This window comes from Pectinophora gossypiella, chromosome Z (genome assembly GCF_024362695.1).
Source record: "Pectinophora gossypiella chromosome Z, ilPecGoss1.1, whole genome shotgun sequence".
Lineage (NCBI taxonomy): Eukaryota > Metazoa > Arthropoda > Insecta > Lepidoptera > Gelechiidae > Pectinophora > Pectinophora gossypiella.
This window is the reverse complement of record NC_065433.1, coordinates 19,158,399-19,283,074: the sequence shown is the minus strand read 5'-3', so window position 1 is coordinate 19,283,074 and position 124,676 is coordinate 19,158,399. Positions and strand designations below refer to the sequence as shown.

Below are 124,676 nucleotides of genomic sequence, written 5' to 3'. Positions count from 1 at the left end.
GAGGTCCCGGGTTCGATTTCCAGTGGGGACATGTCACAAAAATTACTTTGTGGTCTCTAGTTTGGTTATCACCTGGCTGATCACCTGATTGTCCAAAAGTAACATGATCCGTGCTTCGGAAGGCACGTTAAGCCGTTTATCCCGGTTACTACTTACTGATGTAAGTAAGTAGTCGTTACATGAGCCATGTCAGGGGCCTTTGGCGGCTCAATAGTAACCCTGACACCAGGGTTGATGAGGTTGGTACTCACAACCCACACGATAGAAGAATACCTACCCATCTCAGTAGTTTCTAGTTCTTACCTGCGACAATTAGCATTTACTGTACAATTAATACGGCGCAAACGCAATTAGTGAAATGAGGAGTTGGAAAAGAATGCAGATACATTGTTTCTAATCATTTAGCAACTGTTAACACGTATTTGCTAGATCAATACAAGTCTACCCATGAAAAGAAAGAGTGCGATTTTGCAAATAAGTTGGTAGTAATCGAAAATCCCGTCAAAATTTTTGTTCGTAGAATGTCACAAATCCCTTTGTGAGACTGGTCCTAATTTGTTTAAGAATATATAAAAACTGAAACACTTCATTTTCTTAAAGTAAGATGGTTCCGTTATTGAATTTGGTGTACTCTATCAGCCTCTAGCAGTTCAATAATAACCGTGACACTAGGGTTGGTGGAGATGATGATGTCTGTAACATAACATAATATTCACAGGCTGTCAGCACTATTCTTTTTGTAACAAATAGATTTATTTTGTTACTGCTAGCAACCTAGCGTTAGTGCGAGTATGCATAGGTGCCAATTGCAAACTGATAATGAACAGAACAACTGCTAAGCAATCCAAAGCAGTCCATCTGCCCGAACAGATTTATACTAGCATAGAAATACTGACATAGTAAGTATGTACATGGATAATCGTGTAATCAGAGCGGGTATCGTTTGATGGCGCATTTTACAACCTTTTTCTTTTGTTCACATTTCCTTTGATTTGGTCAATGTGGCTTGAAATATGTGTGATGTGTGCTTTGATGGATGTTTGCTTTGTAAACATAATGTAAGCAGCGGCATTTCTTTGTGCGCTACTTTTTTATAATCATTAGAGACATTTTTACGAGTCGCATTACTATCGAAAAAGAATAACGATCGCCGGCGACTTCGTCTGTGAAGTAGGTACGGTCACGAGCATTGATATGTATACACTTTGGTACCATGTCACATTAACATTTCTGACAAATTGAACTGTAAGTCTCACTAAATGTCAAATATGTTAGTGCGACAGAGTCCTAAAGTGGGTACATTATATTGCTCATGACTGTACAAGCCTGTTGAGCACTGTAATTTTCCCTGGGATGTATCCTACGTCCGTCTCTGTGTTTCAATCTACTCTGTGTTGATTATTATTACTAGCCTGCACCATCCCATTGCAGGGCAAAGGCCTCTCTCCCTTTCTTCCACTCCTTATCTCTCTCACCAAGCTCGCTCTCTCTTTCCAAGATATCAAGTAAGCGTCCAACTCGGCACTCCATGTTTTTCGCGGTCCGCCACGACGCCTCTTGACATTTGGCACCCAGTCTGTGGTCTTCTTTGCCCATAGTATTTCCGGCATCCGGATACCATTGCCAGTCGAATTTCACTTCAGCATTATGAAACTCAAAGCTGCTTTCTGAGCAACGTCAGTGATCTCCAATATACAGGGTGTTAGTAACATCGTAACGAAAACTTTGTGGGATGATTCAGGCCATGATTCTGAGTTGATATCAAGTGGAATTTTCCGTCGCAAAAGTATGGAACGGAAAATAATTTAAATAAGCTCTAAAATTTTCATGACTTCTCCGACAGGAAATTCCACTTGATATCGACCCAGAATCATGGTCTGAATCATCCGCTTCAGTATTCGTTACAGTGTCACTAACACCCATACCTACTTTTATGGCTACTGTATGTACTTGTATGGGGTGTAAGTGACATCGTAACGAATACTGCGAGGGATGATTCAGCTGATTATTCTGAGTTAATATCAAGTGGAATTTTCCATCGCAAAAGTATAGAATTGGAAATAATTTAAAAAAACTAAAAAAAAAACATGAATTTTGCGACGGAAAATTCCACTTGATATTAACTCAGAATCATGGTCTGAATCAACCCTCTCAGTATTCGTTACGATGTCACTAACACCCTGTATAATATGTACATATAATTATTATTCTTTATTTATTATTATATCCTATATAACGAACCATTATAAGCTTTTCTCTTATTCCAGAACAAGTACCTACGGTGCTGCAAATGATTATTACTTACAATAATAAACTAAGACGTTAGCGGTCGGTCGTAGGCGACTGCGCCCGCGCTCAAAACTAAGCATCAGTATAATCTAGTGCAGATTTATTACTTTGGAGTGCTGTTTTAATTACAAGTATCGGCATGTGTGAGCTGTAAAAGCTTGGACGGTTCCTCTTGGGTCTGTGATCATAATATAACTGGGTTGAGTTTAATGTCTCTGAATCTGAACAACCTGATTTAAAAATAATTACATGTACTTACCTACCTAAGAACGTAGTCATGGAGATGGCGCTGGAAAGAATTAGGTACCTACCTATCTTACTTAAAATCTGGAAGGAGAACCTACGACAGCAGCAGGTTCGCATTTAAAATATAAAAGTTAATGAAACTCAATAAAATAAGGCACCCACAAAATACACCTACCTAGTCATAACCCAAGCTGCACAAATAGCGAGGCGTGGGGTTTAGTATCCTGTCAACCAGTTTAGGGAATTTAGTATTCTCTTTAAGTCGGCCCTTAGTCAACTTGACAGTTTATTAGACTCCCTGTCCCAATTTAAAGCCTAATAATGGATTGTACGAATAAAAGTAGAGTCAAACCGCGTTCCCTTACAATAGGTTTTTTCAATGCTGATGGCATCTTAGGTCAACGTGCAGAGATTCACGAGTTTGTAAAACATCATCAGGTAGATATTTTATTAGTGCAGGAATCTTTCCTCAAACCCTCTAATCGCGACCCCAAGATGGCGAATTATAATTTAGTGCGAAACGACAGGATCTTTGCGCCCAAAGGGGGCACTCTCATTTATTATAGAAAGTCACTTCACTGTATACCTATAGACCCGCCTGCCCTCACTGACATTGAGGCTTCGATCTGTCGAGTGGGCATGACAGGACATCAGCCAATCACACTAGTGTCGGCTTATCTATCTCCTAATAACTCTAAGAGGTTACTTAGAAGTGACCTCGAAGCCCTCTTTAATCTCAGTAATTCAGTCATAATTGCTGGCGATCTTAACGCTAAACATCTTTCTTGGAGTTGCTTAACAACAAACACAAGAGGCAGGGTATTAGAAACTCTAGCCGAGCCCCTCTATTATGATATAATAACACCATTGCAGCCCACTAGATATCCCCCTGACTTGAACCACAGACCAGAAATACTCGACTTGGCGCTTCTAAAGAACATAAACTTACGTTTATGTTCTATAGAAGTACTACACGAGTTACAATCCGACCACCGACCTGTTATATTAAAACTAGGCTCCCGTTTAGACGCCCCTGATAATCCAGCAACCCCTAAGACAGTACTGGACTGGGAGAAGGTGGCGGAAGGCCTCCAGTCTTCTAGTTCAGTATACTTAGATAGTATCCCAGTAGAGATAGCCTCCTTAGAGGAGGCCTCGACAGCTATTAACTCCCTCACGGATCACGTGAGGTCGGTTTTGAATGAAAGTTCAAAACAGGTTCCGGAGATGGAAGACCATCGCTGGAAACTGCCTACCGATATCCGTGATCTGCTAACGGAGAAAAACGCAGCCACCCGCGCATATGATTCCAATCGCACCGAGGAATGTCGCCGTCATTTGCGTCTCTTGCAGCATACTGTAAGAAAACGTATTAATGACATGCGACAGAATCGGTGGGATAATCTTTTGAGCGGCATTGAGCCCCACCACCAGGCCATCTGGCAGCTGTCTAGGTCTCTTCAAAAGGATACGGTTGTTCCTACTCTTCCTCTCAATAGGCCTAACCAACCCCCCGCTTTTGACGATGACGAAAAAGCCGAATGCCTTGCCGACAGTCTCGAAGCCCAATGTTCGCCCAGTACTCTCCCTATCGATCGTAGGCACCTCTCGACGGTGAACTCTGAAGTTCAGCGTAGGGCTTCTGTACCTCCCACCGATCCTCCTCTTCCACAGGTTACTGAGGAAGAGGTACTAGGTATCATCAAAAGATTTCATACCCGAAAAGCCCCTGGCTCAGACGGTATCACGAATCGTGTCCTTAAAAACTTCGGTGCTCCCCTCATCTGCTTACTAACGGCAATATTCAACGTCGCCATGAGCAACTGCGTCTTTCCACAGCAGTGGAAAGAAGCAATTGTAATTGGTATACCAAAGCCTGGGAAACCTAAAAACGAACCTTCCAGTTACCGCCCTATAAGTCTCCTCAATACCATGGGGAAGATTTATGAGCGGCTCATATTTGCTAGATTACGGGACTACGCCGAATCCAATAGTCTTATTCCACCAGAGCAGTTTGGTTTTAGAACCAAACACTCCTGCGTTCAACAAGTGCACCGTATTGTTGAACATATCTCCAGTAGATTAAACTTAAAAAAACCTGTCGCTACGGGAGCGCTCTTCTTCGATGTGGCGAAAGCGTTCGACAAAGTCTGGCACAACGGCTTGATCTACAAGCTTTATTCACTGGGAGTGCCAGACCGTCTCGTGCACATCATACGAGACTTCCTCTCAAATCGAACCTTTCGCTACCGCGTAGAAGGGACGCTCTCGTCACCGCACCCGATACATGCCGGAGTCCCACAAGGCTCCGTCCTCTCCCCTTTACTATTTTCATTGTATACTAGTGACATTCCCAAATCCCCTAATACCGAATTAGCTTTATTTGCGGATGATACAGCCATCTATTCTTCGTGCCGTGGTCGAGTTATGATGACCGGAATCCTCCAACGCGCGGCCAATGCCTTGGGCAAGTGGTTTCGCAAATGGAGAATCGAGGTAAACCCGGAGAAAAGTGCAGCGGTGTACTTTTCAAAGGGCTATTATAACACGCCACGGTCACGCCGTCAACTTAAAATCATTAAGATGTTTGGCAAGCCGATCCCTTGGGAGGAGCAAGTCAAATATCTCGGCGTAGTCTTAGATAGACGTCTTACTTTCAAGGCCCATATCAAACGTGTGCGCGATCGCGCCGCGTTTGTAATGGGCCGTCTTCACTGTCTTCTTAACAAGCGAAGTAAATTGTCCCTTAGGAATAAGGTGAAAATCTACACGACTTGCATCCGTCCGATCATGACCTATGCAGGGGTAGTTTTCGCTCATGCGAGTCCCTCTCAAATCCACCGTCTACAGGTAATACAAAATCGTTTCATGCGGAAAGCCACGGGAGCTCCGTGGTTCCTTCGCAATGAAAATCTGCACATTGACCTAGGTCTGCCAACCATTGCCCAATGGCTCAAATTAGCTTCCAAACGTTTTTTCGATTCTGCTCCGCACCACCCAAATCCCCTGGTAGTTGCGGCTTCCGAATACATCCCGCTTAGGGACGGTACTGAAAAGTATCGGCGTCCGAAGGACGTAATATACGATCCCGACGACCCGATTACTCTAGCCATAGAGGCAGCCAATCAGCTCGCGACACCAAACACTTCAGGACCCCGATACCGACCCCGCCGGCGTGGTCGACGATTTCCCTCATTCAGCGCTTATCGCTATCGACCCACTAGGGTCGATTAATTCTTTCAAATATTTTTCCTCTCAGACGACGCCCTGAGCCGAGGTTCGCGCCCAACTGGGCACCCTCAGGCCTGTTGTCTTAAACGTACCGGGTGAGAGCCTTCAGCGCTCCCCATTTGTCCGGCCAAGTAGTTAATGCCATCTGCGGCAAATCTACAATAAGTCACGTCAAAAAAAAAAAAAAAAAAAAAAAAAAAAGGGGTTTAGTATGAAACCGCAAACAAAATCGGTTTCTCGACTGTGCATGAAGCTTAAAAGCTAAAACCTCTTAGAGACAAGTTGGAATGGAACATAGCTAATTAGTGCTAGCACTCTGCATATTTTACCAGGCTCAGCATTCTACGTGCCTGCGCAGATCACGACACGAGGTGCGTTCACATTCTTTGTCCCTTGCTAATTAGGCACCTCGCACGCCCAGCCGCGAAGATTGCGGAAGATAAGCTTGCTAAGATCCTATATAACCGTCTTATTACAACATATTCACACGGACAGTAATCCCCGTGTTTTAGTAGTAAGTATGTGAGAATATTAAATGTACGTATTAAAAGTAAAAAATAATAATATCTTACTTACTTAGTTCTACTAGCAGTTTTTAGACATCAAATAAGCCTAACAAAACCTACTTAACTATTTATCTATTTGAATGACGTACAAAATATTAGTTTGAAAGTCAAGTACCTACCTACAATTGTAGGCGCTGCACGATAACCGCACCGCGCGCGGTGCGAATTATATCGAGGCCTTCGACCAATAGCCGTTTGACGTCCATCTACGTAGATAGCATTCGTATCGTTTATTGATCGAAGCGCTCAATATAATTCGAAACGCGCGCGGCGCGGTTGTCATGCAGACCCGGCTGGAAAGGAATACCTTATTGATAGTAACTTAAACTAGTAGTAGTTTTTTAGTAGCTTAGTGAGGTGTGGGATCTTGCGATGGATGTATCTCGGACTATCAAATGAGCTAGTTATATTCGTAAGCATATGTTGTTATATAATTTATATAATTTATATATTACTTATAAAGAAAGAAGACAGCAACAAATATAGATTTTTTTAATTTTACTTTGTATTCGTTTTGTCTTACTCTTTTACTTAACCTCTCTCACACACACACTCACGTACATTTCACACAAAGAGTGGATCATTTTGTTTTCACTTGTTTTCATTTGTTTTGATAAGCCAGTAATTAAAAACTTCTACATTTCTTTGTATCGATAACATAAGTATGTATACTATCTAGTTTATTGTATCAAATCTCCAGGAGAGAGGCATCATAGGCTGTAAAACAAAAAATATTTATTATACTTAGTCAGCAATGGTACCTATCTATTTATATCTGTGTCTAATACTAAGCTATGTTTAAGGAAAGCTTTGTACCCACTTTTTTGGCAATAAATTATTTATTACTATTATAGTAACGGAAAAGACAATGGAGTGTTCCGTAATCACAGTATTGTATCAGTAAATTATGTATAGTAAAAGTTGGTGGAGGTATTTTACGGATAGCAGCTGTGAATAACGACTTAACGTGCCTTCTTCAGAAGGCTTCAAGGACGGAATCATCATCTACGGTACTTACATCTGTATTTTTATAAAAACTTAATTTCATCGCGAGAGGTTGGATTAATAGGACCTAAGTTGCAAACAACAATGGCTCAGATAAAGACATTCAGTTAATTGCCATACACGATTGCAACTCTAGATTTATTGCGAATAAATTATGCTAATGTTTATTTCTTTATTTAATGCACTATATGGAGATAGGACAGTCTTTTTGTTGTATGTAATTGTTTATTTAAATAGATAAAACTTAGCACGATACAAATCGAATAGTACAGTATGAGTAAGTATAGGCACTTGTTTTTCACATGAAATATAGAAAACTCAAAATACTTACGGAGTCGGTACCTCGTGGTGGCATAATCGTAGAATAAATAAAAACAGTAGATTTTCGCAACGTTAATAATTTCGAGAATATTTATATCAATTATTGTTCTTTGTCACCAATTTACATACTCACACCTGCAATTACGAGAAAAGACAGACATGACCGACTCTGTAATATTATAATTAAGTATTTATTTTCTTTCGTTTAGTAAACAGTCACCAACCAAGAACAGTAGTAGAAATACGTATTACGAATACTCATGATGTACTTAGTAGTATTTGTAGTCGTGAGTGTTTCATTTGTTAGTCATTAGTAGCAGCGGATATGCAGTCAATTGCCTCCATCATTCTGTTAGCCTGTTACTGGGCTGTGCATTTGTCTAATCAATACTAATAAGTAAAAATCAAACGTTGTCCATCCGTTCATCCGCTTTATTGAACGGTTCCGTTTAAGTTTTACTTCCAGATAGAATAACTAAGAAAGTACCTGCTTATGGTTTTTAAACGGTAAAAAGCGTAAATAGAACGCGTTAAGTTTCCATGTTTCCAGGCATGTCGTAGAAATGGTGAACCATTATATTGGCTGTAGGCTGATCATGAGACACATTGACGACATTGACAATGATTGGCGGAAGACAGAGTCCTAGTACGGCTTTGGAATAGACTACTCTGGGCGCAATCCCACTCGCATCAGACCGAGTATTTAGAAGGCACGAGGGAAACCACTGACTGCCCTATTTTTCCCTAAATAAGAAGCATGAAGAACGCTACACGGACAAGAACGTGGCTCTCAAATTAGTGATGAGGGTGATCATTTGTCACCATACGGTTCATCACATCCATTCTAAAGTCTTCCGAGTAATGGTGGCTCTTCCCATCCCACTAAAGATTACGGTTTATGTACTTGTGTGTATATTTTTATCATTTGAGTTAGAGGCAATGTCCAGGTCCTTGAAGCTAAACTGCTTTCGAAGCCTTGTCTTATCTTTAAATTCTATAGTGCACCAACTAGAATATGCGGTGAGTGGACGTATTTGTAAACAAAACACCGCGAGGGCCATATGGCTCTTAAATTATTATTTAACATAAAATTATTACAACCCTTTTATGTTCTCCATATTCGTGTACAGGTTGCCCTGAAATAGAACTAACGAACTCACAACGAAGGCATTTTCTTAAGCCGAAATAATAAGTTAATATTGTACGAGTAGTCACCTATCTACTATTAGGTATTTGATCCAGAAGACATAGGTACTATTTGAAGCGGAAATTTATTATTTTCTTAAAAATAATATAGTTAGGTTACGCGTAAGCGTCATTTTAATTTTTCTAAGCATTCGTCGTCTCGTTTGAGATACATTCTAAATCCAACAACTGTTAAGCTCCCATGTAATTCCAGCTAGACAGAAAACAAACATTGCAGTGCAACATTGACCTTGGTATGCTAAAAGCAACACGATTTCAATGTTAATGCCTAACACCTGTTTTCCTCGAAATAGATCAGTTCACTTTTACCACTTGCGTAATCCACATCACTATATAGGTATGTGCTTATGTATGTCCCAGTTAAGTGTAACTGACTAATAACACTCTTGTAATATCCATACACAAATAGCACAGAATATAACCGCTCATATTATGGCGCACTTCAGAACACAGGCGTTACATTATCAACGTAGAGTAGGATACCTAGCAACTTATTCAGTATTTCAAACAAACTGCTCCACCGCCATTTTGTAAAAGCAGGCGCTTAGAAATCGTCAAAAGCGAGAGCTCTACGAGAGTAGAGGAATGCTTAAAGCAAGGATTTCTGGCTAGAGATTGCATTTTTTTTTGTCTCAGTTAAAATACCGATTACTAATGATCTTATTGTTTAGCAATTGTAATGATTTAAGGTACAGACGCGAACAGTTGATCTGCCTCTTCAGCTAATTACAATCCTGATATTGCATCAATGGAACTGTAGACTCTACTTGTATTATTTATCTCTTCTTATAGTGTGGGTTGTGAGGTGGAATACCAACCTCATCAACCCTGGTGTCAGAGTTATTTTTAACAACTATATATAGTCATGTATAGTCAGTTGCCGCGTATTTTACCGACTATTACATTTACAACTTCAATAACCCCAAAGTACCACCTTACTGTGTTCTGAATTATAAAACTCCAAGCGCGGCATTACGCTGCGCAAGCGCAAAACATCCTGTGGACAAGGAAACTGGACGCGTGCCGAGTAAACTTCCTGTGACGTGACCGCGTGGCGGGAACCTGCCGTTCAGTTTAATACGGCTAAAGAAAAAATGTACAGGCTGTATTGCTCAGTCCTTTGCCTTTCTTTTTTTATTGATAAATACTAAGGTAAACGCTCCTATTAACGCCACTCAAAAATCGACATCGTTTACCGCCACCTTTTTTAAATTGCGGATATTTTGAATTGTGTCTGAGATAGAAAATTGATTCAAATGTCAAAAGATACATGTATTAATTGACTATGAAACGAACATACCCCTGAGCGTGGGCAACAACAGTCTAATTTGTGATTGGTCTGTAAGTGTGCAGTGTCCGCGCAAGCAACGCGCTCCATACAAGCCACTACTGAAATGCATAAGCATACAACATTTTTTTCTTAAGGTTTTGTGTCCGATGAAACATAATTTTTCTTCATTTTAGTAATTATAACTACTTGTTAATACGTTTAAGAACTGAGAAAGCATGCTATATTTGATATTTGTGTTAGTTTTAAATGATTAATTTGAGTTTTAAAATGTGGCGGTGATAGAAGCATACATTTGCAGTTTGGTTACTATTACCGCCACCTATGGCGGCGATCGATATATGTATGATATTTGTATTTTTTAATTATTTAAGGTAACATGCCCAATCATTCATAATGTTATCATCTTATTTTATAGTATGGTTCATGAACTATATTAAAATCTATTAACGCCACACATTTGGTGGAATTCAAGTATCCTGTGCTGCATATAAGTTAATGTATTTTTTTAAGAAATGTATGAACAAGTAGTTGAAGTAATTATGAATTTCTAATTTAAATACTTTAGATATTTATTAAAATATGCTTTGAAACTGGTTATTACATACGTAGCTCTCATTTTGAATATTTGTTTGTTTTCTTAAGGCTAATTTTTATGTGGCGGAAATTGAAACACAGAAATTACATACATGTTTCTATTACCGCCACCATAGATTCCCTCTTATGATTTATAGACAGGGTGATGCATTATTCTTCGGACTGACAGAGACGGACGGACAGACCGAAACGGACGGTCAAATAGAGACAGACGGACGGACAGACCGAAACGGACGGACAGATAGAGACAGAAGAACAGACAGAGACAGAAGGACAGGCAGAGACAGACGGACGGACAGAGACAGACGGATAGACAGAGACAGAAGGACAGACAGAGACAGGCGGACGGACAGAGACAGACGCACGGACAGAGACAGACGGACGGACAGAGACAGACGGATGGACAGACGGACGGACAGAGACAGACGGATAGACAGAGACAGACAGACCGGCAGAGACAGACGGATAGACAGAGACAGACGGATGGACAGACGGACGGACAGAGACAGACGGATGGACAGAGACAGACATCAATTATGTATATAAATCTATGAAACCAAAAGATTTTTCTGTAGTTTATGTCATAATTCATTTAATAAAAAAATAACAATAATAATAAAGTTTATTGAAAACTCCTCATACAGAATCATTTCGTCGACTCCCGAAATCCTGAGGGAGATTGGGAGTTTCTATAGACAGCTATATTCCACGAAAACATCAGGCGAAAGCATGGCTCGAGACCCTCGAGCCAAGCTTACCCGACACTACACTGAAGATATCCCGGACGTCAGCCTGTACGAGATTAGGATGCCCCACAAACAGCTCAAAAACAACAAAGCGGCAGGAGATGACAGAATCACAGCAGAACTTCTGAGAGCGGGCGGAACGCCAATACTCAAAGCCCTCCAGAGGCTCTTCAATTCCGTCATATTTCAGGGCAAAACGCAGAGGGCATAGAGCGGAAGCGAGGTGGTCCTGTTCTTCAAGAAAGGTGATAAAGCCCTACTGAAGAACTACAGACCTATCTCGCTTCTGAGCCATGTCTACAAGTTGTTTTCGAGGGTCATTACGAATCGTCTCGCTTGCAGATTTGACGACTTCCCGAACAAGCCGGTTTCCGAAAAGGCTTTAGCACCATAGACCACATCCATACGCTGCGGCAGGTTATACAGAAGACCGAAGAGTATAATCTGCCACTTTGCTTGGCGTTTGTGGACTATGAGAAAGCCTTTGATTCGATCGAGACCTGAGCGGTGTTGCAGTCTCTTCAGAGGTGCCAAGTGGACCATAGGTATATCGAAAAGCTATGGGACCTCTACCAAAATGCCACTATGTCAGTTCGAGTACAGAACCAGAGCTCTAATCCGATCCAACTGCAGCGAGGAGTGAGACAGGGAGATGTCATCTCTCCGAAACTGTTCACTGCTGCATTGGAGGATATTTTCAAGCTTCTGGACTGGAAAGGATTTGGCAACAACATCAACGGTGAGTTCCCGACGCACCTTCGATTTGCCGATGATATAGTCCTAATGGCTGAGACCCTGGAAGAACTGAACACCATGCTCGAGCATCTCAGTAACGCATCCCAACGAGTGGGTCTTAGCATGAACATGGCAAAAACAAAAATTATGTCCAACGACCATGTCGCACCCACTCCAGTTCAGGTTGGGAACGTTACACTCGAGGTTGTAGACCAGTACATTTACCTAGAACAAATAATCCAGTTAGGTAAGTCCAACTTCGAGAAAGAGATCTCTCGTCGGATCCAACTCGGATGGGCAGCGTTCGGGAAGCTGCGGAACATCTTCTCGTCCAAAATACCAGTGTCTCAAGACGAAAGTCTTTGACCAGCGCGTGTTGCCAGTGATGACCTACGGCAGTGAGACGTGGCCGCATACTATGGGTCTCGTGAGGAGGCTCGGTGTCGCTCAGCGGGCAATGGAGAGAGCTATGCTCGGTATTTCCCTGCTTGATCGAATCAGAAATGAGGAGATCCGCAGGAGAACTAAAGTCACCGACATAGCTCGGAGAATTGCAAAACTCAAGTGGCAGTGGGCAGGACACATAGCGAGGAGAACCGATGGCCGCTGGGGCGGAAAGGTTCTGGAGTGGCGACCACGTGTCGGACGACGCTCAGTGGGTAGGCCCGCTACAAGGTGGACCGACGATCTGGTGAAGGTGGCGGGAAGCCGCTGGATGCGGGCAGCGCAGGACCGATCGTTGTGGAGATCCTTGGGGGAGGCCTATGCCCAGCAGTGGGCGTCATAGGGCTGTTGATGATGATGATTATTGAAAACAATTCGTTTACAGTTTTTGTTGGAACGCTGTCTTTCAAAGTAGGTGAACCTGTATTTTAAGAGACAGTGCCTTCCCAATTTATGTATCTATTAACTACATTAACAGTGGTAAAAACAACTTTTTTTTTAAATAAAGTATTTTATTGTACCTGAATAGTTGGTTAGATATCTCGTTGGCGGTATTCGATGCAGCAAAGGCGGTAATAGAAAAAAACCGCAATTTATGTGGCGGTAATAGAGGAAAGTGAGTTTTCGGACATAAAATTATTTTTTATCCAAAATATTCACTCAAAATTAAAAATTCTTGATGTATTTAGCAGAAGACAGTCATAACAATACAAATAAAATAAATAAGCTGCACTAGCAAATACAGAAGTACTTAATTTCTGAGCGGTAATCAGAGCATAGCTTAACCTGGCGGTAATAGGAGCGTTTACCTTACATGCTAGGAGTAAAAATAGGAAAAAATATTCGTTCAGCCGTGTCCTTTATCATGGAGAGGAGAGGAAATAATATACTTACTTATGTACTAAGTACGTTTATTCCGCAATAGTAGGTACAGTAAATTACAACAAAAAGGACTACTTACCACGAGTTTTCATTCATCGGGTTATTTTCATTTATCTAGTCGATCCATTACGCACTTAAGAAAACCGATTTCATTCAATAAACACACAGCAAAATATTCTCTCTTTGTAGGTACTTAACAACACTTTCTTTTGTATATTTTTCTAACAGTTTTTGTATGTTCTATAAATGTTCAATTGGTGAAGCTTACTCATTTACCTCAGGGCCACCGCCGGCAGTCTATAAGTAGTTAGGCAGGGCAATGCTCCACAAAAACTAGGGACTGTCTATTCTGTACCATATGCACTCGTACCTATTCTAAGATCATCACTAGAACCTTCTTCGACCCCATCCTAAATTGAGGCGACCTCAAGGTCTTCTTTCTCGAAGGCAAATCAAAATTAGTTAAGGCATGACGTCATAATTTCGTAATAGCTCGTTGGCAGTAAAGTCCCCAAGTCGAGGACGTAAATGCCAACTTAAAAAACAAAAATGCTATGCTGAGGCCGAGTCGAGTGGAGGAAGAGTCGAGTGAACATCTTAGAATACGGGGGTAAGTATCAAGAGTGCTCGTTGTTCGAGTGGCTGCAGGTTATCTCCTGATCACTTGTGGATCTGCCCTCCCCATTAGAAATTACGGGCGTGAGATCATGTATAGCTATGTAAATAAACTGCCTATATACGTCCCACTGCTGGGCACAGGCCTCCCCTCAATCAACCGGAGGGTGTATGGAGCATACTCCACAACGCTGCTCCAATGCGGGTTGGTGGAGGTGTTTTACGGCTAATAGCCGGGACCAACGGCTTAGCGTGCCCTCCGAAGCACGGAATCATCTTACTTTTTCGGACAATCAGGTGATTCAAGCCTGAAAAGTCCTTACCAAACAAAGGACAGTCTCACAAAGTGATTTCGACCATGTCCTCATCGGGAATCGAACCCGGACCTCCAGATCGTGAGTCTAACGCTCTAACCACTAGACCACGGAGGCTGTTTATAGCTATGTACCTACCTTTAACTTTCAATTTTAGTCACTTTAAGTAGCCTGCTTCAGCAAGTACGAGTCTGATTAATTTACATTCTTTTTTATACGCTCGCGTATGACCACATCTCACTCACATGATGGTAAGTGACGATGTGACGGAAAGTGGAACACGTTTACCTAGCAAAGGATTTCCCGGGACCCAGAAATCGGTAACGTTTCACTCTACCTTCACTGCCCAACTTCGTAATTTTTATTTTGGAACTAGATAGAAATAAACTCCTTAAGTCGCGTCCACATCAATAAAATTTACGTCGTCCATTGAATATTGTATAAATAACATATTTTTGTCAGGTACACAACATGTCTTGGTTGACCTGACTTCTAAGTAGGTTTAACCTACAATGGTTAGAATTCAGATTGGTCGGTTTTGAAATAATATGCAGCTTGAAACGTTTTCCTACCTACTTACTTACCTTATAGACCATGAACGTTTATTTTAGGAACTTAGCTACTTAGCCCTCAAGTAGGTACTTAAGTAAGTACTTAGCCCATAAATTCCTACTTACTAAGTAGATATGTCCTGCTCTAAACTTTTTACTTAGTCTTACAACAACTAATAGGTAGGTACCTACCTAAATCCAGGATGTTCACTATTACACAGCAATTACCTACCTACTTCAAGCGGGTTTTTACAAAAAGTTGCTCGCGGATTTCTTCATTTCTCCACACAGTAACGAAGCTCAGATAGATTTTATTAACAAGAAGGCATGCAGCTCCTATTCAAAAAATAGTTCTAAGTATTTATATATTTTTTTTGGCATTTACTTTTCTCGAGTTAGTGGACCGAAGAATAAACGAAGGCCAACATTTAAATATTAGAGGCTACCTATCCGCCAATTTTATCAATAAAACATCACCATCATCATCATCATTATCAGCCGTACGACGCCCACTGCTGGGCATAGGCCTCCCCCAAGGATTTCCACGACGATCGTTCCTGCGCTGCCCGCATCCAGCGGCTTCCCGCGACCTTCACCAGATCGTCGCTCCACCTTGTATCGGGCCTACCCACTGAGCGTCGTCCAACACGCGGCCGCCACTCCAGAACCCTTCCGCCCCAGCGGCCATCGGTTCTCCTCGCTATGTGTCCTGCCCACTGCCACTTCAGCTTTGCAATTCTCCGACCTATGTCGGTAACTTTAGTTCTCCTGCGGATCTCCTCATTTCTGATTCGATCAAGCAGGGAAATACCGAGCATAGCTCTCTCCATTGCCCGCTGAGCGACACCGAGCCTCCTCACGAGACCCATAGTAAGCGGCCACGTTTCGCTGCCGTAGGTCATCACTGGCAACACGCACTGGTCAAAGACTTTCGTCTTGAGACACTGAGGTATTTTGGATGAGAAGATATTCCGCAGCTTCCCGAACGCTGCCCATCCGAGTTGGATCCGACGAGAGATCTCTTTCTCGAAGTTGGACTTACCTAACTGGATTATTTATCCTAGGTAAATGTACTGGTCTACAACTTCGAGTGTAACGTTCCCAACCTGAACTGGAGTGGGTGCGACATGGTCGTTGGACATAATTTTTGTCTTTGCCATGTTCATGCTAAGACCCACTCGTTGGGATGCGTTACTGAGATGCTCGAGCATGGTGTTCAGGTCTTCCAGGGTCTCAGCCATTAGGATATTAGATACCTATATCATCGGCAAATCGAAGGTGCGTCAGGTACTCGCCGTTGATGTTGATGCCAAATCCTTTCCAGTCCAGAAGCTTAAAAATATCCTCCAATGCAGCAGTGAAAAAAAGCCACACTTTTGTTGCTTAGAAAATATCTAAAATTAAAACTTACATTGGCAGAACGAAGTGACGGGCTTTTTGGCGGGAAACGGGAACGGGACAGTTGCTTTCTTCATTGAATAATCTAAATAATTAATACGAAGTGGTGTTTTGTGGTTAATGATCGCATTAAGTTAGTCGGAAGACATTCGCGAGTGTTATTATAATAGGAGTATTCAATAAACAAAGTGTATCTGCCTATTTTCGCTTCGTGCCAGGAAGCCGCTTCATAACTCGAAAGTTTATGCGGACTTTTGAGTTAATTCGTTTCGGGTTCGGAGTAGGAGTCTACTCCGAGGGTGGGGGCTTAGGTTTCATCATCATCATCTTTCAACATTTCATCAATCATCAAGAAAAAAAATACGTAAGACATGGCTGTATGGGCATAGTACCCTTTGCCTTACCCTTCGGGGAAAACCAAAACAAAAAAAAAAACGAAGTGACGTTTAGCGCTGTGCTGCTTGCTGTGTACTGCAACTGGGTGCCTGATTCATAAGAGTGAGTCATTCCGTTCTGAACTATCATTTACAATTCATTTAATTAAAGATTAAGTTGGTAAATAGTCCTCTTCATATTCCCATTTTAAAAAACAGTAATTTTTAGATACCTATTTTATGCCATGAGAGTAATTTTCATTTACCTTCACTTGTTTTTTTTATTAAATATATAGATGACTCACATGTTCCCTATTTTTGTTTACAACTCTAGTAGTTGTAGATTTACGGACTTGTGAGAATTCCACGACCGATTTCGTTTCCTAAAATAAATTGAATATAAAGACAATTATTGTGCTCCGAAATCTATTCAAAAAAGGTAAATTGGGCTCTAGATTTGTAACTATTAATTAGTCGTATCGGGTAGGACATCGTGGCAAACGTTTTATTTCCTTTGTACAAATTCTGATTGCTCATCATTGTCTTTATTTGAGCATTCTGCGACTTATTTTAACATTTTAAAACGTGTATCTTTATGCGAAATAACTATTTGTATCGTTTTTAGTACTTTATTATGAATGTACATGCACTTTATTACTTTTGTGTTCCTACCAGTAAAACAATTTCTTCAGTTTTTTAGCTTTAGTAAACTTTAAAAATATGCAACTAATTACTTGAGCCCAGACCGGTTTATACGGGGAATGCGATTATGAAAGACTTACTTCATGCTGTAGATTTTAAAGTAATTCAACAGAATACTAATCACATCAACTTGTCCTAATTACAGTTTTAAATAACACAACAGTTATAAAATACTTGAATGATTTCTTTATCAAATGTTTAATAATATGCAATAATTTTCTTTTAGTTTTAAAATGTCTGAACGTGAACCAATTAGTGGCTCGAGTCGTGATTATGGGGCCACTACAGATGCTCCTCCTACAGTGGGGTTTGCAGACTTCAGTCCTACAGAGCTGTACAACTTGAGTGAAGGTATTGCGGATAATATCAACACCATCAACAGCGGGCTTCGCTCTCTCGAGAAGATGATGAAGCAAGTTGGTGGAGCGAATGATAATGTACAGCTCAGAGATAAAATGTACGTTACACAACACACAAAGTCTAGGACACTTAATATGTTCTAATTTTGAACTCTTCCTCCTTTTTTCAACAGTCATGACACACAGCAAACTGTAAATGGTTCTGTGTCAGCAACTGCTCGGGATATCCAACGTCTTGGAATAGTTGTACGCCGGGGAGATAAGCCTCAAAAGCTACAAGTGGAACGACTCACACAAGCATTTAGAGAAGCCCTTGCTAAATATTCCTCAGTACAGAAGGTTTGTACAACTTTATTGTTAGTGGCTTTCTAAACTAGAAAATTACATTGAGTGATGTTGCTGTATAAAAATAATTTTAGATACCCATCTCCAATATACAATTCACTTATACCAAATCTGCTCATAGTAAACAAAAAAAAAAGAAAGATACTGATTGCAGATATAGCCAGGAAAAAAAAAGATACCCATCTATTACTGATATTTGATATCTTATTTAGTGAAGGTGCTTTTTTCATGTTCTCAACACAGATGCAAGATCCACCACTTGTTGATTCTTGAGCTATTGGATTGAAGTCCCAGCTATTGTTTTATTTTTTAATAATATGACATGTTATGCATACCCAACATTTAAAATTTTTGTTCTATGTAGCATGTTACAGAAAAAATGGCATCATATATGCCACGTCCGAGTCGAGTGAAGAAGGATCCTCAGACTTTAGAAGAACAACAGGCGATTGCTGATGACGAAGAAGCAAGTATACTTAACAACCAACAAGCACAGGTCAGTCATATGTTTTTTGTCTCAGTACAATTTGAAATTTATCAATTTTTGAGGAGTGGATTGGAAATCTGTTGTTCGAGCCCTACAACTGATAAAAGGATTAGAAAAAATAAGATAATTTGAAAAAATCTTAACTAACAATTAACTTTCTTCACCCAGGCCCGTCTAGTCCAATTTGAGACGAGCATGTTGCTTGAAAAGGAAGCCTACCTAAACAAGATTGAGGCTGATGTACTGGACATCAATCAAATAATGCAAGATTTGGCTGAAATGGTCAACACCCAGGCTCAAGTAGTTGGTAAGTCCCTGGTGGTTGTTTTAGTTGTGACAGATTTTTGTTTAATGTGAAGACGCTATCTTTAAGAGAGAAATGTCAAAAAATTTAGCTTGATGGAGCGGAATCTTGAACATAGCAATAGAGAGAAGATGTATACGTCATGCCTTTATATCTATTGGAGGACCATATATTGGCTGCTAGACTTGCATATGTGTTTACGATTAGTATCATTATTTGTTGTAGTTTTTTTTTTTTATTCTTATTTTTAACGAGGCTTTGAACACCCTGTGTGATCATGCCAGCCTCATAGGTGCTTTCGTGTACCTATCCCTTAGACAAGGGATTGGTCAACCAGATAGTATAAACTAAAAGCCTTATTTGATAGTGGCTCTGCCAACCAGCAATTGACTTCTCCGTTACCAAGAGAAATCACACCTTGAGAGCCTTGAAACTAAAAAAAACACTCCTTACAGATACTGTGGAAAGTCACATTGAAGCAGCAGGTTCGAGTGTAGAGGCCGGTGTGGATGAATTGGCCAAAGCAGCTGAGTATCAACGTAGGTACAGGAGGAAAATGTTCATTCTCATTTTAATTGCGATTATTGTAGGTATTATTTTCGTCGTGTGGATCATTAAAGCTTTTAGATAAGACCATAATTTTCTATTATTATTATTGTATGACTTCAGAAAATTTGTTCTCAATAGAGAAGATCAGTAGCTATGCAAATTGGTTTGAATCTTTTTATATGAACAGAATGGGAGATTTTCTTTGTTGGAATTAAAAAATAAAAATAGTTCTCAATAACTCGTTAGATGGCGCTTAACATACTTATGTTACTGGGCCATTGACAAGATGCTACAAACTAATAAGAGATCGATTTCTTTTTTCCTTGTTATTTGTTATACGTTTTGTTACATGTTACCAAAATTTCATCCAAGGAAAACAGAAAACAATTAACATTTACGTTCAGCGCCATCTATCCAGCCGCTAGGAAAAACTAAAAAAAAAAGAAAATTCCTCATTGGTTTTCTTCAAAAAGATCAGGGGGACTAAAAGGGCCACATCAATACAATTAATCGATTGCAATTTGACATTTGCGCATATAAAAGAAGGTGCAATATCAGCTTTAGGTGAATAGCTTCAAGGTGGCCTTTTTAACCCCCGTGGTAGTTGTTGTAAAGTTAAGTATGTAACTCCAGCGATTTATGGGTTGCTCCCGTGGCTTGCCAATCGCTGTGTGACTTGATAGTGCTAATTTACTATGGTCGCCTAGTACAGTACAATGATAAGTCTGACGCCTATATGTTGCTCTACAGCAACACGTGCCTCCGGCCAAGGCTGAACGCTGCAAAGGATGCCGTCACACAGCGATCGGGAGGCCACATTCGGCCGGGCGTATCACTGGAAACTTTATTATTAGATATATTAATAACTATTTGAAGTATCGATAAAATAATATAATGCCAAAAATCGAAAATTGCTGATCTTCATCCTTCATGGAATGCTGGAAGATGATAATGAAATAACTTTAAAACCACATCTTTTCCTCAAATAATATCAAACATATCTCACTATCAAATGTTAAATGCAATTGCTCACTACAAATGCTTATTAGGTTTTAAAGTATTTATATGTCATTTTACAACTATTTATATGACATAAATTATAGTTACAGAATTTTAGTTATTATATTAACAATCATACTATATAGGTAGTCACAGATCTGATATATAATATGGACTGTGTTACCATTAAGTATTTTTCAAAATATTCTGTAACATTTAACATATTATTTTTGTTTCTATATAGCTTCAATATATTTTAGAAAATTGTAGATGTAAAATATAGGGATGTGGAATACACGTATTAGCATAACGCGTCATATAAAGATAAGTAATTAATCTGCAAATATAACTGGACCTACTGAACTCCGGGCCATCTCATAGTAATAAAGAGCAGTTCAATAATATTGTTGAAATGTGGTGTCCTAGAACTTTACACCATCCTTAATAGGATGTACAATAATGGTTACTATAATGATCCTTCTTCATAGACACTCAATTCTAATCACTTGATGAGCGACGATCTAAAGTGTCTCTTGGCTCTTGATGAATCTTGCCACAAAATTACTACATTCGAAATTTTGACTAGTGCATAATGTTCCACTGATGCTTTTCTTAGAGGGTGGGAATTACGAAATCAACGGATAACGAGTACTCTTACGATAATTCACCGGAATACGAAATAAATTACATTGTATAGTTAAGGTTCCTAGTAAAAAATTACGTGAAGGTAGGCTGGCTGACTGTAGAACGTCTGTGATGAAAGCGATACTTCACCTAGCGATGTTGATAATAGACATGGCTCATGTATAGCGAGTTTTCATAAAATGTAAGCGGCTGGCAATGAAGTTATTTCGTAAACGTGGTTAGAACCCCATAAAATAAAACTACAACATGAAAATCTGTGATTTGTAAGCCCCAAGTAACTTACCACATTCAACTTTAGATAGGTAACAATATATTGAATTTATTATTTTTTGCAAACCTTGCCTGCTATTGTGTATAGAGTATTTATATTGCCTTATCTAGTTGATTTTTTGTGTGTCAAATGTATAACTAATTATTTTTGTTTCAAATAAGTATGTTATTTAGCATAAGGAAGAGTTATGGAACATTCCAAATGCACGACTGATAATCTAAACATTTGGACAAATATGTCGTGTGATGATAAATAATAATTGTATCAGTATTTCTTATTCACAATAACTCTGGACAGATATGTAATACCTAAATAGTACGTACAGACGAGAAAGTCTTATTAAAATTTACATTAAACTGCATATTATCAAAACTTAAGTTGTTTCTTTTATTTTTCTTGAAATTATAGCCTATAATAAAGCCGAGAATCGAAGGAAATATATTAAGGTATAAAAAGATAACACAGGAAATCATTAAAAATTTTGTTTATTGCGCACTTTATGATACATAAACTAAACAAAGTCTTCGGCAATCCAAATAGTAATTCAAAAAAGTTTGCTTACTTGGAAATCCCCATTATAAACCACCTAAAAAGTCGTTGACAATAATGATGAGGTAAACAACATGCATGCCAGATAGCAATTTGTATTGTTGTTATAATAAACTAAATAACTACGTCCGCACTAGGACATTGTATTGGAATATCATAAGATTACCACGCATTCATAACCCTATGCACTACGACCAAATTCATTTGTTATTTACATTGCAAGTTGTACAATCGACACGTGCCTATGTACCCTATAGTAACGGTTATGATAAATAATAATATCAGCAAAGCGATCAACATCCCCTGCGCGACACGCCTCCTACAAATAATTAATAACTGAGATACCTATCAGTTATTCGACATTATTACGGCGACTTTTGTATGGGTAAACGGAATATCGATATACATTTAGTACATACATAAACTCACGCCCCATCCCTAATGGGGTAAGCAGAGCCACAAGTAATCAGAAGACAACTTGCGACTCGTGTTTTTATGATACGAAGCCCTAAGAGATATAATGATCCTTATGATGGCAAGGGACCAGCCTATCGTCCATTATAATAGTACATCATTGTTATACATATCGTAACCCGATCGTTAAACCGGACCGACCGAGGTCTGCCTGGGCAAGTCATCATGGGCATTTCCTGATTTGCCCGTAATTTTCATCCATATCCCGATGAGGCCAAGTGACTAGTAGGGCAAATCGACACATACGTTGCTCCCATCGATTTGCCTAACTTTATATTCGGCATATCATGAAATAATCGGTCAAATCACTAAATGCCGGTGTGCGTCAAGCTAGCGGCCTCAAAAAAAAAATGGGCACGAAAAAATAATTTGACCATACCAAAAAATAGTACTCTTATTGAAAAAAATAGTACCTGTTGTAAAAAAATTAGTACCATCATGGTTCTGGATTTATAGCCATGTTTTATTGCACTTGCTAGCTTGACGGTGAGCGAAATTTGGCGAGAGTTAACGACAAGGTCTTTCGCTTTGATTTAAACGCCAAAAAATAGTACCGAAATAGTACTCACCCCCTGCAAAATACCGAAAGTAGTACTTCAACGGTTCCAAAGTTATAAAGGCAGTTCTTTGATCCCGCTAGCTTGACGTTTTGAAAATACCTATTATCTGGGGAACGCTTGCATACTTCAGTATGTAACTAATGTCAATAAACTCCTATGAAATAGTACTCCCTACCATCATAATTTTGATCCGATTCTCTTTGTAGAAATGTTAAAAAATCATCATAACCTATGCCATACATTTGTTGTTGATACAGTCACGTAGACAATTACATAACCTCACAATTTATTCGTAAGTATTGCCATTTTGGAGGTCTACCCTACCATTTCTTTGCACTTCAGTGCTGCTATTACAAAAAATTCCTATTGCATACACCCATATGCACTAATTTTAATAGAAAATGGCTGCATGGGCCTAGTTCTTATCGAAAACAATCTGTGATTTTAATACATCATAATACATTTTTGATCTGCTGTTTTATTTTATAATTTATACCTTCATGTTGAATTTGTTACGGATCGAAGTGTTTGTTAATAAACAATTTGCAGTATTTGTAGAATAACTCAAAGAGTTTCAACAATGATATTACTTTCATCTAACAACCCTGGCACTTCACCAATTTTTACCCAAAAATGGGGAAAAATACTGAAATCTGACAACATTCTTGACCATGTGTAATAATTTTGTTCGCGACTGTACTCGTCTTGATAAATGTATGACATAGGTTATAATGACTTTTTGACATATTTCTACAAAGAGAATCAGGTCCAAATTATGATAGTAGGGAGTACTATTTCATACGAGTTTATTGACATTAGTTACAAACTGAAGTATGCAAGCATTCCCCAGATAATAGGTATTTTCAAAACGTCAAGCTAGCGGGATCAAAGAACTGCCTTTATAACTTTGGAACCGTTGAAGTACTACTTTCGGTATTTTGCAGGGGGTGAGTACTATTTCGATACTATTTTTTGGCGTTTAAATCAAAGCGAAAGACCTTGTCGTTAACTCTCGCCAAATTTCGCTCACCGTCAAGCTAGCAAGTGCAATAAAACATGGCTATAAATCCAGAACCGTGATGGTACTAATTTTTTTACAACAGGTACTATTTTTTTCAATAAGAGTACTATTTTTTGGTATGGTCAAATTATTTTTTCGTGCCCATTTTTTTTTTGAGGCCGCTAGCTTGACGCACACAAATGCCGGCACGTCATGACTTGCTCAGACAGATCTCGATCGGTCCAATTTAACGATCGGCACTCAACATAAAGTTCTCATCAAAAAAATCGAAACATCTTGCAAGTTTATTTTTCGTAAAGATTATCAGAACGGGTACAAATGCTCAAATTAATGGAGTCGCTCCGCGAAGCCTGTCAATACCCCAGGAGGCTTCTGAGCTTCTGGAAAGTAAGTTGGCTTACGTAGTCAACTAATAGCACGCATAATGGGGCGTCTAAAACGGCCTCTGTGGTCCAGTGGTTGAGCGTTGGACTCACGATCCGGAGGCCCCGGGTTCGAATCCCGGTGGGGACATATCACAAAAATCACTTTGTGATCCCTAGTTTGTTAGGACATTACAGGCTGATCACCTGATTGTCCAAAAGTAACATGATCCGTGCTTCGGAAGGCACGTTACGCCGTTGGTCCCGGTTACTACTTACTGATGTAAGTAAGTAGTCGTTACATGAACCATGTCAGGGGCCTTTGGCGGCTCAATAGTAACCCTGACACCAGGGTTGACGAGGCTGGTATTCCACCTCACAACCCACACTATAAGAAGACCCACTAACATAAGGTGGTGAATGTGGTTCACCGGCTTTTACGAACGGGGAGCGCCAGGTCGAGCCCCGGTAACGGACTTGCACTAATGAGTTCAAGTGCAGTTTTAACTATCACAGTTGGCTCGACCATTATAGGAGGCGATACGGCTCACCACCTATCACGTTGTTCTAACAGAAAGCTTGGTGAGTTGTGGGTATTTTCTTAAATGTTGATGTTCCAAATTTAAAATTTAATTAAATTCATAGCTCATTGTACTTGTTCTTAAAAAAATGTGCAAGTTGACAATGGTTACAATGGTGCTAATTCCTGTAAATACCATCTAATTTTATTTTAGGTTATATCTGTCATTTTCTTATCCACCGAAAAGGAAAGGGACGGGTAATCGACAAGCATAAAATTTATGGAACACACGTCAATTTTAAGCACAAATCTAAAACAACCGTCTAAAAATTCGCCCGGGTTATTCATTTATTTACTCATTCTTCCTAAAATTAAGAGCTGTCAATCATCCGTCCCTTTCCTTTTCGGCGGATAAGAAAATGACAGGTATAACTTAAAGTAAAATTAAGAGATGTCTGCAGGAATCGGGGCCACTGAGTGTCTAACCCAACTGTGAGGATATTGCTCATAAAATCGAACCCGTGACACATACGATTGATACTACCTCAGCAAACTGTGATTTAATTTTATTGAAGGGTCGACCTTTGACGTAACTACTGACTCTTACCTCTATATGTACATAAAAACATAAACGGCCCATATATACGTCCCACTGCTGGGCACAGGCCTCCCCTCTATCAACCGGAGGGGGTATGGAGCATACTCCACCACGCTGCTCCAATGCGGGTTGGTGGAGGTGCTTTTACGGCTAATAGCCGGGACCAACGTCTTAACGTGCCCTCCGAAGCACAAAATCATCTTACTTTTTCGGACAATCAGGTGATTCAAGCCTGAAAAGTCCTTACCAAACAAAGGACAGTCTCACAAAGTGATTTCGACAATGTCCCCATCGGGAATCGAACCCGGATCTCCAGATCGTGAGCCTAACGCTCTAACCACTAGACCACTAGTATTTGCAGACATTACCAACTTGTCAATACAAGGTGTCTGTGACATCGTACGGAAACTGAGAGGGATGATTGCGCTATGATTCCGAGTCAATATCAAGTGGAATTTTCCGTCGAGTTAGTCCACCACTGTATTTTATCACATTTTTAGCCAGGACATAGATGGCCGTAGAAAAAGAACCCCGGATCATCAGATCCGGGGTTCTTTTTCTACTATTTCTATCAAGAACTTTCAAAGTTCTATCAAGAACTTTGCCAGATTCATAGGGAAATAATAAGCTTTCATTGCGTATAAGTATGATCAGTAAAGGTTCTTGGACCAAGTTTCATACAAATGTGCCTATTGTCATTTTATAACAACAAAACGGTCACCGTGGTCCAGTGGTTGAGTATCGCTCACGATCCCGAGGTCCGGAGTTCGAATCCCGGTGGGAACTTAACACAAAAGTCACTTTGTGATAGCTAGTTTGGTAAGGACATTACGGGCTGATCACCCGATTGTCCGAAAAAGCAAGATGATCCGTGGTCGGAGGACACTTTAAGCAGTTGGTTCCACAACTCCCAGGGTGGTGGAGTATGCTCCATACCTTCGGTTGACTGAGGAGAAGCCTGTGCCCTATGCCCAATACGTCCCAACGTATTGTATAGGCTGTTTATGTTATGTACATTTATTTAATTAAATAAACATTCGTTTATTTAATATTTTTTTAAAGAAATGTTGTTGACTGGTACTGTCTTTTGCCTGATTAAAAAGTGTTTTTATAAAATGTAAATGTCTCAGGCCAAGGACTCAATATCTAGATTATTTCGATTCGTCTTGTTTCGATTCGTTTGATGAGAACACGGAGATGAGAAGTATAATATGCATAATATACAAGTGGGTAAGATTTGCGGAAAATTAATTTTACAGTAAGAAGTGTTAAATAGGACATGTGCCCAAACCACAAGAACGCAATTGGGTAGTTTCCTAGGTCAAAGATATTTTGTGAAATTCTGATTAATAAAAAAAGATAGATCTAAAGGTGACAAAAACCATTTTCTTCTTTCAATTTAGAAGAAAAATGTAATTATTATTTGTATTAAAAAACCTATGACCTATGACGTCATAGAAAAACGTGATAAAATGTTAAAGAAAAATGTAATAATACACTTATTATCTATGACGTCACAGGTTGCTTTTTCATACAAATTCCATAGCAACTTCGTGTTTTGACGTTTAGTGAAAAGTAACTGATTTGACTAGTTGGAAACTACCCTATTTACGGGCCCATGCACCTTGCCCCTATACCCTAGTGCGGATGAAGTTCTACACTTAACATGCTAATATAAGACAAACAAGATTAAGAGGTAGTAAATTATAAAGGCACTATGCACTAGATACAAAACCTTATACAAGACTTCAACAAGATTTTTACTATACTTAACTATTATCTGTTTGTCAAAGGCAATAAATTGAAGGGCTTGTACAAGATTCCCATTCTATGCTTCATTTATTCTATTGTACTAAAATAGGTAATACGAAATTACGATCGAGCGGTAATCATAATTTCAATATTACAGCTACTATTTGGTTAAATGAATTACTTTATAATCATCATAAGTTTATACCCAAATATGCTCACTCATAGTATTAGTTAGGTACATTACTATTGCTTTCATCAAGTTTTATTTCAATCAAAAATCCGCTTCCCTCAACGATCTACAAAATATCCAATTTTAAATACTAATTTTTAATAACTAAATCAACCAAAATGGTAACATTAGAAATTTTGGACATTTCACTTAAATCTAGAGCGATATTATTGTCGCTGTCTTCATAATTATAACAAAACAATAAAGGAACGAATAAGTTTGTCAAAATTAAGGATAATACCAGTTTATTCTTATTAGTGTGTTGCTAACACGGTGTTGGAACGATACCTAATGCTCATTTTGTCTTAATAATATCGGCAATGGACATGCTAGTTTCAACAAGGTATAATTTGACCACAATCTTTTACCAATCAGGTTTTGTTGGAGAAAATCACAACAGAATGAGATTTCAGAAAAATGAGCTTATGAGGTCATCACTATACGCGACGATATGTATGTTGTTTCGTTGCAAGAAAATGACTTATAAAGCAAAATGATATGTGTAAGCCTCATGTGCATACAGCTCACATACTATTATATTCTTGCATTGGTCATACGAAACAATTAGTCGCCTGAGCATCAAAATTACATTCAAAAACAAGTACGTAATATTAAGGAACAAAAAGTACGTCAACAGTCGTTGAGATTTGGGATACATTGTCTAATAATTATTCTAGCGTTAAAGTTGGACTACTTCTACTCAATACTTTGTAAAAATGTAATATAAAAATCGTGATCGCTTAAAAAGGAATATAAGCTATTAATAACTGACAACTATTGTATATTTAAGCTGAACAAGATAAATATTTTTAAGGCATGCTAGCTGTAGCTACACCTACATTATATATCTAACAACTGTGGATATACCTGGTAGATCAGCTACAACTATTTAACACTTTCAATTGTTATTAGTAACTGCTATTTATTATAAGTTCAGTCTGTTACTAGCTATATTTACAAGAGTTGCTTGCTTACTTCCGTAAAACATCGAAAGTATATTTCATGGTGCATGACGTTTATGTAGCTAGTGTGGATTCGATAAATTCTGTTATAAAAAATACGCTTTTATTAAAAAATATAGCTCTTAACGACGACGAAGATTGTATGAGTATCGGGAAGACTAACCGAAGATGCACAATAATCTATTTACGTTTTCAAAAATCCAATGCACATTATGCAAATATTTTCCTTCAGACATTAAACCAGAGACTATTTCTTTGTTTTACTAAACTAGCTCTTTGTAATCAATAGACTTATTAGTAATCAATAAGTCACAAAAATATTATGTGTGCTTGTTTCGCTGCTCTACAGGAATATTTTAAATCAGTTCGAAGCATGTTGAATATGTTAGTGCTGTGGTGTCTAGCGTATGCCATTCAAAATTATAACAAAAACGAAAAATATTATATAACTTTTCAAAAATGGCGTGCTTTATGTTAAATATTAATGTTACCTCGATCAGAAAAAAAACTACTTTGTCTAAAATAGCAACATTTGTTATCTATAACTATTTGGATTTTTATGGAATATAGGAATAGAGATTATTGCTTTTTTTAATTTTGTCATTAAGTATATATGAACAAGAATGATATATTCAAATATAAATTCTTATGTATGCTTAATAGTTACAATTACATATATTAACTATAATTAATATTTCAAATTACATTAATGTATTATAATATATAATATATATATTATAGTATTTATTGTAACTCTGTTTATTATTATTGTATTGTAAATATGGTTTTGTAAATGTATTATATAATATACATACATGACGCAATAACTCGTGATAGTTAGCAGCTTCATAATCCATTTGAAACACTGAAATAAAATATCTAAATATTTTCATGTCAACTCTTCGAAAGAGTGATAAAAGCCAATACTACCGTAGTTTAGCTTGTCTTTGTTGCCAAACTACGTATTTTGAGCAAGCCGTATCGATCATCTGGTTCATATGTTTCGTCAACGATGTAGCAAGAGGGGTAAGGTCTCTGAGCATTTTCTCCTGAAACAAATAAAAATAAATATTTAGGTAATTTTTTGCTAAACAAATAAAAACAGATTGCGTTCAGCTGCTTATCATCTCGAGCGCGTCGTAAACACCGAGAGAGGGGAGCTGTGTAACGTATACCAACGACTGGCTGTCTACCTACCACAACACGCTCATCGACGGGAAGATTAGTTTCTTCAGTACCAATTGTGGCTGTAAGTTGGACTGATCACAAAATAGGATGACAACGGTGTAAGTCCTGTACCGGGATTCGAACCGGCGCATCTCAATTGAGAAGCAAGCCTGTATACCACAGGACTGCAGACTATATAAAATCATTAAAGTTAAGCAACAACCCCGGATACAAACAACCTCGTTTTACACAGTCATTACACATTGACTTTGTCGTACACGCGCAATTACGTGTGTGACGTCTGAGGGCTGCTAATTACAATACCTAATTTTTATTTTAATAATTTAACCGTCATTTCTTAATTAGTAAAGAAATTTATTTATTCAAACAATTATAAACAAAATAAACACATCTTATAAAAAAAACACCTCCTCCAAAGCGTCACATCGAGGCAAGGTGCCCAACAGGCTGGCAGCATTACCCCTCTGAATCGCCAGGCTAATTCTCTGACAGAAATAACTACCAGCCCTAGCATCTCCCGAAGCCCCAATAAGACGCATTGAGAGATCCTTAACAAATATTTTTGCTTCTTATATTTTTTTTATTTTTTCTTAATTAGTTAAGTAATTCTACTTACGAAAGAAGCTTACATAATCATTAATTAATATTTATTTCTTTACTACACAAATCGCTAACTAGGCTTTACACGACTTAAAATAATTGCATTCACATTATTTTAACATTCAGCATTTAGCCTAGGTACGATTTTATTGCAAATTATTATCATGTTTTGATGAACAGTCACCATGAAAAATAAATATTTATAGGCGCAAAACAGGCGCCCCGGCGCGGGCAATTACCGTGAGATCAAATATTCGAATGAACGCCGGTATTTAATTTCAAAATTCGAACAAGGAAAGTAAACTGATAAAAAATAACAACGGTCTGCGCGCAGCCGCTCGAGGGGGAGTGAGGTAAACCTAGCTCAGACGCTGGTGGGGTACGGAGAGTTGCCGTTCTATATTCCTTATTACAACAGTACATACCTCAAATGGCCTCAATTTCACATTCCTAAATCGTAGCAGGGCCTCGTAAAATTTCTCGGCTCTGACTACAGTGTCCTCGGTATCCGCGGCTGACCCCGGCTGCGGGAAACATCTCCAGAGCTCCCGCAGCAACTCACCACCGGACAAATATATGCGATGCAGCTCTGCCTTCACATCTGCTGGAATTAGTTCTGGAAAACACAATATCTTATTATGTGTGAGAGAGAGAGAGAGAGAAAATGTTTATTCAACAAACGTCTGACGAACAAACGTGTGACGTCTGAGGGCTGCCAAATACAACACCTAATTTAACCGTCATTAGTTAATTAGGTAAGTAATTCTACGTTTGTATTGTCATTAGTTAATTATGTATTAATTTCTTTACTACACAAATCGTATTTTGAATGATACTTCGATATTCCATTTTTTTTAATAATATATTCTAACGTGTTTGATCACGATTAGTAACTTATAGTCCAAAAATGAAAAATTGTTGAAATTAATGAACAACAGCGATGAAAATTCATTTGAATGATTTTTCCTTTCGATTAATTATTCTTTACAATAAAATTGTCGCCTATCACTAATAATTTGTGGTTGTGCCCACCCTTTATATTAGGGATTAAGGGCGTGAGTTTATCAAATCACTTTATCGCACAATAACAGAAACATTAAAAACTATACAAATGGGCGGTCTTTTTGCTCTTATATAAAAATATTGTTGTTGTAAACACATGTAAATATTGTTTATTAATTGGACGCTACATAGTGTTGTCTAGGATGTGTTGTAGAAAAAAGGTGTGGCTGCTTGTAACTCACGTGCCATTGAAGCTGCATGGTGTTGCCGCATGAGGGCGCCACCGGGACTGAGCTCACCAAGCGCACCCACCGCCGCCGCCGCACTCAGCCTTACTGGTCTTTGACACTGCTGACCGTTCGACCACGCCTACGTAAACATCATAATTTTATATTACTATTAACACCAAATTTTATGAGAATGTATGTTTGTTACTCTTTCACACAAAAACTACCGAACATTGCCTTCGACCCAGTAGTTTTACCAGTTGAACTACTGGGAATTTCCTTCCCAATAGACTTTCTGAATAGTAAGACTTCGATTAGTTTTACTTTGTTAAAATGTAAAAAACCTTGTAATTTTTTTTTTCGACTTCACTTATTGTAGATTTACCGCAGATGGCATTACCTACATGGCCGGACAATTGGGGTGCGCTGAAGGCTCTCACCCGGTACAACGTTTAAGACAACAGGCCTGAGGGTGCCCAATTGGGCGCGAACCTCGGCTCAGGGTGTCGTCTGAGAGGAAAAATATTTGAAAGAATTAATCGATCCTAGTGGGTCGATAGCGATAACCGCTAATTGAGGGATATCGTCGACCACGCCAGCGGGGTCGGTATCAGGGTCCTAAAGGAATTAATAGACAGTAACTTTATTAAATCTAAGACATTTTTTCAAATGACAAACAAATATACACGTTCGGTGAGGACGTTCAGAAGTTCCGTCCTGATTTATTGCCTGTGCAGTGATTACTCAGGTGGACAAGGGTATGTGCTCTCCGACCCTCGAGCTACTGTTAGTGCATCCCACGCTCTTTCCGTATTAATATTATCCTCAATATCCGTAATTTCTTTCCTTTACTCAACATTGCGCGAGTATTGAAAACCGAGCTTGACCGTATAAAAGTTGAGAATTAGCAAAGACGATGATGTGAAAAGTAAGTGGGAAAAAGATGTGACTCCAGAAGATCTGTGGAGAATGTTTAAGGAAGGTATGAATGAGGTTGCTGTGGAAATATGTGGGATTAGTAAAAGAAAGAAGGATGGAACACTGGACAATTGTAGGGAACATGAGGGGGATAATTATGTGACAAGTGTCGTCGTCAAGCAAATGTTTTATCTTGGGTCATAGAGTCAAGTTCACTATGTAGGGTCTACATACGAGTAGGGCTATTGAGAATTTTGTTTTACTGGTAAGTCTACTGGGTACAAAGTTCTCAGTGGTCTTACCTGTATGCCTATTGGGAAGGAAATTCCCAATAGTTCAACTGGTAAGACTACTGGGAAAAGGGGACAGATTTTAACCTTATATATCAGAATAACACATACACTGTAATTTACAAAGGCGTACGCAGATGAGTCGCAGACGACCGCTAGTCGTCATTATAATAAACAAAAGAAATTGACTAGCTAATCAACCCATAGCTAAACCTGTCTGGTCTAAGAAGAAACTTCATTAAATGATGTAAGTGAGCTGTAGGAAAGGACTTTTCGGTGAAACAAGTGACGAAAGTTTGAATGGAATTCACGCGGACAAAGTCAAACGCGGCAAGCTAGTTATTATACTATATATAGCTGCAAACCCACTGACTGACTGACTGACTGACTGACTCACTCACTCACTCACTGACATAATTGTTCTCCCAGAAGGAGCGTCGGGGGGTAAAAATGATGTATGGGGGATGTGATCGAGACCACCCGGTGAGTATGGGAAAACTTCCAGATCATGGAAAACTGCTCCGCATCAGGGAGACACCCTACGGCCTGGCGCAACTATCGCACCTAGAACGATTCTTTTTCCACAAAACCTACTTAATTCCTGGTCAAATTCAATCACTGTTGAAAAAAAATCAAAATGGCGGAAAAACAAGATGGCCGCCATACAAAATTTTATTTTTCCACAAAATGTCTCGTGGCTAAAAACTGTGTATGGTGATGTAATCGGAACGTATTGGTAAGTATGGAAATACTTCTCGATCTTGAAAACCTGCTCCGCATCAGAGAGACACCCTACGGCCTGGCAAAACTATCGCACGTGGAACTTTTTTGTTTTCACGAAATCTATTTAAATCTTGGTCAAATTCAATCACCGTTGAAAAAAAATCAAAATGGCGGAAAAACAAGATGGCTGCCATACAAAATTTTCGTTTTTCCCGAAAATGCCTCGAAGGTAAAAATTATGTATAGGGATGTGATCGGATCGTCATGTTGAGTATTTTAATACTGCTCGATCTTGAAAAACTGCTCCGCATCAGGGAGACACCCTACGGCCTGGCAAAACTATAAAACCTGGAGCAATATTTTTTTCACAAAACCTATTTAAATCTTGGTCAAATTTTATCGCCGGTAAAAAAAAAACAAAATGGCGGAAAACTAAGATGGCCGCCATACAAAATTTTCGTTTTTCTCGAAAATGCCTCGGGGGTGAATATGATGTATGAGGGATGTGATCAAAATGTCATGTTGAGTATGGAAATACTTCCCGACCTTCAAAAACTGCTCTGCATCAGGGAGACACCCTACGGCCTGGCAAATCTATCGCACCTGGAACTTTTTTGTTTTCACGAAACCTATTTAAATCTTGGTCAAATTTTATCGCCGGTGAAAAAAAAACAAAATGGCCGAAAAACAAGATGGCCGCCATATAAATTTTTGTTTTTCATGAAAATGTCTCGGGTGTAAAAATGATGTACAGGGGTGTGATCGGAACGTCATCTTGGAAAACTGCTCCGCATCAGGGAGACACGCTACGGCCTGGCAAAACTATAGCACCTAGAACTTTTTTGATTTCACGAAAACAAGATGGCCGCCATACAAAGCTTCGAACTAATACAGGACACGCGAGCAGCTTGCTGCGAGCGAACCACGCGAAATCTAGTTTATTATATAAAAATACATTATAACCATGCGACTTAAACATGGCTGGTGGGCGTGGGTTTATACATATACTGTACGCCTCTCCTTATCCCTTTGGGGGTACAGGCGTGATGCTGTGAAAGTAACTTTGTCTGTTACCTTTCAAGACTAAACCGATATTCGCTGGGCTGATCTGAATGAAAATTAGGACATAGATCGAAACCCCGAGCCAGACATAGGGTACTTTCTAAGGATGTATCTACTACTTAGAGCACGTTCCGGCGGACTTAGAGGCTCACTGCAATATAACATATTATACGAAAACGAAGTAGTAAACTAGCATTTTATATTATCGCCTCAATCACGCACACTTCAATCCAAAATCGCACTTGCTTACTACACTCGCAGTTGCTTACCAAAATATATATAATTAGTAGACGTTAGGCTCAGAAACGCACAGCGTTGTATTTACATATAGTTTACACGGCTACTATAGAAGGAATCGCCGCTATGAACATACATTTGAAGCATTGCCTAAGGCCATATCAGGCAAATATGGACTCCACATTACACTATTGGGCTATAAATATTATATTGGGCAAGCATTCAACAACCGTATTATTACCTACTTGCCGTTGGATAGTATGGCTTATTGTGACAGGTGAGGCCGATAAATGTACTAACAATGTTACTTTAACTTATGACGATAGGTATAAATGTAAAAGGTACCCAGCTGGAGGTGCCATGCATATGGGCTCAATATGTAATGTAAAATAGAAGTACTATATCGATTCTGAGTTACAGACACAGCCGAGACACTGCACCTTAACGTGTAATTACGAGTGAGACAGACCTTAACGGCTTACGGCCATAACGTAGCTCGGAACCGATCCGAATTATAGCAGGCAGCAGTGGCCGTTCTACACGTAGCTTTATTCTATGATATAGATTAGCTTACCTGACAAATAGAAGCCAATGCCGATAACGGAGGTGAGCTGTTCGTAATTGCGTTCATTTGGTTGATTTGCGAAGATGGTCCTAGTAAATATCTTTCTATCTGTAAACCAGTAACACATATTAAACATAACAGTTCACAGAGAGCTGAAATCTACACTGAAGCATTAGCAAAGTTGATGTTGCCCATTGTCTTGCAGTCTTTTCAGATTAGTTTTACAATGGATTTATGTATATGTTATGGGCAACCTGAGATATTCGGTCATAATTATAGTCTGCATGAATAATGCCCGCTCCAAGTACTGCCCGGGGAATAATTGCCCATAGCATATACATTTTTAAGCTTTATTTAAATGTTTTTACGAGACCTTAGATAACTTTAGTTCCTGTGCCTCTTCTGATTTATTTGAATTTTCTAAGTCTTCGTAATGAATCTTTTCCAATATTCTTTTCTTTTTCTCGGGTTGTTCGCCATCGCATGTCTCCTCCGCAGTTTTATGCCGCTTCTCCGCTACACCATTGGTTTCCTTTATTCTGCCATTCTCGACGATTTTGTTATTATTATGATTTGAATTTTTATTGCTATTGCTGTTGTTATTATTATTATTACAATTTGTTTTATGACTAGCTTTGAGCACCTAAAAAGTAAAAATATATTACTGAATAAAGTAGAATAAAATGTAAATTATACTAATATTATTTTAGTTTCAATAACAAGAATGACAAAACAAATGTAGGTTGAGGAAAGCAACACAAATCGGTAATTAATCAGAGAATTAGACTGAGTGAATGTGATGAAGACATATAAAGAGCAGTGAAATTGGATAATTCAGTGAATGGACAGACATGCATTTGTGACTAGCCAATATATTTCGCAAGATGCGAGGATGGCTGTTTAAAATTCCCCTGGTCGCTACGTAAGCTAGAGAACAGTAGTGAGTCTTAGGTATGCCAGAAGAAGTATGAAAGTAGGATTAATATCGTAGAAATGAGATCGTTGCGTAGCGTCTGCGGTGTTGACTGGTAGAATAAGAAACAGTGTGATGAGAGAGAGATGTGGCATATTAGACCAAGACTGTTTGTTAGGGCTGGCAGAGGAAGACCTAGAAGGAGGTTGGTTAACCAAATTGGAGATGTCCTTAAAATAGTTCATACTAAATCTACGATGGTCTGCTCTAAACTGGCGCGCGTGTATGAAGCGATTGATGAATGTAGAGGAAGCAAGAGAAGTATGTCAAGATGGCAAGCAAATGGAATTCCATAGTATCTGCATACCCCTCGGGAAATAGACATGAGATTTTGTACGTATATATATGTGGAGGAGCTCGGTGGCGCAGCGGTTAACGCGCTCGATCTGCGATTGTTGAAGTAAAGCAACTTTCGCAAAGGCCGGTCATTGGATGGGTGACCACAAAAAAAAATGTTTTCATCTCGAGCTCCTCCGTGCTTCGGAAGGCACGTTAAGCCGTTGGTCCCGGCTGCATTAGCAGTCGTTAATAACCATCAATCCGCACTGGGCCCGCGTGATGGTTTAAGGCCCGATCTCCCTACCCATCCATAGGGAAGGCCCGTGCCCCAGCAGTGGGGACGTTAATAGGCTGATGATGATGATGATGATGATATGTCAGAGGAGGCATAGTTCAACTGAATGCTAAACTCATATTATCCCTTAAAATTTGAAATCATAAGTACCATTATTGAATGTTGATTGAATCGCTTAATCATGTTACGATGTATTGACGTGTTGTCCCCTCGTTCTTTTTCTTGGGGCGGTTCTTCTTCGGCTGGAAGGAGGGGCACTGGTTCCGAGAATTGAGGCAAATCCACCTGACAACGCAAAAATGTACATCTTTGCATCATATGGTTAAATGATAAGGGTATTTACTATAAAAAACTGCAAACCTCTTTAATTATACTCAGTAGATTAAATAATGGATGTTTTTTACATCGCAATTTGTTTGTAATTGACTCATAGTTTACGTACAGTCATGTCTAGTGTCGTATGTTTCATGGCAGATGAAATCGCATGGTCGTCCATTTTAGCACATTCGCCGAATAAATCTTTACTAGAAGATGATGCTATTCGGTCCCTGTAAAAAAAATAAAAAATAACTACACATAGATATACATTGGTGCTGATACCTGCAGACACCATCTAATTTTATTTAAAGTTATAACTGCTTTTTCTTATACGCCGAAAAGGAAAGGGACGGGTAATCAACATGCGTAAAATATGTGCAATACACATCCTTTTTAGGTTGAAGTCTTTAACAATCCTCACTCTTTTAAATTTACATTGGCAAATATCCCGGCAAAATTAAGTTGACAGCACACGTAAAACGGGTTGCATATCAACGAGATACCTCGCGGCATAATATGCCTAATTGATTTGCCCGAGTTAATTATTAAACAAAAAATTAACCAGTAAAAAGGACTTCCGTAAAGCTGATAAATTTTAAATAACAATTTACCTATGAAAATAATGGGACTGAAAAAACTTAGTCCAGAATTCAGCTTCGGTCATTTTGTTAGGAACATAGTCAATATGTTTCTTCCTAACAGCAGGATATGTTTTAAATATTGCATCTATAACATCTTGAGTGAGATTGTACTTGAGACCATTACATCCATCCGTCTGTGGCTGTATGTCAGCTAAAAAAGCTCCAGACACACCTGAAAGAATATTATAATTGATAAGGGATTATGTTTGTTTGTTCACTAAATGAGTATGCAAATTAATGAGGTGTATATAGATAGATACCTGCTTCCTGGTTAGTATTAGTATTTTCTGTATAATTTTTCAGAGTAGGAGTATTCCAGTACTCCTCACTGTTTATCACTTTTGATATCACGAGATCCTCATATAAATGCTTCAGGGTTGGATGGAGTGACAGTATTCTGAAATACGACAAAAAATAACACATGAGCATAAAGTTAATAACAAGAGGAAATCAGCAATGTACACTTATTAAGTACTCTTGTCAGATGTGTTCATGTGACAAGGAACTTACGCAATCAAAGCACAAGATCTATTTAATATTTAAATCTCTCTCCTGATTGTCAAATTTTGCACAAATTCTTAAATTAGCAACCATTTGAAAACAGGTCTTAATAAATGTCCAATTCATTCTAATGTAAGTAATATTAATCACCTAGATTTCATTTCCAGCTCTCCATCAATTTGTCTCTTGAACTTGGGAAGTAACATTTGCAACAATGACTTGACCTGGTCCCTCTCTTTTGCTTGTGCCTTTGGACCCGCTGGATTAACGAAATGGAACGTGGAACACGTCCCATCATGTAATACTACTTGCAGTTGTACCTTACTCTTACCAGCAGGTGAAATTTTTTGAGCTGAAAAAATATTTCTTATTGTACAAAAAATTACCAAAAATGTCGAAAACTTTTAAAACTTCTCTGTTAGACTGGGTGTAGACGAAAACATATATAATGTATTCAACTGCTTACCCTCCAGAGCATAATTAATATTGCAAAACTTAAGTGTAACCTCATCTCCAACTCAATAGGGTTTAGGTATATTTTAACTATTTTAGGTTCATCATGTCAAGCTTAGGACTTCAGTAGAAAGGTGACAATGAGGGACTTTCCAGGCCACAATCCCCAAAACATATATAGATGATGGTGCTGTATAACATTGCCTTCGTTTAACCTTCTATTTTCATAGGTAACAGACTTATGCATCCTTTTTTATTGCATTTATCTTTGGGTATAAATGATAACCTTTGTTATTACACCAAGGCACAACATAACCTCCACCTATTATTATTCAAATCAGAATAAAGAGAAGCAAGCAATGTAGGTAGCAACATACTTCTAGACATATCTGATCCAAATAACAATTATAATATTCATTTATGCTTCTGCCATCCCAATAAAGTTTTGATTAACTATGTACCCGAGCATTGAGAAAATAAGTAATTATCACATTAAAGTTACTATCTATCTATATACAGCACTATCTATATTTTTTTTCTTCATCTTCTAATCCCTTTATCTCCAGTTGGGATGTAGGGCTGCAACAAGAGATTTCCACTACTTGTGATCTTTTGTAACCACTGTAATGTAACTTGCTCTTATGACATGCTAATTTTTTAATTCCCAGTCAACCAAGTGTCACCTGGTCTCTTTGGACCACCCCTTTTACGTTTCCCAGGTCAGAGCTCGTGGGGACAGGTGCTCAACAGGTCTTCTCAGGATATGACCAATCCACCACCACTCCCGTGTGCGATATCAGCCTCCACAGTATTTAATATTCATATATTTATTATACTTTTTTTGGGGAAAGATAAAAATCGAAAGTCCATCATTGTATCCCGATAATTTGTAGCTAAAGAGTGATTGTGACTATAGGTTGGACATTCATTCAGTGGTTCATATTATGCAGTTGTTATTACCGTTCACCGCCCATGTAAGTGCAGGCTTTTAAATAGTAATAATAATAATGTTTTTTAAATAGTAATAATAAGTGTACATACTATGTTTATGTATGTACACTTTTTTATAGCCAACGACAGATTCACACTTGGAAATTTGTAGTTGTATTAAATATACAAATGTTTTACAAGTTATAGTGCGCAAATGTTGTTCAGCTATCATTAATATCTAAATATACCGAAAGGAAATACTATTAATAATAAAATAGTAAATTGAAATAGTTCTTGAAGCATTTGAGACATACAAAACATAGTAACTTTACCCATTATCAAAGCAGTACTAGACAATTTGCCAGTATACATCAAGGGAATATTAATTGCAGAATTATAGCAAGTTGTAGGGTTATACTTTATTTGCAAGTTATGCAGTTTTTAAATAAGTTGGAAGTCTGAATTGTCTTTTGTATGAAAAATTTATAGGTTACCTTTGATATCAGCGTACTTGTGAGACACAGCTACTGTATCACGATTTTCCAACATCCAAGCCAACCTCTGGTTCATCACATATAATGTACCATCTCCCTTTTTATATCTCACGTAGCTTACGCTGAGCAACACGTCCTCCGAAGACGTTGTCATTTTCGTGACTATCACAAAGTTAACATATCAGAATACACGAAAAAGTTCTACAAAACTAGTAAATTATTGAATCTTGGAACTTGTGGCAGTCGTGTGCTGATTCAAATCTGAGAAAATCTGTCATATATCACCTCAGTGGTCGAGTATAGTAGTTATGCAGTACCATACAGTTACCTAATAGTATTTCAAGATAAAATAACTTCAATTCACTATAAAATGTGACAAATTATTATGAACTTCTACATGTACAAAAAACACATATTCAGTCGACCATTTTTTTTTTTTTTTTAACTTTTTTATCCCTTTGGGGAAAGGCAAAGGCAAAGCCGTGCAGCCGTCGTCTAATGTATTTTTTTGTCATGTCCAAATCTTAATAAGGCCGAAGCCACGTCTTGTGTGAGTATTTCTCAATGTTCTTTATTTCAAGTCCTTTATAAAAGTGTCTTATCTAAAATATTCAAGGCCGAAGCCACGTCTTCTTCATGTTAATATCCGTGTACAATCCATGTTCTATTATGTTCAATCCATGTTTTCAATTCAAATCCTTTGTAATAAAAATGACATATCCAAATTTCTTATATCCAAGAAAAGTATACAAATCCCCTTTATAACTCCACTTCAGAAGATATTATAAAAGCATACAAGTCCCTGTATGTTGCAATATTTGCCAAAACGTCTTGAATGTCGCGCGGGATGCTTTCTGATGTTCCATAAATATGCAATAATCTGTCAACCAGAATCAATCGCTGAATACTAAAAGCTGGGCATTCAAAAAATATGTGATTAAGGGTCTGATCTTGATCTGTATTACATGCTGAGCATTTCGGTGATGAAATGATGTTCATTCTACATAAATGTGATTTAAATCGGCAGTGTCCAAATCTTAGACGTGACATGATACTATAAAATCTTTTCTCATGAAGATATGTTGATCTTGTGAACCACGGGCGACTAATTATTTTATTAATTTTGGCATACCACTGTCCTTTAGTTTTGAGAGTTTCCTCCCAATTCTGCATCCAGTCCAGCATCAATTTATGTTTTAAGTATGGAAGTAAATCAGTGTGAGGTATAGCAACATTCCTGGTTGTTGCATTGACATTTGAGTCGTTTGAAAAATTTGAAATTGCTCTAGCCAAAGTATCGGCATTTTCATTTCCAGCTACACCAATGTGAGAAGGAATCCACATTAAAGTTATATTGATGTCGCTCTGAGTGCTCAATTTATAATATAATTGTTTAATATCATGCAAAACGTAGTTGGAATTTGAGTTAAATTTGCAATTTTGAAGAGCACGCAGACTACTCATACTGTCTGTTAAGATAAGCCAAAGTTTGGATTCACGAATATTATGTTCAATAAATTGAAGTGCAGCAAAAATAGCTAGGCATTCTGCAGTAAATATGCTCATCTGTTCTGGAAGCTTAACACCTTGGCTATATTTTCGACTAGGTATGTATATGGCCATAGAAGTACTATTATCAGTTTTAGACCCATCTGTGTATATCTGCTTGTGTGAAGGAAATTTACTTATCTGCTCGTACACCTCTTCTTTGCATTTTAAGTGAGTATCAATAAGGATGTTAATATTGTAAAAATTGCTCTCATACTGTCCAGTATAACAGATCCAACTATTATTAGTTTGATATATTGTATGCTGTTGCCTGTATTCAATCATGTTAGAGAAGTCATGAAACACATACGGTACTTTAGAGAGATTAGATGGACAATGCAATCTATGATAAAAATCAATTTTTTTAAATAAAGGATGAGAAGGCATTGAAGATAATTTTATCATGAACTTGAACTTTAAAAACTTAAACCTGAGTGATAGAGGTGGAATGTTGCATTCTATTTGCAAGGAATTAATTGGAGTAGTTCTCATTGCTCCTGTAATACATCGCAAATTATGATTTTGTAAAACATCTAACTTATGTACCAATTTAGGATCAGAAGCAAAACTCAAAAAACCATATTCAAAGTGACTTCTCACTATTGATTTATACAGCATTAACAAGATTTTTGGATCAATACTTGATAAAGACTTCAAGATGTTATAGCCTTGAAATGCTCTACCCAACACAGATTCAACATACCTATTCCAGGAAAGATTTTTAGTAAAGATTATTCCTAAAAATTTAACTTCATTTTCAATTGGCAGACTAACATTATTGTATATAACGTCAACATCAGAATCACACTCACCAAAAACCACAACTTTTGATTTTTCGGGGCTTATATCAAGATTTAAGTAACCAAAATATTTTTTTAGTTTATCAAGAGCAGAGTTAATAACAGATGATACATGCTGGATATCAGACCCAGCAAAATATATAACTAAATCATCAGCAAATTGCAAGTTGCTCACTTGTATTCCTAATATGCTATTCAGTTTATGTATGTACAATATATACAACAGAGGTGATAGGATACCTCCCTGACACACACCTTTATAAGAAAAACGTGGACCTATTAATTTATTATTAGACTTCACATATACTTCACGACCATGCAAAAAATTAAAAACCCAACTTACAATTTTTTCAGGTATACCAAGAGAAAAGAGTTCACAAGAAAGAATATGATGATTAACATTATTGAAAGCACCAATGATATCAAAGAAAACACCAATCAGAATATCACCTTTTTTAAGTGAGTCAAAAATATCAAGCTGAAGATGAGCTATACTCTCTCTACAAGATTTGCCCCTGCGAAAGCCAAACTGATTTGAAGGTAAAATGTTATTTTTTTCAATATGAAATTCAAGCCTCTGCTTTATTAATTGTTCGAAAATTTTTCCTAAACAGGAAGTTAAAGCAATTGGTCTATAAGAATTAGCCTTAGTTTTATCTTTATTTGGTTTTAATACAGGAATCAAACAATCTTTTTTCCAATCCAAAGGTATAACTGAACTAGACCAAAGTAAATTATATATTTGTAGAATTATTCCCTTAGATTTATCTGTTGTGTTTTTTAACATCTTATATGGAATACCATCAAGGCCATAAGCTGTATCGCGTCGTGAAAGAACTGCAGTTTTAAACTCTTGTAAACTAAAGGGTTTCACTAGATATTGACTGTTACATTCATTGTAAATAGGGTCATATTTTAAAGGGGCCTCAACAGTATCAGGAGTATATTTTCTCAAAAAGTCATGTAACCAATCAGTGTAGACATTTTTATATGGAGCAGAACAACCTTTAAATTTTTTAACAAATCTCCATATTCTAGATATGGGAGTACAACGATTGAATGTCTCACACAAAGAAAGCCAGCTTGAATTTTTTTCTTTTTTTAAAACAAGTTTTTTAATTGCTTGCATCTTTTTAAAATTAAGGAAACTTTCCTCTGACAGACTATTTTTAAATTCTATATATGCGGCCTTAGAATCCTCCACAGCTTTGGTACAATTACTGTTCCACCAAGGCAGTGGAACATATTTCCTACGAGATCTGGATTGAGGAGTTTTGTATGTAAAAACTGATTGTGTAGACTTCCTACTAGCTGTGACAGAATGATGCAATGCAAGATCCAACAATAGTAACAAATCTGAGTAACATTTTAAAGGATCTGAATCATCATAGTAAAAATTCTGCAACAAAATCTCTAAATTATGACTGTACTTTACCCAATCTACTAGACGAAAATCAAAATGAGTGGGAGATGTAAGATAATGTATATCAGAATAACTGTTATCACTAAATTCAATCTTTGTTATTACAGGTAAATGATAACTGCCAAGCGGATCATTGTGAACTGACCACTCACAATTAAGTGCCAGTGATGAAGAAACCATTACAAGATCAAGAGCATTCCTCTGCCAACTGCTTGAGCCAACTGTAGTCAATTCGCCATCATTTAATAAAACTAAATCATTGTCACTAATGCTTTCAAGAATGCCACGACCACATGCATTAATGGCACTACAACCCCATGCTGTGTGCAGTGCGTTAAAATCACCAGCAATCAGCATGGGACCAGGTATATTACTGATTAAATTATCGAACTTTACTTTAGAAAATAAAGGATTACTGCCAGGACTATATATAGAAACAAAAGAAATTTCCTTATTGCCATATTTCAATCGTACAGCTATATTTTGTAAAGAATCGTCAAAAGAAGTGTTTATTTTGTCAAACTGTAAACTATTATGAATTAAAATGGCTACGCCATTGTGACGACTACCAGAATCTAATCTTACAATGTTATATCCTTTAATATTAAAATTAATATGAGGTTTTAACCAAGTTTCACAAATCAGAGCTAAATCGATTTCTTTCTCTTTCAAAAAATGAACTAGTAAATTTTTATGAGCAGTCAAACTCTGAGCATTCCAACTAATTATGTTTAAATAATCCATAATAAAAAGAAAAGAAAGAATAAACTATTGAGATTTCTTGTTTCTCTTTATAGTATCCAAGAGCGTGTCCTTAATACTTTGTGAGCAAATTGATGCCTCACTATTTTTGTGCATAGCAACCAGCTTCACCACTGATTCCACAACCATGTTTAGTATTTGATCTGAGTTAAGTAAAGATGCTAGGAGGTCAGTTGGATGTTGCTTCAACGGAGGGAAGGACTTCTGGTTAATTATAGAGGCATACGATCTGGTCTCCACTTTCTGTTTGTTTAATTCTATTTGTTCTTTTTTGACTGGACATTGAGATGATATAGCTATATGATTTCCTTTGCAGTGACAACAAGAAGCATCCTTGGGTAGCTTGGTGCAAACTTTAAAATTGTGAGACTCACCGCAGATGGAGCAGCGTTCAGCATTTTTACAAAACTTTGCGATATGTCCATACCGCAAACACTTCAAGCATTGTTTAACTGGTGGAATATACGGACGAAGCTCGAACCGCCAGCTGTTGAGGTCAACACTTTCGGGTAAATTTGGGCATGAAAAAGTTATGGATACAGTCTTTGTTGGCTCTAAATTGAACTCTCCAAAATCGTTTTTGACACGCCTCATAAATCTTCGAATAGTGACAATGTTTTTGGTTGATGTCAATGCAGAATATATTTGTTCATTAGAGAGGTCTGTAGGCACGTGAGTTATTACACCAGTGACCTCACTTGAGGACGCTGGTATCGACGCTTTCAGACTATGCGAATCCAAAAATTTTTTATTTGTTAGAGCAGCGTTCGCCAGGCCGGGCCGCTCAAATATGACTCCAATTTTAAATTTATTTATTCTTTGCAGCTGTTTCACTCCTTTATTGTATCTTTTCAGGGAATTTGCAAGGGACATCATATCTCGAGCACCCAGAGGTTGCTCAGGCTTCGTACTTTCCATGAAGACAACATATTCAAAGTTGCCGCCATCTTCTGGATAATATCGAACATAATCAGGAATCTTGAAGACTTCATACTTATCCTTTGGAGGTTCTACTTCAAATGACTTCATTGAATTATAGTCTGCCGAACTATCAGACCCGGCCTCCTCAGAATCAATTTTCTTTTTACGTTTTTTTGCGCCTTTCCCCATCTTCACTCAAACTTTTATATGTACACTATAGAATTAAGTTAATTGTAATCCTATTTTTATAAATATATACAGTATTATACAAATTTTCCGAAATATTATTTAAATGCAAATTTAAAACACGTCCGTATTTTCCCGCGCCTTTTCCGAAAAACTCAGTCGACCATTTTTTGCGGTTTCTGACATTTTTTTTTACGTTTATTCTACATTGCAAAGGCAAAAGAATTTGTACATACATCCTAAAACATGTCATTTGCGTCTGGTCCGGCTGTCCAACCAATACTAACCAACTTTGCCTAAACCCATAAAACCTGACTCGACTTACACCTTACACCTATGATGATATATGTATACGTACATATTTTTATTTAAGGTCAAATACGACATAGGCTTGGAAGTAACTAGAAACCTCGCTAATATATTACTCTCTTGACATTATAGGATTTCAAATTATTTTTCCATAATACAACGCGTCATATTATTATCCACACAACATTTTACTGTCGCCAATTCGCTATCGTGTAGGTAGAACAAAGGCCAACAAATAATAATAAGGCCGCCTATTGTACTTTTTCTATTTCTCTTTTGTTTTGTATTTTTCTGTTAGTGCAATAAAATACCTATTTGTTATGTTATGTACCTATGATTTAGATTGTTAAAAGAATTGAAATAAATTTTCTAAGATATCGTGTATCATGAAATTTGTATGATCCAGTGATCAGAATAGGCAGTGCAATTAGGCGGGATTGCGTGACGAAATCTTAACATGGACATGCCAACCGCGCGGGATTACTATTTCGATACGAGCTGGTCACAATAAAGATTATTAGGGTTTAAAAATGTTACATTAAATTAAATTATTATGAAATTTAACGCGACTTAACTTAATTGACCGCCATATTTTTCCTTATTTCAAACTCAACAATAATTCTTAGAAAATGTATAGTACGTATAAAAAGGAATTTCACGAGTAGCGATAAGATGCCAATTTGAAATGAATGCTGTGCTCTACTTTTTTTTTTGTTGGCGGCATTCGCCTTTCAAGTGACGGCGGCATGGGCTAAACAATAAAAGAAACTTCTGTACTTATTATTGTTTTTGCTTAACTAAGGCAACAACTGATAAGAGTACTAACATAAAGTGTAAATGGGAGAAAGAGGCAATAAATCCAATATTTCTGTCTCTTTTTTGCAAAAGGGATGATGAGGTGTCATGGCGGTGTTTGTTCACTCCTGTTCTTCGGTTCATTGAGCGCACACGTTGTGAGTTCGAGTTACTTATTTGGTTATCTTGACGACTATAGTTTTAGTCTATCAATGTTACTTCGTTAATATTGGTTTTATACTTGAATCATATTTAAGTTCTCTTGATTTGTCTCTATTGTTTCAAAATAGTACTTAAGAATATTAAAAATATAAAAGGCAACAAGGTTTGATCTCGAGCCCTTATTTAATTTACTGTGCAAGAGTATGGAAGAATGTTGATGTCTTATTAAAGAGCATGGTGTTGTGTTTGTGAGTGCGTGTGTCATGATTTCGTTTATTTTTAATTTATTTGATTGGACACTCTAGTTTACCCATAACAAAAAATAGTAGTTTTTATTAGTTTTGAACTGGCAACAATTTTGAGAGTGGTGGAAAAGGTAGAGAAGGGTGAAGACCGGTCAGTTGGGCAGTCAGTTAGTTCCGAACACTTGAGCTGGAAGGTTGTGAAAACTAAGTCTGTAACGTTGTGTTTCAGGTTTAATAAAAGTGAATTTAACAGTCTCAGAATCTTTCATTTTACGTGTGATACCAACTACCGCGGAGGAGACGCGACGTTACATACCTACGTGACGTGACGTGTTCTAGGGTACCTAGGTACTTCATTCGATGGAATAACAATTAAGGTAAGGTAAGAGTAGTGTTTTTAATAGTGTTTTTAAGAGGTACATTTTAGAGACGTGGCCGCTTACTATGGGTCTCGTGAGGAGGCTTGGTGTCGCTCAGCGGGCAATGGAGAGAGCTATGCTCGGTATTTCCCTGCTCGATCGAATCAGAAATGAGGAGATCCGCAGGAGAACTAAAGTCATCGACATAGCTCGGAGAATTGCCAAGCTGAAGTGGCAGTGGGCAGGACACATAGCGAGGAGAACCGATGGCCGCTGGGGCGGAAAGGTTCTAGAATGGCGACCACGTGTCGGTCGACGCTCAGTGGGTAGGCCCGCTACAAGGTGGACCGACGATCTGGTGAAGGTCGCGGGAAGCCGTTGGATGCGGGCTGCGCAGGACCGATCGTCGTGGAGATCCTTGGGGGAGGCCTATGCCCAGCAGTGGGCATCGTACGGCTGATGATGATGAGGTATATTTTAATAACTGGTAGGTAGGTACAATGCGTGAAAAATCGTGGCAGTAGGTCGTCTACTTCAACAAACTCAACAATTTTTAAATGTTGAACCACAAAGCATCTAAATAAAAGAGAACGAAAACTCCTACCTAGGTATCAACATCGTATCACGCACGCGCAACGTAGCCTCGCGTAAGTAGATAGGTCTAGCGACTGTTTCGCGTTGTTCAATTTACATTGCGGCGCAGTAAAATCTCAAAATCTTAAATACACATTTGCGACAAGAAAAACACCCGCCATCGTTTTCAGTACAATCAAATAGACGTTCCATTTTTTTTTCGTTACGATGTCACTAACACCCTGTATATATTTTAGAAAGTCTCCCAGTAGAGTAAAACTGTTAAAAGACATGTATCCCAATTTACCGTTACCACCTCAACCAATAATAGCGCGGTGGGGCACTTGGCTTGCAGCGGCCTCTTATGATGTGGAATATTTCGACGAAATTAAACATATTTTGACATGTTTGAGAAGTTCAGAAGCAGTCTCAATAAAAAATGCGAAAAATATTATTAATAAAGACAATATTCGAAATAATTTAAATTTCATGACGAAAATTTTAAAATAATACAAATAGCGTTGACAAATTTACAAAAACGCGATACATCCATAGTCGAAGCATTTCAAAAGTAGAAGTTGAACGGACGTTTTCGACATATAAATGGATATTAAATGTTAAAAGAAATAGAATAAAGTTGGCAAATATGGGAAAGATTATGGTAATTTATTTCAATTCCACAGAAAACGAAAATGCAATTTCAAATGTTGAAGAAATTGATAGTGAGAACGGTGACGATTGATTTTGTGATTTTTCACAATTAAAAAAGGTTATTTCCTTCAATCGTTCGTTCGTTCGTTTTCTGTCGAATTGAAATAAATTACGATAATTACTGTTTTTATTTAATGCAAAGGTTGAAAAAGGTTGATTAAATATTAATCAACAATGTTAAATTTTATTATGATTATCATGTGCTCATAATTGGTGCCCGATAAATGGCAATAGGCTCGCCCCCTATTTGCGACTCAAACATAGCTGGCGAGGAGTGGGTACTTTATACTTCTGCCTACCCCTTCGGGGTTACAGGCATGATGCTATTATGTTGTTAATTAATAAATGATTATTTAAACTTGTTGTCTACATTGTATAAACACTTTTATTCGTAACTGAATGCTTACACGTTTTACAATAATAAAAAAATATTTAAAGGACCAATGTTTTTTAGTTCTTCCCTACTTTTCACTTTAGAAATGATAAACATTTAAAATAGATTACTTTTTAAATAATTATTTTCTTTTATAATACCAGTGTAGATAGAAAATATCCGAAATCCCGCAATCCCGCAATCCCGCCGGGCGTATCCACACTAATATAATAAATAATTATGTTTGAGGTCTACTTATTCCGATCATTGATTGATATCAGAAGAAAGCCGATAACGATATTCTTTCGGATAATATGCAATAACTCTTATAAAACTTTTTAATTATGGCAATTTTTTTTCGCGCTAAGTAATAGTTCTAAAAAATGAATGTTTGGTACGCAGTTTAGGCACACCACAATGCTTTTTTATACTCGTCTTTTCTGAATATTCAAGTCATGATTAGATTTTATTTATTTCTATTTAATGTACGAATGCACCAATTTCGTCATATAAAATAGAAATCAATACAAAAAGTTCATAAATTGAACGCGACCATTACCCGACCGCCGCCATTTCGATAATCAAAGACGTAATAAGCTGGCAACACCAAGCATTGACATCCCAGAATGCAATCATGGCGCACGGGTTACTGTGTTTTTAGTGTGCTGAGCAGTTTTTACGTAAATACTTGGCCAAATTGCATTGTAATAGATTTACATGTTTTGATAAATTATCTGTGAGTTTTCAAGATTGTAATAACGCATACATGTGTGTATTAAACTTGAAGATTACGCCTGTTCGCACCGACGTCTCTGTACTACCAGACACTTGCAGGTATAAAATCATGAGATTTGCTGTTTTTACATCTAATGGTACTCCTCAAATTCTAGTTATTCTGCGTTTTATAGTTTAATAATGTTGCAGTGTAAGATTATAGCACATATTGCTCCAAGTTATTCACTCAATTTTCGTCTGTTCCAGATAACTTTGTTGGTGTCATAATGTCAGAGCAGTACGCCCGTGAGATACTGCGAAGGAATGTTGCGCAAATATGCCAAACCATAGGATGGAATGGAATTAACTCTACACCATTGGACATTCTGGTGCATATACTGGAGAAGTACATCCGGACACTTGGGACACAAGCTAACAGATATGCCGAACAATTTAACAGGACTGAGCCAAATCTACATGACTTAGGATTAGTGTTTCGTGATTTACATGTTCAGTTACCTGAACTAGTGGAATATACGCGCAGTGTTCCGCCTGTGCCATCGCCAGTCCATATTGAAAATTTCCCAAAACCAAAAGAATCAAATCTTAACTTCTTGAAACCTGGCAGCCATGAGGTTGTTACAAGGCCCATGCATGTGCATGAACATCTGCCTCCAATGTATCCTGAAAAAGAAAGGGATACACCTGCAGTTGCAGGTACAGTTGAAATTCATCAGAATGGCATTGATAATGTTGATGCTAATAATGCAACATCTACATCAGCATCGACGTCAACAAGTCCAGAAATATCTGTAACTGACAGCCCCGAGAAACCGAAAGATTTGTTCAAACGACCAACTGATCCTGTTTCACTACCAAACAGCAAAAGGCAGAGGTTACGATTAGATGAAGAAGAAAGGACGAGAGAAATCAGCAGTGTCATGATGACTATGTCTGGTTTTCTGTCACCTGCTCGAGAAGGCAAATTGCCAGAAGCTCGACCTCCTACTATGATAACAGAAAAACATTCTGAAAAACATAAAACCAATTCACATCATTCTAATCCTGCTAAAGCACCAGTTTTAGAGAAAAGTGATAAGAAATCTAAAAAGAATAAGTTATTGAATGGCAAGATTATGAAAAGTAAAAGGAAAGATAAGAGCCACAAAGGCGAAAGTAGTAAATCTAAAGATAGTAGCAAATCTAGCAAACATCCTCCTGGATATCTGGCAAAATCTAAGGATCAGACAGCTAACCCATTGTTACCAAAGGTGTCCCCAACACCTTCAAAGACAGCAATGCCCCCTCCACCAGCTCCTACAGTAACAGAACCTGCTAGACCAGTCATTAAACAGGAACCTCTTGATCCACCACTGCAAGTTGCAAAAAACTTGGTTCCTGGTGAAGAAGCTATTCCTGTACCAAGGAAAATACCAATCTCAAAATCTCCATTGGTTTCTAATCCTTCGCCAGTGACTAAATATTCACCAAGTTCTCTGATACCAGAAACAGAAATTAAAAAAGAAATAACTGATGAAGAAGAAAAATTGGCTTCTCAGCCTGACAGATCAAAGATAAATATATTCAAACGGATATCGAACAAATCAAAAGAAGAGAAAAGTTCTCCAGAGGTTGTCTCAGAAAAGGTACAGTCTGATTCTATGATCTCAAAGGAACAGAACTCGACACCAGATATGTCGAGTGAAACTAAAACAAATGAAAATGTTAGAATAAAACCAGAAGAGACAGTTGTTAATAATAATGATACTAGTGCTGTAGATTTGTCCAAGGAAATGGATTTGAGAGCTCATGAGGTTATCAGCATTGATGACGACTCCATGGATACCTATTCCCACCTACAAGCTAAACCAGGGATTGTAGACCATCCAAGTATATCAGTTAATAAATCATTGCAATTACCATATTCCAAAGATGTAGCTAGTGTCAGTCCAAAAATTAAAAAAGAAAAGAAACATAAAGATAAAAAAGATAAAGCTGCAAAATTGGAGGCAAAATTGCTCAAAAAACAACAACAGCAACTTGCTTATGAAATGGCACAAGCTGAAAAACCAAGTCCAAAACCATCAAAATCAAGTAGGCCAAAGAATGAATCTAAGGTGCCCCAAATGCCACCTGGATTCCCATTTTTCCCTGCAATGCCTTCAGGCAGGAACTTAATGCCTGGCCCTGGATTAATACCAAATCCTGGTCTTATACCTGGCAGTGAATTCCTTGCAGGTTTAGCTAATAATCCAGCATTAAGAGGTCTACCATCTTCTAGTTTACTTTCAAATCCATTTTCATTGGCTGCAGGTGGTCCTGGATTAATTCCTGGGTCCAGTTTTTTGCCTGGGAACCTAGGAGCTGGTATTCCCAATCCTCTTATGCAAATGAGTAATTATACCCATTCATCACGATCTTCATCAGTGAAAATACCGCCCATGTTGCGTCGACCCAGTCTAGAAGTAATTCCCGTCGATAATGATGAAGAAAGAGAGGTCTCTTTCCACCACAAGTCTCCTTTACAGTCGCGAGATAAAGATAGACATGACAAGCACAAATCTCCAACCATTCCAAATATTCTACAAAAACATAAGTCCAAATCTCATAAGGACCATAAGTCCAGTATATTCAAAATGCCTCCTGTGCAGCCTGATATTACAATTGAATTAAATCCTCCTAAATTGGAACCTGTTAGACAGGAACAACCAAGAGAGCCACCTGTACCAATACGATCCCCCACTCCCGAACCTGTCGAACCTCAGCTGAAACCTATACTGCCCTCAGAACCTATTGATATGCCTGCACCGGCACAAGTACCACAAGAGAAAGTACATGAACATTCAGAAAAGAAAAAAGATAAGTCACACAAAAAAGATAAAAAAGATAAAGATGGTATCAAAGTTAAAAAGAAGAAAGTAAAGAAGGACAAAAACAAGGATAAGTCTGAAAAGAAACGTGTTAAGGAAGAGAAACTCGAGATGAAAGAGAAAAAAGAAAAAAAGAAAAAAATTAAGTCTGGTGATGGTTTGGTCCCCAAACTGACATTAAAGCTGGGCTCATCAAACTCGAATTCACCTATGCCTCCAATGCCTCCTAGCTCGCCTGATGTATTTAAGTTGAATATAAAACCTGTAGTTAAGAAGGAGGAAGAAGAAAGCTCACCTATGAAAGATGAACCATTGTCTCGTGAACACAGTCGCTCACCTGAACTTGCGCAAATATCCGCTCTCGTGACTAGGCCACCAAAGCCAAAACATTCGAAACAAAATCATATTACAGAAACTGAGGCTCAGTCATCCTCACCTCCCTCAGGAAGTTCTCCGCCGCGAAAAAATCGCCCTCCTTCTAGCCATTCCAAGTACAAGAGGATACTAATTAAGCCCTTATCAAAAAAAGGACACTTTGAAGATGATATGGCTTCAATGTCTGATGAACCAGCTGCTTCACAGCCTATTCCAACTACAGATAAGCCGATTGGGCCCCTTCCGACTCCTTATTATGTGGATGAACAAGGAAATAAAATTTGGGTATGCCCGGCTTGTGGCAGACCCGATAATGGCTCGCCAATGATCGGTTGCGACGGTTGCGATGGATGGTACCACTGGGTATGCGTCGGTATAACGGAAGAGCCAGGCGCGACGGAGGACTGGTTCTGCAAGTCGTGTCTCGCTAAGCGCACTGCTATGGTGCTGGCGGGAGTAACAACTTCTGGAAAGAAGCGGGGCAGGAAACCTAAAGGGGAAAAAGTCAGAGACTGTAATTAATGGACCTTTCGTTGTTACTGAGATTAGTTGTAATTTTATGATAAGATATGATACGAGTAAATGGGATGAGACTTGTTAAAGGATTAATTGTTGAATGATATCATGAAGAAAATGTTTTCATCATTTATAATGTTATATCATAGGCTAGAAGTTAAGTATAGATGATAATTATGAATATTGACATAAAATGTTGAACATAACGTAGTTACTAACTGTAATAATTACCATACTTTTTAGTATTTTGTTACAACTTGTCTTACTTTCTCTTTCACTCGGTTAGATCAAGAATTTGCGACACTCGCATATAAACATAGAGAATAATATAAGTTTTTTTTATATTGTACAAAAATTGAACTTTAGAAATCGATGATGTATAAAAGTGTAGTGAATATTTAAATAAACTGAAAGATAGCTGTATTTTCGGCTAATATATGAGCAGCGTATAAGCTGACAATGATTTGAATATTTTCATATTATAATTTTATTATAACCCTGTTTTTTTGTTGAAGTTGTTTCTTCATTATGTACAGGGTTGGCACAGTCATGGGACATATTTTTTCATAGAAGTGGTCTGTGACCCGTCTTAAAAATACCCAATGGAAAATCATGTAACGTGAGAGTGCCTACCCTACCTACATTCGTTTACATGGAGTCGGGCGGCATATGTAAAGTTTTGATTTCAGCCAGTGGCCAATTAAATATAATATTGGTACTCGTAAATAATTGTAGTAAGTTATTTAATCTCCTTCCTCATTTAATAAAATGTTACATTCAACAGCTGTTCCTCTTATCCTTGTTCCTCCTACATACCTATGTAACATGCTTGAAGTAAGACCAGTAGATAGAGCTTCCTAGTTCTTATATAAATAATAAATCTAAAATTATATAAGAAATAAATCGTCATTAGACAATAGGTAATTAGTAATTACCTATATATTATGATTTATCATATCCATGTTAGGACTGCAACCGAAATTCCTTTAAAAAAGGATGAATTAGGTAGATACCTTTCTATCTAGACACCTATTCGGGTGAGGGGCTGGCAACCTGTCACCGTACGGTAAATCCTACGTATCTTCGAATGAACAGAAGTGAGTTGGGGTCGTCTTATTGATGACTTCTGGTTCTGCCCCGCCTAATAGGGACACGGGCGTGACAATAAAACAATTAATCATGATATTAAATTTGTACAATTCGATTATTAAACCTACTATATAGGTACGTTCACTTAATAGATCTAGGTATCTATCTATCTGTGCTAATGATTACCCACTGAATATTATGCCAGGCTCCAGTCAGTACTTACTAGATACTAGTATCTACTACATACTTTGTGAATAAAATAAAAACTAATAAAGTATTATTTACCGCTAGTAGATATCGCAGCCTATCATTTTTTTTTATCTAAGTAAATACTATATATTATGTTTTTTATAGGCAAATGTGTTACTTTTGGTAGGCATTTCGCTGTTATTTATTTTATTAAGAGAATTAAAGGTGTGGTATTTAAATAAAAACATCATTATACAATCAATCAATTTATTAATAATGAAAAACAGGTAAGTAATTAAAGTAGGTATGATAATATTTACGATTTCCACAGCAAATCTAATCTAACCTAACCTACAAGTCTAATTAACAAGCCATGTCTTACAATTTATTTAATTATGTAGTTATGTTAAATGCTGGATTGTAGACTTTATATTTTAGAAATCAAACAGTTGAACATTATTAAAGGCACTTAAAATAATAAATAGGTATAGGTAGGTATATTGCTGTTTTCGATGCTCGGTTTCGACGATAACTAATGAAGGAACGTTAAAAACTAAATTTATGTCAACAACGTAAACGAATTATGGCTCCAAATATCTTTATAAATTTATTAATTTACTACGTTATGCCGCAATAGCAAGGTTGGGATGAAACGATAAAGGTGTAAATTGAAACCATACTTATCAATGCAAAGATAGGAGGTCACTGAACTAAAAATTTATAGTTTTATATAGATACCTATACACCTATGTATATACAAAAATAAGTAGGTAGGTACCTATATAACAAATTTTATGTTTTTGAACTGTCTCTATATACCTATGCTTATCATATAAAGCACATATTTATATTTTGTTTATGCGGTGTAACGATTATTTATGCTATAACCCAGTTTAAATCACTTGTTTCAGTACTGAATCAAAGTTTACGAAACTATTAATTTAGGTAGGTAGGTATGTCATACCATAATTAATACCTATTATTCGCATTGCATAGCTACCACATACAAATGACAAAAATGCATCTTACAATGCTTTAAACCGATATATTGATTGATTTTATGATTTCACTGAGCATGCTTTATTCGTTCATGTTAAATTGAATTCGCAAGAGCCTGCCAAGACAAATAGCTAGTTGTTTTGTAATAATGTGATTGATGCTGAAGATGTTAAAGTCGAAATAATCAAAACACTAGAATATTACTAGAATTTATTTAATGTACAAAACCAGGGTAATAAGGAAACTTGAAGCAACTATCTATTATTATTAGCACTTATACAGGGATAGAAATGCAAACAGCCTTATATAAACGATTAATTGATTGTTCAACAGTTATGTACTTCTAAGATGATTATCCATTTTCTTACCAATCTGAAGTACTGTAAGTATATTATATATTATATATCTTCCAGTTAAATAGATTCAAATACCAACCAAAAATTCTAGTTACATCGATAGCAGATGATATATAAAACCCTTTAAGTCTTAAAAGGTAATTAAAGTAAAGGGACTAAAAAAGAACAACAATTTACTAATATACTAAAATAAAATGGCTTAGTTTTTACTATTTGCAGGCGATGCACCTGTGGCAGTTGGTAAACTGTCTGGCTCTTTGTCACTCTTTTTCTCTTTGTTCCAATCCTTTAAGCCTTCGGGTAATGTTGTGTCTTCCTCTAAAGAACCTGTGCCTTCTACAAATTCTTCATAAGTGCTCTTTTCCGGGAATGGTCTAGGTCCCAGTAATTCAATCATGTCATCCCTACTCAAAATTTCTTGTTTCAACAATCTTTCAGCAACTTTGGATATATTTTCCTTATGTTTTGTCAATAATTCTGTGGTATGTTTATGTGCCGAATTTATTAAATCTCTCACTTCAGAATCAATCAGCTCAGCAGTTTTTTCTGAGTAAGGTTTATCAATAACCATTTCTCCTGGTTGTGGTACATCAAAAGACACATTGCCTACTTTAGCATTCATGCCGTAGTGCACTATTTGAGCATATGCACTTTGTGTAATCTTTTTTAAATCATCTTGAGCCCCTGTGGTGATTCGACCAAAGAATAGTTCTTCGCTTACTCTGCCACCAAGGGTCATACACATACGGTCAAACAATTGCTCTTTACTGTATAGATATTGCTCCTTAGGTAAGTACTGAGCATAACCAAGACCTTTGCCTCGAGGTATGATGGAAACTTTCAGTAGAGGATCAGCATGTTGTAAGAACCAGCCAGCCACAGCATGCCCTGCTTCATGGTACGCAACAATTTTCCTTTCATCAGGTTGGAGAACATTGGACTTTTTCTCCATCCCAGCAACAACTCTCTCAATTGCTTGTTCAAAATTCTTCATTGTAATGTCATTAGCAGATTCTCTAGCCGCAATGAGGGCAGCCTCATTGCACACATTTGCAATATCTGCACCAGTAAACCCTGAAATATTAAACCAACAAAATAATATATTAATTAAAAAGTTTAGATAAGTGCTAGGTACTTTTATCTTCTGGTAGTTAGTTAAACAGGTACTACATTATATTATTGGATTATTCACATTGCACTAGTTATCATCATACACAGCTTTCCCCAAAAGAGATATCTTTTACACTATAGTACTATGTAGTACGATCTATATTAAGTATTTTCTAGCTTTTAAGTATTTTTTCTTGTATTTTAGGTTAGTAGATATGGATGTAAATTTGTCCGAAATAAGGTATAATTTATTTTATTTTGTTTTTTATTTTTTTTTATATTAATGGTGATGTATCATTTCTTGAAAAGACTAAAAACATATAATAAATAAAATTTTATACTCTTATAACGCACAGTTATTGGTGTACAATGCAAACTAAAATTAATGAGCATACATTCAATTTAAAGGTTTATAGAAATAGTTATTTACTAGCGAAAAAATATATGAATAGAGAAATAGTGTCTTTTTATTACCTGGAGTTAATGCAGCCATTTTACGGGCCAAATTTTCCTTGTTTAGAGTTGACTTTAGTGGAGCCAAATGTACTTTGAAAATGGATGCTCTTCCCTTTATGTCAGGTGCAGGAACAAAGATTTGCCTGTCAAATCTACCTGGCCTAAGAAGAGCTTTGTCTAAAATATCCACTCTATTAGTAGCTGCTAAAACAACTACATTTGTTGTTGTATTAAAACCATCCATTTCAACCAAAAGTTGGTTAAGGGTGTTTTCTTGTTCAGAATGTCCACCAAAGCTGCGTCCTCCTCTTTTTCTACCCACAGCATCTATTTCATCAATAAATAGAATACATGGAGCATGCTTGCGGGCCATAGAAAACATGTCTCGAACCCTTGATGGGCCTACACCCACAAACATCTCTAAGAACTCAGATCCCGATACTGTGATGAAAGGAACATTGGCTTCACCAGCAGTTGCCTTAGCCAAAAGAGTTTTGCCAGTACCAGGAGGTCCTGTGAGTAGAGCTCCTTTAGGAATTTTAGCTCCTAAATCAATATATTGCTGTGGGTTCTTCAAGAAGTTGACGAATTCCATAATTTCAATTTTTGCTTCTTCACAGCCTGCTACATCTCTGAACTTGACACCAATATCTGTGGGGTTTATAAGCTTTGCAGTAGATTCCATGACACCACCAAAAAATCCACCTCCCTTACGGCCTCTCCCCATCATATCTGCTGATCTTCTCATCATGTAGATTAAAAACCCAATTATAAGGAGAGTTGGAAGCATGCCTGTTAAACTTGCCGTCTCCACTTCAGTTTTATAAATAACAGGAACAAAATTGGGTGGGTCAACACTCATCTCAATTTGCGCATTTTCTAAGTTCCGTTCAAAAGAATCTACACTACCAATCGCAAACCAAATAACTTTGCCATCTAATGCGGCTCCAGATTGTAGTTTTACTCGCACCCATTTTTTGTTAATAACTTCTAATTTTTCAACACTGCCTTTGTTGAGGTACAAGTTCACAAAGTCTCTCCAGCTTATTTCTCTGTATCTGAGTTCAAAGTAAGCAATTGACCCAAGTAATGTTACAACACCAATAGCTCCTAACATCATCCATCTTTCTCGGTCTTGACCATCATAAGAACCTCTACCACCACCTCTACCGCCCCCAGGTGTGGAAGAAAACATATTCATATTCCACTTATCTTGAGTTGAGCCAGGTTTAGAGGGCGAGCTTCTGGAAGGCGCGGGGCTGTCATCCTTTTTCTCTGGTGTCTTAGGTTGTTTCTTACTTGTTGGTGGTTCAAAATATTTTTCGAACCCCTTGGGCGGTTTCTTGCAGAATTCGTACCACTGATTCAATACAGAGTCAAGGGGTGGTACACCGACTGGCTGAAGTTTGTAACCGCTGAAATGTAGCTTTGATAGCTGCGATTGGGTGAGTCTTAGACCTTTCCACATGATGTACCGAAGAATCGTTAATTTATAAAATAATTATTTTAAATGTTTCACAATTCGTCGGGAAATTAAATCACAAAAAAAAACGTCACACAAACATGGTTATGAAAATCTCGTCAAAGTGAGTGAAGAGATGACTTGCTTTATGGGATTGATTGCAAATTCTGATACAATGATAAAACAAGATAAGTGGGTTAGTTACGTATATATGTCTTATCCTTTTTTGTAGGTTACTTTAACCTTCATCGTGCAAAATAAAGCATAGTACAATTTAGCTGTCAGTGAACCAAACAACCAACTCCCATTTTGTTAGACCGTGACTTTCGTGATAAATATTTTTTTTACTAATAAATATGATTAATGGACGAGAATGTTTGAAAATAAATATTATTCTATATTATTATATTTATTATTTTAGATATATGACAAAAAATCTCGTCGTGTACTTTAGCCTAAGAACCACAAACATTTTTTATTTTTAAATGCATAACTTAGGCTAGACTGCATTTTGATACTATAAATATCGGCACTGATGTATAACGTTAGTGTAGCAAAGAAAGGCCTTACGATCAACGCTTAATATTTATATCTTCCATGGATAGGATAAGTTTTCTTTAACAGATTTTCAATAGTTCTACGGCCATTTCGGAAAGTTCGGTTTCTTCATTTGACGGACTCGATCGGATAAGAATTGGAGTAGTGTGATAACGTCCTAATGCCTACCTCATAATGAAAAGCATTCATAACATGCGTAATAGTAATATCACTTTGAGGATTGTTTCAGTTTTTGAAAATTTCAAATAAGATAATAATTCGAAAGATAGAATAAAAATTAGCTTAGAAAGTAAAAAAAAATGGCTTGAATGATTTATTAATGTAAGAATATTATAGTCAAAATGCTTGCTCAAACGTTTATTGTTATTTTATAAGGTGTACTCCCGAACGTCATTATACCATGTTTTGAACGTGCTCTTGTAAATAATGGAGTGAATTCTACATTTTGTAGATACAGACAAGATACAGAACGTAATTGTTTTTCTTATAGTAGTCTAGCCATTTTTAGCCTCAGTTGTTGTGTATTTACTGGCAAACACTGTTGACTTATACGTTATTGAATTGGAATCTAAACTAACGTGTTGCTTTAACCAATATGGACTCAGACAATCCAGAAAGCAGCTCGAGCCACGGAAAGAGGACACGACCTTTCTTACTTCACCATCCTAGTGCTAAGATTGCTCGACTATCCACACCGTTTAACTCTATATTAAGGAATTCAAAAAGACTTGGTAACAGTACAGCACAAACGAATCCAGAAGAACTGCCGTATAACATCAACGACGTTCCGGAATATGGGACACCAGTACCTGAGAAGTGTGTACGAAAGGCCGGCCCGTACTTGCTTGGACCTAAACTCGGACCTAGCCCAGTAAAAAGTATTGTCCAACTTTTAGCTAGAAAGAAAAAAACAGATGATTATTATCAGATAAAGGTATTGACATTGAAAGAAGATGGCCAGCTGGAAACGCAAGATGATAGGCAAGGGAAGATGTTATTGCATACTGAGTACTCTCTACTGTCCTTACTAAAGGATCAAGAAGGAGTTATTCATCATCATGGTCTTTACAAGGTAAAATTATCACTCAGTTTAATTAATTGATTGCATTATAACAATCTGTTCTGCTTTTTCATGTTACTGTGTTTTGTGTGTCATCATACATTAAATTTTGTTCTGTAGATGTAGGTGTGTAACGTTTATTATGCAATATTTAGTTGGCTGTTATAATAAACACAATAAGTAATATCCATACATTGCAATATCAGACTATCTGAGGGACTCAACAACTATAGTTCATGAAATATAAAGAATGATTAACTGACAGCTGTCTGAACAGTACATTTTCAGGATATGTCTCTTTCACACCAGGTTTTACTATTTTTTGTCTTGCTGTCAAATGTCTAAACTCTATTTAACAGAATCCTTGTCTATCTAAAACTTAATTCCATTTTTGTTGTTTTTATTTGTCATGTGATAAAAAGCAATGTGAATTAAGTGTGTTTTTATGTTTGCTGTGTGATTTGGCTTTTAGTTTACTGTTGATTGTGTTATCAAAGGTTTTATGTCCAAAATTTGGCAAGGTTATATAAATCTGTTGAAATAAATTTGCTCATGAATATAAACCACTGAACTGCTGTGCATTGTTGTGAATAATATTATTTCCACACTTTACATCATATTTTATTTAACTGTTAAAATATGAAGAAGTATTATGTGCTTAGATCAGAAGAGTAATTGTGATGGATGCATTCACATAAGCTGTGAATTTGTTTATTTTAAGACAAGGGTAATTACACTATATAATGCTGCATATTCCAGAAAACTTATACAAAAAATACACAACTATTAATATCTAGTGATTAATACAAATACTGCTTTAGCGATAAAATTATTAGAATAAAAACAACTAAAAAGTAATTCTATAAACATAAAATAAAAGTGAATTAGAAATATTTTATGAAAACATAAGAGCGCCATAACAATGGCTTAGGGTATGAGTTACAAATTGCATGTAAATAGGAATTAGTAGCCTAGTGAATTATCTAAAAGTCTGTATGAAATTATCCATGTGTGCTAATGAACTTATTTTGCAGTGATATACCTACTTTGGACCCTTCATGTCTTACACTTCCCCAGATAAATATAAAATGCGAATGTGATAAGTTGACTGGAGAAATAGGTGGCCTAGGTGAATGTATAGTGAACAAATTAAAGAACTCTTCACATATTGAAGGACCAAAGGATATTGAAGAATCTTCAGGCGATGTCCCTATTCCTAGTGTTACATTGTATGCTACGAATTAAAGGTCATTGAACTATGTTCAGTGAAAGACCTGATCAAGAGGACTCGAAGTTCTCAAATAATAATTATAAAGAATTTGATTATAGTGAATAAGAGGACAATTATCTACCCTTACAGGAAATAGGAAATATAATTCGATGAATGTGTTTCTCTCACACACAAATGTCCTATTCCTAGAACAAAAGAAAGTTTTTAAAAATATTGGGATAATAATTACAATGTGTAACATATGTAGGTAGGTACCTACTATGATGTCAATATTTACTATTCTTCATGTAATTTGATTGCAAAATTGCGTAACAGCGAATGTCATTGCTATTGGCGGATGGCATGAAAGTCTGTTATTGGAGACTATAATAAGTAATATAGATAGTTTATAAAGCTTTGCGAATATTTTATTAAATATGTACCTATAAGTTATTGTCATAATACAAAATGAACTTTTTTTCTATTGTATGGGTTGTGATTCGGATTACCAACGTCATCAACCCTGGTGTCAGAGTATTTATATTATTATTGAGCCGCTAAAGGGCCCTGACGTGACTCATTTGACGACTACTTACTTACGTCAGTAAATAGTAACCGATATTAACAACATTCCGAAGCACGGATCGTCTTACTTTCGGACAATCAGGTAATCAGTCTTATACTAGGGAGTTATTTTTGTGGTATGTCCCCACCGGGATTCGAACTCGAGACCTCCGAATCGTGTCCAACGCTCAACCACTGGACCACAGAGGCCGTTACTAACGAACTACTACTACTATTGGCAAATACATTTGAATTTCTTATGCAATTTTATTCGTAATAATTTGCTCTGGTATGGATGAAAATGAAATGGATGAAAGTAATAAAATACGCCAAAAATATGAAATAAGCAGACTAGACAAATGTACAGTCACGAGTCACGAGTACTAATATGTATACACTTTGAAACCATGTCATATTAACTGTTTTGACAAATCAAACCGTAAGTCTCATTAAATGTCAAATATGATAGTGCGACAGGGTTCTAAAGTGGGTACATGATATTGCTCATGACTACACCGAGAGTAAAGCTGGTGAAGTGCGAGTTCGACTCGCGCACCGATGGTTCCAAACTGAATCTTGGCTATGTCGATGAAAAACTATTGTCTTCTTACATCCACTTAGTTGGTTGATTAGTTTACCAAATAAGTTTGTATCTAATCTCAAACACATTTTTTTTGCCATCGAATAACTGTTTTGCAACTGTTGTGCATTGGTAGACTTAGGTCGCGATTAGCTTTTGTGCTCGAACCTATGGAGCAACAAACTACTCCTATACAATTTTAAGAAACATTTTTTCCTGGTTCGTAAGTGAAAAAACACACTTAAATACTTGCAGCTTTATTGAAAGCTTATTTACGTGTGTTTTTTCAATTGCTTTTTCATGGTGCGGATTATTATTTCTTTAAACTAGGTTTAAAATAATAATCCACGCCATTAAAGAAGTCGATGGATTGTAATGGACATGGACTTTACCTATTTTAAACTTACAAAATACAAATATACTTTATTGCACCAAAATAAAAAGAAATAATTACAAAAAGACTTAGGTACATGGCAAATAGCGGCAAATGGGTATCTTGTTGTCTTCGTTTTGTAATAAGGCGGATAGTATTCAATTATTCCGCGTATACATTAATAGATCTATGATTATCTATACAATCGATTGTCTTGACAAGAAAGTTGAAATGAGCATGAGATAAGCTGGCGCCGTTCGAAGCTACTCATGAATAGTGTAATTTGAAAGAACCTACCTAACCATCTTACAAAATTGGCAACTATCACATTTTTTGAAACTTTCATGGCGTCGCTACTCATAAAAATAGTGTAACAAGAACAGTTGGACTTGTGTGGAGAAACTCCACGCGGAGGAAGTCGCTGAGCTGGAGTACTTTTATTATCACGTTTGGATTTTGATTATCGCGGTAAATACCTAAGTACGGACACGAGCATTATATTATGTGTATATTTTGGTACCATGTCACAAATTTTTTAACAAATTGAACTTTAGCTCTCATTAAATACATCAGTGCGACAGGGTTCTGAAGATGGTACATGTATTGCTCATCGTGACTGTACCTGCCTACCCTAACTCCTTCCTTGAAATATACTCTTAAGGCCAACGCCGGAAGGTACCCTGTGTCTGTCTTTGGGATTCATTCTGTCTATCTTGTTTGTCGTTAAAGACTTTTGTAGTAGGTATCCTTTAATAAATACATTTTAATCAAAATCAGTCTTGTAGTTTCAGTAGTCAGTCATAAAAAATAAGTATAATCATACGCGTCAAATTGAGGAATGCATAGAATGCGCAATCACTAGCGCACGCAGATACCTACGTCATGTCCAAATTTTGAAAAATCAATAATATCCGGGGGCTGCGCTTCTACTTAGATACCCGATCGATAGGTAGCCGCGCCTGCGCTCTCGAGATATGTCAGGCGGCCGATGTCCTCTTAATAAATTAGCTTTTCTGTTGATTTACTGCCTGTTTGATATGAAATCATGAAATGATCTAAGATACACGTGTTCGTTTGACGTTTAGCAAAAGACTGTGTTAGTGTGACGTAAATCCTGACCTAACATCGAAGTTAGGTATGTAAATGATTTATGTTATAATAGTAGTTAATAATAGTCCAATAAAAATAATTTTGCCACACAATTCATATATCAGTTGTGAAGCTACGTATAGAAGTATCTATTTACTTCTGAACAAATGATATATAGAGAAGTTTTATCAAGTTTCGAGAAGCAAGTAGCACGTGACCGGCCAGGTCGCCATTTTGATAGGTGTCTTAGATTTTCTTAAATGTTTCGAAAGTACCTGGACAAAAATCAAATGTAGAAGTTCGTAGACGAAATGAAGTGTTAAAAAACATATAGAACTATTTATAAAGTAAATGAACACCGAAATAATTGTATGCATCTTGTTCTTAAGAAGCAAAATAGAAATGTTTCTTAAGTGTAGTGTAGATGTATAGTATAGACCACCTGTGGCTTTGTTATTTGAGCGTTCTTTGACCGGGTTGTAAATAAATAGTCCATTGTTTACTATAAAAATCTAAAGTGGTTCGTTATTTTATGACAGTTAAGTGCTAATACAGCTTAACGACTATTTTACTATCAATTTTACGTGCTCTCTTAAGTAGATAGGCAGTTTTAAGTTTCTTGAAAACAAAAGTAAAAAAATGGCTTGCCCGCACTGGAGTGTAGTGGTGGAGTATGTTTCGTACCCCCTAGCAGTGGGACGTAAATGGACTATTTATGTCTATATGAAAACAAAAAATAAATTGTGTCATGAAATAGGTAATCCAAATGGCGACTACTTGTCAATGATGTCGATCAGCATGGCTAACGTGCGCAATGTGATAAAATTATCGATCGATTCAATAAATTTTGTAGAAATCTATAGTTCGTTTTTTCCTAACATGCGTACCACGTGATTTAGTTCGTATTTTGACAGAACGACTTAGGCTATATGGGTTTACATATTAGCATCAATCGGAAAAAAGACATAATTATGTCGTCAGGGTCGATAAAATGACCGTGACAAAATTTTATTACGTTGCGCATGTCAGCCCTACTGATCTTTACTTCTTTGCGTCATTCCTGACCTACGCGTTTGCGAAATGAAAATTTGATTGAAATGAGCACGTGAATGTTATAAAATGAGCTAAACCATGTCCATACCTACTACAAGTAAAAAAATATATCAACAGGAGAAAACTTGCGAAAGGTCTCTGATATTGGTAGAGAAGCGACATTTGCGTTCTGTTTCACTCTGTAGCGCTATTTATATTTTAAGTTGCAAAGTATGCAATGTGAATTCGTTTGGCCACATGTAATGTACTCGTTAAGAACCGCATGTTAGCTTTTGTGAAGCTTTTATGTGTCAAGGAGTTTATATATGGTGCCTTTTTGAATGCCGAAATGATACAGCCGCGCAAGATTAAAATAATTATTATAACTTTACGCTACTTTTGGCGCAGATGCGCATTATGTCAATCTTGTATGAGGAAAACCCCCGTCCTTTTCGCCCAACTATGTTATTTATTGCAAGAAGTCACCGTTTATAAAGACCTTTAGGTCGCCCGCAACAACGCATCGAAAGTACGACCTGCTTTTGTAATGATGAATGTTAATAATGTGCTTTGATTGTCAATACTTTATATAATTCTTGTTTGTGCTAACCTAAGTATTTTAGTTTTATGTAAGAAAGGGAAATAGCAAGAGTCAAGTCATCTTCATTTCTATTTAAATATGATATCAGAAATTTACTTATTTTGTTTATTCTTAGAGAACTAGGTATATACTTACAGCAAAATAATTCAAATTGTAACATTGATGCTATACAAACCAGTTTTTCACTGAAAAAACTTACATAGAAGGAAAGACATTAATATTCAGCTGTAACAAATAAGTGTACGGACTCGATTGGTAAAATGGCATTTTTTTTATATTCACTATGTCCAGAGCATCACGCTTCTACCTTTTTGTCCCTGCGTCTCAGGGAGTTCGACACAGAATAAATAATGGGGTTGAATTATTTACGTTTAAAGTAAAGAAACGTAAGAAGCAGCGAAATCAATATAGAACACTAAGAAGATAGGCTGGTAAAAACTATTACCCACGACCGGATTTAAATTTAAAACAATATTTTAAGAAATTAAAACAAGAAAAATCCAATCTATATATATTTAAGTAAATAACAGCCAAGCAAAATTAAACTAAATTATCAAGTAATTCGATTGAACTTTGCTTGACTGTCAAATACTTGAATACATGTTTACCGCTTGATTGATTATTATTGGAATGGCGGTAAATGTGCCTACAAGTTGTTTTCTGGCGACATGTAGCTCTTTCTTCTCGGATATGGTGAAAATAAGACCTCTGATTTTTTTTTAAAGATCGTCTAGGGCCCTGTGCCGAGGTTTTTCTTGCTTCTTTTCCCCGGCTATACAGGTTGTGAGAAGCTGCAGTAGTTTTAGGCGGATGAGACGTTCGTTAGGTAAAAATTGACGATTCAAAGTGTAACTATGTTACCTACTGAATAAAGATATTCTTGAATTTGAATTTGTCTTTGATAATTTAATGATGATGATTATTCTTTGGTTTCCAGGACCACGCTTTGGAGGAGATACCTAATCCGTGCGGGACAGGCCTTGTGTATACAGGTCGTGTCTGTCAGCGGTTGTTTCTTGTCCTTGACTGCGTATCGGCCCATCAGTTCAGTGAAAAGGGCAGTGAACTAGTTAATCTACAACAATACGTGACGAGAGTTAAAAAAGTTCCAGAAAAAGAAGCAATACTCATATTCTACGACATAGTTAGAGTAGTCGCCAATTTGCATAAAGTACGTTGGATTTTATATCTTACTATTCTTAAAGTAGGTATGTAATTATCACACGAAAATATTGCTGTTGGAACATAGATCCTTATTACTATGTCTATTAAATTCCAATAATATACCTACCGATAAGACAGCAATAATTATTCACTGGAAATTATTATTTTTTATAATAACAATTTGTTATTTTAAAATCCCATCTTTTCAGAGGAACATTGTGCATAGAGATCTTAAACTTGGAAATATAGTACTGAACCAAAGGACGGGCAGAATTATTATCACAAATTTTTGCCTTGGATCACACTTGGGAAGCGACAGGGACTTGTTGAAAGATCAGAGAGGTAAATGAGTAAAATGTTTATTAGCTATGACACTATTGATTTTTATATTTGACATACATAATTTTTATTGCGAAATTTGTAATTATGCCTATGTCATGAAAACAAGATATTGTATTTGGTGTTGGTAGAGCACTTTTTTTTTATAATAATTGTATCCCCATATCGTCGCCTTATGGTGAAAAACTACGTAAGCGCCTTTTTTTAAATTATATTCAGATTTGATTTTTGTTAACTAAACCTCTCAATAGACAAGCTAGTATCAAATCTGGTAAAATTAGCGGTTTAAATTTTTACTCGGAATGAAATTAATTAAAAGAAATCGAGGTTTTGTTAAATAAAATCTCATCGCAATCTTCTTCTATCGTGTGGGTTGTGAGGTGGATTACCAACCTCATCAACCCTGGTGTCACCCACTATTGAGCCGCCAAAGGCCCCTGACATAACTCATGTAACGACTACGTACTTACATCAGTAACCGGGACCAACGGTTTAACGGGCCTTCCGAGTCACGGATCGTCTTACTTTTGGTCAATCAGGTGATCAGCCTGTAATGTCCTAACCAAACTAGGGAACACAGTGATTTTTGTGATATGTCCTCACCGGGATTCGAACCCAGGACCTAAGGATCGTGAGCCCAACGTTCAACCACTGGACCATGGAGGCCGTTACATCGGAATTTAATTTTTCAAAAAGGCGCTTACCGGGTTTTCACTATAAGACAACGATATTCCTGTCTTGTGTTAAAAGGTATGTCATGGTCATAAATTATTATAATGATTGCGAAAATTACTTGCATTAAAGATGTATTATTTTACACCATCCTCACGCGAGCCAAGCCACCTTCAGCTTATGTAGGCAATAAAGTTTAGCGGGTATGCTTTATAATTATTACCTACTGTTTTAGGATCCCCGGCATACATTTCACCTGATGTGTTGTTGTGCAAGCCTTACCATGGGAAACCTTCTGATATGTGGGCATTGGGAGTGGTCCTCTACACAATGCTATATGGCCAGTTTCCTTTCTGCGATACAAGTTTAGCTCAACTCTTCAGTCGCATCCTAGCTGCTAGCTACAACATTCCACCGTAAGTATAGTTTCAATCTACTCCTGTTTGAACCCAGTGAACATCCGATCTTCTATCGTGTGGCTTGTGAGGTGGGCTACGAACCTCAGCAACCCTGGTGTCAGGGTTTTTATTGAGCCGCCCTGACATGGCTCATGTAACGACTCTGTACTTACATTCATTCATAGTCCACGATGAAAATTGGATAAACACCTTTAAAGAACCTACCTGGTGGATTTCCCGCCAATCTATAACCAGAAAGGTGCAATTCCCAAGCACGTGTCAGACGACAGCGGCAAACGGCGATGGTAAATGACGTCCTAGTTAGTAGTAATTGTTGAAACCGGTGTCATACAAAATTAATACGGGACAAAAATACCGTATAATATATCTATATTGAAAAATAATATTCGTTTCAATTAAAATGAACTAATCATTAATAAATCAATTTTCAATGTTTCTTTGCTTTCTTTACAGGGACGGAAATTCAGTACAGGTGTCAGACAGCACAATATTTCTAATACAGAGGCTACTAGTGAAGGACCCAAAACACAGACTCTTAGCCGAAGAGGTGTGTAAAAAAAATTATGGCTAAGTCGTCATGAATTTTTAAAACATCTATTTTGTTGCTATTTTGGCTGTTGGTTTGTAACTATGTTGTTGTTTATAACATGATTAGTGTATGTTAAATAGTTCAGTTAAGTTGCCTGTTTGAAATGCATATTCTACAGATTTTAACATTATTTCATGATCGACATTCCTTTTTCAGGTACTAGATCAGTTGTCTAGTATCATAGCGAGCTACGTGGTTATACCTAATCCGCCGGAAGACTTACAAGTCGTCCCCACCATGAGTTCAGACGAAGAAAACCAAAAAGAAAATCCGCCAAACACCGGCAAATCCAATTCCGAAGTGGAAAGGAAGCCCTTTGCGCAGTTACCCGAGAGGAGCGATGTTATACCAAACCCTAATGTCACCAGTTTGGTATACTATCGGGATGATCAACCCATATTCTGCATGCCCATAAACGATTTCCTCTCCATGAACGTCCGCGTTCCGTCGATAATAACTGATTTCTCGAGTACCCGGCGCATAATGGATAGAGCGGCAATAGTAACACCAAGCCAGCTGAGCCGAATGGACAGGGCGGCCATAGCTAATTTAACCGCAAACCAAAACAACCAAAGAGACAGGTCACCTATATCAACTCCAAATGCCAACCAAAATCACATTGAGAGGAATCATGTTGAGAGGACGACACTCACATCGTCGAACCAGCGAAGTCAACGCCAGATTACGGTTCAGAGAGTAGGCAGAGACGCCAGGCCACTGCAGGCTCCAGAAATTTCTAGATATCAGCACATGTTTGGGCCCAATCAACAGACTCCGCGTTTGGAGCAGCCAATACCTCGCCGCCCCGAGGTTCAAAATTTAGTTCCGGATTCTCGACCGGAACGCTCAGAGAATACGAGGCTACGCACGTTAGCGCAGCGGATACCGCGTCTGAACCCGGTCACAGCGACAACTACATCGAATGGTCAGAGCTCCTCGTCTTCTTCGTCGGGTGGATCTGGCGACTTCAGAGTGATGCCTTGGTCTGAACGATCGCGACTGCAATTTGATCGGACCCTCGACCATGACTATGTACTTCGAATGCCCAATCCAGATGGATTACGGGCCCCAAACTCAAATTCCAACAATAGAGTACCATCCTCCACGTTGAACGCGGAATCAATTAATCAAAGGCAAATCGAAGATAATGCAGAAGACTCAAATTAAATTTTAGGTAAATAGAAATACATATCAATGTCTATCATATTACAAATCAAATTAACTTTTAAATCAGTCTTTTAAGTAAAAAAAGCGTATATATATGTTTTCGTGGCCAATTATTTATTAAGCGGGAATCCGTGCCCGGTTAATAAACAAAATTGTTTTGTTTATTTTGGCACCTGAGTATAGTTGGGTGAATTAGATATCTGATTAGACTACAGACATAATATAATCATTTCACTTGTAAAAAGCCGTAATATTATGTAAGTAAAAAGAAAAAGTCCGCCCTTCTAAATTAAACGAGTATTTTACTCTTTGCCTCGTAAGAATTATGTACGTTATATAAGGCGTTGAGGAAATAGATAGGTGGGCCCAACGCCTTAAAATAATTACATATATATCTAGCGATTTATCCGCTTATTGTGCCAAAGTTTAAATGCACCCACATTGTGAACTTCGTTTTAAAAAAAAATGTTTTAGAGCAATAATTATGTTGTAATAGCAGACATGTACTATTTTTTGGGTTATACCTGTAATTTCGTAACCGCCGAAAAAGGACGGATGATAGACAGCCGTTAATTTTGAAATGAAACAATAATCCGGATTACCCGGACGAATTAAATAGGCATCTCGATTCTCGCTGTTATGCAACCCGTTGTGAGCTGTCAATATAATTAATATAATTATGTGGGGCTCTACGCCAACGATGATTTTTTGGAAGGGTTATGATTTCAGTTTCGAAATTGACGTATCTTCTATGGAAGATACGTCAAAAATATGTTTTTTTCTACCGACCTGTCCCTTTCCTTTTCGGCGGATAAGAAAGTGATAGGTATAACTCAAAATAAAATTTTATGGTGTTCCACTTTTAATCAGGTTCTTACGAAAATTATTTATATGGCTGCCGTTTTGATTATATGTATATACCTCACCATAGGGATGCGATAGGCATTATTGTGTCTTTAATTGTTATTAAAAAATAAAATATATTATACGTGTTTCTAAATTAAGATATATGTATTTAAAAAAATACGAGTCTGATGTACGCCTGCATAGGCCCAAAATATGCAATACATGTCTTTGCAGCTTACTGTCTACGATAATATGTGTGAAACAATAATTTAATTCTAAGATCTGTAGATATAATAATACATACGTGTTTTAGATATTCTGAGACAATCAAGTTGTGTGCATTTAAATGTAAGTAGGATTTCATATTCTAATTGTTAGTAGGTATGTAGTGACACAGTCAGTAATTATTTATGAATACTTAATATAACTCTACCAACACTGCCTACAATAATCAATCTGTAACACTTTTCGACAATACAACTATAGACTTCGCAACAAAAACAAGCCCACTCCAGGGTGTTTCATTTATGGCAGATTCTTTTAAGGTCAAATTCGAAATAAGCGTGGGTATTGTGAATGCAACAACAGTTAATATAGTGATGTCGGTTTGCTGGCCATTTACAGTTACAGCGTTTAAAGACAAAGCCTTAAATAATGTTGGTTCGAATATAGCATAGGCCCTAGAACATTGATTACCTGTTATTGAAACTATAAACCGACAAGGATTATTTTGGCGCGTGGAGGACATTATAGAAACGAGGTAGACCCCAAAAAGATGAAAAGATAGAGCGGGGATTGGTGGCAGTTCGCGGAAAACCGTGTGGGATGGAAGGATGGAGAGTCCTTTGCCCAGCAGCGGGACAATAAAGGCTAAAATTTAAATTGAATTGATTGATTGGATAATGATAAACAGGACGCTGGAGCGCCGGTGTCACCATCTCTATACGTTACGTTTACCCGTAGGTAAACGTCGTAACGCGGCGTTAGATCCGAATATGACCACGCGCCAAGATCCTTTCGTGGTAGAATACAAAGAGACCTCTTCAAATATTTACAAATTATTTTTATTGGTTGACTATGATGAATGCGAGGTGCCAACCCACTTTGTGAACCATTTTGCATTATTTTAAATAGTCATTCTTTTATTCTAAAACAGAGTACAGTGTTGAAGTAAATATATATAGGAGTGGGTTTTAGGCATCAATTTTACAACGTGAATATGTTAGCATAAGTGTATTTGTAAGCAATATGTTCTACAAAATATACTGATGTATAGTATTAGTATGACTTGTTAGGCTAGCCGCTGTTGAACGGGGGTGCAAAAACTACCCATACGACTGAATGTCCACACGACCAGACCATGCGGTGCAAATGATACGAAAATGTTATTCTGATCAATGCAGTCCAGATGTAGCGGTTACGGTATCTGTATTTTCTTAAGTAAATACAAAGTCTGATGTGTTTTCTCCGTGTTTATGGACGTGTAGGGTAGAATTAATGAAATTTTCAGCAATGACTATCACTTTGGGTACGAATTAGTACCAAATTATCGGGTATAATTAAGGAAATAATGTTACTTAGTCATTTTCATCAATTACATTAGAATAAGTAGAGTGTAAGATTTAATCATTCGATGAAATTGGTGATACACCAAGTATTAAGGGGAATGTTAACCTATGTGTCTATTTAATTCTCGGTATATCTCGGTCTCCTTCTCGATGTGAAAGTTTCGAATCATAATCAATATTATTACCTATATGAAAGAATGCCAAACAAAAGCTCATAAGTAGATTATTCGTTGTGTGTAGATTAAGTAAATGTTAGCAGTTCTTTTGCCTGATGCAAACAGTCGTAGATGTAGGACAGAAATATGATATTTATGTTTATCGTCACTTCCCTGGTAAAACCCGGAATTGGTTAGTTGTAATTATGTTGGAATTATTGGCTTTAGTTTGGTTCTTTCTACGAAGCTTCCCCTTCAATATTATTTGTTGTCGAGTGAAAATATAGTATGTATGTGATGGACCAAGTTTAAGTAAGTAAATGGAGTTGTGAATTGCGGGTCCGTATTCCGCCAGCGATGGAAGGTGCTGAATGATGTGCCTAGAATGATTATCATCGGGATACACATTCCTTAAGAGATATGGTGTAAACGTATGCAATTAGCTATATGAAATTGTATTATTTAAAGGAAATATAATCCGAATTTACAAAAAAAGCAAATAATGTTTGGATACGCGTATTTCGTTACAAAAATTATCATTTTACAAAATACTCATTTTTAGGAAAGACGTTCACGTTGTACAGAGCAAGGTAAAATATGAGCGCAAGGTATAAGCTCAGGGTAGAGGTGATATAATTATAATTTTCATTAATAACAGATTTTAATCAGTCGGTTGTCGAGTGCATTGATATAACACGCGTACCCATGATAGAAACCATATAGAAATACAATTCGCTGTCCATTTTAAATTATCTAAATACTTCTCATTAGTAAATGCCACGATGGAATTTATATTATCTACTTACTTAATGACTCTACTGCCTCATTTGTTATGTTAGCAGTTAATTAAGGTGTATTTTGAAATCTTTGACTGTGCTACTGCTACTACCGTACGTGTCTATAATATTATAATATGAATTATTTTCCTATTAATTACTTAAAATTTTCGTCCATTTATTGTACAATCGGGATAAACGTGTGATCCTTTTATATCCAAAATACTTTTATTTATTAAGTTTTGTGTTAGAGAACAAACACATTAACATTATTTTTAAGTAGAACAATTTCGTTATTTTTTGTTGCATGCTAAATTTTGGTATGTTTCGGAATAAATATTTTTTTCAAAGTGAGTGTTTTAATGAAAGCGTGATTTACTTATCAGTGCGGTCGTCTCATAATTTGAAGATTCTGGAGTTTGTATGACTGTGCCAGTTTGTAATTGACAAGTCACATGGATTATTTAAAAGGTAAGACGAGACCCGGATTTGAAATTCAGGCTCGGAATATTTTATCTTTTTATAAATAATCGGTTACAACTTACGTAAGTTGCGTACATAACCCAACCAGCAATTTGCAAACAGAAGAAAGAGAGAGAGACACGAATGATATTTAATTCCGGTGCTCTGAAATGAACCCTCTCTCGGTTAAGAGCTCTGGAGTTAGGCTTGAGCTAAGGATCCCCAAAGAGACAGAAATCGTTTCCTTAATTTCAGAGCTCTACCTTTTTTACTATTTGTCTTGTACTTTTTTTAGTTCTTTTTGGTTCATAATCACAAGTTTGACAGATAAAGCTCTCGCGAAGTGATAAGTACATCGTGTTCACAATAGACCCGGTATAAAAAATGATTAAAAACACGTTCCTTGTATGAGGACCCCTCTTTATGAATTTTATTTTACTTGTGGGATATCCGCTGTTATAATACATATAAGTATTTTGTGAAAATTAACAACAGTCAAACGTCTCAGTTCCCCAAAAGAGTCATATTATCTAATTCTTCTTTCATACCAACAGCTAGTCTTTGATAGTAACTATTATGTAGGTACTTAATATCCTCCTAACATCTGTGGCTATGTAGGCGCTCCATTCAACGCGCTATATCTCAAGAACAACTAAATATTGTCAAAGACAAAAATAGATAATGTTTTGTTCTACAACTTTCCATTTCTCTGCAAGGTGTGTAAGATTAAAGTAAAATTTTAGTAATTACACTTTTAATTTCCGGACTCGTAGATATATATGATATTAGTAGGAATTCTAGGAATCGATATAGGTAAATAAATAAATAAATAAATAGGTATCACCTTAGCACCGTAGTATCACCTTAACAAGCTAAGGTTTCGACCTATCGCACTTTCTACTGCAACAATTTACTTCCCAGAAACAACAAACGGCACTTAGTTTTCAAATTGAAAGAAATATTAAAATTCTTTCCTAAGTTTTCTCACAACAAGGACGGAAAACATTAATATTAAAATTAGTTTTCATTTAAGCGGGGTTAACTCTGACGTGCAAACGTTAGGTTTAGACACTGAAAAATTGTACCTCATAGCTTAGCTCGAGAATTTTCAATTTGTGTTATTACAAAGTCTGTCTGTTACTCTGTGAACTCGATTGGCGAGAAAGTAATGAAAAATATGAAGAAGAAGACCATAATAATATCTATGTAAGCAGTATCTATGTAAGCTCAGGGTACCTACTTATAAATATAAAAATCTGTAACTTTCGTTAGAGACTTAAAGATCTTACGATTATTTACAAGGAAGAAGCCGTTACAGCATTGCAAAAAATGACAACCTAATTTGAGCTACGTGTCAGATATAAGTGTAATCTCTAATGCTTACTGCGAGTCGGGATAAACGGATCCGCAATCCCGCGCCTCAACCAAGCTGTCCCGTTTAATCGTAAATACATGTGTCTAAGTAAGAGCAATCGCATGTGTAGATATCTATCTAACAGAAACAAGCCTTTTTTGGTCCTTGAGCATTTTCACAGTAAGTACTTACTGACTGATGTCGCATAACTGACTGATCCAGGCTTCGGAAGGCACGTTAAGCCGTTGGTCCCGGTTACTACTTACGGATGTAAGTATGTAGTCGTTACACGAATCATGTCAGGGGCGTTTGGTGGCTCAATAATAACCCTGACACCAGGGTTGACGAGGCTGGTATTCCACCCCACAATCCACACGATAAGAAGAAGAAGATGTCGCCTTATGCGGCTACCGTACCTACAAATAAGTAGTTTTACTTACGACCATTTCGGATCCGTCATTTCACGGACTCGTATTGACGAATGTTTTTCAGATCTTGTAAAAAATATATTATTTACAAAAGTGAATGGTACATACCAAAGTATTGTTTAGTAAAGCAAAGTAGTTATTGGTAATCCGTCTTGTTAGATACCTACATTGTGCATTTAATAAGCCTATATTTTTAAGTTTTACCCAATAGTTTTCGTAGAGCTTTTCTTGCAAGTACCTAGAAGTAGATATCTTTATATAGAGACTAAAGCAGTAAGTAGTTACCCAAGTAAAAAGACATATGGACAATTAACTGGCATTTTCAATATTTAAAGCCAGGTATAAACATCGTCGGCACTAAAACAATCATAAAAAGTACGATTTAAGTCTTCAAGTCGTAAAATTTTAAAATTCCCAAATACCATGTATTCTATTCAGTAGAGTTTTATGGGATTTGGTAGGTACGAAGCGAGTCGTATAAAGTATCGATTCTGTTGTTTATTTTTATGGTGTCCCTACTTATAGGTAAATGACATCCATGACGATAAAGACAATTGTATAATTTGAAGGAAGTGGTATTGAATTTTAAAATAAATTCAATAATTCGTTTTCACTTAATATTATGATGTCCTCTGACTTCCATATTTAATATTTATTACCTACGACTTCTTTTATTGTATCACAATTGTTTGTCGTAATTGATCTTCTTTTGTTGATCCTAGGCACTAGTTTTTTGTCTAAATTCATTGTAGGTTGATGTGGTAGATAGGCACCTACTTATCATTCTATTATACAATCACGACAACGGGAAAGCCATAACTTCTTAAACTTTTACATGATTCTCGAGGTGATAAGCAGCATTATAATAATTATTGTCCCTGGAAATTACACAAATCATTATGATGTTTTTTTTTGAAACTTTTACGTAAGTACCTACTTACATATACAGTATCTACCCAGATACTCGAAAAATAGCCGGTGTATAAAAAATAGGCACCTTTTCATTTCGAAGTCGTAGTCTTACCTACGTTTTCTTGTTTACTAGTCTAGAAATCTAAGGAATATAAATCTAACTTAATATTTTAAGTTGTTTGTAATAATGACTCGCAATTTGGAACTTACAACAAACATGATCAGGCAAAGGGAATAATGTTAATTTTTTTTTTATTAAAAGATTAAAAAACGAAAAAAATATTCAATTCTGAGAGCGAGAGTTCTTATGATGAGGATGCGTCCTGTGAGATAAATGGACGGAGAAAACGCCCCTATATGCACTAAGTACAAAACCTGTATGATGAAAACATTCGCCTGAAGGTAATCATAGAGCATTGTAGCGATCTCAACCGGTAGATTTTTTATTTACTTACCGTCGCATATTATCTGAGAGGCATTGTTATTCGGATTTCATCGTTTGGGGGCGGAGGACTCAGTGGATATAGTACGTAACTTGCTGATGCCGTCTATTGTTATAAAAAATAGAAAAGGTAGTTAGTTGTTTGTTCCTTTTTACTAGCTTTTACTCATTTTACCTTAAGGTAAAATCAAAACGAACCAAACCTAGGTACCTATATTACGAGTAAGTTGTAGAACTATAACTATTTCACATAATTATTATAATAGATATCATTTGGTTAATAACTAGAATCCGAAATATGTATATTATAAGTAGGTATGCGTTTACATAGGTACCATTTATAGTTATTTCATACTCTTTCTGTTTTAGTCAACTTCTGAGCATTGGCTCAGGTAATTGTATCTGATTACTTACATACTTTTAATACTTATTCACGATTAAGGCTGTCTAACTGTACTACCTATTCGCCCATACATTTTTAACAATAAAGAAAATTAAGTATATGGAAAATCTTACAATTTTATTCCTAACAATGCAATTTGTAATATTACGTTCTCTGGTACCCGCTTTTTGGGTAAGTATTAGCATATTAGGCGGCGCTCGAGGCGACAGATCCGCTTCATACACTCCGGCTTTTTGTCAGCAAAATCGGCGCCATATACAGGAGACATGCCAATTTAAAAATAGAAAACTAAATACGAATTTTTCGACCATTTTATAAAGGCTGAGAGATTTGTACTTATGTAATGTTCTACGCGTTTGAAAAGAGTTGTTCGACTAATATGGCACGATTCATAAATCCTCTGGATCTTGTAGAGGTGTCGATAGACGACAATAATCATATCATGTAGGTACTTTACCTTTTACAATTTGCAATGGAGCAGCTTGGCAACGCCACCAGTAGATAGTTCTGTATCCCCTCGGGTTGATTAGAGGAGGCCCGGGTCTTTCCTACCTGTCTATGTGTATGTAAGTATTTCGACTGTGCAATATAACATTCAAGTTTAAATAATTAGTCTTAATCTTGTAGAATGGACACACCCTGTGAATGTTGTACGTATGAAAGATTACACGGAGCAGCACAAAGCGAAGAGCAAATATATCATTCTCGATGTCATTAAGTCATAAATTATTTATACTATTTTTGCATTTCTACCTGTTTCCTTATTCAATATAAGTATAGGTAGACACCTAAATAAAAGTACTTATAAGTATATATAAAAGTATAGCCTTTAAGCAATATTTTGGAAACAGCGGTTTATTTAACAAGATTCTGTATGTAAATCGTCAGGCTCTTATTTTATTTTATTTTTATTTTTATGGACAAATAGGTAGAGAGTTGTATGAAAACAAAATCCCAAGTGGTATTCCCCATACCTCAATAGAAAACAAAATAATTGAAAGCAATGAAAAGGTTCATGAAACTATCATAGAGTATCCCTTGAATCGTATTTTTTGAACGCGGCAATAAAAAAGTACATTAATTTGAGTTATTGAGGTACCTACGAGGTGCAGGGTCTCTGACCTCTTATAGTTATCTATATTAGATTTATTGCTTTCCTTGTAATGTTAGGCTATAGATGGACTATCTATTTCAGCGATAGTGCTGCATATCACAATTGTGATGTATCACCTATCACTATACTGGCACCTCAACCTGCCCCTTCGGGGATACAGGCGTGATGCTAAATTATGTTATGTTTTACGATATAGTTCATCAAAATATCCACTTTAGGTCTTCGTACCAAGAGTGGTTGTAAAATGTCTTTTACTCGTGCCTCTGCCCGCCCCATTAGGCATTACTGGCGTCAGCTATCTATACTATATGTATATTTCTATTCTTCTTCTATCGTATGGGTTGTAAGGTGAATTACCAACCGCATCAACCCCGGTGTCAGGGTTATTATTGAGCCACCAAAGGCCTCTGACATGGCTCATGTAACGACTACTTACTTACATCAGTAAGTAGTAACCGGGACAAACCTTACCTTCCGAAGCACGGATCGTCTTACTTTTTGGTCAATCAGGTGATCAGCCTGTAATGTCTTAACCAAACTAGGGATCACAAAGTGATTTTTGTGATATGTCCCCACCGGGAATCGAACCCGGGACCTCCGGATCGTGAGCCCAACGCTCAACCACTGGACCACGGAGGCCGCATATTTCTATGATGACGGTGTATCAGTTGCATCACGTATTCTTAACGCATAAAATATATTTTTTTATGTTTTTCTAACTTACGATTAATAAATACAAATGGCGGATGACAAACTCTACGATGTTATACCTAGACAGACTAGACTCTAGACTCCTTGCAATGGCTCGATGAAAATAATCAATTTTCCATGTACACGTTTGAAATATGCATTGTTATTTCTTTGGCATAAATAAAACGGTTGAACTAAGTATAAGGAGAAGAAATGTGATAGATATGGCATTTTTATAAAGAAAGTCAAGAGCACTCGACCTACCTATACACTATTAATGAATATTTCTATAATCTCAATTTATTGATAAATATATTTCTTTAATAAATATTCACTCTCAAAATCAAATTATAGTTGTAGTTGCATATAATTAATTTGTTAAGATGTCACTTATAAGTACTAGTATAATAAATAATAAAATAAAATAATCAAAACACAATATAGTACTAGTTTCTTATTAAGTAAAAATTGACAGTTTTAAAGGTTCCGTCTCCGAAATACATACCAAACTGTGTCACGAGATAGTCTACCCTTTCTTATATCCACGACCGAATATCGGAGTGATGGAATTGTAGAGAATGTGCAAATGTGATGATGCACATTAGGCTTTCATTTTCCACCGGTATATAGAGGGGGATTGATTGCAGCCATTTGTTTAGCGCTGTCTTGCGAATAATACAGGGACGTATCATCTCACTGATGGCTCGCTTACACGTTCCTCTCAAATTGAGTTATTTGCTGTGAAATTTATATTGAATTCCAAGATGTATATCTATTGTATATTTGAGATATTTCTTGAAGTCGTTTGTCCTTTTCATCTAGGAGTGTGCTAAAAACATACCTAATTCTAATAAGTTTACAGGTGAGCTACAAAATGGACGAACGTGCAAAATAGGTACAAAATAAGATGTTATAAAAAATGGCAGGTAAATACCACCTTTATAGAGTAACAGACTTAATTAAATCAGGTGTTTGCTGGAATCAGCGCCAAAGATTTAAATAGTGTTTTAGGCTAAATTAATGTTAAATGTGCATTTGAGCAGTTTTGCATTTCATGATTTTACATAAATTTTCATTTGACAAATCTGCTTAAATGGTAATGCATTGGATACTTAGTTGAAATGATACATTAAATCAGGATGCAGTTCGACATTAGTCAAATTGAGGCCTCGGGCTGTTTGTCGCTCCAAACAGGTTTTGAACTAGAATGTGTGGAGCAAATGGAATGGAAGTAGGTCGGAATATTTGGCTTACAAATTATAATAAATTTACTCTCATCACTTGCTTTGATTCGCAGCGTGTGTAGTTAGTTAGCTAAAGTATGTCTTTATTGATATAGTTCAACGTGCAACATTCTGTAAATAGAAGCATACTTAGTCATGATGAAACTTAATGTTGAAACTTTGTTGTAGTTTTTAAGTTCCTCCATTATTATCCTGGCTCTTGGCAGGTAAAATAAAACAAGAAAAACAAAAGCTCGCTAATTAAACCTTAATCCAAACGAATCTTCTTTCTAATTGCCTCCATCAACTAATAACTCTAATAATAATTACGGACTTCAGAGGGAAATATTTTATTACGCTCCGGCGTAATCCGTCAGAGCCGGAATGTAAGTACATGATGCAAAACAAAATGGAGGAAATACAAAATGGCCGCCGCAGGTGCACCGCTTCATGTAACGTATTTTAAAATGACTAATTCAGCCAATCTCTTTTTATTTTGTTTGATTTCTTATTTTAAAAGATTATTCAATCTGTTTATTTCTAGCAGATAGGTTACGAGACGTATGTATCGCTACGCTAGGAATTGACATAAATCAGATTGTGTTTTAAATCAAGGATATACGGGAATATAAATAAGATGGTAGGTATATGATACTATCCTAGGGTTAACTAGCAGAAACCATAAAACCCATTGGGTGTTCGACTCGTAAAGCGTGAATTTTCAGCGCGATTGCACTTCTCGATCTATTCATGACGTTTTATGACGCTCGCTCACTCGTGAACCGTTAAATTCTTGTTCTTGTTTATTGTTCTTATTCCATTCGAATAATATTCCGTGTATATTGGAATACGCTTACGTCCATTGGAGTGGAATTGTACTTTTAATATTAACATAGAGTGATAAACTTCTCTACGGTGGTGCATAAGTTGAGAAATGCATGCAATTATAAATATCAATGCTGATTAAACGGATGACGCATATCAAATATTTGTATTTGTAACTAGATAGTAATATTATGTGTAGGTAGTGCAAATTAATCTGTGAATAATTAAAACAATCATCCATTAAGTAATTTGATGATGCCTTGTTAGCATGCGACCTGAGGCAATGGTACACTGGGTAAAGATGTTTTGATTAATTGAGCGTAACTTGACATAAATGTATGCGGCTGTGGTTGTTGCTATGGGCACACACCTATGAGCTTCGGGGTTTAAATGAACCTTTTGACAGAGGAGATAATGATATTTGGAAGATAAGGCTAAGACAAAGGCTAACTTGTAATTTAGATACGGTAATGATAAGTAACGTATTTCAATAAATGCGTTTTGTTTTCATTGACACAAAGACTAAGATAGCCGTGTTCGGAATACGCGCGACTTACATCATCAGGATTCAAATCCTGGCTTGAGCTATAAACCACTGAATTCGGCTTTATGAGTGTCAAATCATGTTAATTGGATTAAAGATAATTCACATGACGTGGTTTCCTGGATTTGGGCTCGGTTAGCGGCAATAGGTTTGCCCCTTATTATATGGAATTTAAATAAAGCAGGCGCGTTGTGGGCGCAATAATAAACCGTTGCAAACCCCTTTGGGGATGCCAACGTGATGTTATGTTATTTATTTTTCAGGGAACATTGATGCGCAATGTTTTTATTCACTTCCGTGTTTTCTCACTATTTTAATCTGGACTCGCATTAAACTTGATACTTTGTTTCAAATTGCATTTTCTGAAGTGACTTATAAAAGTTATACATAATGCATGTTTCGCCTGCAGCTGGCATACTAGTAGCCACTACCTCTGTCTAACTCTACACTCAATTTAAAAGTGTACCTAGTGATGTACGTTCGTGAAGAAGAAAAACAGCTGAATAATAATGAAGTAGTTACTTACTTATAAGTAATTCTTCAAATGACACCACCACGTTCCATCATCTAAATTAATTTGTAGTCGGAATAATTATTTATGAAAACAGTAGTTTTTCTATCTACCTTACAATTTTACAATTTAGGTTTTCGACTATTGCTGCATGGATATTTTTTTCTGCTCGACAACAATTTTGTGTAGTTTCGTAGTAAGGGTAAAACCAGAACTATAAAACAAAGATAGGAGTTATTTTGTGACTAGAAAGCTGAAATGCAGTCGACTTATCGGACTGAACCGTTTCTCGATTTCATAGCAGCGCCTCAGGCCGTTATGAAATGGAAGTTTTGAGTTAAGTACTTTATACATCCGTTATTATCATCTTTATACTTACTTATATAAATAATAAAATGTTTAGTCCACTGACACAGGAGGACTCACGGAGAGTAAAAAAAAACCTTTGCCTCTTCGAAATATATCAGGTTGCCAGCATCATCGCTGTTGTGAAGAAGACTTTTTAGATATTTTGTGTTTCTTTTGTTCTCCAGGTAATCTTCCACGCATCGGTCCGACAACGCAAATGTAGTATACCAGTGTATAATACAATACATTTGCGTGTATTATAATAGTGTATAATACATTTGCGTTGTCGGTTGGGTGGTACATTTAGCTAATTAACAATTCTTTCGTGTTGTTGTAACTACCTATTTGTAAAAATTTACCTAAAAACAAACGTGTGTGGACCTAAGCAAATAATTTAGTTTGATTGCGAGTAAGTAAGTATGCACCTAGTATGTCATAATTAATTCAGTGGTCAAATGTTTGGACGGATGTGCCCGAGTGTTTGCTTACGTTAATCTACTCTGTATTATTATGTTATTTTAATTTTAAGCAAGTAGGGAATACAATAGGTACACAACGATGTATCTCTATTGCATTTTTAGGAATTACATACTTACATAAGATTATGCATATTTTCAACTAGGTTTAAGAGGACCACGATTTTCACTTATCTATGTTACGATCCTGACCTACTTACCGTTTTCGCTTTTTATATTCTTAAAAGCTTCATATATGCTCACCGGGTCCACTCTGAATCTCCCTGAGTGAGTGAGTACCACGGAAAAGAAGAAAGAGGATGGAACGGCCCTAACGCGCATTTTGTATGAGAACCGCTGCCGCCGGATCAATTTCACTCTCTTTAAATCTACTACTCCTTCCAACAGATAACTACGATAGCTCTACTGCTTGTCCATAGCCACTTTACCAGCAATGTATACTTTATGTAATAGGCTGCAATTTTATTGCTACTTTTCGTAAGATACAGTATTTTTTGATACATGGCTAGTATGATCGGCTGATCATACTAAGGTTTTTAGGTTTCCTACGTTAAGGAAGGATCTCCTTGTATGATATTCGATATTTGATTTTTGCCCTGCAGGTTATAATGCACAAGGCGACCTTTTAATATACTATCGCGGAGCTCCGTGAGTCGTAAAGTTTGTGGACGAGTGGAGTGCAAAGTTAATATATGACCTATTTGCTCATACTTGTATGGCTCGCGTTTCATTCTCACTTGGCCCTTAAAATCTCTTCTATTCCGTGGTGAGTACTCTTGACTATAGTAACATTTATACATTAATGACGCTTAACCTGGTAATAATTATAATAAGTTTATTTTAGAAAATCTATACTACATTTTGTCAAAAAATCTTCTTTGTTGTTATTTGGGCACGATGAGAAGCATTATTTCGTCCAGCCTATCCCAATAGTCATTCAAGGCGTGAATTTATCTACCGTTTACTTTGTCGTGAACACATGAGGCTGAAATAATAATAATAATATATCACCATAGATAACACAAATTAACGCAAGTCCAATTGTATCGTAATTGTGCCTTGCGGTCATTTCGAAATGTTAGTTTGTCGCATAGTTCCCCGCTTAATTAATAATGCCAAATAACTATTTCCCATAATCCCTAGTCCAGTAATTACGCATTAACAAATATTAATATTAATTAATATCGGAAATACTAATTCATCTGCGAATGTATCTGCTAGGAGTAACTAGTAACGTACAAATTATATTAAACTTGTAACTTACTTTAAACTCTAATTTCTGATTTGAAGGATAAAATCAGTTAATGTAGACCTATGTTTTTTATCAGTCAACATCATAAGATATCCAACACTTAATTCTATGGATTAATGATATAATTTAAAACTCAGATTGTCAATCAAAGTAAATAAACATTCATACGTTAAAGAGCTGCTTATTTATATTTATATTTATGTAAGCTCGTATAAAATAAAACTTTCTAAAAATAAACAAAAACATCGCAAGTATAACCTCCTTTTTTGAGGTGAGGTAAGGCGGGTAAAATGGCAGCCATTGTTCACTAAAAGCTAGTAAGTCATATCTTTATACAATAGAACGAAACAATATTTATTGCAAACGATTTATCTGTAGTAAATTCAGTCATATATTTGAGTAAGAAATGTGCCCCTAAATGGAAGTTACCTTAACGGCACTCATAGATCATAACCCTTCGATATACTAAAACACATTCGCAAAACAATGCTTGCTCTATTTTGTAACTATAGAGGTATATACTTGTATAATAAATGTAAGTATGACAATAACGGAGAATTTAGAATAAATTTTAAGTACCTAATTACAGATCTAATAAAAACATTTTTAAAACCATTGTAATATCAATAATATGTCAATAAATCACACTTCAAGAAAATGGACACAAAAAAATCACGAAAAAGTTTTTATAGGATTTATGCAATCTCTTTGGTTTTTGCTCTTAACATAAAACTGGCAAGAATTCATGAAAAAACTGACTCTTAGAGCCGTATTATAGAAAAGAAAAATAAAAGAAAAATAAATTATATATGGCCTTCAAAATATTTTTTGGACAAATAATTGCCAGGATTATTAAGAATAATATTAAATAAAATAGGTATTAAAACTTTTTGAACATAGGTATAGGAACTCACTTAAATGATTGAATCTCTTTACGCGGGGATAATTATTTAAGGTGAAATATTTTAATAAATGAAAGGTTTTATGTTTTTTTTTGTGCAATAATCATATTATTTACAAAAAATATACAGGGCATTAGTGACATCGTAACGAAAACTTTGAGGGATGATTCAGACCATGATTCTGAGTAGTTATAGTTAAGCGGAATTTTCCGTCGCAAAAGTATAGATTTGAAAATAATAAAAAAATGGAATATTCCATTTGATATTAAGGAGTATTCGTAAAAATGTCACTAACACTGTATATTCGAAACTTTTTTAAAGACCTGCTACATTATTTGCCGTAGCTCGTAGCACGTCTTTGCCGTAGCACCGTAGCAAGATCGAGATTGTACTTACTCGATTTATTTATCAAAATAAAAAGAAAAACCCTCTGGAAAATAATGTAAAGGGGAAACGTTAGGGCACAAATAATAAGACGATTTTGCGGTCAGTTGGCTACATTCAAACGCATACGCTCTTTGTTTGATTTTTTTTTTTCCTATTAGCAATAGCGAATAGGCTTGGGGCAATTAGTGGTAGAGACAAGTCGTTCATGCGGTTAATTACCTGTCACTACATTGGCAATAATCATTCATGTGATGCCTTCGAATATGTACGGTGTAAATAATTTGCCTCCATTGTTTAATATATAATTAGCTGATAAGATAATTCTGATAATGATATATAAAACGATGAAGTCTATAGTTATTATGATACTGAATTTCAGAGGTTTCTTTGTTTTCGTATACTTACGTGATTTTTATAGATTATTTTATGAACTGTTAAAGAATTTTCTGATTTTGCTTTGATCGTTTTGTTTTTTTTTGAAATTATCATCCGGATTCTGGGTACACTAATATTATAAAGAGGTAAAGTTTATGAGTTTGTTGGAAGAAAGTAACCTTTGAAGCTATTGATATGACCGGTTTCGATAATTCTTCACCAGTAAAAAAAAACATCAGTTGATAACCGAAGTACACGCGGCTGGAGTGGCAGGGAAAAGCTGGTTTATATAATTACAATTACTTAGTAACAAGAACCTCAGCTTAGCAACAAAGCTAAGTACCACGCGCCCCTTATACCATCAATTGAAATCAGGAACTAGGTTTCCAAATCTGAATCCTGATAGATACTCCGGAAATTGCGTCATCAGAGGACAGCCAATTAGGTCGAGAGCGACTAGTTCTGTTGTTGCATAAGCTCAGGGATTGATAAGCCTACGTTACTTGGCATCACCAAGATTATACTTATAGCTGTGGTTACTTATTAAAGTTTCAATACATATTGTTTGTATTTCAATGCAAAGAAATTACGACGTCATAGCTTCAAGTCCTTTTGTTCCTATATTTTATGTTTTGAGTTTTGTTCAAACTCGGGTTACAGGTGACTGGACAATAGCCCCGATTCCTGCAGACACCTCCTAATTTTATTTTAAGTTCTACCTGTCATTTTCTTATTCGCCAAAAAGGAAAGGGACGGATGAATGACAACTCTTAACCCGTGCAACCCGTTTAAAGTCAACTTAATTCTGTCGGCTTATTGGCCGATGTAAAATTTTTAGAGGGCAGTTTCAGATTTGTGCCTAAAATTGATGTCTTCTATAAATTTTATGCTTGTCGATTACCCGAAAATGACAGGTATAACAAAATAAAATAAGATGGTGTGTACTGGAATCAGCACCAATGATTAGATGAATTGTTTTTGCATGCTTGTTACGAGGCTTTTTATAAGCATGACATTTATTTCTGGTTTATAGACAGACAATAAACAAACAGAAAATAGCTAAAATTATTCAAGCTTCTTCTTCTGTCACAGCCACAAGATTAAGCCGATTAAGGACATTGAAATGCTTTTTTCTGTTGAATATTATCTGTGATATAACAGCCTCCGTGGTCTAGTGGTTAGAGCGTTAGGCTCACGATCTGGAGGTCCGCGTTCGATTCCCGATGGGGACATTGTCGAAATCACTTTGTGAGACTGTCCTTTGTTTGGTAAGGACTTTTCAGGCTTGAATAACCTGATTGTCCGAAAAAGTAAGATGATTCCGTGGCTCGGAGGCCACGTTAAGCCGTTGGTCCCGGCTATTAGCCGTAAAAACACCTCCACTAACCCGCAGTGGAGCAGCGTGGTGGAGTGTGCTCCATACCTCCTCCGGTTGATTGAGGAGAGGCCTGTGCCCAGCAGTGGGACGTATATAGGCTGTTTATGTCTATATTATCTGTGATAACCAACCAATGTACGTTGTCCTTACATTTCACGAGTCCGCTAGCAAAATTATAGTCGTCGTCCAATCTAGTCCATACTCCGTATACTGGTCGTGTGTGACTGAATTACCATAACTCTGGCCAAGGTTCACGTACTGTGTCGTAACCTGAGTTTATCTCTAGTTTAACTCACGTTGAAGTTTGGTTTAAGCGTTCGCCGTATACGTGTACAGGACGCGGCAGCGGCGCGGCACGGTGGTGGTTGCTACTCGGACATACTTATATACATACATTTATAAAGTCACGCCCCTAATCCTATCGGGGTGACTATATGTAATTAATAAGATGACTGGCACCCGCTTCGCTACTAGTAACCGCATGGTAACTAGGTTATCGGCCCATGGTCCAACTGACTTATGTATATGTACGCGGTAATGCCAGAAACTATTATAGGAATTTTCGTCCGGCTTTCAGCTCTAGATAGGCTGATTCACAAATATGGTTTATGTTAGCAAATCTTTTTAATTATAAATTTTAGTGCTTTGTTTTTAGTTTTTTTGTTCACCAGATTGTCCGAAAATAACATGATCCGTGCTTCGGAAGGTTAAGCCGTTGGTCCCTGTTACTACTTACCGATGTAAGAAAGTAGTTATATGAGCATGTCAGCGGCTTTTGGCGGCTCAATAGTAACGGTGATACCAGGGTTGATGAGGTTGGTTTTCTACCTCACAACCCACACGATAGAAGAAGAAGATTATAAGTTTTAACAAAAAACGCCACTCGCGTGGCACCCGCTGCCCGCCCCACTTCTGCACTGCTACCTTATTCTGTGTGGCGAAGCTTTAACGGGTGGCTGGACGGTTATCGTAGACCGGCAGACGTCGATGTCATAAATTATATATTCTACCACACCTCTATCTGGTGACTTGATTTCGTGAGCTTAGAGTATAAAACTGGCGTTATTAATTAATGTTCATAGTTACAACCTCTGTTTTGATGGACACAGATTTTGCATATTCCGTGCGAAGAACTCATTTGAATTTAAGCTGCCATAGCAATCTATGGCTTATTCCGCGATGTGTCTGAGTAAAGTAATTACTAGGTTGTTTAGTAAAAGTGTAGGTATATTTATTTTATCTATCTGTCCTTTTATATAACTCTGATATGCCAGATAATTATGATACGATGAACACTATTTCATAATGGGATGGAAGATTTTAGTTACTTTAGGTACACAATTGTATGCATATTCGTTTGTTCTATAGAACACAGGCCTGTAGAAACTACTTATATAAGATAATGTATATCGCCAACTCATTTTCATCTATCCCTTAAACTATTAAGTGCACAAATCCCTTCACGATTAGCTAGCTCATCGAAGTCATCAGTAAAGATAATCTGTAGTTTAAATGTGGGTTTAATCACCTGGTTCCTCAATAGTGCACTAGCTCAGCCTATAGTCCCGGGACTAACTTTATTTCGGTCCACTCTACCCTTCAAATCCCTGTTTAATGACCAGGCCGTAGAAGGATCCTCGTGATGCTGCCCTTGTGTTCGATACTAAAGTGTATTCGGGTTTTGTAGCGACAGTATCGTTGTGTTGCTCAATTTATCCAATTTGATAGTAATTAAGTCACTATAAGAATTTATTTAGTTAAAAATAAATCTCATTATTAACATATAACATAACATTTTGTTGTTTACTTTTGTAATATCCAACGCGTTGATGTCAACTAGAGGTCTTTTCCCGATACTGTCGTATAATTTTCACATACGTCTGTCTGTCTGCGCAATATCGCTATATTTACATACGTCCCTTTGTTTGACGCGTAATTACTGTGTTTCGGTCCATTCAAACCCACTGATATATTGAGGTGGATTTGTCAACGCTATTTAGTTACAATGTGCGTTCTGTGGAAATTAAAGTAGGTGTCATAAGCCCATGTGACGTGCGGGCTTAGCCATTAGTAGTGTTAGTAAAATGAAGTGATGTACGAATTTAATTACTAAGGAATATGGTTAACTAGCTAGATAAGTTAATAAGTTATTAAAAAGAATGATGAAACTTGACTAATGTGGTATATAGGAAAGTTATTTTAAATAATTGCAATAATAGTTTTCGAAGAAAAGGTTTCATTGTTGACTTTTATAAAAGGTCGCTTTCTTATGTACTTATATCATGCTCTCCTTGCTATAAATGTAATATAGAAAAAACCTCAGATATTTATGAAATACAGTGTCCAAGACTTTATGTCTTAAGTAGTTATAGTATAAACGCATAAATCTTTATTAACAAATACGAGGCAACTCACGAAAATACTTCATTTTATCTCTTCGTTTTCTGAAAGCGAATGATTAATGTATTCTCACTATCGGAGGATAGTATCTTCTCTATTCAGCGACTACGGAACCCTTTCAGCTAACGACTATACGGCATTGTTGCTAAGATTTTAAATTAATGATTCCACAACTCATTGTTGGCGAAACAAAGGCGGAAATAAATTAATTTTAGTTTTTCGTCCCTTTTTGTTTCGCGCTAAGGTGAGTAAATTAACTTTTCTTCCACGTTACAATTTCTTTTGGTTTCGTAGATACCACTTATTCGATTTTCCTTTCGAAATACCTTCTTGCTACGTGACTCTACAAATGATCAGAGTAAAGTCGAATTCTGGAAAAGCTGATTTTGCTCAGTCAACAAAACGTTTTACTTCTTTCGACATGTTTTGGTAAGACCGGTTCAATTTCAAATATCGCGAAACGAAAATTGAGAAATATATAGGATAGTTCACTCCTCGTTATTATCTCAAGTGTCCTAACATATAAGTGGATGTATACAAAAGCTCCATCTATACTGTATACATACATCTTATATACAAATATGTTCAGACCTTGTCTTACTCATATTAGATTGCATACAGCTCAGAATTCAAAAGCAAAAAGGAGTAAAAACAATGTGACTATTTAATAATGACCGCAGTGCTCGGGAAAAAGGTTGCTGCGACTACTATGGAGTGGGGGCTCCCTCAGGAGTAGGCTATCATAAGTAAAAAGGAGATATTATTCTCGGCACTTGCTTATACCGAGTGTATTAGTAATGCAGGGGCGTGGTCGCCTGTCACTTGCCATGATTTATGTGTGCCCAGCGCTGTTTTGTGCTAATACCACTTTCAGTCTCTCGCAGAAGTAAAATAAATAAAATAAATATGCTTTAATTAGTTCTTATAGTTGGAAGAAATATTTAAACGAAGATTTTTAATGTAGCTAGTTTTTTAATGTACCGTAACTATGCTACGTATTATCACGTTTTAAATGTATTATTTTATATTTTATGAGTTGTTACTAGTAGGTAGGTATGGCAACATTGATTTATCTGAAAAATTAAAGTAACATTATCACCTCGGTTTTTATTTCTCCGCATAAATTATTTGAAGAGGACCTTTTATTGCCTTTGACGATTACCCTAACCGTAAATCGCCCAGTAAATAACCATATTTGTTGCGGTGAGTGGAAACACATTAATCATATTTACCGGTCATTCCACAACCGCGGACACCGAGGTATATTAGCAACTGAAATGTATCATGTTGAAGAGACTCTCCAGATTACCGGTTTTTGGGTACATTAGGTAATGTGCTGGTTTTGATCGTTTGCAATTCTTCGTTCTTAGGACCCCGATACCGACCCCGCCGGCATGGTCGACGATTTCCCTCAATCAGCGCTTATCGCTATCAACCCGCTAGGGTCGATTAATTCTTTAAAATATTTTTCTTCTCAGACGACGCTTTGTAACGAGGTCCGCACCCAACTGGGTACCCTCAGGCCTGTTGTCTTAAACGTTGTACCAGGTGAGAGCCTTCAGCGCTTTTGTCCGGCCAAGTAGTTAATGCCATCTGCGGCAAATCTACAATAAGTCACGTCAAAAAAAAATCTCCGTCCTCCCGCCCTTATCCGACTCTTCTGGGCTTGAACAACGTATTTGTTGTTTGTTTCTAATGATATTGTAAATTAATCCAGTCGGTGTGGTGGTAACTCAAATGTCTCCGGGATAGGTGTATTACAACATTTTTATAGATTTACTTTTACATACTTACAAAACTCACGCCCTTCTTCCACTTATCAGGAGACAACCTGTACCACTCTTGGTCTTGAAGTCATAAGACGGCCTCCGTGGTCCAGTGGTTGAGCGTTGGGCTCACGATCCGGAGGTCCCGGGTTCGAATCCCGGTGGGGACAAATCACAAAAATCACTTTGTGATCCCTAGTTTGGTTAGGACATTACAGGCTGATCACCTGATTGTCCAAAAAAGTAAAAAGATCCGTGCTTCGGAAGGCACGTTAAGCCGTTGGTCCCGGTTATTACTTACTGATGTAAGTACGTAGTCGTTATATGAGTCATGTCAGGGGCCTTTGGCGGCTCAATAGTAACCCTGACATCAGGGTTGATGAGGTTGGTACTCCACCTCACAACCCACACGATAGAAGAAGAAGTCATAAGACGAGTATGATTCATCAGCATATCAGCCATGGTTCATCGTGTTGGGCACCTGCCCAACACTTATCACAACTTTGTGATCCCTAAACGACCTGGGGAAAATTACAATGGAATTTGTATGAAAAAGCTCACTGTGATGTCATAGAAAAAAGTGATAAAATGTCAGAGGTTGGACGTATATTATTACCTTTTTGTTGATTGAAATCCATAAATAAGTTCCCACATTGAAGCAATTCATCTGAAAAAACAATTTGACATACATACATAAACTCACGCCTATTTTCCACCGGGGTAAGCAGAGACTATAGAATTCCATTTGCTTCGATCCTGACACACTTCTCTTGCTTCCTTCACATTCATCAATCGCTTCATACACGCACGCCGGTTCAGAGTAGATCGTATTGAACCTTTTCTAAGGACATCTCCAATTTGGTCATCGTAAGTCCTTCTCGGTCTTCCTCTGCCAGCCCTACCATCAACTTTCGCTTTATATACCGTACTTTCGCTTTATATACAATTTGACACTTGCGCAAATAAAAGTAAGTAAGTACTTGAGATGAGGTGAGGTGGGGCGGAAGGCAGGAGGGAAACCACTGCCCTATGTTTCCGTAAAAATGAAGAATGCTATGTAGACAAGAGCATGGCGACAGGTAAGTCAATGTCAACAAATATCAAATAGCAATATTGCTTTTTTTGGAGAATTACTGGCAGAATGTTTGAAACATGATAGAAGCTATCAAAAAAAAAAATATAGGTGAATTGCTTCAATGTGGTCTTTCTGAACCACCTGATATAACTCGTATAAACAGCTGAACACATTTCAAGGTTTAACTTTACTACGAGAATAGTGAGAATGCGGATTAAGCTCTCCAAATAATAATACCTACCTAAAAACTTACATTAAGTACGTATATTACTCTTAAGTACCTCTTAAGTAAATAGAGCAACACGGACCTCCTTTGCTAAAGTACCGATGAAACTATTGAAAATATTGTATACGACTAATTTTTATTTGTTTTCTTCTGTCTGCAATACGTTGCATCAGTCATCTTATTATACAGGGATCATATTCGTTCCTATCTGCATAAAATTAAAGTACAGTTTGGTAAAATATTCAAAACAAACAAAACATACGTACCTAATTTAATTTAAAACAGCATATGTTTTCGAAATGAAAACAGAAAAAAGGATCATACTAAAATCCGCCGGTTTAATTACAACAATCTACACAGTACTACTATTTTCTTAAACTCACTTGTTTTTCGTGCGTTCTGTCTAAGTAGGTATCAGACTAGTAGTACTAGATGAGTAGTGAGTGACTCATCAGAATTTGAGATTCAAACATCGAGCAGCATTACGGCGATTTTATTAAAAAGAAAGTACTTAACAAAAATAAGATGCCTTTCTTTATCACTTACGTCACCATGTTATGATTACTCCATCGCCCATATCTGTTCTAGGGGATACCTGCTGCATCTGAAGTAGTTATAGGCATTACCACGAAGTAAAATATGACCTTGCCTAATCAATAACGACTATTTTGTCCGATCACTTGCGTAAGGGAGTTCTCAAAGAAGTGAGTTGCCATGGTAACGGCATAGCAGCAATACTGCAACCTGCACATTAGCATACGAAATGAAGCCATCGCAACAGCAGCTGTCGCCTGTATGACCACTCTGTTGATTGAAACCACTGCACATGTGCCACCCGTCATACCACGCACTGACAGTTACATGGAAAAATGACTCGTACTGTTGTTCACTTCACGAACATCAATTTGATTATATCAGACTATCTAAACTAGTTTAAACTAAACTAAATTCAACAATGGTGCTAATTCCTGTAAATACCATCTAATTTTATTTTAAGTTATATCTGTCATTTTCTTATCCGCCGAAAAGGAAAGGGACGGGTAATCGACAAGCATAAAATTTATGGAACACACGTCAATTTTAAGCACAAATCTAAACCAACCGTCTAAAAATTTTACGTCAGTCAATAACCCGACACATTAATTTACTCATTCTTCCTAAAATTAAGAGCTGTGAATCATCCGTCCCTTTCCTTTTCGACGGATATGAAAATGACGGATATAACTTAAAATAAAATTAGGCGGTGTCTGCAGGAATCGGGGCCATTATAATACTAGCATGTACAAACTTATTTATTTAAAAAAGACTGTGATATACGGCAAAGGTAACGTATTAACGTTTATTTTATCAGTGTATATTTTAGTGCAAAAGCGTTTACTAAAAGAGAAAAAAGTATTCAGTATTTTCATCTCCTACACAGTTGTAGGTATTCAAAACACATATTTAAACTAAGACTTGTATTGCTTGCCATCAACTAGCGGTACGGTCACGAAGTCTGGTACAAACCTTAAATCACCCTCTGGAGCCCATAGTCGTACGAATAAACCACAAGAGGAGAGGCGATTCGTGCAAAATTAACAACTAGTATGCACTAGCAGTCGGCACGGGAACCGTGGAGCCTAGTGATGTACAGTTAGTGCGTACAGTGGCGAATTGTAGACGAGCTGCGGGCTGGTCCACGAGACGAGAGTTAGAGAGCCAGTTGGACGCGTGAAGTTGATGGCGTGAAGAATATTTTCTTTACTTCCAGCCGGGATTGTTCTATTGCTGGCTGGGTAAACGCCCCTTTGAAATTCCACTTCTCCCTGTCCTGAGAGATTTTTCTTCATTCGAAACAATTAATCGAAAAAAGCAATATTGCAAGTTGACATTTGCGCATATAAAAGTAAGTGCGTAATGCAAACAAAATAGCATTATTGCTTTTTAGATGAATTGCTTCGTTGTGGCCTTTTTAACCCCCCAGGTCGTCTCTCCATCGCCTTTTCGTCTTTTTTATTAGGAAATCGGTTAGTGTTTGACCACACTCGTGGTATCTAAAATACGATATGGTTTAACGCGCGCTGAACATAACTAAGACTCCGACTATAGATAGTCTCGTATTATCAGCCATAAGGTCCTGTAAAACAATAGTTATAGATGTTATTTAGTTCCTAGGTATTAGGATAGTACGTGATTTCCGACTGTGTCACCGCTTAGATAGCGTTACTTAGGTCGCACCGTAATACAGCGTTGGGAGTGCAATGGTCCATTGTACAGACATGTCAGAAATGGGTTATTGGAAGTGCCGTATAAATATTCATTTTTACAGTTTTTTTCTACCTCCGGCTAAGCCAAAATGATACTGAATGAATAGTAAAATCCAGATTTAGGTGCACTAACACTTTTACGATGTACGACTCCACACCGTTTGAGTGTGCCAGGTAAAAATAAACTGTTTTCACAAAAAAATGTAACGCGGTTCGGTAATAATAGTGTTTTTTTTTTACAAAATACACATAATATCATGTAAAGGAGTACACCAATTCACTTTCGCGAGTTCCTTTGAAAAGATTATTTGGCGAAATAGAAAGCAAATAGGGTACCTTATCTAAATATTGTGATGTTTGAATAGGAAGCGTTCAGGAATGGCGTACAATTGAATGTATACGATGCTTCCCCAAATTGGATAGATGCTTTTATGTATTTTTCGTTTAGATGCAACATGATACAACTTTATGTAAGTATTTACTTGCAAATATCTGAAAGTTCACTTTAATTTTGCCGGGGGGAGGATTCTGCTGAGAAATTCTGTTCACTTGTATGGCACTTAGCAGTTCCTGGCTCGGAGCTGCGGGTATAACAATCTAATATGCGCGCTCTGAAGAGTAGTTTGTAAAACAAATTTATTCGGGTTCAATATAAAATTATTGTTACAACCAAATTAACATCAGATATGACTAGAAATTCTTATGGTATCAATCTACACCTGTGTGGTATACGGTTATAGAACCATAATAGTTATGTACCTACACTGATATGTACTCAAACCACTCATTATAACTGACTTTTGTACAGCCTTTTTAAAAATATTGATAAAAAAGTCCATGATTATTTTTGAAATATGTATTACTTATGAAACTTTTTTCGGTAACTTTTGTAGATATGTGTCGGATGGCCATACTATGTTATACAGGGTGTTAGTGACATCGAACCGAATACTGAGGGGGATGATTCAGACCATGATTCTTATAAATTGTTTTTTTATTTATATTTTTAGGTCCATACTTTTGCGACAGAAAATTCCACTTGATAACTACTCAGAATCATGGTTTGAATCATCAGTCAAAGTTTTCGTTACGATGTGACTAACAGCCTGTATAGTAGCAAATATAGTAATTTGAGTACCTTGTTCTATATATTTTACAAGTATAGTACTCAAAAGTATTATTAGTATTAGTGTTTTATTCGTAGCAGAGAGGATGGATGGCCCATTCTGGAAACACTGGGTTATGACTCACGTGTTACCTATACGCCGTGTGGCCAAGTAATGTCATTTAATTTAATATACTAACATAGTTCGTAAGTCTCTATTGTTTAACTAACATTATATGGATGCAGAATCTGAAATAAATATTTTATTATTATTATTATTATTATTATTATTATTATTATTATTACTTATATTTTTGTTGACGAATTAATTTTCCTACTGAACAGTTTGTATGGACTGCCTGGCTTTTGACTCAGAGTTGGTAGTACATACTAATGACTAACATACACGTTATTATCATGCATGAAACATAACACATTAATAGCAATATAGATAGAATCAGTTTGGACCTAATGAAGTGACGGCCGTAAATCATAACGCGGGCCATATATTAGCATTGGCCAGTATTGACATTCGACATCGCACACATTTATCAATATTACACAAGTATGCTTAACAGCCTCCGTGGTCTAGTGGTTAGAGCGTTAGGCTCACGATCTGGAGGTCCGGGTTCGATTCCCGATGGGGACATTGTCGAAATCACTTTGTGAGACTTTCCTTTGTTTGGTAAGGACTTTTCAGGCTTGAATCACCTGATTGTCCGAAAAAGTAAGATGATTCTGTGCTTCGGAGGGCACGTTAAGCCGTTGGTCCCGGCTATTAGCCGTAAAAACACCTCCACCAACCCGCAGTGGAGCAGCGTGGTGGAGTATGCTCCCCCCCCGGTATACCCCCTCCGGTTGATTGAGGGGAGGCCTGTGCCCAGCAGTGGGACGTATAATATAGGCAGTTTATGTATGCTTAGCAGTAGGTACGTTTACACAGAATGATAAGAGAGCGCCCGTATACACGCCCGTAATCCCTAATAGGATGGGTAACGGAAAAAAAAGTCATACTAAAATCCGCCGGTTTAATTACAACAATCTACACAGTGCTACTATTTTTTTAAACTCACTTGTTTTTCGTGCGTTCTGTCTAAGTACCAGACGCACTACTCATTAGAATTTGAGATTCAAATATCGAACAGATTAAAAACGATTTTCGTAAAAAAAGGAACAAAAACTAAGTCTTTCTTTATCACTTACATACTTAGTGGTAGATTGTTTATAGATGTAGATGGCCTTACATACACACATTAACTCACGCCCGTAATCCCTAAGAGGATGGGCAGAGTCACAACCACAAGCAAAAAGGACAAGCTGTAGCCACTTTTAACCCGATGTCCTAAGATGGATATAATGAATGATCTGAGACAGGGAGCTGTCTTATTAAATAATCAAAATGATTACCATGTAATTAAGCAGTTTGTGTACGACCACTGCTTGGCACAGGTTGCCTAGTCAATGCTGTACTTAACAACGCCGCTCCACTGCGTTACCATGCAAAATATTTGCACAAGAATGTTAGTTATATTTTTTACCAATATATTTTATATTTGCCTGTTTATTCAGACCATTTTTGTGGTGTAAACACGGCAGGACACCACTGATGGCAAATATGAAATTGGCTTTGACTGCCTTTGTAAAATTAGTGCATTTGTAAATTGCTCCCGACATTCGTATGGATTGTTTGTGAATATTTCAACGTCGCTTTAAGCTCTATATTAATACCGCCAACGCAAACGAAAACAAATGGAGGAATGTCTGCTTTTTGTACCACATGTGTTCTTTTGCTTTATTTTGGCATATTAGTTTGATATGATATGCAAAACCTTTTAGAAGACCCGGCAGAATCGGCGTAAACGATTTTCATACTATACGTATAATAATCCTGTTAATGCGGTTTGGTTTTGGAATACATATTATAGATTAGTTTATCCCGACTGCGGCGAAACAAAAAGGATTATGTGTTTGATCGTTATGTATGTATGAATGTATTATGTATGTGTGCATGCACGTTTGTTCCTACTTAACTTCTGAACCACCTATCATCTTGATTATCCGGTGGTTATAGACTATGTATTGTGACGTCATGCTATTTTTAATGTGGCGCCCTCTACGGGACATAAAGTGAGGACGATAAAATGTTTTAAAGATAAAGATAATTTATTTGCTTAAACATGAGTAATATAAATACAGATGACAGTGTTTACATTATAAGTTCTTCATGTTTGCCTTGCGGCGCACAAAATTTTCAGTAAGTACCTAGTATATTATCTATATAAATACATGCATCATGAAAAATACGACAATAGGTAAATGGAAACAGTTATTGAGCATGTTCGAATGTTAATGTATTGGGTATCAATTGAAAAGGATTAATGTGCATTTACTAGCTTGATGAATATATTACTAGTATTTATTCGATAATTACGTTGAATTGATAACATGACTGCATTTTCCGGATAGGTTTTATCTCCAAATCTTGCATAAAACACGTATCGGAACAATCTTATCTTAATAAATAAGACCCTGAAATATACAAATAAAAAATAAGTTTAAAAACTAAAACCAAATTATGGAAAAATCACGCAAATCATTTTTTTTTTCATACTTTTAGAGCGTGATTTTTCCGTAAGTAGTTGGGTTTTTGTTTTTAAACTTATTTCATTCGTGTAAGTAGTCCGTCAATTCATGATACCCCTGTTTGGAGGCATCATCGTAGTATCACGGGTTCTAATCCCGACTTTGTGTTTGATTATTGATGGGTTCTCCTCCATCTTGGTATTTCGTAACAAAAGCGCCTGTGAGTTGTTTTCAGAATACTTGTAACTCTGCCCACTTCACGTTTGTGTTTATGTATGTATGAATGTGTTTATTTTGTAAAGTGCATCCTCTATTAAGGTAGGTAGATGTACGTTGGAGTGCGGCCGAAGCCTTGTCTGGTGGAATTATTCCAACGCTCGATGTGGATTTATTGCCTCGTACGGGCTCAGATTTAATGTTGACTAATTTCATATTAATGTATGCTCGTCTCGACTGTGCTGCCGTCTATATTTCATTAAAGTATCCACCGTATAGAGAGGCTGAACTATAAATTGTGTATTTGATTTTAAGTATCCAGTTGGAAAGCTTTTGATCTGTTTGAAAACTGACAATGCAGTATGTACCTCGTGCTGTTGATTGGCGGGATAACTGGAGAATATCAGATGGCGAGAAATAATATTAAAATATCAGGAAGTTTCTTTACTAGTAGTTTTTGTATAAGTAGTAGTATATTTCTATACTAAAAAAATCTTAATATCTTAATCTCTCTTCTAATCCTTATATCCCCTGGTAGGATGTAGATGTAGGACGCAAATAACAGATTAAATTCCTCGCGATCTTTTGCAGCCTTTGTAGCTTGCTCCCATGACATGCCAAGAGGTTTTAATTCCTGGTCAACCAAATGTCACCAGTTCTCTTTGGGCCTCCCCATTTTGCGTTTTCCACGCGTACACCGGCTCCGAGCTCATCGGGACATTTGTAACTAATACATATAAAAAAATCCCTTGGTATTCTTGTTAAGTTCTCAATTTAAACAAGTCATCCGTTTTATGAAACAACAAATATAAATGAAATTCGCACCATCTATCAAAGTCACCGGTCTCTGGGGTTTCGCGCTGCTCAGTTCAAAAGTTAAATTGCTTCACTTGATACAGCTTCATGGCTTCATTCAACGGTCCAGCCACTGATTATACAAAACTTTTTACCCAACTGCGGCGAAGCAAAAAGGAGGGTTATGTATTTGACCGCTATGTATGTATGCACGTCTGTTCCCACCTAACTTCTACACCACCTGTCAAAATGTAACAAATGAGGTGTCACTAAGGGTTGATTGTCCGGTGATTATAGGCTATATGACGTCACGCTAAATTGAGTGTGGCGCCCTCTAGGAGACATAAACTGAGGACGATATTTTTTTTCTTTTTCCAATGGTATTGTGTTGGGTATCAAATGAAAAGGCTTAATTTACATGTTTCAAATTTACTTGCGGTTTAATTGTGTTTGCTCAATATTTACGTTGGATTGGTAACATAACTGTCTAGACATGTGCCGGATAGGTTTTATCTCCAAATGTGGCATAAATCACATAAAGGAAGCACGTAATCTTAATAAATAAGACCCGAAAATAGTATAAATAAAAGTTATTATTATTATTAATAGCTCTCGATGTCCCACTGCAGGGCAAAGGCCTCTCTTCCCTTCTTCCACTCCTCCCTGTCCCTAGCTTGTTCGTGCCACCGTTTTAAAAAGCGGTCTAACTCGTCGCGCCATATTTAACTAATAAAAAAATATATAAGTTTAAAAAACTAAAACCCGACTACGGAATAATTACGCTATAAAAAGTATGAAACTAGAAAATATTTCTTTGAAATTCTTCCTAATAGCGATATTTTAAGAGTTAGCTATGGTCGAATGCCAATTATTCCTAAGCATTTGTTTACCACGGCATTCTTGTTTCATACTTTTAAGAGCGTAATTGTTCCGTAGTTGGGTTTTAGTTTTTAAACTTATTTTTTGTTAATTCTCACAACACTCACGGAAACAGTTTAAATCTATGTATTGTAACGGATTTGTGTATTACATCACATCACAACAAAAAAAGTATTACCTACAACTGAAAAGAGGCAGGTGTAAATAAGATTAAAGACATCTCCACAGAAGGGTTTACATAATTAGGCCCTTGAAATAACAATAAAAAAGTAAGGGGAGCAAAGATAATCCTTTCAAACAGTTCCTTTGGATTTTATGCTTTCTTTATTGTTGCCCTTAAAATGGTTCAAATTTAAGATCGCCATAAAACCAGGATTATATTCATAACAGATAAAATATTTTAATGGCGACTCAGAGAGTTTTATTTGTTTATGTAATCCGAATTATTATTCTTAGACGATTTTATTGCTTAGAGTATCGTTTAAAGGCTTCGCCTTCAGTAATATAAATGAAGGAAAAACGATAGGAAAAGATTACGTCATTCGGAGTAATAAAAATGTGATACGAGAGTTCGAACTGCTTTTAGTCGATTGATTATTGAAAGTTTACTGTATTTTTTAAAAGAAAGAAAAATACGCGTAATTTGTAATCGGAGTATTTTTTAAAGAAAATATGCCTTCATAAAATTAATAACATTTTGAAAAAAGTCATTTACTTTTTAATGCACAATCCCCTAACACTGCATTGATTTGAAACCGTCACGCTTGTAATCTTAACATGATTGATGCCTTTGCTATTGTAACATATCCAATGAGATTTACTTATCCAAAGTAGCTTGGTGCTCTTTGGCAAAAAATATAGTCTCAAAGTGAGGTCTCCATAAATTGGTTGTATTTTATTCAGCGGTTCATACACAACCATTTTGATATGAGCTGTGTTATCCTCGCTTATCTTGCTTAAAGGGTGTCTATTTAAACTGATGTGTTGCATTGAGAGTTAATGTATGAATAATTCATATAATAATTTTATACAGATATTGGTTGGCTTGATGACATGTCACATTATTCACAATTTGCGACTGATACCTTAATACGTATTCGTGTTATTATCATGTGGAAATTTTCCGTTATTTGGTATACTGAATAGCAAATAACGTATGGTTATTTAACAATTATTTTATGAATCAGCGAATACCGATTTCACCGAAAAGAGTCTGAATCGTCACTAGCAGACTCATGTTTGCTCATGCAAACAATAATTCGTAGCATACATAAATGTAAGAGTTTTGAAGCTTTAAAAACTTCCGACTTGATTTAACTTGATGTATCGTTTTGTCTATCTAGAAAGAGTAAAATAGGGTCAAGTGCGGACAATATGAAATCGTGTATGCATATTTATTGTCCTCTTCTTTATTAATTCCTATTCCTTACACACAGGACAAACACGTTCTCGTATAACCAAAAGAATCAACAAGTCTAAGAAGGAATTTTCATCGTAATAAAGAGCTGAGAAATCTGGCGAGTTTTACTGCCGCTTCCACGTACAATCCGCAGTGGATTTACGAGATTCAAACGGAATGTATTTATCTAGAACTCTCCTCAACTGCTGCAAGTAGAAGTCTCGTTATACCTTCACGTCCTGTGAAAATTACTTTACGGTTGTACGAGGGAAGTAAAAATAGACGTACCTACCTGTAGATATTTGGAAAAAGCTTGCTATATACAATACAACACACATTAGTATGTAAGTAGTGATTTACCATACGCACTTAGTACTTAGTACATAGTACTTACTAAGCTGTGTAATGCTGTCGTAAATATTTCTTGGTAATATCTAGTAAATAGATTGGTAACACTTGGATGTGAAGACGTTATGATAAAGCGGATTTAATTTTTTTGTACGTGACTTATTTTATATTTGCCGCAGATGGCAATAACTACTAGGCCGGAAAAGCACTGATGGTAGTAATACTGACGTATGTACTATGGTAAGCCATTGCTCCAGCCATTTTGATGATGAGGGCGGTACGTAGGCTTTAATATAAATTATTAAAGAAGTACCAACTTTATTGATAATCTAAATACAAGTTGCTTCGCTTATTGGTATCTCTCTCTTTATTTAAGAGCTGCGCTCTTGTCGGTGGAGTAATCGCCTCCATTTTCATTACTCTATAGATAGGGCGTGTAGAACGGTGGTTGCCCCAATCGCCTTCCGTTCCGCAGTACACCGACCAATTTCTCAATCGGTGATGTTCTAGCTAGAGCCCTACCAGAATCCATTCCTCGGTCTCCAACCAGTACTGATACCGCTTATTGGTATAATTTTCTGAATTACTAAAACTGATTAACCTTCATATAATAATGTATACACTAAGCGAGGCAATATTATAATACTTATGACGTCACCTCCTCAGAAGAACTTATATGGAGCTAGTAGAAAAGTTTCCACATCTCGCAATAAATAATGTATTCGAGTTATAAAAGCATCCAGCGAGAGACGAGAGACTGATCCTGCTTGTTTTAACAGCACCACACAGCGAAGATGCTTCGTGACATACTGTCGTCACCTATTCTATACAAAATATCTAAAATAATAGAAATAAATAAAATATAGCAGCCTCCGTTTCATTTTGACGTAAACAAAATCGGCGTCGCTTACTATCCCGCAGTCCCGAACATGAAATAGGTTTTATGGAGCCGACTTTTACAAATACTCTGTGAATGTTCGTGTAATTAACCCTTTTTCTGTAATTGCTGTATTTTATTTACTAATTTTCGAGAACACTTTCCAAAGGCATTATAAGGATCGAATACAAAAGAACTGACACGGATTTATCACATTAAATAAAATATATAGTAGGCAGACTAGTCTCTTCTATCGTGTGGGTTGTGAGGTGGATTACCAACCTCATCAAACCTGGTGTCAGGGTTACTATCGAGCCGCTAAAGGCCCCTGACATGACTCATGTAACGACTACGTACTTACATCAGTAAGTAGTAACTGGGACCAACGGCTTGACGTGCCTTCCGAAACACGGATCGTCTTACTTTCGGACAATCTGGTGATTACCCTGTAATGTCTTAACCAAACCAAGGATCACAAAGTGATTTTTGTGATATGTCTTCACTGGGAATCGAACCCGGGACCTCCGGATCGTGAGCCCAGCGCTAAACCACTTGACCACGGAGGCCGGCGGACTAGTTATTCTCTGATAATAAAAATACCCTACCGTTTTTTGGAGGTTTTCCAGATCGTAACAGTATATACCGTATCCATTCCCTGGTGCTAGAGATTCGTCCGAAGATACACGGGAAAGACTTGACTTTGTGGTGTGTAGTAATTAAGTACCTATATGTATTTAACGCTATCAACTGTTTACTATACCTTCGAAACACAAAGAATGATTTAACACTTATTTCTTTTAATAGTCGTGTGTCCCTTTCATGCCCCGTTTCACTTTACAGCTTTCTGTCCTCATGAATTTTTCAAAGACTCGAAAATTTGATTGGTTTTGAAGGAGAGAAAGCTTCTATGAATCCATGACATCAAAGTACTTACTGACTTTATCATACTATAACATAGTATCTTACTTGTACCAATGCAAAATAGGTACTCCACAAGAGAGATTATCCACAAGAAGGAGAATACCCCATGCAAACATTTTATTTTGTGTCGTTGAGATTAGTTATTAGATGTAACACAAACATATTTGTGTTCAATTCGCACTTTTCGAATTCAAGTTTGGATCATAAATAGCATTATTGGTGTATATCAAAAGGAATGCTTTGACTTGTCTCGGACGGCATTAACTACATTGCTCGGGTACATAATTATTCAAAAATATAATGTAATGGCAGAGACAAAATATATAAAAATAATTGTTGTCTGGGATTTGGATCAGATGTAGCATAGAATTATGTTGCTACTTATATTGCTTCTGTTTATTTTGATTGGACGGAAAACGAGGAATGTGTTTTTGGTGATAAGTATGTGTCATGTGTTGATTTCCGAACTAGGGTTCTTGGAAGATCAGAGATTAGATTGGTAGTGGAGCTGTCAAACCTACAGGTTACGTTGGGTGGAAACGGGAGAAAGCTGAGAATGATAATGATGTTATTCCGTAAAAAGAAAATGGTAAATAAAATTAGTTGGTCAATTTCATTAGTCTTAGTAATGTCATAAAAGATAGTAGTTTAATGTACATACAATCCTATTAGTTGATTAGAATGAATATTAGGGCTGTCGAGTTAATAAAAATGTGAAAATGTAACAATACATTTAAAGCACAAAGTACTGCACTGCTCGTGTGTTTCTTTGGCATAATGTATCGAATATCACCAATTATAAAAGTTAGAGAGAAAATGGCCGAAGGTTCCGAGCATAAAATATCCAGAGTACTGCGTTGTTTCTTTCTCTTAACTCTATGCATTTCTGGATATGACTTTGGCTTCACAGAAACCTTATTTAACAGGACATTCCGGTTTTTCATTAAGGGCGTTTCATATTTCTTAGGAATAATTTGTGTTTCGATTTTATTTTACCCAGTCTTGCTAAGTGTAAGCGAGCATTTCATGGTAAAGGCATGGCTTTGGGCGTCGTTTTTGCAATTTGTATTGAATCTAATTGTTCTAAAAATAACAAAATATACTTTTTATGATTTTGTAAACAGTTTAAGCAAAATTGATGATATAAGCGGGTCAGTAGAAAGCGATTCTGTGGCGGTTATAGCATTTGTTTACACAATTGGGATAATGACATCGAAAGTGTCATGCACTGTGCTTAATTGTGAATTAATAGATGAAAAAAATTGTGGTTATTTCAGTGTACCTTATTACGTGTACAATTTGCCTTTGTTTTCTGTAGACCTGGTTGCTGTAGAATCGATACTGGTATATTATTATTTATATCGGTCAATCAAACGCTTGGTACAATTATATGAAAATTATGAAATGGATTTGAAATCTTTGCAGCAGCGTTACATAGACGTTGCAAATTGTTGGGACGGTATAAGTCTCCATTATGATTTAGTAGTGAGTTTTATGTTTTTTTACATAAGTATTATAAAATAAAATAAGTTCTTTTTTATTGAAACTTATTAAGCGTTTTTATAATATTTGCAGCTGTTTATAGAATTGCTAATCAATTTGCCCATAATGATGGCTATACTATGGCTGGTTTTGTATTACATAAAGGTGAATGTAAGTATCTACTGTGCTCAATGTAGCTATAATAATTCAAAACAACATAGACTGAAGATACAATCATAAGTACGATATTGTGTCCCTAACCAGTGACACTAGTATACAGGGTATTAGGGACATCGTAACGAAAACTTTGAGGGATGATTCAGGCCATGATTCTGAGTTGATAACAAGTGGGATTTTCTGTCGCAAAAGTATGGAACAGACAGTAATTAAAACAAAAACACTAAAATTTTCACGAATTCTCCGACAGAAAATTCCACTTGATATTAACTCAGAATCATGTTCTGAATCATCCCCCTCAGTATTCGTTACGGTGTCACTAACACCCATACCTACTTGTGTGGCTACCGCATGTCCTTGTACGGGGTGAAAGTGACATCGTGACAAGTGGAATTTTCCATCGCAAAAGTATAGAATTGAAAATAATAAAACTAAAAAAATAATGAATTTTGCGACAGAAAATTCCACTTGATATTAACTCAGAGTCATGGTCTGAATCATCCCCCTGAGTATTCGTTACGATGCCACTAACACCCTGTATACAGTTGTACAGTTGCAGAGGTGACAGACGAGGACACGATGCTCGGCACGCGCATATACTCGACAGGGTGCCTCATAGGCTCCGGAGGAGCGCGAAAACTGTGCATGTCATGGCCCCGGGAGTGTACAACAAACTGCCTGACCATATCATACAAGCAAAGAATTGTACTATATTTAAATTTAAACTTAAAAAATGGCTTATTGAGCAGGCATTCTATAGTTTTGACGACCTGTAATTGAATATATTTTAATGTAATTGAATTCCGTAGTAATATTTAATTTAATTGAATTTTGTAATATCTGTGACGTGTAATTATTATTATCAATAAATGACTATGACTATGACTATAATTTAATATCATTGTCAGTGACGTATCACGTGTCTACGTCATTGTCAGTGACGTATCACTACTAGACACGGGCCACCCGGTCTAAAAATTGCTGCTTATGGGCACCTGCCTAGCTCCACCGGACCAGGTCTGCCCCATATATTGCGTTCATTTTGCTCTGCATTTTTACCTGCTTTTGGCCTGACTAACCTGTAAGTTGGGTAATCTCATGGCACTACTCGTACCAACTTGTTCAAAGTATGACGAGACTCTATACAACACGGGTACTGAGAGCCGCAAGCAATAAGTCACCAGGGATCTTAGATTTTACCCGATTACAAAGTCGCTATATGTTTATTTTATTTTTAATCGCTTGCAATTTGGGTAAGAACAGCAAATTGTACCGTGGTAGTTTTCAACTTTAACTGTTTACTGTTTGGCCCCACGTTGGGTGCCATTTGTAACCTAGCCTGTTGCGAGTGTGAGACAGTACTAGATAACATTACCCGCTCAACTCGCTAGGTTACTGTATAAGTCATAATAAATATTATGATGGACCAGTATGTCACATGAGAAAGTACGTAACGGTAATAAATTAATTTTCATCTATTTCAATTGAATTAGACGGTATACAAGGGAGAATATTTATTTATTTATTTATTTGTACACAATGAAACAGACACAAGAAACATACAAAGAAAACAGATAGTACAGGCAAGCTTATCTCTAAACAAAGAGATTTCTTCCAGCTGACCTACGCAATAATAATAAATAATAATAATAATAATATTTGTACGCATTTCATATAATGATCCAAATATTTATACCAGCTCTCGTGGCGGACAGGCTAAACGCCCAAGTGGAGGCTCTGCGACTTTTATTAAATGAACAGTTAATTAAGACAAAAGGTAAGTACTAACATTATATTTCATATCTATAGTTGTGTCTATTCAAGATCAATAAAAATAAATGAATAAGTGTTGTGTGCACGTAATAAATACTGAAGCAAATTCAAAGTACTTAATTGAAAAGGTGGGTTAAAAAATATGTTATATAATATTGCAATTTGACATTTGCGCATATAAAAGTGAGTGCGCTATGACAACAAATGTCAAATAGCAATATTGCTTTTGTTGACGATTTGCTTTGATGTGAGCTTCTTAACACCCATGTTGTGTAGTATTGATATTGCGTATACCTTCTCTTGGGGGAGGCCTATGCCCAGCAGTGGGCGTCGTACGGCTGATGAGTGATGAGTATGATGTAATATTGTGTATCTGTATTTTCCTTGTGTCGATAACAGTCGATATTAACTGCATGCGGTCGTGATTTGAACATCACGCGCTCAGCTGCATTCAGTGGACAGTAGAAGATGATTTTACAACTGTACCAGTTGTTGTAGTTTTATCTGCAGTTGTATCAAGTGCGGAGTCATTATTAAGTAAAACCTTTGTTGTTTTAAACAACAAAGGTTTTCCTCGAAAAAAAAAACAGGTGTTTTTTGATTGCCTGTGGCCCTGCACGCGTCACGCGGGGCTACAGGCGTGAATTTCTATATGTATTGTATACTTTTTTTCAGATGGGGACTTTCATGTGTTACGTTTTCTTGAGTACATAGAGTTACGCTCCTTCAATCACAAGTTATGCCGTGTCATACCTGTCGACCTCCGCCTACCAGTGGGCTTGTTAAGTCTATGTACAACATACTTCATTGTCATAGTACAATTCACGCATATGTATGATTAGATTTCAGGCTTCATACTCATAGTAGAATAAATATTAGTGACGTTTTGATTGAGTACGGGCTAATATTCCTATAATGTTTTGAAATGCGAAGGCGAATTTCATGATCACTAATAAAAATGGACATATTAATATGTATTATAATTAATTCAGTACTCGAACTCGTACTAATATCATTAAGCCTTATTTTATTATAATTTATAATGTCACTATTAAGTACCTATCATAAATTACCCTGATATCTTTGTTGAATGAGATATGAAACAATTCAACGAAAGTATTTTATACTATTTCGAAATGGACTGCGTTCAATATGTAGGTATAATAAAGTAGGAGAGTCTGTTGTTAATTATACTTTTATTTAAATATGGTGTACTTCTAATTTATAAGTGTTTTTAGCTTAAGATTATATTTTAAATCTTGTAAAATATTACACGCAAAATGTAATAAATTATCTCTCGGCAAAACAGCTGGTGGTTGATCTCAATTATATTTAAAAAAAAAATACGTACTGTAATTAAATATTATAATACTCAACCCATTATGTTCTCATTTTGTAATAAAGCTAATATAAATGTGTAAATTGAACTACTACAATCATATAAGTTATACAGATGTTAAGAAGGACTACTGGTAGAGTGGAATCTAATGGGAGGATAGTATAGAGGTCATATTTCATCGGCCGAGCTTCGATGTAACTTATGAATCTTTTTATATCAGGAGCGTGGGTTTTATCTGAAAATAACAAGGAAATATAACAATAAAGAATGAATAAACTTATGCAGCAAAAGGAGGATTTAAACAATGTTTGCTTCAAGCCTACAAGTGGTATGCCCAAACCCACGGTTTTGGTAATCAGCTCACAATCTAAGCTATGTTTTACCTACGATTAATTGAGGGGTATCCAGGCGATATTATCGTAATGAGACGTATTTAATCAGCATGCCTACTCTACACTATCGGCGATTCCAGACGGTCAAACCCTTTCGCAAGCGACCATTGACGATGGTTTGGCCAACTAGCCAAATCAGTTTCTTTTTCTAAACGTCGAAACACGAGATTACTATGGAATATGTATGAAAAAGCACACTGTGACTTCATAGAAGTACGTGATGAAATGTCGACCCTATTATATCATCTTGATTTAAATTCATAAATAAGTTAAATCAAATCAAATCAAATCAAATATACTTTATTGCACAGAACTAGAATTTCAACAATCAGACATAACACATGAATACAGTACAATTTGGGCGGCCTTATTGCTCTAGAGCAATTTCTTCCAGGCAACCAACAAAAGGAAACAAACATTTACAACTTGGATGCGGGATGGTGCAACAAAAAATAAATAAATAAATACATAAATGTAAAACTAAAGTTAATATAATAAATACTCTATACTATACGTACATATATTAATAAATACTCAATTTAATATAATCCATATATACTAAAAATATACCTAACCATAATCTAAAGAAAACTATAATAATAAATAATAGACTATACACACACATACAGGTATTGAAATAAATAAAATACATCATACATAATAGTAATATCCTAAGAATATCCACATAAGGATTCAAAAAAAAAAACTGATAAAAAACTGAAACTGAAACTAACTGAAACTGGTTTTAAATAGAAAAAGAAACTGATTTTCGTCAGTTTTAAATTAATTTGTCTTTATTTAGTAATCAGAATTTCATAATTTATCTTTAACTACCCAATTGCCGTGTAGAGGAAACATTGTGTGAAGTAAAACAAAAACCAGTGCACATACCTCTTTCTTGGAGTAACCTGTCGTGTAAAATAATTTTTATTTTGTTTCCCTCTGTTGACAACATGGTGGCTGCTATAGCAGGGGCACAAAGAACTATTGCTGTTAAAAGAATTGGTACGTATTGGATGAGTATATCATATACACCCTGCAATAAAGAACATTGATTAAAAACTCTCTTGTCAAATTAAGTACAACATAATTTTTTGTTTGGATAATCATACTACATTATTTTTAATGTCGAGTAGCGTGCAATAAATCATTGCCATCACCAATGGAATATTGTAGATTATAGCCACGAAAATCTGAAAAAAAAGCATCTTGCAATGACTGACTCGTTTATTCACTAATAATTGATTTCTGGTACCTATACTAACCATAACTTCGTAAGATTTCCTCATATTTTCAAGAGTGTCGATCAAGGACTTAAAGATATATTGACATGTAACTATCTCTGTTTTATTAGTTCTTACGTGATAGGACAGTACTTTCATGCGGCAGTAGACAGAGTAGAATATGAAAAACATGACTATTATGGGAGCATCCTGGCTTACTAACGGCACATAGTATAAAAGACTACCAAGGAACGGTCTCAAACAGAGTGATGTATATAAGTGGCAATAAACAAATTTTAATAACAACCTTATCGATGCGCAAAAGAGATAATATAGAATGATTTTAATTTCAATGTAAAAAGAATTGCTTTCAACGTCGAGCTTATAATCGATATTCAACAAATGTTCTTGTAATTTACGAAACGATTTTTCTGGATTAGAAATCGTTAGAAGTAAAACGTATATAAAACATTCAAAAATTGAAAAAGAATAAGTAACCACTATAGTGACATCCATCTCCGACAAAAGCATTAGAATGCATATTGAGCTTGAACAGAAACTTTGAAGCACAAACAATATTTTCACGAGAATTTTTGTTTTAAAACTCTTGCACTGAATGAATCCAAAATCTTGTGAAAACGCCACATGCAGGAGAAGGAAGAAAATTTTCATAACTTTAGACAAAGATTTTTCACGGGAAAGTGTTGTTGGTTTTACTTTAATAAACTTAGCCTTCATTTTGAGTTAGCTTGCAAATAATTATTGTATGATGGCGGTTACTTCTACACAGGTGAATGATAAATGAAGTACAATATGGAACATTACGTTCGTACCAATAAATGCCATAAAATAAATTGCATTAACATTAAATTGGTTTTGCCATTAATTTGTCGCATTAGCGATACTGGAGTATAACACTTTAAGAAACACCATGAAGGTATCTTCGTAACTGCTAGATACATTCAAAACGTTCTAAGAATGAGTCTATATATTATAGCAGATTCCAGAATATTATTTACATGCAAAACAGAAACTCTTGATAAAAAGGTATTTCCGTCGCAAGATTAACTAAGTACTCACGCTTCACCGAGCTTTCTGTTAGGCCTACGTGATAGATGATGAATAACATTGTACATTTGTGTTGAAAACTATAAAATAAAAATACACATAGAAAGCAAAGATGTTCAAACTGTATTTAATTAAGATTTATAAATATCCATTACAAGTAAAATTGTAAGTCTATGTTCAATAAAGATTATTATTATTATTAAGTACAATATACCTATAAATAGGAATTTAAACAGTTAGAATTTATTATCTTAAACAGGATAAGTATTCTTATAAGTAAATACTTACTAAATAAAAACCGTACCTAGATATTTATTACTGGACACGAGTGTACTCACAAATACGAGTATTATGAAGGGACTATGGGGGATATATCTCATGCTAAGAACAAGCAGTGAATACGCGGCAAAAGAATAAGCTGCTGTGGCTAAGATACGGCATAGAATAAAGAATACGTGTACAATAGTAACTTTCCGCCCCTCACCAGTTCGTGTCGGGTGCAGACCTCACCCCTTGTGGGTCTTACTTTCGTCTCAAATGGCCGTAAGTCGCTAAGGAGCAAGTGGGAGAGCGCATAGACTGTGTCTCGCTCACACTTACGCGTTAGACGGAATACGGTAAAAATGAGATTTTTATATGGAGTGTCCCGGGTGTGATTATGGCGTGTTTATTATTTTACAATGTTTCATTTAACTACGTATACTTATAATAAAAAATAGTATCGATATTTAAATTAAATGTAAATTAATACAAATGAGTAAATTGTATAATGACAATGAGGTAGGTGACGCATATATCTAAAGCTATGATAGGCAGAGTATAGTCCAGAGGTATGAGGTTGTACACACTGAACTTAAACGGGCGAGCTTCTATGTAGCGAAGGAACCGAATCAACTCCTGAGATACACCTTCGTCTGAAAAAGAGATACATAAATTTTAATGAATTATAGTAAAATAGCTTTCAGCGGCTATATCTACGTGGATTTCATTTATCGCGGCAAGCGTTTGTTTCACTCACTGATAATGATAATTTGTAAGTATATAAAGTTTCATGGCGTGAAAGCGTACGCAATGCCACGCTGTTGGTGAGTTTCTCAGTGTAGCTGCGCACGAAGTTCTAGCTAGTAGACTTTGGTGGTAAGTATTTGTAAAATATCAGTGTCTTTGAGTCAGGCATATTATAAAACGAGGGACGAAATGGATTCATAAATAACGGTATGATACTTACATCTACTTTTTTCTCTTTTTCCTTATCAAGTTAGTACTTAATTCTAGAGATTAATGCATAATTAGGAGTATAATATTATATTGTACAAACTGTTGTTCTACTTAATTCTCCTTTCTCCTTGTACTTTCTAATTTTAAACATAAATGTTATAAGCTACATGTTACATACCTTCTGAAAGCAGCAATTTATTATGTAGTATCACTTTTATTTTGTCTACGTGAGCGGAAACCCATTCAGAAGCCACTGCAGGCGCAAACAACTGCAATAACGCTTGTAGAATGAGTATGTACTGATGAACAAATTGATCATAATGCTGGAATAAGAAAAAAAATCAAGTATTATAAACATAACATAAAATTACAACTATATTATCCTAGTCCGAGGCTCAAGATGACCAAAGTACCCAAGCTTCATAGAGCTTTCTGCCAGACCAATGGGATAGATGGTCAAGCCAGCTGTGTTAGAAATATCGTATTGGATAATTGGAAGAACGAAGAGGGGAAATTTTGTGTTCATTGCTAAATGAAACATGGATATAATTATGGTGAATAAATATTAAAGACGAAACAGTTAGTACCGTAATTTTATCATGTAAGTATAGGTACCGATTCTACGCTCTCACTCAAGTTATCGTGAAAGAGATTATATACGAAAAATAATGTAATCCACATCGAAGCAATTCATCTAAAATAGCAATTATTGTAATTTGACATTTGCGTATATAAAAGTAAGTTCGCAATGCAAACAAATGACAAATAGCAATATTGCTTTTTAGATGAATTGCTTTGACATAGCCTTTAAACCCCCCTGTTACATACCTGAGTTGTCTTGTACTCCTTCAATGTATAATAAATGGTGATCATTGCGGTAGGTATATAGAACAGTATGGTTAAGGCGAACTGAAACATTAAAGCATGTTTTAAACTGAAAGCACATCAGGGTTCTTTTGAACCGTGTCCACGCCTTGTCAGAAAAAGAAACAAAAAATCATGTCTGCCAGTATGCGGTGGTAGACATTACGCGCCGATTTTTCGATGTCGATGTTATCTATTAAGCCATAGTGATTATAATTCCATACGAAACTAATTTTGAAAGTGAGTTTGCTTCGAAAGAATCTGTATCTGTTTTCAGCTTTTGTAAAGTGCATAGGTATGTTTTTCAATATTAATTTTGTGAAAGGAATAAATGAGAATAAAGAACTAACCACATGGTCAAAACTTTGTTTAGCCACATCAGTAGAATCTGCGAGCGACTTATAAATATGTTCGCAGTGAACAATTTTCATATCGCTTCTCGTGATATATTTGACAAACTGTTGTAACCGACAATAAACTACATAGAAAACAAAGAAATTTATTAGTAAACCGACATCTAAGCCGAATGCAAAAATTGAATACAATATTTGTACATATTTAAGTGAGATACATAAATTTTCATAATAAAAACAAATAATATAGGAATATAAAGTTTTATAAAGAAATATTGCCAAAATGGATGTTATGAGTTTGACTTGTAAGTTATATATACGGGTGTCCACACCCATGGCTTCATCAACTATAATAAGATCCTTAAGTAAGTTACAAAACGAATTATTAGAAAGTGCTAAAATCAACAAGTAAATGAAGTATTCAAGTAGATATGCTGTACACTGCAGGGACGCCGCAGTACCAAATACCATGGCGAGAGAAAAAACTAACAATGAACTCCAAAGTAACGCTACAATTAGATTTAAACATTTAAAAAATATTTTTTTGTTACGTGATCTGTGCTCTATAAATCCATAGTCCAGGCAAAACACTAATTGTATAATTAAAAAGAAAACGGTTAATGTTTTAGGTAATTTTCTTGTTTCGTCGTTTGATATAATTGACAGATCTTTTATTTTCCGTTGGTAGTTTGGTTGCACTGTTATTATCATTTTGATGACTTTTTGGTCGTTTTATTTTCTTTTAAAATGTATATAGTTGGATTTATGCCTCCTAAAATAAACGAGAGCGTATATAATTCGTCTTATTGTGTGCAACTACACTACACTTAGAAATTCTTCTAATAAAATAAAAATGTATTAACGTAGACAATAACAAACATTACATTATTTAATTATCTAATGCGCCTTACTAATAAAAACATCGACGATCAAAAAGTGTCAATTTGTTTATAAGCAAATTAATTTTGTCATTTTTTTGATGTGACTTTTCTAGTAGATGGCATTCTCTACTTGACCAAACAAATGGGGTGCGCTGAGGGCTTTCATATGATATATTCCTACAGTAGACAACCAACATATAAATACATAATCATTAAATAAAATCGTTACTTATAATTTTGTTTTCATATTACTAAAATGAATTTTCAGCAATGGTCTGCTAAATTATGTTTAGATCTGCGTTCCAGACAAGATCGCTTGTATGATAAAGATTTATGTACTTTACATGGATCAATAGTTTGTGTGGACGGACTTGCGATCACGAACTAGTTTAGTTCCTTTCATGCCTACTTACATTAATATATATTAGTACGACTACATGTCGTAATTGCCATATTACTGTAATATCGATATTAAATGTCATTGATGAAATATTGGTCACCTAACCTACCTTTGTTCAATACGACCTTCGAACAAATTACTTAAATAAGTGTAAGAAGAACAAATTGATAACCAATGGCGAAAATATTTTGGTGGCGCAAGACCTCACAGTGGCACCCCTAAAATAATTCAGATTTTTTCGATTTGTTTATGGCTACCGAAATATACCTAATTAAATCTTTAAAAATGTCGTTTACGGCCACCCATTAAATGTATGAGTTTTAAGTGGCCGCGAAGAGGTCTAATACACAGGGCAGGTGTGCCTCGCCTGTAGATCCGGGGCTGCCAGCCAGGGTGGTCCCGTCTTGGTTGATTTCGGCGCCCCCACTAAAACGACGCCCGGTGCGATCGCACCGTTCGCACCACCCTAGGACCGCCACTGTTGATAGCCTCCTTCTTTTTAAAGTCGGTTAGAAATAGATATATTTGTTTGTATTTATTTTCAGAAATTTCAGACTCGTGCACTATTATTGAAACAAACAGAGTTAGAGTAAAAATCAAAATTTATTGAAATTAAGGTCAAGTTTATTCTTAATACGAATTTCTATATCTGCCTTGGAGACGACGTCGAAGAGCAGGATGCATTGCATATTTGCCTCTTACAATCCAGGGGCTAACATTGATATTAGTATGGTCAATAGCATCCCTTATTGTATTTATGGAGACAATAACGAGAGCAATAAAAATAATTATAATGATAGCATCAAGAATATACCAGTATCTTTCGACCAATCTCGAGACTTTGAAAAGAAAAAACAGTTTTCTTTCTAGAAAAAGATGGCTGGGTGACTCCAGCACTGAGAACGGAATTGACAAACATACTAACATACAGATTATTGATAGAAGCAATGATACGTAGAAGTTTAATTTTGGGTCGAACAGAAGAACTAATTTCGGGACAATTTTCTTCTTTTTCAGTAACATAAGCCGGCGTTCATCTTCTTTAAACAGTTGGTCCAATTGGAAGTACTCGATTAGTCTGAAATAATATAGAAATATTGTAATATGTAATACTTATTCAATAAGTAGGCGATAAAATAAACTATTAACTATTTGTAGAATAACATCAGAGCCTTACAGTGTATGAGTTATTTTTTTAAGTTTCCGGCAGAGGCGATGAAGTCTAGGATAGAACTTACTCAGATTTAATTAGTACACCTTTTTAAAGAACACCTAGAAATGTGACCACTAGAATCGCCGGTCATTCGTATTTTGTATGGTCACCTTTAAATGTTATTTTATTATTCCTAATATACGTAGGAAGCAAATCATTTCTGGTGATAGGCAGTAGGTGGCATTAAGTAGGCAGCAATTATTGAGCACCATTTCAACTTAAAATACGCCGACAAAATACGAGAAACCAGCGATTCTGACTGTCACGTTGAAATAGTGAATACACAATAAAAAAAAACTTACCTTTTTATTGCAAGACGATAGAAAATCATTTTGTTAAGTAACTTAAAATAAAAACTCGTGTAGAAACTGGTTGCTTTAATTGAGCTGGTAAAATTGTATAAATTAAGAGAAAACTCTATCTGGCTGCCAATTATTATCGTTATACCGGATGTAATAAATTCAGTTTTCTTATATTGTACCAACTAGAATTATCTTAGAATAGCAGTGGACAAATGACTTGCCTTTTTAGAGCCCGTCCATTTATGTCAATGACAATGTAATGATTTAACGATGTCATTAGCCAATAGGTATTTTATTGGTTCCTATTTTTCCTATTCACTAGTTAACAGGTGCATTATAGTATTTTAGGAAGACGTTATAATTATAAATGAGTATGTGACGTCATCATTGCAAATCAATGACAAAAATCCGCAATGGAGTAGTGTAGTGACAATATGCCTCCTCTTATGTGCCCATTGATTTATGTTTTGTTTTCAAATCATAACTTTGTATTTTTTACATTTTATCCCTTTTTTTTATAAAATAAGAAAGTGTTTTAATATTAAGTACCATTTTTCAATGGTTATCCCGTCTTCACCGTGACTGCTTACCTAACCTGAAGATTGATGTTTTCCTTCACCGTTTAGCACGTGATAATCATTTATGATCCAAACACGACTTCGAAAAAAATTTTGTTAATCATTGATTTGGATCCGCGACCTTACAGTGACAGTTAAGCGTTCTTTCAACGAATTGTTGCGTTGACAGCGACTCTCCGAACGGCGACTCTCGCTACGGCGAGTCTCTTTACGGCGAGTGGCCTTATTTTCCCTCTACGTCGAGCGAGTTTTGATGTTAGTAAATATTTTAAACCTAATTAGGTAAAGAAACAACTTTAGTTGAATATAGTTTGAAACTGCGCAAAGTTAAACTTAAACTAAAGCTTTTTGTTTCATTAAAATTATGGCACTTGAGTTTCAGGTGAGGATTAGGAATATGCTCCAAGAACTAGACTGGATATCCTGAGAGTATGGCAGATAGCTCGAAACACAATAAAACGCGGTTTCCCTAACTACGTCCAAGTGTGGCAATTCCCCACATCTAGCTAACGATATCGTAGAGTTTGTGTGACTCAATTTGACTGAACCCGAGTGCAATTTGCACAAATTGGACTGAGAAGGAGTTGAATGGAGCGTTATCGGGGTGCCACTTGGGAACTCCTAATGTGTTAGGACTTCCTAATGTATTATGTACTCTCGTTACCACAAGTCGCTCGAACTGCTTCTTGTGCCAAGCAATATAATACAGACTAACGCACGTAATAGTCGAGTTATTTGGTCATTAAGCTAGTTCATCATGCGATGGATACATCTCTGAGTACGACTATTATGTCTACGCTTAGATTTTTTATTATGTTTAATAATCTGAAAGAACATTAAGGTCTATCTTATGAAACTAACAATGAAACTTCATGATGTAGTAGAATTATATGAGAAATTCATCTGACTTGTCCAGGTAATGACGTCATTCCACAGGAGCGTCTGTCCAAGGTAATGGGCGCACGCCCGCGGCGAATGAGCTCTAGTCCACGTAAATGATTTGCATTTTGAAATTTTTGAAGTTCAGACGCACGGGCGGAATTTCTAATTCCAGGGTTATGACAGAAGGGTGATGAGTGGCAAAAAATAAGTAAATACTAGCGGGCTATAAACTGGCACTTAATTGAACTTTACTTTGGTACTTTTTAGTGCAGAGCTAAAAGAGACGCTTAAATTATGTCATAGAATCGATCAATCCCTTTATAGCTTATGAAAGTACAAACAGAGCGAGACAGTAAACCACAAAGGTTCCACGTTCTATCCAAATAACTCGACGCTCCGAGCGGAATTTTCAGGATGTATTTGCAGGGCACTATCTACGTAGGCATCGAGGATGTTTGCAAGGGATTTTTCCCAGTGAAAGCATGGCGATGAATAATTGGTGCACACGCCCCCAGTTCAATGCACCTGGCTCACTTGGGTGCATTATGCGGAACCCTCAGTTTGCTGGGGCGCTTAGCGATCCTCCTCACTGTACCTACTATGTTAGTGTGTCAGTGACATCTCGTGCCTTTTTATGCAAGTGATTATAAGTGCGTGCGTAGAGGGGGATATTTCCTGATGACGTAATGACGCTTTTTACCTTTTTCTGCGGGCAGTCTCTGTAAAAAGGTTTATTTGATGAATATGCACCAGTGTTATTTGAAGAACAATGTAAAGGCCTGTCGTTCAATGGAGGCTTTTAAATTGCCCCGAATACGTACATACTTATACCCAGTCGAGAACTCATGTGGCTGATTGGTTACTGTCAGATAAATACTACAATCTGCTGGCTTTCGCACATGCTGCACGTGATGAAAAATGATTTATATTTTTTGTTTCTTTCTTTCTTCACAGAGTGATCACATTGGAGTTGTCGACATATTGTGTCAACGCAACACAACATGATTCATGATTTGACCGTATTGACGGCCACGATCTCATTTGGCAATTCGAACCACAGAATATACAATTAGTACATCTGCTGGCCAGCAGCGTCAAAGCTCGTGTGGCATGTCTCTATATTGATATTCTTATGAGAAATAATTTATGTCTTCGCGCAAAAGCCCTTATACCTTAGCCATTGCGACGGAAACTACCGTCTGCTATTTATTCTCTCAACTTTGCACTTGATCTCTTAGTTTCATGCGATGCTTCATAATTCCTCTCCGCTCTCTGAAGATAAATGCTTGCTTTCTACCTTATTTTGTGCGATAATTATGAACAGCGGATGCATAGCACTTTTAATATTAAGTATGCTGTTGTTGTAAGGATAGTAAGGTATGCTTTCTTCTGTTTTCTACACAGTGAATAATAATTGTGGCCATGAAAACATGTAGAGAAGTTCTTCCAGGGGTAGACAGAGGCAGACTCGAAGATGTCAAATATGACTAAGTTACTAGGGGGTTATAAAGACCTCATCGAAGCAGTTCATCTAAAAAAACAATATTTCAATTTGACATTTGCGCATATAAAAGTAAGTACGCAAAGAAAACAAATGTCAAATAGCAATATTACTCTTTTGTGTGTGGCCTTTTTAATCCCCTAGTTCACAACAGGTGAATTTGTAGTTTTCTAGGGCATACAATAAATGTTTTGTTAATTATATTGTTCTAATGCTGATATAATGCCGATACAACATTACCATATTTAATTCACCCCCAGTCGGCACTTACTGGCAAAATATACAGACATCACTTCACAACGAAAACTTTACGGCTTTATTGCGAGTCCATACTCTGATAGCACCATAAAAACCTATCTGATTGCAAATGTCCGTTGCCCATTTGTTTCGACGTATTCGAAAACAATGTTGTGCTTGAAATCCATTAACGCGGGCGTGGAAACCCGTTACGATGGAACAACAAATATGCACTCCTGACTCCGGTACATGGGATATGCATACTAGCTTTCAGTTTGTGATTTCAAACTAAGGCTGTATAATAGTACTGCGACATTGTATCCGTTAATGGTAGTGATTCATTGCAGCCTGCAACTTTTTGAAAGCAGAACAATATTACGTACTTTGAGTGGCTTCTTGACTCATGTCCGATGGCAAAACCAAAGGTTAGTTAAAACATTTCCTTGTGAACTTCTGCTCAAATCTGGCCACCCGAATAGGACTCTCGCATACGAGTTAAAGTTCGTACCCTGTACTATTTTGTATAGGTACAAATAGTAAATATAATAATATTTCCTGAAAAGCCGTTGGCATCAAGATAAGTTGCTCGCAATAGAAATTCATGAATAACTGAACATGTCAAGAGGCCGCTCCAATTTTATCTCAAATCGAACCCTTCCACTGTATACTGTGCATGAATGACTCGTTTGGAACATAGTACTGAATATTTTATTTGTGAAAAACGGGCTGCAAGAAACGTCCAACATAGGAATGCTAGGTTGTTTGGAATTACGAGAGGTTCCTTATGAAAGCTGATCAACGCATACCTTTGGCACATGGGTCCATCATCATCATCAGCCGTATGACGCCCACTGCTGGGCATAGGCCTCCCCCAAGGATCTCCACGACGATCGGTCCTGCGCTGCCCGCATCCAGCGGCTTCCCGCGACCTTCACCAGATCGTCGGTCCACCTTGTAGCGGGCCTACCCACTGAGCGTCGTCCGACACGTGGTCGCCATTCCAGAACCTTTCCGCCCCATCGGCCATCGGTTCTCCTCGCTATGTGTCCTGCCCACTGCCACTTCAGCTTTGCAATTCTTCGAGCTACATGGGTCCATCGTGTTAAAAATAACGCAATCCGTCTGTCGGTTTTTATCCCCAACTGAGTCACCAAAGTCCATGCCATGTCAGGCTCATGTAACGACTACGTACCTATATCATTTAGTAGTAACTAGATATTTACGTTTAGAATCTATTGTAATTATTATGAGGATTCGCTGGTCACAAGTGCTAAGGTACTTATGTCAAAAACGATTTCCTACCATCCCCTAACGCATCTAAATTCTCGTTACACCAGCGCTGATGAATGGTTACATTGTAACACCATAATTATATTGTCTGCCGCATTGAAAGGTTTGATTGCTTTCTCTGATACGAGCCTTTCATGCATTTAGCAATCTCCACAAAGCTCGTGTAATGGACATAGGAATTGAATTCGAAATACGACAAATAATGAGAAAAATCTGTGATATTCTAATAGAGATCTTGGGGATGCCACTACTCCATTCAATATAGAGCAACGTATTATATACCTGGGCAGAATTTCGCTCGTTTTAGTTTTAGTCCTTATTTTTAGTAAAAACGCCTTTTTACAAGAAACTTGTAAAGTAAAATGTTATTTAAAAACTGACCCAATTCATTAGATCTACTTCCGATATGCATGAAATAATATAAAATGTTGCTCGTCTAAAGATTTGGAATAGATAAAACAAAAATATTATTGAAACAAACTGATGCTATAAATAATGTGGCGTTATTTACATTTGCATTTCCAAATCGCAAAATCCCTGTTTGACGAATGCTACGCTCAACTAGCCCTGCACAAGGTCAACATCGGAAAATCAACATTGAATGTCCATATCAAAGCCACCATATTCTCTTTAGCCTATGCTCAATTAACTACTTGTCGCGATGTAAAGCGCCATCACAAACCTTCGGCCGATTAAAATTTTCAATGCGCCACAGGTTACGATGGAAGATCAAAGCACGCTGATAGCTTATTCATTTGAATGGAAAATGTATCGTCGTGTTAGAATATTATTGCTGGAAGAGGTATTTATATGTTCGTTATTTAGTTTGAAAGAATATTCTTAGATAGAAGTAGGTAAATAATTATAAATATTCTCACGTTACGTCAGTTGCGGGGCCAAGGAAAAGTATTAATGCAAGCGGAGCGATTTGTGCTTAAAAAGCTTTATAATAATGAACTTGATAACTAACCATTTTTAATGACTACTTTTAGATGTAGTTCGCCTTTTAGGTTTTTATTTGTCACGTGTCGTAATTCATTATTGTGCAATAAAGTTATTATTATTACTTACTTATTATATGAAAATGCCGTCACGAAGCAATTTAACATGACTATTCCAGTAGTTATTACGATCAAAAGTCACTGCGTTTGCGTTTCATACCGGGTGTTTATTGAGTTAGGCTTCCCGATATTTTGTTTCGATGGCCTCTGGTCTGTGGTAACTAAAGGGTCCTGGGGTGATCATATCTGGCACTTTGCATATACATACTAAAGTAATGAGCAGTACTGTGTGTAGTAGTAGTGGGGTTGTCAGGATATTTGTTTCGATCATAGTCACTTCAAGACCGATCTTCATCAGCACAGCGATGCGTCTGAAAAATCAAAAAGATAGTGATTAGTTTACAGTTCTAAGTACTAGTAAAAAGTGGTGAAACTATATCATTTAGAAATGACAAATAGGGTAGTTTTTAACTTGTCAAATCAATTACTTTTATTAAACATCAAAACACGAAATTTACTATGGAATTTGTATGAATAAGCAACATGTAACATCATAGAAAAAGTGACAAAATGTCGCACTTATTATTACATTTTTCTTTCTTAAAATTCATGTATAAGTTAAATAGAAAAAAAGATGATGTTTTCGTCACTTTTAGATCTGTATTTATTTAGTAATCAGAATTTCATAATTTATCTTTGACCTAGGAAACTACCCAATTATAAGGGTTTAGTTTGAAGTAAGAAATTTTATTTTTAATACATTATAGTCATAATATTACAAACAAATTAAATTGATCACAGTAAAAAGTCATTATAGCATAGGCATCCATGCAACCACCTTCGGTTAAGTTTCATATCATCATCAGCCGTTTCATATAAAGTGTTTTAATTAAAGTCAAGCATCATACTGCAGTGAAAATCTAGGTGAAGTGTATGTCTAGTATGTGTGTAGTAGGTATTCTTTACTAAGGTAAAACAAGAAAGTGTTATAGTACTTAAAGAGGTACTATAGAGATAAATGCGTGATGATTTTCAATCCAGTGCACTCGTTCCTCCCCCTCCCATTATAATTTCAAAGACTAGGGACGTTGCATCACAGTATACCTGTACTTATACAATATTATGTAGCTATAAGTATATAAAGATGACGACAGTGATTCATAGGCTGAGGTATAATCCGTCAGTACTTTGAAATGTTAATATGCTGATCTAGAAATAGAAGCCAATCTAAGATGATCAAAAATCAACCCCATTTTTCTTTTTTACGTACTTTACAATCGACCGCTTTTACCGCTATACAAATTTGTTAACCATTTTTGTTTTGACTTTGAAGTATTTCATTTGACTAAGTTTTCAAGTAGCATATTGTAGAAGACACAGAAG

General features: G+C 36.5%; 6 protein-coding genes and 1 long non-coding RNA gene across 10 annotated transcripts; 3 read left to right on the top strand and 4 right to left on the bottom strand.

The window, feature by feature from the left end:
- Positions 1-16,862: 16,862 nt before the first annotated feature.
- LOC126380577 (syntaxin-12) lies at positions 16,863-21,846 on the top strand. 2 transcript variants are annotated; one of them, XM_050030094.1, is made up of 6 exons: positions 16,863-16,932; positions 17,737-17,967; positions 18,043-18,208; positions 18,579-18,710; positions 18,870-19,008; positions 19,461-21,846. In XM_050030094.1, the coding sequence occupies exons 2-6, from the start codon at positions 17,744-17,746 to the stop codon at positions 19,634-19,636; spliced, it is 837 nt and encodes a 278-aa protein (XP_049886051.1). In that variant the 5' UTR covers positions 16,863-16,932; positions 17,737-17,743; the 3' UTR covers positions 19,637-21,846. The 2 variants fall into 2 exon arrangements, with proteins under 2 accessions (XP_049886051.1, XP_049886050.1); XM_050030093.1 differs by lacking the exon at positions 16,863-16,932 and adding an exon at positions 17,094-17,247.
- Positions 21,847-21,938: 92 nt separating this feature from the next.
- LOC126380601 (uncharacterized) lies at positions 21,939-26,097 on the bottom strand. The gene is made up of 2 exons (XR_007568492.1): positions 24,249-26,097; positions 21,939-22,800 (listed from the first exon to the last, which is right to left on the bottom strand). It is a non-coding gene; the product is annotated as an uncharacterized LOC126380601 (long non-coding RNA).
- Positions 26,098-29,259: 3,162 nt separating this feature from the next.
- LOC126380565 (general transcription factor IIH subunit 1) lies at positions 29,260-46,090 on the bottom strand. Of its 3 annotated transcripts, none has more exons than XM_050030065.1 (12): positions 46,069-46,090; positions 40,193-40,354; positions 38,466-38,667; positions 38,075-38,211; positions 37,785-37,986; positions 37,298-37,403; positions 37,006-37,140; positions 35,682-35,951; positions 35,318-35,416; positions 31,529-31,655; positions 30,710-30,900; positions 29,260-29,545 (listed from the first exon to the last, which is right to left on the bottom strand). In XM_050030065.1, exons 2-12 carry the CDS (start codon positions 40,344-40,346, stop codon positions 29,423-29,425), a joined length of 1,746 nt encoding a protein of 581 aa, XP_049886022.1. In that variant the 5' UTR covers positions 40,347-40,354; positions 46,069-46,090; the 3' UTR covers positions 29,260-29,422. The 3 variants fall into 3 exon arrangements, with proteins under 3 accessions (XP_049886022.1, XP_049886020.1, XP_049886021.1); XM_050030063.1 differs by lacking the exon at positions 46,069-46,090 and adding an exon at positions 40,478-40,619; XM_050030064.1 differs by lacking the exon at positions 46,069-46,090 and adding an exon at positions 40,521-40,619.
- Positions 44,732-45,835, bottom strand: LOC126379738 (uncharacterized). Its single transcript, XM_050028553.1, has one exon. The coding sequence runs from the start codon at positions 45,833-45,835 to the stop codon at positions 44,732-44,734; it is 1,104 nt and encodes a 367-aa protein (XP_049884510.1).
- A 3,903-nt stretch (positions 46,091-49,993) lies between the features above and the next one.
- On the top strand, positions 49,994-54,563 carry LOC126380552 (transcription initiation factor TFIID subunit 3-like). The gene is made up of 2 exons (XM_050030036.1): positions 49,994-50,193; positions 50,341-54,563. Exon 2 carries the CDS (start codon positions 50,361-50,363, stop codon positions 53,838-53,840), a length of 3,480 nt encoding a protein of 1,159 aa, XP_049885993.1. The 5' UTR covers positions 49,994-50,193; positions 50,341-50,360; the 3' UTR covers positions 53,841-54,563.
- Positions 54,564-56,309: 1,746 nt separating this feature from the next.
- LOC126380562 (AFG3-like protein 2) lies at positions 56,310-59,707 on the bottom strand. The gene is made up of 2 exons (XM_050030059.1): positions 58,052-59,707; positions 56,310-57,541 (listed from the first exon to the last, which is right to left on the bottom strand). The coding sequence occupies exons 1-2, from the start codon at positions 59,499-59,501 to the stop codon at positions 56,667-56,669; spliced, it is 2,325 nt and encodes a 774-aa protein (XP_049886016.1). The 5' UTR covers positions 59,502-59,707; the 3' UTR covers positions 56,310-56,666.
- A 764-nt stretch (positions 59,708-60,471) lies between these two features.
- On the top strand, positions 60,472-74,581 carry LOC126380564 (MAP/microtubule affinity-regulating kinase 4-like). The gene is made up of 6 exons (XM_050030062.1): positions 60,472-61,125; positions 67,500-67,733; positions 67,936-68,068; positions 68,973-69,153; positions 69,610-69,703; positions 69,902-74,581. Exons 1-6 carry the CDS (start codon positions 60,649-60,651, stop codon positions 70,910-70,912), a joined length of 2,130 nt encoding a protein of 709 aa, XP_049886019.1. The 5' UTR covers positions 60,472-60,648; the 3' UTR covers positions 70,913-74,581.
- The last annotated feature ends 50,095 nt before the right edge of the window (positions 74,582-124,676 follow it).

What these genes read in the sequence shown, in the direction of transcription:
- LOC126380577 (XM_050030094.1), top strand. Translation starts at nt 17,744, where the DNA reads ATGTCTGAACGTGAACCAATTAGTGGCTCGAGTCGTGATTATGGGGCC. An exon ending in GTACAGCTCAGAGATAAAAT is followed by an intron (nt 17,968 to 18,042) that starts GTACGTTACACA and finishes TTTTTTCAACAG; the next exon opens with TCATGACACACAGCAAACTG. An exon ending in AATATTCCTCAGTACAGAAG is followed by an intron (nt 18,209 to 18,578) that starts GTTTGTACAACT and finishes TGTTCTATGTAG; the next exon opens with CATGTTACAGAAAAAATGGC.
- LOC126380565 (XM_050030065.1), bottom strand. Translation starts at nt 40,346, where the DNA reads ATGACAACGTCTTCGGAGGACGTGTTGCTCAGCGTAAGCTACGTGAGA. An exon ending in CAGTCCCATTATTTTCATAG is followed by an intron (nt 37,404 to 37,784) that starts GTAAATTGTTAT and finishes TTTTTTTTACAG; the next exon opens with GGACCGAATAGCATCATCTT. An exon ending in ATACGACACTAGACATGACT is followed by an intron (nt 37,141 to 37,297) that starts GTACGTAAACTA and finishes TTGCGTTGTCAG; the next exon opens with GTGGATTTGCCTCAATTCTC.
- LOC126379738 (XM_050028553.1), bottom strand. Translation starts at nt 45,835, where the DNA reads ATGGGGAAAGGCGCAAAAAAACGTAAAAAGAAAATTGATTCTGAGGAG.
- LOC126380564 (XM_050030062.1), top strand. Translation starts at nt 60,649, where the DNA reads ATGGACTCAGACAATCCAGAAAGCAGCTCGAGCCACGGAAAGAGGACA. An exon ending in ATCATCATGGTCTTTACAAG is followed by an intron (nt 61,126 to 67,499) that starts GTAAAATTATCA and finishes TTTGGTTTCCAG; the next exon opens with GACCACGCTTTGGAGGAGAT. An exon ending in TAGTCGCCAATTTGCATAAA is followed by an intron (nt 67,734 to 67,935) that starts GTACGTTGGATT and finishes CCATCTTTTCAG; the next exon opens with AGGAACATTGTGCATAGAGA.
- LOC126380562 (XM_050030059.1), bottom strand. Translation starts at nt 59,501, where the DNA reads ATGTGGAAAGGTCTAAGACTCACCCAATCGCAGCTATCAAAGCTACAT. An exon ending in AATGGCTGCATTAACTCCAG is followed by an intron (nt 57,542 to 58,051) that starts GTAATAAAAAGA and finishes TTAATATTTCAG; the next exon opens with GGTTTACTGGTGCAGATATT.
- LOC126380552 (XM_050030036.1), top strand. Translation starts at nt 50,361, where the DNA reads ATGTCAGAGCAGTACGCCCGTGAGATACTGCGAAGGAATGTTGCGCAA.